Genomic DNA, 144,179 nt, shown 5'->3' on the forward strand with positions numbered 1-144,179 from the left:
CATGAGTCAGAACCAGCAGTACAGAAAGAGACAAACAACCCATTCAGTTGGCATTACATTTACGAATAAATTATAAAAACAATGCAGTAAACACTGGAAGCCGACACCTTATATCAAACAGTTTTTATTTTGTTTTATGTATACATATGTCAAAAAGAATATATTTATAATATATATATATTCATATATTTTTGTATTTAGCAGGGTTAAGCATTGGGTAGAAGCATTTTTTTTTTATTATGGAAGCATTTAACATCTGTGCAACATCATTATTATAATAAAAACAGAGACAACAAAGTAGCACAACACAGAGACAGTGGCGAGAGGTCTCCAACAGAGATAACGTGACGTAGAGACAGCACAAAAGGTGCCATGTGCAAAGATCTAGAACAGTCTTGTAGAACATTCTACTCTACAGCTCTTGTTGGTCTGCGGCTTACAGTCTGTAATGAGAGATCTTGCTTGGCAGAAGAGTTTCACTCCCAGCAAGAGCCTTAGGCTAGAGATGTAGGTGGTACACAAGGGACAGACAAAGCTCAGCTCTGCTGCAAACAACTAAGGGACAATTACAATTATCTCCGTCGGTAAATAAATCATAAACCAGGAAAGTCCAGTTTGCATGCTCCAGCTATGGACTACAACTCCCAGCATGCTTTGACAACCAAAGGCGGAATAAAGACGCTGGAGTTAAAGGTAAGAACTGACAAAAAACGGGCGGTTTTGGTTCTTTCGCCCCTTTCAATGGTCAAGTTGAGGATGGCTGGAGCCTTGAAGATTGACTTTAGACTTCACGTGAGATACACAGAACATGCATAGTTCCATAGAGAACACAGGACACATATAATGCCCCCCTGACAGGCCTCGCTGACCAAGGGCATGAAACACATCAACACATTTGGCACAGAAACCGGTATTATTCATGCTGAAGGACATATACAGTTCCAGTATATTTGCAGCCATGGTAAATATACCCAAAAAGCATGCTAGATGTGACATTGTGCCATGGGATCAACAATATTTACCGGCATACACCTGCTGATTGGCTGAAAGTAGGACGTGTAGTGCAGCTAGAAAGTCTCAAGGTGATCGCCTCAAGGGAAAGAGAGTTAATATAAAACCACAGCACCCAGCATCACCCCAACTAAATCAATGTATGGGCTCAGAGCTGAGCTGTAGGTTGCCTATCAGTTAAATCAGTGATCCCCAACCAGTGAGCAACATGTCACTCACCAACCCCTTCAATGTTGCTCCCAGGGACCTCAAAGCAGGTGCTTATTTTTAAATTCCAGGCTTGGAGACAAGTTTTGGCTGCAAAAAAAACAGAGCCTCCTGTAGACTGTCAGTCCACATAGGGGCTACCAAATAGCCAATCACAGCCCATATTCGGCACCACCAGGAACTTCTTTCATGCTTGTGTTGCTCCCCAACTCTTTTTACATTTGAATGTGGCTGACATGTATAAAAGGTTGGGGACCCCCTACCTTAAAGCAGAAGCCTAACTAAAGAAGTAGCTAGAAATGTTGTACATTATGTTTTGGGCTTCTGTACCAGCCCAAGGCAACCACAGCCCTTTAGCAGTAAAGATCTGTGTCTCCAAAGATGCCCCAGTAGCTCCCCATCTTCTTTTCTGCTGATTCACTGCACATGCTCTGTGCTGCTGTCACTTACTGAGCTTAGGGACCCACTCACAATGTACAGTACACATAGAATAGAAATGTCACAATATAAGGCTGATTAGTAATTAAAACAGATAATTACTACATGGCAGCAGAGAAACCAGTGCAATTAGCATCAGAATTTAATAATCAACCCTGCAGCATCAGCTTATATTACAGACCAACCTCATTTTCTGCTGGATAATTAGTGACGAGCCCTAAGCTTAGCTTCTCAACAGCTGCTCAGAGCCCACTGAGCATGTGAGTGTCACAGACACTTTCCAAGATGGTGACCCCCTGTGACAAGTTTGAAGCCCTGGATCATTGCTGCTATTTAGGCTGGTGCAATAATTTCAATATATAAAATATGGCAGATACCCAAATTGAGTTTTAGGGTTTAGTTCTTTAAATGCTTGACAGCTCTCAGAATGATGTGGGGCATTATGGCTTCACTAACCATGTTCTCTATTTGTTTCCATTGTTTCTATAGATTCCCCCCGTCTCCAAGTGCTGTTTGTTTGTGGTGCCAATATCCCTTCTTTACACTTGCGGTCATTAATTACAGATGAAGGGAGAGAGATCTGGTTGGAAAGTTAGTTAGTGCAGATAAACGACTTTTCATTAGGACTAATGCCCATGGCTTTCCCTGAATGGACGTTTGTGCAGGCGCCTCATTATAAACAATGCAGGAGTCACTCTTTTGTTTGTTTTTGTTGATTACATGTATCTATCTGATCAGTCTTGAATGAATTGTGTTTTGCTGTAACCCAATTTGGCTCTATCTGATGTAGCCTGCTCTGGCCAAGGGTGGGTTCTACATACAGTAATTGTGTTGTGGTGTTGGGGTGTTGAGCCCTTGAGGCATCACAGTTAAGGTCCTAGCTTGACTCATGCAACAGGCTTCATTGTAGCCTCATAGTGCAACCCTACTGTTGTAGTTGGACTATGTGTGACTAGTCTCCAGCACTAGCTGAGGGCAACTAAAGAGAAAGGGAGCTCAGCAACTTGCAAGCTGCTGAAATAAGCTCATGAGATGAAGAGGGCACTTTTGAAAACGTATTATTGTTACTTTCTCATGGTATCCAAGGACGGGAGAAAGCCTATGCTCTAGCCAGGGCAACAATATGAGTGTAGGCCAGTGTTAACCAACTCATTTATGGCCTATATTGTATTAAATCCCAGTTTTAATGGGCACTCTTATATTGGGATAAAGCAGACATTAAAACAAGCTATCAGTGTCACAGTCTGCAAATATAACCAGGATAATGAAATAGGTATGATGCTCTATGTGGGTTTATGGGTACATACAGCATGGCTTGGAAGCTTTGAGTCTTGCTGATTCTACATCAAGTTATTGGCCTATTAGATGACCATGGGCAGGTAACAATTGCATCACAACAGCACAAGCATTCATATGTATTTTGCCATCTGTATGGTTTTGACCTGGACCGTTTTAACCTGAATAGCTTGCTGTTGACCCGAATAGTTTGGTTTTTCTTAGGTCTGTTGAGGCCACAACTGTATATTCAGGTTGCAGCCTTGTGAAACTTTAACATTAATCTGGCCAACAACCACCTCTGATGTCTAAAACCCTGGCCACATGTCCTAACCCCACCCCCATTCATCACTGCCCCACCCCTGATACCATCATCCCACCCCCTTGATCGTTTTTGGGGAAGTCAAATTTGGCAACCCTAATTTTTACAGAGGGTAAAAGCTGAACCACCCTTTCCATTGTGTTTGGCTGCAGTACTGTATCTACAACCTTATTAGCAAACACCAGCTGCAGTTTTCCCTCACTTAAGGGTCACCCCGAAGAGGAGGAAATTTGTCCCTGGGCGACTAATCTCCCCGAATCTGCCTGTGTCACAACTGACTAAGCATTTAATGGCATGGCTTTTTCATACCACTAATTTTGCCATTACTCCTTATTTTGAATTCATGGGGCTGTCATGTGACCAATTCATGTCCAACCAGCTGTATCGAAACTAGTTTCCCAGGACTGAAGATTTAGGTCGCTGACCAACTGCAAATGGCATCTCCCATTGATTTTTTTTCTGAAGAACCATGCAGCACCTGGACCAGAATACTGAATATATAATAATTCAACACAATCACACAATCTAGGGTTAGGTCTTTGAAGGCCAATTCATGAAATAAAAATACCTGCTTGAAAATCCAATATTGCCTATCAATGGTGGAATTAAAGGTGTGAACATAGCATTCCCATGCTTTATCTAGAACATCATCTTAACCAGCAGAACAGAAAAAACAGTAATATCAAGTTAATTTCTCAATACGGACATCATTAGAGTATAAACACCAGCATCACCCATGGGTTTCACTTGTACTCACAGGATATAACCATAATCCATTGTCCAGACTCGTTATTTAACACACACCCATCTCATGCACCTGGTAAAGATGGAGGAAAAACCAGCTGATGGATAAAGATCATGCAACTCTCCGGTCTGAGAAGGAAAGTGCCACCTTCTAACAAGTTTTGCTTCAGTAAAAACACTGGCTAGGTTAACTACTATGTACAGGCTATTCCTTTGATCAAATTTCAATTTAAACAGCAAATTTAAATTGCATACAACTTCTTTAAGATTTGATATAAATAAAAGCCAGAAGGCCAATCTCAATAGGGTTTAACTGACTGCGACACAGTGTCACCATACCAACGTTTCCCATTTTGACTTTGAGTTACTAATCCTGCACTCGGTTTGGATTTACTAACTAGTGCGAGGTAACTAGTACAACTGATGGATTTTCTATGCATAGAGCTTATATCTGACCTAGAGTCTTTACAAGTCACCGGCCAGATGTGCAAGTTTTAGCAAGAGAACATATGTCAGTAAGAAAATCGCCCATAAGGCCAGAAGTCTTGTACAAAAGGCAAGTAAACTTGATTATTGGCTGTGGGTTCCTACACCAGATCAGAGACTTTGTGACCAGAAGAACTAACAGTTTGTAGGAAGGGAATCAAAGAAGACTCTACCAGTTGCTCTGGATGCTGCTCCCAGTGGCCTCAAAGCAGGTGCTTATTTATCAATTCCTGGCTTGGAGACAAAATTTGGTTGCATAAAAAACATGTTTACACCAAGTAAACCCTTCTGTAGGCTGCCAGCCCACATAGGATCTACCAAAAGTCAACCACAGACCATAATACGCAACCCAGGAACTTTTTTTTTCTGCTTGTTTCTTAGCTCTTTTCATATTTGAATGTGGCTCACGGGTAGAAAAGGTTGGGGACCCTGCCCTATACAATCACTTCTGGAATAACAAGAATGATTAATCCAACAGACAGCAAATGAGCAGCCTAGAACCTAATTATTCAAACTGCATCCTTAACTTTTGGCCTTCATGTAGACTGGGAATCTATCAGATATGCCAATGGGTAAAAGCTACCAGCATTGCTCATGAGTGCTCGCCGTACCATACAAATATATAGAACTGTGCATTATTTAGGTAACAATAAATACGTTTTCAAGCATATTAATCAGGCAACACCAACGTAATTGGGTTAATCTAATGACCCCTCTGGGTGTTAAATGTCCTCTTGGTTGGAAATTGTAGCAGAGTCACTAGCCTGGCCAATCTGGTCCATGTTCTCCAACAAAACATTTGGCAAGTATGTAGGTAATACTGGCCCACTGACAGACTGCACCAGGAAAAGAGTAGTGCCACTCATGGTGCTTTCTGTCCCATACACCAGTAAAGAAAGAATTAATCCGCTGCCTTCAATCATCTGTATTTTCCCACTGAAATCTACCCAGTATGTGGACTCGTTAAAGGAGAAGGAAAGGCTAAAACTAAATAAGCTTTATCAGAAAGGTCTATATAAATACACCAGTAAACCCTCAAAGTAATGCTGCTCTGAGTCCTCTGTCAAAAGAAACACTGCATTTCTTTCCTTCTATTGTGTACACATGGGCTTCTGTATCAGACTTCCTGTTTTCAGCATAAACATCCAGGGCTTGGGCTTGAGCATGCTCAGTTTGCTCCTCTATCCCTTTTCCTCCCTCCCCTCCCTGCTGTAATCTGAGCCCAGAGCGATGAGTGAGCAGGGAGAGACTCGGGCAGGAAGTGGTGTCACACCAAGCTAATATGGCAGCTGCTATCCTAAACAAACAGAGAGAGCTTCTACAACATTTTAATCAGGTATGGTAACACTATAAATATAGTGTTATAGCTTGCACTATTGTGGCTAATCTACTGGCAATAAACTGCTTCTGTAGCTTTCCTTCTTCTTTAAAGACAGGGCTAAAGAAATCAGATCAGTTGGTGTATTTACGTTGTAGGAGAAAACACCATGTGTGACGCTAGACTAACACACTTAATACTTTATTCTGAACACTGGCTGCTCCATCCATCCATCCATGCTAAAACAAGGCCCCTTTATTTCCGCCTTCAAAACTGCAACAGACCCCCAAATATGGAGGCCATATTAACAACGCCATTGACTGATCTCTGCCTCACTTAGCAAGGGAGAACTAGAGCCATTCTTAGAACACAATAAGAAATCCCACTGTAATAAATATGTATCACAAAATAACCCATCATATCACATGAAGGGAGGAAGGTGCTTTTCTTACATATTTAACGACAGAACAATAACAACCAACCTGAATGCTAAGTCTCCCACTGGGTAATTCATATTTTTCATAAACTTAATGCTGAAAGGGGTTTCCAGCTCAATAACACCATGAATCTGCCATTACTGGGAGATGTTTCATTCAAAAGGTATTGGAATTGTAATGTAGCATTGTTACGTTAATTTCTCACCAAGAGAAGAATCTTATTGGTGGGTTATAGTGGAACAGCACCACTGGCCAGGATTAGTGCAGCTTCATTTTACCTCTCCATGGAATGGTAGATCCTTTGTTTTATATATCGGTATAAAAAAAGATTATAAGGGCCCTGGTACTCAGGGCATTGGATCATCACTAAGTAATTGAGATCAAAATGCATGCTACGCTATGTCACTAGTCATTAACTGCCGACATTGGACAATCCCGCAAAGTCAATGGGATTGGCAAGGGATCCATGCTGGATAGCAAGCATTCTAACTCACACTACAAGAAGCTACCAAAATACGGTGTTCACTTTTGTCCTCAGGGTAACTTTATCAGTGCTCGCCTCAGACTCTTCATAATCCATTATCTCATTCAAAAAGTTCAAGGGTAAAGCTTGCCATACATGGGTTAATACAGAATCGTCTGATATTGTTGGGGAAGACTGGAAAACCCTGTTTTGTAAGGCACCGTACACCGTGGCTATGAGCCTCACCCAAAAGTTCTACACAGCCACGCCCCGCTGTTAAGCGATTGTTGGCCTTGGGGTAAAACAATTGGATCAGCCTATCGCCCTTCCATTGGGTGCAAAGAAACTTTTGTTTTCCATGCCCACCAAAGGAGTGGATGTGTCCATGTATGCCCATATTACAGGTGAGCTCCTGACTTACTACCTCCAGACCAAGTCGGTATGGGCCCACTGATGGATCTGCTCATCAGATAGCTTGCCAAAAATCTGCCAGATATCAATTGGGCAGGTTTAAAAATACTGTTGGATCAGCCCAATATGGCCCTTCACTGGGTGCAAAGACATTTTTCTTTTCCATGCCCACCAAAGGAGAGGATCTGTCCATGTATGCCCAATCTTACAGGTGAGCTGCCGACTTACTATCTCCAGACCAAGTCGGTATGGATCCACCCAACAGATATCTTGCCAAAAATCAGCTGTGTATCAATCAGGCAAGTTTAAAAATACAGTTGGACCAACCCGATATGGCCCTTTGTCTGGGTGCAAAGAAACTTTTCTTTTCCATGCCCACCAAAGGAGTGGATCTGTCCAAGTATGCCCATGTTACAGATGAGCTGTCGACTTACTACCTCCAGACCAAGTCGGTATGGATTCACCCAACAGATATCTTGCCAAAAATCAGCCAGATATCAATCAGGAAGGTTTCAGAGTACAGTTGGATGAGGAGTGCATAGGCTTATTGTGATGTGGTCCTTATCCAACAGACTTCCATTTAGCCCCAGAGTATGACCCAGGGAATTAGATGACCATTAGGTGACCTCACTAGCAGATCTGGAATAAAGTCACCCATGGGAACAAGCAGACTTCCCCGAGAGATCATTCTAAACTCGCTGGTTTGTAAGCAATCAATAGCATGGGATCCCTACAACAGTTTATCCAGCCAATAAAATAAAACCCATATTGCCCAGTGATTAGCAAATCACAGTTATTCCCAAAACATACACATGTAAAGTAACAACTCAGTCCAAATACTCTTCTACTATAAGACACATTCATGTTCAAGCTGCTAAAGAAATGGCCTCAGAGGTAGAAGGTGTCTTATCGCATTGCAGGTATTGACTGTAGCGTCCCAAGTAGTAAGTTACTCTTTAGCTACTACAACCATAGGTTGCCAGTCCATAAAGGTCATATTGGAGTGCACCAAGTGGCTGTAAATGAGGAAGAATAGAGATCTTCTTTATATAGTTGGGGCGACCAACTGTGAAAGTTGTTGAGTCAAACAGATGGAGGGCCAGACATTAGCCATTGCAGGGCTACACGTTATCTTTGGTTAGGCAGATGATAAAAACCTATTTCCCAAACGTGGTTTTTGGTTCCGTGGGAGTTATTGAAAAGTAGCCTTCATTCTCCGCAGGGTGTCCTGGATTTTTCGGGAATGCTTATCGGATGGCACGTGATGGAAATTGGCATTGTTGTCCGCCGCCAAGATGGAAATGTCAGTGTCGCTGAAGTGAGCTATTCGCTGTCGGAGATAGAATTGGAGCTCTGGGTCCGGAGTGAAGGAGTATGGGATTTCTTGGAACGCATGTACCTGGCTCACAACTTTTGCAATATTTCTGTGCAACAGAAAGGCAATATAACAATGAGATATTCAGCAAAATCCTCATGGGGAGTCAGGTGCAAAAGCAGACAAATTCAACCCCCTTATGTACAAAAATCCTGTATATTCTAAACAGCTTATCTGTTATCAGCTGTGCAAATATGATTCCTACAGCCTATCTTTAACTTGAATGGCAGCTGATTGTACCAGTGCAGGGTACCCATACATTACATCTGAATACATAAACATGTTTTTATATTATAGTCTTACTGTCCTGTCCTTTTAGAGATAATTGCTTGCATGGACATCAATGTATTTGGGCCCCCTGCCAGGATCCATGGAGTCCAATTCAAACAAACACCTGTGCAATAGATCAGCATTAATGGGCAGGTGCCCTTATCTGCACAGGAACCAGTCCAACAGTTAGCACAGAAACTAAATATAACAGCGCAGTCTGGTCTTCACACAAGCAAATTATATTTATTATTTCAGAAGAACAACATTGTGTTCTCAACGGACAAGAGGGCACAGTGTTAGAGAGGCTCCCAGGAACTGCTATGCATTCATAGGAGGCATTTAAATTAGGGATGCACCGAATCCACTATTTTGGATTCGGCTGAATACCAAACCGAATCCGAATCATAATTTGCATATGCAGATTAGGGGTGGGAAGAGGAAAACATTTTTTACTTCCTTGCTTTGTGACAGAAAGTCACGATTTCCCTCCCTGCCGCTAATTTGCATATTCAAATTAGGATTCGGATTCGGTTAGGCCAGGCAGAAGAATTTGGCCGAATCCGAACCGAATCCTGGATTCGGTGCATCCCTAATTTAAAGTGATAGTAACATGTTTCCAAGGAACGCACAAATCAGGTCAGTATATCTTAAAGGAGAACTAAACCCTAAAGTTAAAGGCAAATACACTATACTCTTTACTTACCCTTCTGTGCAGATTCTGTCCAGCGGAGTTCACGGCAGCCATCTTCTGCCGCTTTGGTAATCTTCCGAATGAGACCGGCTTAGCGGCACATGCGCAGTTGGAATAATTTTCTGTTTCGCGGCAGCTGTGCATGCGATAAAACCCAGGAAAATTGCCACAGCTCCAGTCTAATGCGAAAGATTACTGAAGTGGCTGAAGATGGCACCCGTGAACTCCGCTGGACAGAATCTGCACAGAGGGGTAAGTAAAGACTTAGGGGCATTTGCCTGGGATAGCAGCTAGGCTGGGGGGGGGGAGGGAGTCTATGTAGGGTAGAGGGGTAGGGTTTTTTAACTTTAGGGTTTAGTTCTCCTTTAAAGCAGGGGTTTAAGAAGGTTCAACCTTTGTTTTTGTTCCAGACCAAAACTCTTTCAGGTGTATATAGGAGAGCAAATGGCTTAACAAGGCTTCAGACCTAGCCCCTTGTTCCGCTGCTCTAAGCCATCCAGGGAGAGAGTTTGGGAAGTACTGCCTTAAAGCGTAGCTTAGTGCTGTTTTTTCTCCCAAATTCTGTGTCTCTGTAACCAGCAAAGCTGTACATTAAAGGAATTGTTGAGTGTAAAAATAAAAACTAGATAATTAGATAGGCTGTGCAAAATAAAACATGTTTCTAATATAGTTAATTAGCCAAAAATGTAATGTATAAAGGCTGGAGTGACTGGATGTCTAACATAATAGCCAGAACACTTCTTCCTGCTTTTCAGCTCTCTTGCTTTCCGCTGATTGATTACCAGGCAGTAACCAATCAGTGACTTGAGGGGGGGGCACATGGGTCATAGCTGTTTGCTTTCGAATCTGAGTTGAATGCTAAGGATCAATTGAAAACTTACTGAACAGATATGTCACATGTGTCTCCCCTTAAAGTTGCTGACTAACTCAGAATTAGAGAGCTGAAAAGCAGGAAGCAGTGTTCTGGCTATTACGTTAGACAACCAGTCTTTATACATTACTTTTTTGGCTAAAAAAGGTATACGGTATTAGGCCATAAGCAAGGCTCTACCATATATTCAATCCCTCCCCTCAGGGTTTGGGGGAAGAGTATAAGGCTGTATGATCCTCAAGGACAACTGCAGTAATCAGAATGATTATATAGGATAAAATACACTAGTTGCTGATGACATGTGCTGAAATTAACTATACTCATTTAAAGGGGTGTTTCACCTTTAACTTTTAATATGTTATAGAATGGCTAATTCTAAGCAACTTAACTTAAATTGACCTTCATTTTTTCTTTTTTTTATAGTTTTTGAATTATTTGCCTTCTTCTTCTGACTCTTTCCAGCTTTCTAAAAAAACAAATGCTCTGATGTATTGTTATTGCTACTTTTTATTACTCATCTTTCTACTCCTCTCCTATTCATATTCCAGTCTCTTATTCAAATCAATGCATAAATGTTGCTAGGGCAATTTGGACCTCAGAAACCAGACTGAAATTCCAAACCGAAGAGCTCCTGAATAAAAAGCTAAATAACTCAAAAACCACAAATAATAAAACATGAAAACTAACAGCAAATTGTCACAGATTTTCACTCTCTACATCATTCTAAAAGTTAATTTAAAGGTGAACAATCCTATTGATAATACGCCTAATAATTTATACTCCCATGTTGTAGATAAGGGATGTCCAGCTGAAGGACCACAGGGTGAATGTGGCCTTTGATTGGATTTTTATAGCTTGTTTAGCTCTGGATTAAAATTTAGTATGAGGTAGATAGAAAACAATGAAGACCATTTGCAAATGGTCTCAGAATGTCACTATTTAAGTTTTTTGCATTTGTTAGCTTTTTATTTAGCAGCTCTCCAGTTTGGAATTTCAGAAGCTATTTGGTTGCAAGGGTCCATGATATTTTAGCCAAACCAGGCAGTGGTGTGAAGACAGGACTGGAATAACTATAGTATGGGGTCAGAACAAAAAGATAAGTAACCAAAGGTAGCAATAAGAATAATGTTGTAGCTTCACAGAGCAATAGCCTTTTGGCTGTCCGGGTCAGGGACCCACATTTGAAAGCTAGAAAGAGTCAAATGATGAAGGCAAATAACTAAATATATATATAAAAATAAAAAAAAATAAAAATTAAAAGTTATTAAGAACGGGTCATTCTATAACATACTTAAAAGTTAACTTATAGGTGAACTACCCCATCAAAGACTTTATATGACATCAATATTTTAATATTACTGGCTCCCCGAACGTTTGACAGTTTCTTTTCAGTACATTTTAATAACCCCTCAATATGCAAAAAAGTCAGCTTTGATCCTTTTTCTATTGTATATCCCCCCCGTCCTCATAGGTTTTGGGTGTTTTTAAGTTAAGCCTCCCTTTAATTTGCAAGGGCTGGTCTGCAACAACAGCAAATAACTGTTCAGCTCAAAATGTCACTCTTATTAACCTTCAGGGTAAAGACACACGTGGTGATTCAGGGAGATTTAGTTGCCCGGCGACAAATTGCCTCTTCTTCGGGCGACTTATCTCCCCAAACTGCCTTCCCGCCGGCTAGAATCGGAATCGCCGGAGGGATGGCACTTGGATAGCTTGTTTTCCGAAAACTTCAGAAAAACGAAGCGATCTGAGTGTCATCCCGCCGGCAATTTAGATTGTACCCGGCAGGAAAGCAGTTCGGCAAGATTAGTGTGTCTCTGCCCTTAAAGTGGGCTTCTAGTGGTATCTCTCTGTATCTCATCCTAACTAACCTTCAGATTGGGCCCACCCCATCCACTGCTTTAGACCTAGCAAACGGAACCAGCGCCAGAGTCTAGAAGCTGAGAGAATTTTATTCAGGTTTCTGAAAGCACGTCCTCTGTATTGTTTTAATGGAAGAGACTCACCTTAATTTATTCCATTTAAAGGCTCCACTTGCCATGGTAAAGCCGCCAGTTTCAAGCTGTTGAACATGCATTGCTAGAAGGCAAGCTGAGGGAATTGTGGGCAATGTTCTGAATCTGTCTCCCTTTGTCAGGCACAGGCTGTCACTCTTTAAAAACACCTGGTGAGAAATAAGATCACAAAATATCTAAAATTCACAGAGCAACAGATCTCTACTCACAATATGCACAGCTACATTGTGTTGCTGATAAAGAACCCAAAGGAGGAATAATAGTACAGACATTATTGGTATGGCCTCCTTATTAGAGCTTCAAGCCTAGGGTGTTTCATTCTCATAGGGGGTTATTTATTAAAGTCAAAATATTTTAGATTTATTTTACTATAAAATTAGAATTTTTAGTGGAAAGAAACTCAAATTTTTCGGAATTTATTAAATCTCGACTTTAGTAAATGTATGAATAAAAAAGTACTTCAACTCAGACCAGCTGAGTTAATGTAAAAGTCAATGGGAGAAGTCCCAAAGATATACTGATCTGCTCTGGGTTTAGTGCAATAATCCGAAGATTTCATGGTTTTTGGGCAAAAATTAATACGTTTTTTTTCATGTTTTTTTTCTCGCACAGGAAATTTTCCAAAAAATGTATTGATAAATAAGTGGAAAAAAACTATTGTTTTTCTCAACTGACAGCAACAGAAAAGCATATCCCATGGGTCAGTATAGGTACTTCTGGTCTGTGGAAGCCTATAAACAATTAGCCCAAAATGTTGAGGAGAAGTGGTTTTTAGCATTGCCATGTTCTTGCTTATGAGAGAGATGCACTGGAAGAAGGGAACCAATCAATGGGTTCCTCACGAGGCAACTTTGGAAAATAATTTTTTTCCACCAACCCATGAGACTGCAAATGTAACTCCCCATCTGCATCACCCTAACTTGGCAGCTCCTAATCAGATATTCAACACAAATCACTGCCTATGTATACACACTTAGTGCCTCATATTTTACTCGGGGATAAAACTAGATTATAAATTCAGTTTATTTATCCTTTTATGCATAATTGTGCATAAGCGATTGATATATCTGTTCTTTGGTATAGAAACAACTGAAAATATATATCAATACCTTGGAAATCTGGTATCAGGGCAAAGTGAGGGTGACAGGTGACACAGAGCAGCAATTCCACAGACTCTCTGAAAGTAAAGGTGGCCATACACGGAGAGATTCGCTCGTTTGGTGATGTCGCCAAACGTGCAGATCTCGCTCCGATCGTGGGCCCTAGGGCCCAACGATCGGATCCTAGCGAACGGGAATGGGCGGTCAGATCGCGGGACCGCAACAGATGCAGCCGCAATCTGACGGGATTTTTAGTCCCATCCGATTGAGATCTGGCTGACTTTCGGCCAGATCTCGATCGGGGAAGCCCGTCGGTGGCCCCCATACATGGGCCAATAAGCTGCCGACTCGGTCTGTCTGCAGCTTTTATCGGCCCGTGTATGGCCACCTTAACTCATATCTAGTACAGATGGGATTTAGAACTCAACACTACAGGTATGGGATTATCTGGAGACTTCATTCGAAGCCTATAGCATATCATTCTAATTTTTAAAAATTATTTCCTTTTCCTCTGTAATAATAAAACAGTACCTTGTACTTTATCCCAACTAAGATATAACTAATCCTTATTGGAAGCAAAACCAGCCTTTTTTGTTTATTTAATGTTCAAATCATTTTTTTGTAGATTTAAGGTATCTACATGCAGAGAATCTGCTGCCCTGCTGCTCCCCTTGCCTTTTCAACTGTGGGCAGATTTCGTCGCAAAATCAAATTGTTACATTTCGGTGCTGAAATCTGACCCATCTGTCTGCACCCGAGCGGAAACAATGCTTCCCGGTGCAGGCAGAGCAGGAGCAGAATAGCGGGGCATCGGATTGTCGGCCTGCGGAGTGACGCACAAATTCAGGTTATGCTATGTGGCTCCCATCTGCTGTCACTCCATGTATGCAGTTCCGTTAAACACAGACAGCTGCATACTGAGAGAGAAACAAATCTTTACACCCCAATCTAGAATTTACATCCTTGGGGTGTCAAGGGCAATCAGCTTTGGAGAAAGGTACAAAGTGCTTTGCACTCGTATTTTGCACCTTTTTTGTGAATGAGCCCTTGGTGACATCAGACTAGGGTTGCCACTTTTTTTCTGAAAGAATAACAGACTTTGGGTCCAGGGTTGGCAGCAATGTCACTTGGGACTTGGAGGCGGAAAAGGAGTGGAATGGGTGAAAAGGGTAAATTGGGTGGGTAAAGGGGTGGATATGGGGCAGGTAAGGGGCATGTCTCTCCAAATATGATGTAATCGAGCAGTGAAAAGGTCAGGGAAGGGAGGGATTTGCGGGGTATTATGAATTTACCAGCTAAAACATTGCTGGTAAATTTGTAATTCTGGACCTAGCTGGTGATTTACTGTCTGGGTCAGTCAAATAACGGGCGGGTGTCAACTCTAAATCAGACCTGAAACAAGTGAATCTTACCTGCACAGGTAAGGGTCTGGCCACACGGGCAGATTTGGGGAGATTAGTCGCCATGCGACAAATCTCCTCTTCTTTGCAGCAACTAATCTCCCGGCTGTGGGCAGGCACTAGGAGCGATTCGTTTTCTGAAGTCGCCCGTAATTGCCTCACGAGGAAACTTCGGGCGACTTCGGAAAACAAAGCACCGCGAGTGCCATGCCGCAGGCGTTTTTTCATTGTAGCAGGCGGAAGACAGGGGAAAGCAGTTGGGGAGATTAGTCTCCCCAAAAATGAGGAGATTAGTTGCCGGGCGATTAAATCTCCCCGAATCTGCCCATGTGCTCTTACCCTATAAGCCCATAACACTTTACACAAGTATTTTACACACTGTCTTATTTTCTGTATCTTTGGAATTTATTAATTTCATTACCTCTACCGCCTTCAGTTCTTCCAGAATATCAGACACCTTGGAGGGCAGACTTTTCCAAGCCTTGACAAAGCAAAACAAAAAGAAACATTTAATCTCTCTGTCCTTGAGTGATATGAAATGCCAGTGAATAACGGAAGGAATGTAACTCACGGGGAGCTGTCGTACAATGAGATTTTCCAGGCCTCCCAGGATCTGCATGGCGCTCGCAAAGTCTCGCTGTTCGTAACATAATTTTGCAACAAGCAGGAACTTTGTCAGTACACCGGCCTGCAACTAAAACAAGTGGCAACAATATTAGAAGAGCCTTGGAAAGACAACAATAAGCTTGTTTATTTTGTTATCTTCCTGTCCAGAGACACAGGGTAACAAACTTTAACTGTACTAGCTCACAGACCAGACATTCCCAAAACAATGAGACTGTCCCTTAGAGGGTTAACACTGCTAATATCAAGAATATGTTGTCCTGGTATCGTCTGGACAGGGTTTGTTCACCTTCAAATCAACTTTTAGTATGATGTAGAGAGACAATTTGCAATTGGTTTTCATTATTTATTGCATTATTTCGTTTTTTATTCAGCAGTTCTCCAGTTTGCAATTTCAACAATCTGGTTGCTAGGGTCCAAATTTCCCTAGCAACCATGCATTGATATGAATAAAAGACCTGAGTATAAATTGGAGATGGCCTGTATAGAAAGATGAGTAATATAAAGTAGCAATAACATTGCAATTGCAGCCTTACAGAGTAGTTGTTTTTAGATGGGGCCTGTGACCCCCATTTGATTGCTGGAAAGAGTCAGAAGAAGAAGGCAAATAATTATAAAACTATAAAAAAGAAAAAAAAATGAAGGTCAATGGAAAAGTTGCTAAGAATTAGCCATTCTATAACATACTATAAGTTAACTCACAAGTGAACTTCCTGATACAGAAAGAGTCTCCTGATGCTTTTCAGGTATATTGTTCAGTGTGACATGAGAGATAGAAATGAGCAGAGAAGAAGCAAGAGATGCTACCTGCATCAGTACATTTTTGCAATTCTGTCCAGGCGCTGCCAGTACGGTTGGAAACAAGGATCACACTGTATGAAATATATACACGTGTGTGGCCAGCAGTAGGGCAATGCCATGCTAATCGGAGATCTGTGCCGCCATGCAGTACCAACCTTGGAAGTGTGACATGTGACAATCTCGGCAGACACCCAGGTGCTAAAATTTTCTGCAAATCGCAGCATCTGTAACAGATATTTGTCTTGTGTGAAGCTTGGTAGAAAAAGACTGCAGGCTTCAGCCGGGGGGCTCTCAACGCCGACATTTCTGCAAAACATAAAGGGTCTCAGTGGAATTGCCAGTATCTGAATTAGGTCTATGGTACACAGGGTGCTGTGATTGTTGTTTTGTCCCCTGCGGCCTGAGCTCTGCCCGAAGCTTGTGCAGTTATTGTAAGTGAAGTGTTCTGTCTCATGATACACTTACTTTGGCACATTCGTTGATTTGTCTGTCACCCCCAGAGCCCGAGAGTTCAAAAAGTGGACTGGATGGCACTTCTTAAACATTTCCTGATGAAAGAGATAAAACACGTTACCCCAACACTGTACGGAATTATACATGGATGCATCTGTGCAAACCATTTCTAAAGATGTAAGTACCCTTCGAATGTACAGCGCAATATGCAATATGGTGCCTCTTTATAAACACGTGTCAATCATTTCACCTATTCTTTTTTATGTCACATGTACGCACTCACAGGCAGGGGAGTAGAGTAACAAACTTTTTTTTCCCAAACAAAACTGTCAAATGAATTGCTCCTAAAACACACAGTGGCTAAATATTTCTTACTCAACTAAATTATTAGTTGAATTTTTTTTCTTTTTTGATTTTGCAAATTTGGTGAAAACCCTTTACCCTACAACAGCATTTGTGTTATACATATAAATGTTATCAAAACAGAGTGCGTGTATATATATATATATATATATATATATTTTTTTTTTGTTTTTTGTTTTTTTTTCACTTAGATAGAACTGACTCACGGACACTGCCTTGCCTAAAAGTGTCTTTTTTTTTTTTTATTAGAGTTACAGTTCAGTTGTGCAAAACAGGTTTTCCCAGGGGGCTATATGTTGGAGTGCTGTGGTAAATATATATATATATATATATATATATATATATATATATATATATATATATATATATATATATATATATATATATAAAACCAAGTAGGTCCGGTGCTGCAGCAATGCTTCATATACATCCAATCCAGGTTTGTAAGCAGTGCACACTGGATTTATTTTAAAAAGTCACTTCTTTATTTATCAAAAGATTAAAATCATAGTCAGGAGGATCCACATTTCGGTCTTGATCTGAGACCGTTTTCAAGACCGAAACGTCGATCCTCCTCATTATGATTTTAATCTTTGGTTAAATAAAGAAGTGACTTTTTGAATAAATCTGCTTACAAATATGCCCGGAATGGAATTCACATATATATATATATATATATATATATATATATATATATATATATATATACACACACATTATATACTGTGGCATTTTTCTTCTGTTGCATTTGTGGCCCCTCTTTGGATAGCTGTGGCCTTCACTTTCAACCTCAACCACACACAAACAGTAACCAAATCAACAGAATGCTAGTACAGAGCACTATTTGTATAGACCATTTTGTGGGGCACATGTATGTGCATAATAAAAGGGTTTTCTACTTACCGGAAAATCCTTTTCTAGTAGGCCCGAACTGTCAGTGCAGACGTCAGGGGGTTTTGTCTTGATTCACCTCTGGAGGCAGGACAGAAAGATTGATGCCTCTTGGCTCCTCCTCCTCCTTCATATAAGTGCTGGCTCCACCATCTTCCCTCAGTTATTTGTAAAGCATAGTTGGTGGAGATAAGGACAGAAAGAAGCCAAGTGACAACAGATAGAAAGGAAAGGATAGCGAAAAAGATGTCCCTGTGCCCATACTAAAATCAGCCTGGGTGGGACTTACTGCACTGACAGTTCGGGCCTACTAGAAAAGGATTTTCCGGTAAGTAGAAAACCCTTTTTTCTCTAGTCGGCCCTCCTGTCAGTGCAGACGTCAGGGGACGTCCAAAAGCTGTCCCTTTTATAGGGTGGGTAGCTGCATAAAGTCTCAACTGAACTTCTGTACCGCTGTTGCTTGCAGAACTTTCCGGCCAAACGTGGCCATTCGAGAAGCAAAAACTGGGTAGCTGCATAAAGTCTCAACTGAACTTCTGTACTGCTGTTGCTTGCAGAACTTTCCGGCCAAACGTGGCCATTCGAGAAGCAAAAACATTTAACTTATAAAACTGAACAAAAGTGTTTGGTGACGCCCAAGTGGCTGCTTTGCAGATCTGCTCTGGTGATGCCATGTTCTGTAAAGCCCAAGAAGTACTTTGTGCTCTGGTAGAGTGGGCTTTTACTGAAAAAGGTCTGGCCTTCTGGCTGTGATCATAGGCCGAATTGATTGTGTCCACCAGCCACCATGCTATTGTCCGTTTAGAGACCGCACTTCCTTTAGTCGCTCCTGCGTAAGACACTAGGAGGCCGTTTGCAGTGCGATACGAGCTTGATCGTTTCAAATAGATGCGGACTGCCCGCACTACATCTAGTTTGTGAAGGAGTTCCTCTTTGACATTTTGTGGCCGAGGACAAAATGAAGGTAAAACAATCTCTTCATTCAAATGAAAGCTAGACACCACCTTAGGTAAAAACTCCGGGATAGTTCTCAAAACTACTTTATCTTCATGGAGGATTAACCAGGGCTCTTTGCAAGAGAAAGCCGCTATCTCAGAAACTCGCTTCGCAGATGTAATAGCGATGAGGAAGGTAACCTTGAACGACAGCCACTTCAAAGCACGTCACCATCGGCTCAAAAGGAGGTTGTTGTAAAGCAGCTAGAACCAATGGCAGATCCCAAGCTGGGGTCGGATCTCGTACAGGTGGTCTCTTCCTGAGCACCCCTTTGAAGAATTGTCGTATAGCAGTGTCTTCTGCCCACTGTACATGAGTAAGCACAGATAGAGCCGATACTTGAGTCTTGAGGGTACGTAAAGCCAGACCCTTCTGGAAACCATCGGTGAGAAATTCTATCATCGATTGGGTAGTGACATGTTCCCAAATGATGTGCGGTGGGCACACCAGCATATGAAAAGTCTCCATACTCGATGGTACACTCTAGCCGTAGTTGGTTTTCATGCTTGAAGTAGAATCTCTATTGCATTCTGTGAGAAACCCTGCTGTGTCCACCATTGGGTCTCAACAGCCAGGCCGTCAAACGGAGCATAGGTAGGTTGGGGTGTCGAATAGGGCCTTGGGTGAGCAGATCTGGCCGACAGGGAAGTCGCCATGGTCTTGCTATGGAGAGCTGTACTAGGTCTGAGTACCAAACTCTGTTGGGCCAGTCTGGTGCAATGAGAATCACCGTTGCTCTGCTGTGTTTTATCTTCCGAATTATCCGAGGTAGAAGCGGTAACGGTGGGAATGCGTATATGAGCACGAAATCCCAGGGGATGACTAGGGCGTCGACAAAGGCTGCCCCTGGGTCCCATGATCTGGCGCAGTAGCTGGGGACCTTGAAGTTGTGCTTTGAGGCTAGCATATCCACCTGGGGCCTTCCCCATCTTTGAGTTAGAAGAAGGAAGGTCGCTGTTGAGTGACCACTCCCCGTGGTCTATGGTTGTTCTGCTTAAGTAATCCGCTTCCCAGTTCTGGACTCCCGGGATGAATACTGCTGAAATCATCGGTACGGTCCGTTCTGCCCAACTCAAGATGCGGGTTACCTCGTTCATTGCTCCCTTGCTGCGGGTTCCGCCCTGCTTGTTGATATACGCTACAGCTGTGGCGTTGTTGGACTGGATTCGGACTGGTAGGGATGTGAGCAGCTGTGTTAAACTCTCTAAGGCTAGGGCGATAGCCCGTAGTTCGAGCACATTGATGGGTAGCAGACTCTCCTGTGGAGACCATAGTCCCTGAAGATTGTTTGATCTGTAAACTGCTCCCCAGCCCTTGAGGCTGGCGTCTGTCGTGACTATCTCCCACTGGGGAAGAGCCCAGCTGCGGCCTGTTTGTAGATTCTACGAAAGGGTCCACCATGTCAATTGTTTGCATGTTATTTCCTCTATTGGTATCACTTGGTGGAGGTCCTTGTGATTCTTGTTCCAATGAGTTAGGAAATTTTGTTGGAGGGGTCTCATGTGAAACCTGGCAAATGGAATGGCCTCTAAGGCGGATACCATGAGACCGAGAAGGTGTAGGCAGTCCTCGGCTGACCTTGTAGTCCGTGTCAGAAATGTGTGAGTCGTGGAGATCAATTTGATGATCTTTTGCTGAGGTAAGGACACCTTCTGTGTGACGGAATTGAATAAGAGTCCGAGGAATTGAATTGTCTGGCAAGGCTCTAGGCAGCTCTTGCGGTTGTTGAGAAGCCACCCGTGTTGGGTGAGTACTCGTATGCACATGTCTGTGTCCCTGGCTGATTGTGCCTCCGAATAAGCCATGATCAGTAGGTCGTCTAAATACGGTATGATATGTATTCCCAGGGATCTGAGGTAGGCCACCACTGGAGTCAGAATTTTGGTAAAGATACGTGGCGCAGTACAAAGTCCAAAAGGCAATGCAGTGAATTGGTAATGTTGATTGTGGATGGCGAACTGGAGATACTGTCTGGATACAGGGTGTATGGGTATGTGGAGGTAAGCGTCTTGTAAATCTATCGAGGTCATGAAGATGTTTGGCTCCATGGATGCTATGACCGATCTTATGGATTCCATTTTGAATTTCTTGTTGTAAACCATGTGATTCAATGGTTTCAAATTCAGAATTGGTCTGAAGGAACCTTCCTTTTTCTGTATGAGAAAGAGGTTGGAGTAGAAGCCCTTGAACTCTAGGTGTGTTGGAACTTTTTCTATCACCTCCGTGATAAGTAGATGTTCCACTGTGTCCCATAGAATGTGTTCCTTGTGTGGTGGTATAGTGGTTGGAACGAACCTTCTTGGTGGTAAGTGAGGGGAGAAGGGAATTCTGTAACCCTGTTTAAGAATGGTGATCACCCATGTATCTGTCACATGAGTCTCCCATTCGCCCACGTATCTTTGCAGTCTGCCCCCGACTGCCCCCTTCTGCTGCCTGATGGAGTCAGGCAGAACTGGGTTTGCCTGTGGCTGGTTTCTTCGTGTTTCTGTTCTGGTGATGCCAAGCGGTCCTACCGCGTTTGTTATTCTGGTCTGTCTGGCACGACCTGTAGTTGCGAAAGGAACGAAAGGGCTTAGCTTGCGGATTCCATGGTCTCTTGCCTGAAAATTTGTTAGAGTTATCAAATCTCTGCCTCTTCCCTGCTGGTAAGAAGGTGCTTTTGCCCCCAGTGACTTCGGCTATAATCTGTTTGAGATCTGGACCGAATAAAGTGTCTCCCGTAAACTTGAGAGATAACAATTTGAGTTTTGAGGCAGTGTCACCTGTCCAGTGACGAAGGCAGAGAGCTCGCCGTAGTACTACTGCATTCGCAGTTGCCTTTGCTGCTAGTTTGACCACCTCAATGGATGCTTCGCCAAGAAATGCTAGAGCTGTTGCTAATTTATCTACTTCGGACTGTAATTGTTGTTGAGAGGATGGTGGTTGGCGTGCCAACTCTAGGGCCCAGTGCCTAGCCGTACGGGCCAAACCCGCCGAAGCGACTGCTGGTCTTAAGGTGGCGGCCGCTTGAACATAGGCCTTCTTTAGTGTGGATTCCATCCGCCGATCTAAAGGGCCCTTGAATGCAGCTTCTTCCGCTGGTAGTGCTGTTTGTCTGGAAAGGCGGGCCACTGCTGAATCCACCTTAGGTGCTCTATCCCACTTCTTTTCGAATTCTTCTGGAATAGGAAAGGTGTTAAAAAATCTCTGAGTGGGCGCAATGCGCCTGTCTGGGTGATTCCATTCTGCTTCAACTGCCTGAGTAATTGACTTGAAAACTGGGTATGTTGGCTTAGATTTTTTGCGCCCCCCTAGTAGCTTATCTGCCTTTGAGAGAGGAATTGTTTCATCCTTAATTTCAAGTGTTTGAAGCATTTGTCGTAACAGCTTCTTAGACACTTCTGGGTTTATCAATGACTGTTTTTCCTCATCAGAATCACTGTCAGAAGTGTCATTGGAATGATCAGATTTTTCTGATAGTAGGTGGGGAAGTAGTTCATCTTCTGACTCTGAAACCAGACCCTCCTCTGACTCAGATGAATCTGAAAGGATGGTCGATTTACGCTTTTTAGGGTCCCTAGATGTTGAGGGTTGTGGAGGTTGAACTGTATTCATTATCCACTGGAGGAAGTCACCAAATTGATGTGGTGTTGGTAATGGTGGTTGGGACGTAGCACCCTGGTCACGTGGGCTAGATGTTAAGGCCTCTGTAGCCCTTTGAGATAACATAGAGGTTGATGGGATAAAAGGTGTAGGTGTGGTGGGTCCACTAGAATTTATACCCTGGGGAGGGGTATTAGGAGCAGAATCCACCCTGTCAGCCTGTTGTGGAGGGTGTGGGGACAGTATTGGGGCCTCCAATGAATCTGAGCTCCTGTTGGGTTTGCAATCGGAACAATAGTTCTTTTCAGATTTCCTTAGGGAATGCTTACATGTCTTGCATTTTGGTAATTTATCTGGTCTCTTCTGAGACCTTGTCTCCCTTTTCTTGGCAGTGTTAATCTCTGCTCTTAACTCGGTGAGGGAATCTGTCTGATCCATGGTATTTATATGCAGAGAACCGCAGTAACTCACTGTTTTACTCTCAATCTTGCGACAAGCTGTCTCGCGTTGCTATTCCTGTAAATGCCGTTTGCCTGTAGTCGCGATCTGTGACGTCAGCGCGCTCAGTACGCACTCTGCATTTTGGCGCGAGTGGACCGCGCACAGTGATGACGTCAGAACGGCTCTCTCGGTTCTGCGCGAGAGATACGCTGCCGTTGCGCTATGGAAAGAACATGTTACCTAGCATGATGTGCGCACAGCTCGCTACTAGACTAGCTATGTGTCACAAGGTGTCCCCTCTTGTTATATGGAATTTACCTCCATAATGTGGCGTCCATGTCTTTGATCTGCTAAGTGAACAGCTCAGCGTGTTCAGCAGAATAAACTTGTAATGTGGTCACATCTAGGCAGCATCAGCGTGCCCCAGTAACAATTATGTCGACTTTTTCCCTGTTCTGTTCACTGAACAGTTCAGCGTTTACAGCAGATTATGAACTCTCACTTAGCCTGTGAGGTGATCTGGTCGCATTACACTCTCATGGATAGCTCAGCGTATCCAGAGTGGTAGAAGTCTTCCTTGTGAAGTAGAATTATAATAAATAAGAACTATAATTAGAAAATAATAAAATAATAAAATAAAAATAAACTGTCCACCTCCGAGGCAGGACAAAAAAAACTGAGGGAAGATGGTGGAGCCAGCACTTATATGAAGGAGGAGGAGGAGCCAAGAGGCATCAATCTTTCTGTCCTGCCTCCAGAGGTGAATCAAGACAAAACCCCCTGACGTCTGCACTGACAGGAGGGCCGACTATAGAAAAGCTTGCTCAATCTGAACACGTGCATTAATAATAGCTCACATCATGAGCATATTGAGTGAACCAGGTTAATTGCTTATTATGCTCATGTATGTGCCTCAACATGGCCACCTGCAATGGGAGTGGGCTCCTGGTCTGAAGGGCACAGCACTTAACAGGGTTTGCTTCTTCAAAATTAAAAAAAAAATAAACATTCTGAAACAAGCTTTCTGTGATAGGTGCCCTTTAAGTTATGGTTTGAGTGATAGATAAATGATAAAACAAACTCTAAAGGTTATGTTAATATACCCTTAAGTGCCTCAAGTAAAATGTTACCATGAGACATGAAAAGGTTTCAAAGCCCTTATATCAGTTTTCAGCTGTTAAAACTTCCATTTCCACTCATCTGTTTTGAGCATTATGCACACGTGTACCTCCTGGAGCAAGGTTAGCTGGGTAGCAATCTGCTGAACTGTGCACTCATATACAGAGAATATTCCAATCTCATCTGCTTTGATGTAGGACATGGATAATTCTTCGCTAAAGCCAGGATAACACGGCCGGGGTAAAGCTGATGCAACCAAGTAATGCGTCTTGTGAGTCTCGGCGGTTCCGTTTCCCTTGGACAGTTTCCAGTTAAAGCTCTGCAAAACATACAACAAACGTTACAGTAATTGGAAACAGCTTAGGGCACAGGATTAAAGTCTTTATTCTTATACAGGGTTGCTAATTGCTAGCAGAGATGCAAACTAAATCACATGTGCACAGACTGTCCAACAGAATATCATTATTAAAGGGATACTGTCGCAGGAAAACATGTTTTGTTCAAAACCCATCCGTTAATAGAGCTGCTCCCACAGAATTTTGCATTGAAAACATGTTTTTTTTAAAATTTGGCATGGGGCTAGACAAATAGTCAGTTTCTCAGGTGCCCTCAGGTCATGTGACATGTGCTCTGATAAACTTCGGTCACTCTTTACTGCTACACTGCAAGTTGGAGTGATATAATCCCCCTCCATTCCCTCCACAGCATCCCATCAGCAGCCTATCAACAGTACAACGGCAGCTGACCAGATAGCAGCTACCTGACATTTCTGCTGAAGGATTTGTTTGCATTGCTAAACGTGCTCCTAGCCTCGCCTAGTGGTGGACATGATAATAGCACCCAAGCAGGAAAAAAAAACTTATAGCAATGCAAACATGACCTAGGGTTGTGGTATAATACAATGGGAAGAGGAGAAACAATAGCTGTCTCAAAGCAGTTATATCCTGAAGTGCTAGCTCCTTCTCAAAGCTCAGGATCAGGCACAATGCACTGAGGTGGCTGCCTACACACCAATATTACAGCTAAAAAAAAATTTGTTGGTTCAAGAATAACATTTTAAATGGTAGAGTGAATTATTTGCAACGTAACAGTGTAATTAAAAATAAAAAGTACACGATAAGAATTATGACAGAATCCCTTTAAAGGAACAGTAACACTAACAAATGAAAGTGTTTTAAAGGAAAGACAATATAATGCAGTGTTGTTCTGCACTAGTAAAACGTATGTATTTGCTTCAGTCACTCTACTATAGTTCATATAAACAAGCTGCTATGTAGCAATGGGGGCAGCCATTCAAAGATGAAAAAGCACAGGATATGTAACATAAATTTTATGGTATACAATGGGATTCTTCAGAACTTATCTGTTATCTACTGTGTATCCTGTGCTTGAATGGCTGCCCCCATGGCTACACAGCAGCTTGTTTATATAAATTATAGTAGTACTTATCTGTTATCTACTGTGTATCCTGTGCTTGAATGGCTGCCCCCATGGCTACACAGCAGCTTGTTTATATAAACTATAGTAGTACTTATCTGTTATCTACTGTGTATCCTGTGCTTGAATGGCTGCCCCCATGGCTACACAGCAGCTTGTTTATATAAACTATAGTAGTACTTATCTGTTATCTACTGTGTATCCTGTGCTTGAATGGCTGCCCCCATGGCTACACAGCAGCTTGTTTATATAAACTATAGTAGTACTTATCTATTATCTACTGTATATGCTGTGCTTGAATGGCTGCCCCCATGGCTACACAGCAGCTTGTTTATATAAACTATAGTAGTGTTTCAGAAGCAAATACACCAGTTTTACCAGTGCAGGGCAACACTATAATATATAATTATTCCTTTCATATTTTGGTGTTACTCTTTTTTCAAATGTAGAGCAGTAATAGCCAGATTTTATATCGTGGCAGTTGTTGGAAAGAGAGCTGCAGGCAGGCACACACATATACTGCAAGGAGTCACTGCTGAAATCCCTGGTGGGTTCATTGGGATTGGCTGTGTAAGGGTCCATGGGGTAACTTCCCATATGTCTTCCACTTGCAAAGGCCAGCTAAGAGCTGGTGAGTGATGCAAAACGTGCAGGTGAACAAAGTTCATTTGTAACAGTTTTTTTTTTTTGCATCACTCACCGGATGGATACTTTTTGTAAAATGTTACTGTTTCTATTGTATGTAATAATGTGTTTCACATGATTGTAATTTGTTACTAATTGTCCACTAGATGGCACTAAGAGTTTAAATAGTGTAATTTTTGGCAGTTTAGCTTGAAAAAGGGCCAAGTGAGGCCTGAAATGTTGCGGTAATGCCCTAAAAGTGTGTAATAAAGGCATTGTGGTGCTGTTCATATCGAATTTCTGCTGTATTTGCTGGTGGGAAGTGGCCACTGGAGAACTTGCACCCATACAAAGTAAGAAGATTTAACAAAGTTGTGCTGACTATTTTGCCTATAAGCACCCATTGTGACTCACATGGTTCAGTGGAGTAACTTAAAAGCAATGCACAGTACCTTGAGTAAACACCCCCCCTCCCACGGTTCACCACCGCTGGTATTTAGCGGATGGCTAAATTTAATGTAAAAGATGAGGCACTAAGATTCAGCAGTCAGGCCCCCCACTGTATTGTAGTTCCGCCACTGCACGAGGTGCAAGTGTTTTGGAGTCCACATTTTACTATAAATATATATACATACATATATATATATATACATATATATATATATATATATATATATTAGGGATGCACGAATCCAGGATTTGGTTTGGGATTCTGCCTTTTTCAGAAGGATTCATATGTGCAAATTAGGAACGGGGAGTGAAATCACGTGACTTTTTGTCACAAAAGAAGTAAGTAAAAAATGTTTTCTCCTTTCAACCACTAATTTGCATATGCAAATTAGGATTCGGATTCAGTATTCTGCCAAATCTTTGGCAAAGGATTCGGGGGTTCGGCGAATCCAAAATAGTCGATTCGGTGCACCCCCAATATATATTTATAAATCCAAGAAGTCGTATCGGCAAAAAAAGTGATTAAGTGCCTGGGTGCAAGTACTTTAGCATATTTGAAGTTAATTCAACGAATTAGAAGGGGGAAAAGAGAATGTGAATTGGGTGTTTTGTGACTGTGGCCAGATCCCTCATACTTCCATAATTCTTAAATTATATTTAATAATCCTGATATGAGGATATAAGAGCAGAATCACTGACCTTCCTGGAGACATTATCCACAGATAACTTAGTGCACAGGGAGTGCAGCGACTTGGTATCGTCCTTATCTCCAGAAGTAAATGTTGGAGAAGAAATGGTATATTTCTTATTGGCAACTTCTTGCAGCAATGACACCAGGTACTCACTGCAGTCGTCTTTCTGGAAAACCTAGAAATAAACAAATCATTAAAACATGGGGAAAATATATAGACTAATACCAGGGTACTAGGGTTTCATTTCCAATAGTTTAGTATAGAGTATTTTTATGAGTGCCCTTTTGCCATTTTCCATGATGGTCTGTTGATCTTTTTCTCTCCATATGAAAATACGTAATCAAAGCTAACTTGATATGCATAAAATAGGCAGCGGTCAAAGAATCAGAGATCTAGCTTTTGGGGGTACCTCATCAGTGTGCCAATGCAGTCTGCTGGATCATCATAGGCCCACTGTATAATCTGATCCTTGGCCCTCCGGCCAACAATCGCTCTGATCTGCTCTAGCCCAATGTGGCCCAGGGAATACCAAACAAAGAACGGATCCGCACTCTCAAGATGCGAGACATCTTACAATAAAACGTTTTATTTTTTATTTAAGACCTGAGAGTGCGGATCCGTTCTTTGTTTGGTATATATTTAAATTTTAATACTGCACCCAGGCAACTTAAACCATTTGTCGAGAGTGCTGGCTACCTTGTGGACTATATATATATATATATATATATATATATATATATATATATATATATATATATATATATATATATACACAATATCAAAACAGGGGGGTTTTTAAAATTGGGCGTTTGTTTTGGGAATATCTCTCCTTTAAAAGCCTGATTGCTGGCTGGGGAGGATTTAGCCTTCAGTGAAAAAACAGCGTTCAACGGACATTGATTACAGGTAATGCTAAAATGCACATAAAATATAAAACAAGTTAGGGACCGCCATTCGGGGTTTACCTTGACGTGGTATGGTGGCTTATCAATTTTATGATCATAACTTTGTAACAAAATAACCCCTGTTTTGGGTACATATGCAATAGCATTTATTATACTTATATATATACTTTAAAGCCTTTAGAGTGCTCCCACAACCCCCCTGTTTTGATATTGTATATATATATATATATATATATATATATATATATATATATATATATATATATACCGTATACACATATATATATCCAAACAATTGCTTTATCCGATGAGAATCTACTAGACTAAATTGTAATTGCTCCCCTATATAGGATGCATCACAGGCACGTGTTAAATAAAAAGTGTTTTCATGGTAACCTACACCAAATTCTCCATAACTTGACAGGATGTAAGTAGGAGAGAACCAAGCTTGACAGCTCCCCCAAAGTTCAGCTTTTCCCATTATGTGTTTTCCCTGGGTATACACGTAGGCTTTCCTGTGAAAGTCTCATTGTCTGCTGGAGGGATTGTCCTCTTCTCATAGCAAAAATAACTTTGGCTTTAGAGTCTAGACCAGGGGTCCCCATTGCCTGTGAGCCACATTCAAATGTTAAAAGAGTTGGGGAGCAACACACACGTAAAACAAGCCCCTGGGGGTGCCAAACAAGGGCCATGATTGGCTATTTGGTAGCCCCTATGTGGACTGACAGCCTACAGGAGTCTCTACTTGGCAGTACACCTTTTTATGCAACCAAAACTTGCCCCAAAGCCTGAAATTCACAAATAAGCACCTGCTTTGAGGCCACTGGACTGGACTGACACCTACAGGAGGCTCTACTTGACAGAATGGTTTTTCTGCAACTAAAACCTGCCTTCAAGCCTGACATACAAAAATAAGCACCTGCTTTGAGGCCACTGAGAGCAACATCAGCCCCTATGTGGACTGACAGCCTACAGGAGGCTCTACTTGACAGAACACATGGTTTTTCTGCAACTAAAACCTGCCTTCAAGCCTGACATACAAAAATAAGCACCTGCTTTGAGGTCACTGAGAGCAACATCCAATGGGTTGCTCATGAGCCACTGGTTGGGGATCACTGGTCCAGACAATATAAGTACTTATAGGAATAGTTGCTCAGTTCAACTAACCAATAGCAACCAATTAGTGATACCGATATGTGTGGTTAGTATGGATACCTTACAAGTATTGGGGTCAAGGGCACCACCTGCATATAGGTTGTATATTCTCCCAGGTGCTCGCATGATTTTCCTTTCACTGTTCAAATACATACAGGCATTCATTGGTTTCTTGTGAAACTGACCCTAATATTGTGTAAATGTGATAGTGACCTTATCAGAGCGGTCAAGCTCGGCATCCATGTTATCGAGGGACCTGTAAATTTTTGCTTCAACCCAAAGTGACATCACACACAGATGTGCACCACCGGAAGGGTAAGTCCCAAAGAAATAAGGGGAGTCGAAAGCTCTTCCTTAGGTTGCATGCTCCACTGGGCCAGGAAATGATGCATCATTGTTATAAAGAGCTGACTGAATGCTTGACCCCATACCTGGGAATTACTGAATTCTTCCAGTCTGTCCAATAAATCTGGATTCATAGAGAAATCGACCAGACAACAGTCTTCTATCCAAGTCTGCAGCAGGATCAGAGAGCGGTGGTAGATTTTCTTATCCACAGATGGGAGAGAAGTTGCTTCTCCGCTGCATCAATAAACACATGTTATTGCACAGAAAAGAAACTAGCGTAAAACATCTGATCTTGCAGATTAAGGCAGATTGTTAATGATTTTTTTTTTCCAGAAATCCTTTTTATAGGACAAATGGGAAGATAGATTAACTATAGTAACTTGTCTCTTAAAATATTAATGTTAATGGTATAAAGCTTGTTTGTTCATATTTTATAGTACAAGACGAAACAGCACCACCTTCTTTTTAGAAATTAAAACGCCTTTATTGGAACCCTTTAGGGCATTACAGCAACGTTTCGGGTCGCACCTGACCCTTTGTCAAGCTTGTTGTTCATATTTTATAACCATAACTTTGTTTTCTTTCCATTAGTAATAAACTTTAGGTATATACAGTATAATTATAAGACAATTACATGGCAGTTATGACATCCTTATATTCAGGATTATAAATGGGGTAACGTTCCAATACACAAATAAATAAAAAAAAGCCTTTTGTGAGCCATTTTATGACCACAGTTTAAACAAACTTTAGAATCATTTTCTAGAGGTTATCTTTGAGTGCAAGGTATAGTTTCAGCACAGGAATTAAGCCTGCAATGCAATGTGCCGATCAGAAGAAGGAAAGCTGAGCATGATGAAGTGAATGAGTGGATTACCTTGCTGCGGTGCAATTTATCCTGTCAATAAGAAACTGAAGGAGATCCTCCTGCGTGCAGAAGTATCGGAATGTGTAAAGAAATTGCTGCACATAGCCATCCAAAAAGGCATTTCTGTGAAAAGCCAAAAATACAACATATAATGAAACAGTGAAATTGCTTTTACAGAAGGCTGGCATGGAAGCTATAAATAAGCTATAAATAAAACATAAGGTTTCCCACCAAGGGAGAATTTCACAGACCTGCTAAGCTGAATTCTTCAGCGCACTAGTTTAAGTGCTCTCTGGTAAAGAAAATCTTCCTTTAAGGATAATATACAGTTACAGAGCTGGCATTGCAACAATAGTATGGTACATTTATCCAATATATCACATAACTTGTGGTTACCCCTAAAGCTGGTCATACACGTTGTAATAGCACTGTATAATTAATGGTACAATTAGCGGGGGCTATAGATTTTCTGTGATTATAAAATAGGCAAAAAGTATGTTCAGCACAAGCCATATTAATTAAACTTCATTTTGGGGCAGATTTATCAAAGGTCGAAGTGAATTTTCGAATTAAAAAACGTCGCATTTCGAAGTAAGTTTTGGGTACTTCGACCATCGAATAGACCAAATTCGACTTTGATTCGAATTGAAAAACCTTCGAAAATTCGACCACTCGAAAATTGAAGTACTGTCTCTTTAAAAAAAACTTTGACTTCAACATTTCGCCACCTTAAACCTGCCGAATTGCTAGGGGACCTCCTAGAACCTATCTGAGGCTTTTGGGCAAGTTTTTAGAAGTCTGGCTTGCTTGCAATGCAGTATACAGAGATGAAAGGCAACAGAGATTGGTCTGTACTGTGCACTTAAAGGGATTCTGTCATGATTTTTATGAAGTCATTTTTAATTCTAAATTACACTGCAAATAATTCACTCTACCATATAAAATGTCATTCCTGAACCAGCAATTGTATTTTTTTTTTCTTAGTTTTAATATTGGTGTTTAGGCACCATCTCAGGTCATTTAGCCTGGCCATGTGCTTTCAGAAAGAGCCAGCACTTTAGGATGGAACTGCTTTCCGGCAGGGGTGATATCACTCCAACTTGCAGTACAGCAGTAAAGAGTGGCTGAAGGTTATCAGAGCACAAGTCACATGACTGGGGGCAGCTGGGAAACTGACAATACATCTAGCCCCATGTCAGATTTCAAAAATAAATATAAAAATATCTGTTTGCTCTTTTGAAAAATGGATTTCAGTGCAGGATTCTGCTGGAGCAGCACTATTAACTGATGTGTTTTGAAAATATTTCTTTGCCATGACAGTATCCCTAAAATAAAGGGCAAGATGCAAAGCACAGTGGTATGGGTGCCACTCCATCATGTACTTAATGTCTGCCACAGGTGTCTTGTGCCCATTTGGCACTCCTTCATTTAGGCACACAGGTTGTGTGCCTAAATGAAGTGCAGGCTATAGAGTGCCCATGACTACAGCATTGCCAAATGCAGCCTTTGGAGGAATCAAATAAAAACACTTACATAGGCACATGCACGCACACTCACTTAGACGAGTTTTGCTAAATAATATTTTCTAATAGGAACAGGAACAAATTCTTTAGAAGATTCTGGAAGCCAAATGGTCAGTTATCCAATTACAACACAGAAATCATTACCTGGAATAAAGATGCGCCATTAAACCCAGAGGTGTCCCTGCTTGAAGGACTTTGGATGTACGGTCACGATGTTGCCCTTTCTCATTATAGATGAGCAGAAACGATGCGTCGGCTTCAGAGTCCACTTCTGGTTGTGCAGTAAGATTTGCTACTTTTGGAAGCGCGTGTGGCTCAATACCCCATTGCTCTGCATAAGAAACCTTCCCATGGAGAAAAATCACATTCAGAGTCCTTTTCTATTGTGTGCCCCAATACCAAACGACATTTTTTGTAGCAGATTAGCTGTGTAAATATGGCCATTGAGAATTGAGACATCATCGTGCTCTTTAAATCAGCATTACTTGCAGCTCTGACGGAGCAAACATTTACATATGTGGAGGGTGAAACATACAGAACAATGGCAATCAGACTTACCTGGAGAAACTTTTTAGCCAATTCAAGAAACTGCACCTTTGACTTCATTTCTTCCAAATGTCCTTTAAGCTTGGGTAGAAGCTCCTTTACATCAGAACCTGCAGATACAGAGTAGGAACACCATATGTAGTACCTACACTACTTCTCCATTGTTTGTTAGTGGGTGTGTGGTCAATTAATTGTGTATATTGCTGTGGACCAGCACATCAACTCGCACTCTTACATCTAAATCCGATTGTGGGCGTTTGGTCAAATATCGTGTACAATGTTCAGAATGGACCAGCACTGCAAATATTTTCAAACAAACACTTTATTGAGTCATCACTCGCTTATACAACGTTTCGGGCCTCTTTGAGGCACGAGGGCCGAAATGTTGGATACGCGAGTGTAGTACTTGGTTGCCCTTATATTAGACACCAGTGGGATCACCTGACTATAGTTGGGAAGGGTGGGGGCTACAACATGGAGCTGGTCACTGCTCCTGTATAACTATAACAAACAAGGAAAATTTGTGCTCACCACTAATTTTTAAAACCATTAGGCGGGGGTGCAATGAGGCTGTGACCACAAAATACATATAGACAATTACAAGAGTCCTCTGCACTCAACCCATTATCAACATATTTATTGATCCCTGTTTTGTTTAAAGGGTAAGGCATTTTTAGTAGCAGTATGTACAAAATGTCTCTGTCTTAATATATATATATATATATATATATATATATATATATATATATATATATACACATATATACACACAGAATATCACAGAAAGTGCATGTTCTGAAAAAGCCTTAGCCAATTCTTGTTGCAATGTGGCTGGGTGGGGATGCTGGGACCTGAACTTCAAGCTGGAAAGATGCAAAATCTCTGCCATGTATATGGGTTTATTCTTGTAGAGCCTCTGTCTATAAAAGGAAGGGGGGGGGGATTAAAGAAACAATTGCTTCACTTCTGGCAACCTGTAACAACGAATGAACAGTGAGCATTTAGCTGTCTGCTGTTAAAAGCAAGCACTGCATTGGTTGCCAATATGGATTCCAAAACACTGACCCTGTTACTATATCCTTTACACAGCCAACAGAATACAGAGACCTTGTTGAGTCTAGCTACATAGACTTGCACCCAAAACTGGACCTGAGGTGTTACCCACATGGACCCACTAATTGCAGCATCTTACCCAGAACCCAACTCGCTAACTGCTGCAAATCATTATAACTAGGAAGTGGACTCATCTGCCCACCTCAACCTACTTGGGGTCATTTCCAGAAGATTTTTTTTTTACCAGTATTCACATCTTAATTATTTTCTGTTATTTATATAGCCCTGACACATTTCTGCAGCACTTTACAGATATTATACATCATTTACATCAGTTGCTGGCCCAGAGGATCTTGTGTTTTTGGAGCATGGGAAGAAACAGAGTAACACACACAAGGGAAGAACATAAAAACTCCTTCCAGATAGTGCCCGACATGGATTTTTACTATGTTACCCTTGTTTGTAAAATTATTTTTAGACTCTTGTTCATTATAAATTAATGTAAAGTGCTGAGTAACTTACTGTTTCTAAATAAATACATGACGATGATGCCCAGAACGCTAACGCCATGTATATAAATCTAAGGGGAAACTCCAGGAAATAGAGGAGAGTTGAGAGCTCAGCCTGTGTATTTCCTGAAATTCTAGTGCACATTGTGAAAATTAGGCTCACTGAAGCCAAAACCATCCAAAGGTCGATCCAATGAAGGACTCAAACAGGAACCTCAGTGCAATATGTGTTTTATATCCAAACAGCCGTGACATCTAATACCGCGTCAGCAGAGTGCCCATTACCTTTACTTCTTTTCCCTTTTAGCAGAGAATTCTGATAAAGCTTGATTGTTTTTCTGTAATTTTTTGTTTCAATCATAAGCTGCTGTTCAAGTTCCTAAAAAAAGAAACCAAAAATAATCTTTATAAAAGACTTCTCTGATCATTCCAAATATATACACATACACGTAAGATCAATAAGTAAATATGGCACTCCCTCAGGAAGACATAACAATGATTTTGCTACTGAGACTCACTCTGCACAGAAGAAGCATTTGCCACAGGATTTTACATATAAAAGCTAACATTCTGTAGACATCAATGTCTCTTTTAACTCAAAAATGCATGATGTCTCTGTAAATAAATAAATAAATATCTATGTAAGGTGATGTTGTTTTCTTAAAGAAAATGGATATTTGGAACTCTAGAAATTAAACACTAACCAGTCTTTTGGCGTCTATACTTTTGGAAAATCCTTCTTTTTGCCTTCCAAGCATATGAACATACTGCTGAACTTCTGGATGAAACAGCTGGGCTCCATAAAAAGAACTACACCAGCCGCTGCTGCATTTGTACAACTCAGCTGGAGAGATGGACATAGTCATATTGTTCTCTCGATGGTTCACTAAAGAGTCTTCAGGGTTTTCTTCACTTTCTTCTTGATAATCGGGACCGACACAGTAACTATTAGTGTCAGAGAATGCCTGAAGCAAGTAGTGTTCTTCAATATTGGATGGAGCACTAGACATCTGTGACTGGGGATTCTTGTCAGGGGACTCTGGTGAATCAGTCATATCAGGCTCATCAAGAGAAGAGTCTTTTTCAGAGCTGGTTATTGCCTGCACCTCAATACCTGAAAAGGGAAGAAGAAGAATGTGTAGGGGCATTACTATTGCACTTACTGTATGTCATCATTGGCAGGACACTGAAATATTAACTTATAACATTAATCTTCAGATGAAATATGGAGAAGCACACATACCAATGAGGGTATTTATTGTATCATGGACACATACGGCACACCAAGTCTCAGAGCATCTCATCGATTTCTAAGTATTAGTACAGCGGCCCCCAACGTTTTTTTTACCAGTGAGCCACATTCAAATGTAAAAAGAGTTGGTGAGCAACACAAGCATGAAAAAGTCCCTTGGGTGCCAAATAAGGGCTGTGATTGACCATTTGGTAGCCCCTATGTGGACTGGCAGCCTACATGAGGCTCTACGTGGCACTATACTTCATTTTTATGCAATTAAAACTTGCTTCCAAGCCTGGAATTCAAAAATAAGAACCTGCTTTGAGGACACTGAGATCAACATCCAAGGGGTTGGAGAGCAACATGTTGCTCACAATCACAATCACTGTATTATTATATGTGTGATTATCTATGCTTTTAGTATAAATGAAGTTCCTAATACCTTGTTAAATTTCTAATGGAAATGTGTTCAGTCTGAGTGATAGGACCCTAGTGAACTATGCTGGTGGGACAAGGAATTCTGAAAACATAAGGTTTTGCACCATGTTGTTGGGCAAGGGGTTCTGGAGCTCACACAAATGAGACATATAAGTGTAGGATATGGTGTCCCAGCAAACAAGGAAGTTTATTATGTTTGTGGAAGAACGCATTCTAAAACACTTAGGGGTATATTTATCAAAGAGTGAAGTTAGAGATCGCCACAGTCCGAGTGAAATTCCACCACTCTCCATTCATTTCTATGGGATTTTAAAGGCGTATTTATCAAAGGGTGAACTTTCACCCATTGATAAATACTCTTTTAAAAATCCCATAGAAATGAATGGAGAGTGGTGGAATTTCACTCTAGCGGACTGTGGCAATGTCTAACTTCACTCTTTGACAAATATACCCCTTTCAGTTGTCAGAACACTGCATGGGCTTAGGCTACACTCTACACTACCCAGCTGTGTCAAGAAATTTTTCTCCAGAAGTGGCTGAGATTTACAGCAGAGCACATAGCCCTATGCTAGCAATACCTTGGAAAAGTGCTTTCCGGTGCACAAGTGTGTCAGCTATTATTCCACACGAGGAGCCTGTTATTTCTGCTCCATGCAGTTTTGTTAATTATGTACGTAGATGGACAGGATTCTTATTTCTGACAAAGAAAAGTCAATCAAATTCTGGGGGTTAGATAAGCCAGAAAAGCAAACTGACATTGTTCTAAGCCAGAGGTTTCCAAACTACAGGTGATGGGGGATCAGCCTAAAGGCCAGATGGAGAGGACACTGGACAATTGCCCTGTCCTGCATACTCCATAATTATGTAGGGTGAGCTATCATTTTTTATTCTTTTGAGGCTTGAAACCAAAAAGTGCTGCCTGACGTACATGCTATGGGCTCATATATACCACATGGAATGTAATATTTATGGGTTATGGCGTTGTTATAATATTTACTATGTAACTGGATACACTGGGGGGGGCAGACAATTACTTTAAGGGCTACATCTAGGGCTGCCACCTGGGCAGTATTTTACCGGCCTGGCCGGTAAAAATTATGGTTGATCCCAATATTAGTAATAGAGAAAAAAGATAGATATATAGGAAGTGCAATTTTTTTTTCAGAAAAGGTGGCAACCCTAGCTACATCTATTTTCTAGATATCCAGTGGAACTGACCTAGCCTAGTCTACTGTTCCATGTTTACTGTAGTTAAACAGTAAGACAAATTTCACATGCAAAACAGTAGAGAAACAGCTGGTTTGCTCCCCCCTCCACCTCCCCAATTATGTGTGCAATGACAGGAATGAAATCCTACAACCCAACTGTTAACATACAGGGGTGGATTTTGGCAGAAAATACACATTGGAGTGTTACTGTGCAGAAAAGTAATTTCTAATTAAAGACAATTAGACTCCCCACAAATCATCAACAATCTGATTTACTGGACCCCAGGTCTGGACTGAGAATTAAAATAGGACCTAGCTTTTCAGGTACACAGAGGCCCAAACAGCCCCCACTAGCCCACTAAATACTGACTTTCTATGGCACCTTGTAGCAGCCCCTCTGGCATTTGCCAGAACCCATAGATTGCCAGTCTGGGCCTGCTGGACCTGTTTGGTCTGGCTCACTCTCATTTTGCTATTTGTGGATAGGTGAAAAGAGACCAATACTTTCATAGATGAAGTACAAAGATAAGAACTTTAAGGGCTTTAGCACACGGGCAGATTTGGGGAGATTTAGTCGCCTGCCGACTAATCGCCTCTTCTTCGGGGCGACAATCTCCCCAAACTGCCTTCCGCCTGCTAAAATGAAAAATCGCCTGTAGCAATGCACTCGCGGTGCCTCACGAGGAAACTTCGGGCTACTTCGGAAATCAAAGTGCCGCGAGTGCAATGCCGCAGGCGATTTTTCATTTTAGCAGGCGGAAGGCAGGGAGAAGGCAGTTCGGGGAGATTGTCAACCCAAAGAAGAGTTGATTAGTCGCCAGCCGACTAAATCTCCCCGAATCTGCCCGTGTGCTAAAGCCCTAAAGGGGTTGTTTACCTTCAAAAACTTTTATCAATTCAGTTGTTTTCAGATTGTTTGCCAGAAATAGACTTTTTTCAATTGCTTTCCAATTTTTACAGTTTTTCCAAAATCTAAATTTAAAGTTGAATGTTACAGTCTCTGGTGTTTCAGTCTGGCAACTTAATGATCCAGGTGCAGATTATGAACTGTTACAATTTGCTACATTGGTTGATACATTTCTCAGCAGCATCTGTGGAGTATTAGCAACTATTGTATCAATTCTAACAGCTGTATGTAATGAAACCCAGGGATTCTGCTTAGCAGGACAAAAGATAAGAAATGTATCAACTAAATGTTTCAATTTAGAACAGTTGACAGAGTCGGTGACCCCCCTCCCAAGGATGCTTCAGAAAGGTATAATTATAAGAAGGTGAAAAATGAAAGTAAAATCTTAAATATCAGATAAACAGTCACAAATAGAATGTAATTGAAAAAAAGGCTTTATTTCTAGTGAACTATATGAAAACAACTGAAAAAAAGTGTTGTAAGGTGAACGACCCCTTTTAAGTGTTTTCAGTAAAATAACCTGTAGAATTATTTCAGCACAAGAGCTTGATAAAAGGCCGCATATAGGCCTGAAACGTTGCTGAATGGGTCTGCAATGACAATTTGAATAAAGGCATTTTTTAACCACAAGGTGCTGTGCTGAAATAATTCTACTATATTGGAGTGGAGGATAGACCACTGATGGTACGTGCACCTCTTTATCTGTGAAATTGGGGCATTTGAGCTGACTAGAAATTTCTACAAGTAAAATAACCTGACCATTCAACAATACCTCTCTCCATGGCCAATGTTAAATTCGAAGTATCAGGTGACATTTCTCGTTCACTACCCATAAGCCCCTGTGAGGTGTTTAATACTGTTTCTTCACTGTCTGTAACACCCGATTGTTCCGTGCTTGACATCACTGCCGGCTTTCTTTGCTTCCGTGATTTCCTTTGAACTTTCTTTAATAAGTGTTCAGGATTACACTGATCATAGGATTCACGCTCCTTTCTTCTGGTAAACAACAAAACAATGGCATTAATTACAGGCTATTGCCAATCAAAACAATAGGGGGTTTAACCTGATTTACAGATATAACATAAATAACACGTTCTCAGTAATAAAGAAATAAGAAGTCAAGGCGAAGCTCACATTTACTTTTGGTATGTTACTTTTCAAGTAGGCAAAACTGTATAATTTAGTTACTGCCAGCATTATATAGTAGCACTTAAATTTATTTTACACATTCCCCTCCCTTCCACACTGGTATTTTAATAGGCAGCAATAACTAAGTTTTATACCTCTCATCTACCCACAGGGGCTTGTGACAGGGGCTGAACCGACTTATGTGCCCAAGATATTATAGATCAGGCACATCATTTATGAACATAGATGCAAAATTGCACTTTTTAATTACAACAGTAACCAAGGTCAAGGAAAGTAAGGGGTTTAAGGTGGTGTGAAAAAACACCAACAAATAAAAGTGTTTTAAAGTAATGAAAATATCATGTACTGTTGCCCTGCACTGGTAAAACTGATGTGTTTGCTTCAGAAACACTACTATTGTTTATATAAACAAGCTGCTAAGTAGCAATGGTGGAAATTTAAAAAGGTTATATGGCACAGGTTAAATAGTGGATAATAGATAACACCATTATATTCTACAGAGCTTGTCTGTTATCTGCTGTGTAACCTGAGACTTTTCTCTTTTGAATGGCTGCCCCCATTGCTACACAGCAGCTTGTTTATATAAACAATAGTAGTGTTTCTAAAGCAAACACAGCAGTTTTACCAGTGCAGGGCATTATATTTTTATTACTTGTTTGGTGTTACTGTTCCTTTAAGAGGACACAGAGCATTTTCTCTGGTCATATCAGTCAATGGGAGCAGGCACTTGTGTTTTTGAGGTTCTTTACCACCAACGCACCAAAATGCCTAGCCACCTTCCATTGACTGTATAGCAAAAGAAAAACAAACAAAGCTCCGGGACTGGCAGTTTTTGGCCATAAAATGTGCATTACTGGTGCTTAGAAAGACAATGCCACCCAGGCCTGTTGTATTAAATGGGCAAACATTTGACCAGTGCTCCCACCATTTGTATAGTTCTGGACTGTTTAAAAGGTACCTGCCCGGGTCTTCGGCAAGCTGAGTGAGAGATCGCATGTCGGCGCACGCGCAGTTGGAGCAAGTTGCCGATATGCGACAACTGCGCATGCGCCAAAACTCACGAGAATTGACGAAGCACCGTAAGAAGACACCAAGACCTGAAAGATGGCTGCATGGAACTCAGATGCCAAAATCTGTGACGAGGGGTAAGTGTAAAGTATGGGGCATTTCCCCGGGGTAGTTAGGCTGGGGGGAAGAGGGAGGGGGGTCTATGTGGGGTGGGGGCAGGGCCGCCATTAGAAATCACGGGGCCCCGTACAACAAAATTTTTGGGGCCCCCTGGGCCCCGGCCACACTGACGACCAAGCTCCGCCCCATATCCCGCCCACTCCACATCGCAGTTAAAAGACCACACAGACATCAGCGCTAAAAAAGTAAACCCCCCCCCACACAAGTTGTAAAAAGCTATTGATGGTCAGGGCCCCCTTATAAAAAATTGGGGCCCCAAAAAAAAAAATTACATTTTTTTTTTTTTTTTTAAAACATTGGTGGCAGGGGCCCCCTTATAAGTTAAAAACAAATTGGGGTCCCAAAAAAAAATTATTTTTTTTTGAAAAAAAAAAACATTGGTGGCAGGGGCCCCCTTACAAGTTAAAAACAAATTGGGGCCCCAAAAAAAAATTTGAAAAAAAAAAATTTTTTTTTTTGAAAAAAAAAACCAAACATTGGCGGCAGGGGCCCCCTTATAAGTTAAAAACAAATTGGGGCCCCAAAAAAAAATTTGAAAAAAATATATTTTTTTTTTGAGAAAAAAAAAACTGGTGGCAGGGGCCCCCTTACAAGTTAAGAAAATTAATTTTATATAAAAAAAAAAAAAAAAAAAAATACAATGGTGGCAAGGGGCCCCTTACGAGTTAAAAAAAAAATTGGGGCCCCAAAAAAAAAGTTTTAAAAAAAGATTGGTGGCAGGGGCCTATAGAATATTAAAATAATACATTGGTGGCCAGGGGATTAAAAAAAAAAAAAACACAAACTGGTGTTCAGTAGAATTGAACTCATGGCTTCAGTACTTCAACTTCGCCTCCTTTCGTGACTTCGGGTCTTTTCACCGCTTCAGGACTTCAATTTCGGCTGTTTTCGTGACTTCGGGTCTTTGCGCTGCTTCAGGACTTCGGCTTCGGCTGTTTTCGTGACTTCGGGTCTTTTCGGCGCTTCGTGACTTCGGCTTTTTCCGTGACTTCGGGTCTTTTCGGCGCATCGGCTTCGGCTTTTCGGCACTTCCGCATTCGGCACGCAAGAGGCAAGACGTACGGCTCGGGCGCTCGTAAGGGGGGCCCGGATCTTCAAAAAATGCAGCGCTGCCGGGCCCCCCTTCATGCCCGGGCCCGGTACGCTTGTCCCCCCTGTCCCCCCCTGATGGCGGCCCTGGGTGGGGGTACCGTTTTTTTTTGTTAAAGGGTTGAATTCTCCTTTAAGGGGGGCCACATGGGACATAACTAACTGTTCAGCGAGTTTGCAATTGATCCTCAGCATACAGGTCAGATTCAAAGGAAAACAGTCAAGTCACTGATTGGTTACTGCCTGGTAATCAATGGAAAGCAAGTGAGCTGCAAAGCAGGAAGAAGTGTTCTGCTTATTATGTTACACATCCAGTCACTCCAGCCTTTATACATTATATTTTTGACTAATTAACAATATTAGAAACATTCATTATTTTGCACGGCCTATTTATTTACACAGTTTTTATTTTTACACTGAACAACTCCTTTAAAATGGCCCTGATATGTCTGACATTCTTCCCTAAACAATACCTAAAAAGTGAAGTGAGAGAAAGCTGAAAGTGCTAAAATGGGTACAAATGAAGGCTCATGTCACCTGTTAGATGGAGGTGATTTCCCACTGACCACCTTGTAAAGTTTTTCGAGTAGATGATCATCCCAGTAAAGGTCACAAAACTTCTCACGTATGGCCCCACAGAATGTGGCATGCTGGAGGCCTTGGAGGGCAAAAATATATTCTCCTACGGGATATAAAACACCGTTACTGCTTTATAGGCATCCCAAACATATTAACTATAAACCAACAACCTGGCTACATTAGAAGACATTTGCATGTTTAATCAGAACTGTAGTAAAAAAAGAAATGCCATCATTCATGGGAAATAATCACAAACATAGATTGTGCAGGTATAAGATCTGTTATCCGGAAACACATTATCCAGAAAGATCCGAATTACGGAAAGGCCGTCTCCCATAGACTTAATTTTATCCAAATAATTCATATTTTAAAAAATTATTTCCCTTTTCTCAGTAATAATAAAACAGTAGCTGGTACTTGATCCCAACTAAGGTATAATAAATCCTTATTGGAAGCAAAACCAGCTTATTGGGTTTATTTAATGTTTACATGATTTTCTAGTAGACTTAAGTTATGCAGATACAAATTTCAGAAAGATCCCTTATCCGGAAAACCCCAGGTCCCGAGCATTCTGGATAACATGTCCCATACCTGTATAAGCATTTATAGTACTCCATGAACAATATAAAATGGGTTACACAAACTGCAAAGCTAATATAAAGGAATTAATATAAAGGAAGTTACATGTATTAATTCAGTTTTATGGTGAGCACTCAGAGGGCCCAATCATAAGGCATCACCTACAGTACTTGGACCTACTCAACTGTTACATGGGAACCATTGAGCTTATAAAACATTCATAATACTGCATTTATGATTAATACATCCATTAAACATATAGGGCCAGATTTGTTTACTGGGCAACAAAACATTTTCCTTGATAAAAAGTCATGCAAGTCACGGAATTCAATTAGGAGATACAGGTATGGCATCTGTTATCCGGAAACCCTTTATCCAGAAAGTTCCAAATTATGGAAAGGCTGTCTCCCGTAAATTAATTTTATTCAAATAATCCAAATTTTTACAACTGATTTTCTTTTTCTCATTAATAGTAAAACAGTAGCTTGTACTTGATCCAAACTAAGATAAGCAAAACCAGCCTATTGGGTTTATTTATTGTCTATTGACTTAAAACGGAACTCCAAAAAAACATAACTAAGGCTTTTTGAACAGTAAACACAGTTTCGAGCAACTTTGCAATATACATCAATTAAAAAATATGCAGATTTTTTTTTATTTTTAATGGTTTGGAACATTTCCCTAAGCCTAGCCCCCTGCCCTTCAGCTGATCTTTCTGACTACTTTGCTGAGCTGACTGACTACTGTTACTTTGTATCACCAGCCATCTGTCCTCAGCCTGCATCCTCCAAACCCCACAATTCCCTGCACATGTGATTTCAATAAGGAATGGAACATCACAGTGCAATGCATTGTGGGTTATGTAGTTCCCGCATGTTGTCTGTAAGCTGTGGAGAAGTTGTTACAATTTGTAACGTCAGTGTTTAGTCCCTCCTTCCCTGCCAGTTTTTCATATGATGCAGAAATAGAAGAACTGTTAAAACAGCTGGATTTCAGTATAGAAAATGGCATTTATTCATACTTTTTGAAGAAACCGATAACGGTGAAGGGTATATTAGGGGTTTCTGTGTTATGTGGGCCTCTTTATAAAATTTTGGTTTGGAAGCTGGAGTTTCCCTTTAAGGTATGGAGATTTAAATTATGGAAAGATCCATTATCCGGAAAACCACAGGTCCCGAGCATTCTGGATAATAGATCCCATACCTGTACATTTTTCTCACTGAATTGAGTTTGGCCCATGATCTTAATTAATATGAGCTAGAAAAAATAAGAAAGGGCTAATGGGAATTTCTCAAAACAGAGGCCCACTGTGGAATAGGACTACTAGGAGGTCCTCTGGTACTCGGGCAGGCCAGTCTGATCTCGTTTACGTTTTCTAACTTACATATACAAGTATAGGATCCATTATCCGGAAGCCCATTATCCAGAAAGCTCCGAATTACAGAGGCCATCTCCGATAGACTTCATTTTATCCAAATAATCCAAATTTTTGAAAATGATTTCCTTTTTCTTTGTAATAATAAAACAGTACTTGATCCCAACTAAGATATAATTAATCCTTATTGGAGGAAAACCCATCTTATTGGGTTTATTTAATGTTTAAGGGTCTGACCACATGGGCAGATTCGGGGAGATTAGTCGCCAGGCGACAAATCCCCTCTTCTTTGCAGGCGACTAATCTCCCCCCGATCTGCCTTCCGCAGGCTAAAATGGAAATCGCTTGGGGGCAGGCAAACGGATCTCTTTGTTTTCCGAAGTTGCCCAAAGTTTCCTCGTGAGGCAATTATGGAATTATGAAGCACTCCTAGTGCCTGCCCCCCGAATGGTCTTCATTATTTATATTTTTAAATTATTTGCCTTCTTCTCCTGAATATTTCCAGCTTTAAAGTGCGGGTCACTAACCCCATCTAAAAGCAAACGTAAAGCTACAGATGAAGTTAATTCTAACATGGCCTAGATTATAGCTCTTGGCTGCCTACACCCACACATCATTGGCTCTTATTCATCCTTCACTATTCCCATTACACACTTAGCCTGACATGCCTTCTCTAAAACTTCTGCATTCTTCCCCAGCAAAACAGGGAAGGATTCAGCGGAAGGTGAAGAGTTAAACAATTTCTCCTCAAAATAAATTCCATAAGCAGAGAAACAGATTCGCACTGAAACCGACAGGGCAATAAAATATGATTGGTATTCCCTTGGTGAAAGGCAGCTTTCAGTGATTTACGCCATATACAAATAACACGGTTAACTAAACAAGCATTGCTATAGAAAGCCTTAAACAGTCTGTAAATAAATGGAGCACATGGGCAAAAATCATTTTTATACGGCAACGCAATACAGGGACAATTCAGTGCTGAAATAGCAGGTGATAACTTCCCATTATTTTCAAAGGGATGCGCATGTTATACTGTAGGCTGACAAAAGCAACTGTCATCAGAGAAAGGAGACTTCCTGGCTTTCGTGTAACAAACTCTCTATGGCTTCTCTATCGAACAGAGACAAGCAATACCTAATCTAAAGGCGTGAAAGCGCTGAAATTACATTTAGGGCTTTAGCACACAGGCAGATTCGGGGAGATTTAGTCGCCTGGCACCTAATCGCCTCTTCTTCAGGGCTGAGCTGCCACCTCCCTGCGGAGAAGGGAAAAATCCCCTGCGAAATGCACTTACGGCGCTTCGATTTCCAAAGTCGCCCGAAGTTTTTCCTCACAACTGAAAGGTGATCCACCCCTTTAAGAGGAAACTGTCCTGCGTAAGGCAGGGGGAAGGCAGTTTGGGGAGACTGTCGCCCCGAAGAAGAGGCGATTAGTCGTCAGGCGACTAAATCTCCCCGAATCTGCCGTGTGCTAAAGCCCTTATAAGGAAAATGTAAAGAAAAGTTGTCATGAAAACGCAGTCTACTGATGAAACAGGGCTCTTGGATGCTCTGAAGAAGCTATTAGCTTATATAGGTGGTTATGTATTAACATGTACACAGAAATGCACTGTAACCATAAAAAGACTAGTTGTGCTACAGATAATATAAAGTGAAGCAAGTTAACCATAAATTACAATTAACAGTGCTACCTGCCGCACTGTTTGTCTTTTGAACCATTCTACAGGGAAGGAGATGTACAGTAGGGAGACAAAATCTCGACCCGCACCCAAACCCGCGCTCGCACACATCCGGCTCCCCTCCTCCTTTTATAGACCTGCACAGCCCCGCCCCACCGATGATGTAACAAAAGGGGCGTGACAGGCAGGCACACACCTATAAAAAGAGAAACTGGCAGTTTAAGGTCGCAGGGAGAACAGGCCTAAGAGCTCAACCCGAACCCCTCCCCAACCCAAAAACTATGCATGAGGTCGACCCGAACCCACCCGACACGTGGGTCCCGCGGGCATCAGGCAAGCCCGTACATCACTAATAAAAAGGGTTGTTTACCTTTGAGTTTACTTTGATGTAGAGAGTAATATTCTAAGACAATTTACAATTGGTCTTCATTTTTGATTATCAGTGTTTTTTTTTTTTAATTATTTCACTTTTCGGACTGTGACTCTCAGGTTTGAAATTTCAGCAGTTATCTGGTTGCAGGGAGTGGTTTGAAGGAAAGACCGGCAAATGAACAGGAGAGGAATTTAACAGAAAAACAAGTAATACAGGTATGGGATCCGTTATCCGAAAACCCTTTATCCACAAAGTTCTGAATTACGGGAAGGCCATCTCCCATAGACTCCATTATAATCAAATAATCCAGATTTTCAAAAATGATTTTCTTTTTCTCTGTAATAATAAAACAGTACCTTGTACTTGATCCCAACTAAAATATAATTAATCCTTATTGAAAGAAAAACCAGCCTATTGAGTTTGTTTAATGTTTACATGATTTTCTAGTAGCATGAAGATCCAAATTATGGAAAGATTCATTATCCGGAAAACTGAAGGTCCAGAGCATTCTGGATAACAGGTCCAATAGCTGTAGCAATAAAACTGTAACCTCAAGGAGTAGATTTTTTTGGCTGTCGGGACAGTGACCCCCATTTGAAAGAGTCAGAAGAAGGCAAACATAAACTATAAATAATGAAGACCAATTGAAAAGTGGCTAGAATTGGCCATGCTAATAAATTCAACTTATATGTAAACCACCACTTTAAATAAAATAATGCCTTCCAGTGGATGTGATACAACCATGCTATGAAGTTCTGGCTTCATATATAAAGAACATCTGGACAACAGCAGTCGCTACTGTACTTACCCATCGCAAGATCCTCAACTCCATTTTCCAAATAGCCATCAAATGCAAACTCCTCATGAATTAGTTGGATAACTTTTTGTAAAGGAGAACATAATGTCCTTTGTGGGGCAACGTGAACCACATTCTCTTGGGATGTACATCCATTGCTCCCTTTATTGGGGTAAGCATTAGCATTGGGATGAATCTGTGGGCTCTCCAACGCTAGTCCCAAAGTAGACAGTGCTAATTTGCCTATGGCATCGTTAACTTTGGTTTCTGAATGTTCCCCTTTCACAAAAACAGGGACAGGAAGGGTTTCAGAGTTTTTTAAACTCATCATGTCCAAGCCATTGTTTACTACAGAGGCCTGTGTTGATGTCTTCTCGGCCTTTGCCTGCTGAGGTGAAGGCCCAGCCTCCAGAGAAACACTCGGCATGTGTTCTGGAACACTAAGCTGCACTCGTACCAGTTTCAGATTTCCAGTTTTGGGATCCTGTTTGAGAATATAATTGTTTATAACTGGGCTGCTTGTTAATGTCGAAGAACTGGAGGAGAGGGAAGAGGCCCTCGATGAAGTCTTTTCTTTACAGTCAGATGAGGAGTCGGAAATGGACGACTGCAACAGATTTAGGTTTTGGCCATTGGAAGAATTTGTACTGGGGTGTGGCCTCTGGCACATCTTATCATCCGTGTGGTTTTCAATGTCACTGACAGAGATTTCTGCTTCCATGTCCTCTTCCATGTTAGTGCACGCAGATAGATTCTGATCGCTGAAAACGATGAAATAAATGTTTTGAATGGTATAAATAGGGGATAATATTTCATTAGGGGTTTGTACAAAGTAACACATACCTGCTAACATCAGTTTTTTGAGTTAAGATTATTGGTCTGAAATATGAGGCTGGAGATGTAAAAGCTGCCGGCAAATTGGTTGGCTTGTCTTTTACTGGAACAGGGCCTTTCACTGCCATCAGTTTGCTCTTAGCTGAAACTGGAACAAACCCTTTGAACACAATATAGAGAGATAATACAATAAATTAACAGCTATGCTACAACATGGTAATCTTTAATGATGGCAGAACTTGGGACAATACAGACTGCACAGGCCTATACATATGGATTCTCAGCCTTTGGCTGACTGCTATCCCACAGCTACAATCCCTTCTTAGAGACTATTATCCCACTGCTACTATAGGCACAATCTCTCCTTACTATACCTGCTATCCCACAATCACAGTCCCTTCCCAGAGACTATTATCCCAAAGCTACTATAGGCACCATCTCTCCCTACTATACCTGCTATCTCACAGCAACAGTCCCTTCCCAGAGACTATTATCCCACTGCTACTATAGGCACCATCTCTCCCTACTATACCTGCTATCCCACAGTCACACTCCCTTCCCAGAGACTATTATCCACTGTTACTATAGGCACCATCTCTCCCTACTATACCTGCTATCCCACAGTCACACTCCCTTCCCAGAGACTATTATCCCACTGTCCACTGTTACTATAGACACCATCTCTCCCTACTATACCTGCTATCCCAACAGCCACACTCCCTTACCAGAGACTATTATCCCACTGCTACTATAGACACCATCTCTCCCTACTATACCTGCTATCTCACAGTCACAGTCCCTTCCCAGAGACTATTATCCCACTGCTACTATAGGTACCATCTCTCCCTACTATACCTGCTATCCCACAGTCACACTCCCTTCCCAGAGACTATTATCTACTGTTACTATAGGCACCATCTCTCCCTACTATACCTGCTATCCCAGTCACACTCCCTTCACAGAGACTATTATCCCACTGTCCACTGTTACTATAGACACCATCTCTCCCTACTATACCTGCTATCCCAACAGCCACACTCCCTTACCAGAGACTATTATCCCACTGCTACTATAGACACCATCTCTCCCTACTATACCTGCTATCTCACAGTCACAGTCCCTTCCCAGAGAATATTACCCCACTGCTACTATAGGCACCATCTCTCCCTACTATACCTGCTATACCATTGCTACTATAGGCACCATATCTTCCCTGCTATCTCACAGTCACAGTCCCTTCCCAGAGACTATTATCCCACTGCTACTATAGGAACCATCTCTCCCTACTATACCTGCTATCCCACAGCCACAGTCCCTTCCCAGAGACTATTATCTAACTGCTACTATAGGCACCATCTCTCCCTACTATACCTGTTATCCCACAGCAACAGTCCCTTCCCGGAGGCTATTATCCCAATGCAACCATAGGCACCATCTCTCCCCTACTATACCTGCTGAGGGTCGGTAAAAAGTGTTGGGATCTTCAGGAGAAACTCTGTCTTGAAAGACTGTCTCTTTATTGTGTCTAATCTGAATACCAGAGAAAGAATATGTAAACATAAACATCAAACGATCAATAAAACTCACATCCAAGCTGAAGAAATGTACAAGTATTTGAAAAACTTCACCTATGTTTATGTTATATGCAATATATAATTTTGTATAACTGTTTGCATGCAGCATTATTTAAGGTGGAAATAGCAACTATTTGAAGCACACAGTGGTATAATGACCCTCTAATAAGCAAAACCCCCTTTATCATCTATTTTTTTCTAAGCCTTTTATAAAGGTCTCCTGTTTTTTGGGGCATATTGTTGGCAAAGTGCACAGCCAGGCCTTTAGCTTGTGCTATACAATAAAAGGACTCTACATATTGAAGTCCCCCATGGGGTTAGCTTTTTAAAAGCAAGGGGGCTGGCCACCACCAAACTCCAGCTGGAGCACCCTATGTTTGCCCTACATCTCTGTTTAACCATACTGAAGCCAAAGAACAACCTGTAAATTATAAAAAAAAAAATCAGAGCATCCTCACCTGCTGTGAAAAGCTGTTTAGGCGAGCCAAGGTTTCTCTGCTGTCTGTACTTCGCTGTTGCAGATAATTTTTGCATATCTATAAAACAACATAAAAGCTTGTTAAATCTAATGAACAGCAACTCTGCAGAATATAAACAGGCTGTGCATCAGATGCTTGCTGTGTGGAAAGTTCAAGAGCATCTTATAGAATGACGGTCTTTTATCTAATACATACTGCATGAATTCCCAAAGCATCAGGTTTTACAAAGTAGAGACATTGCAGTTTCTTTCCCTAATAACAAATTCCATAGTAGGAGAGACACTAGAGCATAAAATGCATGAATAAAACAATACAAGAATGTTAAAAAAAAAAAAAAAAAAGACTACATTACTGTATGTATTTATTAGAAAATCCTTTGTTTATGTCTTTCACTATATATATATCTATCCAAAATAAAGATGCACACAGGGAACCTTTAAAAAGTTATTTAAAATCCATAATTTTATTTAATACAATAAAAACAGGAGGTCAATGTTTTGGTCTGTTCCTAAGACCTTTTTCAAGACCACTAATTCCAATTAGAATCACCTGTGAATAAATAAAACCACAAGCATTCACCCAATACTGTGGCTAACCAGACACCACGTGACAAGAAACCCAGCCCCATAAGGTGGAGCAGGTTGATCATAAAAACCTTTAGGTTCAAAACTTGATCGCCCTTAGCTGAACTATAACTCCCTGCAACAATGTATCTAATGCTTTCTACAACATGTTTCAAAATAGAACTTTAATAATGGATGCTTTAAAAGCAACATAGTAAATAGATTGTTAACGCTGATTCGGGAAGCAGAGGAGGGAGCAATGTTCATTTAACCCTGCCGGTGCCATGGTATTTAACATCTTGATCCAAAACACCTCCCTCTGGAGCAACAGTTTTGAACGGTCTTCACCTGTCCTGGGTGGGGGGACATGATCAATGGCAATATAACGAATCGTAGGGAGCCTGTGTTCTACCTCTATAAAGTGTTTTGCCACAGGTTTATTTGTAGATCCATCTCAGAAGGCTGTGCTTATGGCAGAGCGGTGCCCATCCATCCTTAAACGTAAAGTTAAGTTGGTTTTGCCCACATAAGCCAGACCACATGGACAAGTGATTAGGTAAATAACATGTGTGGTGGTGCATGTAATGTGTTGTCTGACCAAAAATCTTTTACCTGTCTGTGGATGAAGGAAACTGTCCCCAGGGGACATGTGTCTACAAGAACATCTAAAGCAGCCAGGTTTGTCAGGCCGTAGCCAAGTACCCCGCTTAGTTTGATAACATTTGATTGGGTCCGTTTTTAACAGGAGGTCTCTCAGATTTGTGCATCTCCTATGGCATATCATTGGTTTGTCTGGCACTACCCTGTGTAATCCCTCATCCGCTGTGATGATATTCCAACCATCACTAACCACTTTGTTTAGCTTATCAGAATGTAGGTTATACTTGGTGTTAAAAATCAAGTTAGGTTGTGGCTTCTCATGTTTAGTATTGCCCTGTGATTTAAGTCTGGCAACTGAAAGGGCCTGTTCAGGAACATTTACAGGATAGCCACGTTTAGTAAATCTCTCCCACATATCATTAATCTGCTGTTCTGCTAATTCAACATTGGAATTGTTCCTAAACACCAGGCAGAACTGTGAAATCGGTAGTGACCTCTTCATTGACATAAGATGGCAACTATTGAAATGTAAAAGGACATTTTTGTCAGTTGCTCTGTAGGTTTACTCTATACGTTTGTTGTCCATCAAAATTTTCACATCCAAGAAATGTAAATGTTCCTTATGGATTTCAGAGGTAAATTTTACAGGATGGTCAAGGGAATTGAGGTCACTAACCATCTCACAAAATTTTGTTTCAGTGCCACACCACATTATAATGATGTCGTCGATATAGCGACAAAAGAACAACATCTTGTCACCATATTTCGGTAAAATCACATTTTGTTCATATTGGTGCATGAATAAGTTAGCGTAAGAGGGCGCCATGGCCGCCCCCATCGCCATCCCAGCTATCTGTAAATAAAAATCATGTTGAAAACGAAAATAATTCATTGTGAGGGTAAGTCTTAACAATTCCAATAGAAAAGATATAGGGGACCTTCATACTGTCCAAAATCTTCCAACGAGTGTCTCACTGCCTCTAGGCCTGCGTCATGAGGAATGCAAGTATAAAGGCTGGACAAGTCCAAACTTGCAAAAAAGTAAGATGCCCCTTCGGGAATTGCCAATGTCTTCAGGCAATGTTTGTGGTATAACTGGCCAGATCAGTTGCACTTCTATTATCAAACGATAATTTCCCCTTTTCAAATAGCTACAATCTCCACCATAAAGGATAATAGAACTGCAATATATGCATTTTAAATGGCAATGTGTAGCCAGATTTAGCCTGTACTTTCTGCCCTTACTTCAGAAGCACAGATTTCTTTTCGGGTCACTATTACATGGGGGGGATTTGGCAGGTCATTGAGGAGCAGGAGAACATTCTGCCTTATGTCTTAAGTCTATATTCCACCAGTTTGGACTGGTAATCTGTGGATTCTGGCAAATGCCAGATGTGCTGCTGTAAGATATAGTAAACCAAACAAGTCTATCTTGGCTCTATTCCTTGTATACTAACTGCAATCGCTATTAATAAAACCTTCTAATGCTCCATAATAGAGTCTTTCTAAATCAGTGATCCCCAACCAGTAGCTTGCGAGCAACATGTTGCTCTCCAACACCTTGGATGTTGCTGTCAGTGTCCTCAAAGCAGGTGCTTATTTTTGAATTCCAGGCTTGGAAGTAAGTTATATTTGCATAAAATTAAGTACAGTGCCAAGTAAAGCCTCCTGTAAGGCTGCCAGTCCACGTAGGGGCTAATTATAGCCCTTATTTGGCACCTAAGGGACTTTTTCATGCTTATGTTGCTCCCCAACTCTTTTTACATTTGAATGTGGCTCACAGGTAAAAAAAGGTTGGGGACCCCTGTTCTAAATGGTCAAATTTTAGCGATAACTGCTCCAAAAATGTTCCAAACATTATGCTCACCCCTTATGAACGATGACCCGGGTATCTATAGACCCAAGGTCCCGCACATCTGGGTTTGCTGATGCTTTAAACAGGTATAGTTGTAATTCAAAGCAAATGCACTCACCAAATTGGATGAGTGGCCCGGGTGCATCGCCCGGAACCCGTAGCTAAAGGTGAGCTGCACTTATGGCTTCAAATGTATTGTAATCGCTACTTTTTTTTTAACTCATCTTTCTATCCTGGCCCTCTCCTGTTCATATTCCAGTTTTATTCAAATCAATGCATGGTTGCCATGGTAATTTGTACTCTAGCAACCAGATTGCCGAAATTGCAAACTAGAGCCGCTGTATAAAAAGCTAAATAATTCAAAAAACAGAAATAATAAAACATGAAAACCAATTGCAAATTGTCTCAGAATATCCCTCTCTACATCATACTTAAAGTTAATTTAAAGGTGAAAAACCCCTTTAAAGGTCATACCATTTGAATGCGATCAGTGTGGGGTCCAAAGGTTTGTCAGATAGGAAGAACACATTCACCCTTGTATTAAAAACTGAAACTCACTGAGACAGTTGCAGCAAATGATTGGTACTTTTCCCAAACTGTTGTCTGGATAAAAATAACTTTAACATGTAGGCCGGGTTTCTCATAAATGGAACCCCTGCTTTTCATTAGTGGGAAGACTACAATGCATTCTATACATTGTGAAATGCTATTAAAATCAGATGTGTATAACAAAGGCCTTTTGCTTCCTCTTCATTCGTTTATTGACAAAGACTATACATTTCTCAATACAACATGAACAAACTGCACCCCCCATTTGAGATTACCTTCAGAGACTCTGCTATTGTAGGTCTCTCAGCGCAATTCTGCTTTGCCATATGCAGAAGGAACTGCTTTAGCCTTTTAGGCAGCGCCAGTTTATGATTACAGGGGAAATTGAGCTTTGCAGCTGACCATAAAATAGCTGCTATACCATAGACGCAGGCCTGTAAAAAATACAAAATGTCCAAATATCATTTTTGCAACAGAAAAATACACAAAATTTTAAAAAGTATAAACCAGCACGGAAACAGCTGAACAACAAGGATTAGGGGAGAGATTAAATTATTACAAAATATACAATTTCAAATGAAACATAAAAATGACAGATCCTCTTTATCCCACTGGTGACGGGCTTTTCTTTCTCCCCAAGTAGTATCTGGTCTTTTTAGTGCCGACTCATACTATGCACCCTTTCATCACTTACCTCCCTGAAGCTTTACCCATGGCAGTTCTATCTCCCCTTAGCATCACTAGTTCCCACCCACATCATTATCCCTCTCTTGCCCTATAAGGCCATTTCACCATGCCTTAAAGGAAAAGTTCAGTGTAAAAATTAAAACTGGGTAAATAGATAGGCAGTGCAAAATAAAAAATGTTAATTAGCCAAAAATGTAATGTATAAAGGCTGGAGTGACTGGATGCCTAACATAATAATCAGAACACTACTTCCTGCTTTTCAACTCTCGAACTCTGAGTTAGTCAGCCACTTGAAGGGCGGCCACATGGGACATAACTGTTCAGTAAATTTGCAATTGATTCTCAGCATGCAGCTCAGATTCAAAAGCAACAGTGGCTGACTAACTCAGAGTTCAAGAGCTGAAAAGCAGGAAGTAGTGTTCTGGCTATTATGTTAGACATCCAGTCACTCCAGCCTTTATACATTACATTATTGGCTAACTATATTGAAATTTTTATTATTTTGCACAGCCTATTTATCAAGTTTTTATTTTTACACGGAGCAGTTTCTTTACAAAAATGTCAGTGCATTTTCGTTCTCTCTGCCATCATTAATACCACCATGTTTCTCTCTATATGTTTAAACCTCTAGTGTTCTCATCATTTCTTCTTACTAGTTATACAAATCGGTATAAATATAAGAAAAAGGACAGCTTACAGCTCTTAAAGGAACAGTAACATCAAAAAATGAAAGTGTTTTAAAGTAATGAAAATATCATGTGCTATTGCTCTGCACTGGTAAACCTGTTTTCTTCAGAAACACTACTACAGTAGTATATAGTTTATAGTATAAACTAGCTGCTGTGCAGCAATGGCTGAAATTAAAAAAAGGCTTCAATGGCACAAGTTAAATCGTGGATAACAGATAACACTATTATGTTCTACAGAGCTTATCTGTTATCTGCTGTGTAACCTGAGCCTTTTCTCCTTTGAATGGCTGCCCCCATTGCTACACAGCAGCTTATTTATATAAACAATAGTAGAGTTTCTGAAGCAAACACTTCAGTTTTACCAGTGCAGGGCAACACTACATTATATTTTTATTACTTTTAAAACACTTTCATTTTTTTACGTTACTGTCCTTTAACAGCGATTTATTTTATTTAGTTTAGCCAAGGCCTGTGCACTGGGGTGCACGGGGGTTTATTTTCTACAGTGCAGTAGAATAGAATTTTGCAATTTCAGAAACTTCTGCCTATTCTTCCTCCAGTTGTAGGATCTGTGGCTGCTGTCAATTATCAAGGGGCCCGTGATACTAACTTAACAGGGCCCTCTCCCCCGGGGTCTAAATTATTAGCATGTTGGTCACAAGGGCCCCACAAGTGGGCCCTACCAAATAGAAAGCAAAAAATAAAAAGAAAGAAAATAAAAATGACCTACAAACACATGGTCATGCCCATGATCATTCATACCTCAATTACCTAAACTCTGCCACCTCGGAAGCCCCTCTTGGCACTGTCTGGCCCTAGCCTAAATGGATGGAAACACTGGAGGTCATCCAACTGCTGTTATAAATCAAGAATGGCAACCAAACCTGCACAGTAGTGCTGGAGCACCTGCTTATGTGTAATTCTTAGCTTTAAGAACCAACTATGCTCCAGTATATTCTACATAAAGCCTATGATTAAGTATCAGTAAGATACAAAACGCAAAAGGCTGTATTTTTATGTACCTAATAAACTTCTAATCATATTTCAAGTCTGTCTGGAAGATTGTGAAGTGTCTGCTCTACTACAACACGGTAATCCGCTCCCTTAGCTGAAGATAAAAATCATAAAGTATCTCCACTTTATTTAGGACTACGTTAACCATGTTGATCTTGGGTTGGGACCGTTGTTTATATTCCCAGCAACATCAACAGAAAAAAAAAATCTATTAACAACGAAATAAAAAAACATATACATCCCTACAGCATAAATGAAGAATAGTTTACATTACCTTCTCTGATCCTACTCCTTCCGGGTCATATTCAGGAGGAACACAAAGGGCGTCACAAGATTCTAAAGGAAGAGAAGAAAAACAGTTGCCTTCTGTGGCTTGGCATACACCTCAAACACTGAAAGGTAAATGTTACAATATCTTACCTTGATTTTGATGAGGAAAGAAGAGAACTTCTCCACTATCATCAACAAACACCGACTCCAGACATAAAATATCTGCAAAAAAACAGGTTAGGGCTTAAAGTCCATGTGGTGTCTTTATTTTTAGATATAAAGACCTGTCCCTGCCATAATGAATTTCAAAGGGCATGACGAGCTAATTCAGTTGGGCTTATGCAGATACACTATTTGAACTATCTAATATAAATATATTTTCTTTTAACAAAGACATACCTGATTGCAGTAACCATGATAGTCTAGCTCCGGACAGTAAGGGCTTGGATGTATTTTATGTATTTTATGTATATGAGACACATTCTTATACTATCATGCTTTTGGAACATTTGAATAATTATGGTATCATGTTGCTACTATACTACTGTACATAGGATCAAATTAAAACAAGTTAGAAAAATGCAAGTTAAAATAAATTCTTCAGATTCCAGTGTAGCTTTAATAATCCATATAAAGTGAGCCGCTGGAAACTGGAAATTGTGTATGAACAATGCAGTACAGTAGCCCTGCCAAATGCATCACAATGCTTTTTATATTGCCAGAAACTGAAATGATCTTCACATGCGTGCAATTACATAAAACTGCTGGGCTTCTTTTTTATCTGCCGTGTCTTTTTTTTTTTTGCCCCACAAGAAAGACCTTTTGTATATAGGGTACAAACATCCTCTGTCAGCAGATTACTGGCTGACAAAGGAGATAGGGGTCTTATTCTCTTATTGAGATGACAGTGTTTATATAATTAGATTTTCCATTCAACGCATTGACATGATGGCAACACTGATGTAACATTCTGCTCTTTTTGTTAAAGCTTCTTGGCTCAACTGCCCTTAGAGCAAAGGACAATATATTAAATATCTGTGCTAGTGATCTGTGCATAAAACTTGAAGTAGTACTACTAAAGGCTTGTCAATGGACATCCGGTTGCAAAAATCAGTCATTGGAAACAAATCAGCTGGGCTTATGTCAGAAGAAGAAATCATGATTGTCGGACTCGGACTTGCAAGGACCACTTCCTGCCCCCCCCATAGGTTGACAGAATCATTTAAAAGAGAACTAAACCCCCTTTCCCTCCATAGTCCCCCCTACCTGCTCCCCCGTACAGGTGTTAAAGGAGAAGTAAACACCTTATTTAAAAAAACCCTACCCTACATAGACTCCCTCCCTCCCTCGGTGCAGATTCACGGTTCACGGGCGCCATCTTTTTCTTCTTTGGTCTTCATCGGGTCTTCTTCTGGCGCTTTGGCAATTTTCTTGACTTTCGGCGCATGCGCAGTTGACAGATACCGTAAGACTGCTGCAACTGCGCATGCGTCGATACAGAACTTACTTTTCGATGAAGACCAAAGAAAAAGAAGATGGCTGCCGTGAACTCTGATGCCGTGAATTTGCATCAAGGGGTAAGCAAAAAGTTAGGGGCATTTACCCGGGGTAGCAGTTAGGATGGGGGGGGTCTATGTAGGGTAGGGGGGTAGGGTTTTTTTTAATAATGGGTTTACTTCTCCTTTAACATCTGTAAATGCTTCTAAGCCTGTAATTACCCCTCGATGCAGAGTCAGCGCAGCAGATCTCACAGGCACCATCTTCTTTGGTAATTTTCGTCACTTTCGGCGCATGCACAGTTATCATGAAGTGGAAGACTGCTCGAACTGCGCCGATACTTAACGAAAATTACCGAAGCGCTGAACATGGCCCCATGAGCTCCATTGTGCTGACTCTGCAATGAGGGGTAATTACAGGCTTAGAGACATTTACATATGTTAACACCTGTGCGGGGGGGAAGGGGGACTATGGAGGGTAGGTGTTTTTATTAACAAGGGGGTTTAGTTCTCCTTTACAGGAGAACTAAACCTTAACTACAGAAGTAGCTAGAAATGTTGTACATTGTGTTTTGGGCTTCTGTACCAGCCCAAGGCAACCACAGCCCTTTAGCAGGGAAGAAGTCTCCAAAGATGCCCCAGTAGCTCCCCATCTTCTTTTCTACTGCATCACTGCCCATGGTCTCTCTATGCTGCTGTCACATATTGAGCTTAGGGACTCACTCGCAATATGCAGCATACATAGAATAAATGTCACAATATAAGGCTGATTAGTAATCAATACAGATAATTACTACTGTACATGGCAGCACAGAAACCAGTGCAACCAGCATCAGAATTGAATAATCAGCCCTGTAGAATCAGATTATATTACAGACAAACCTCATTTTCTGCTTGATATTTTGCGATGACCCCTAAGCTTAGCTTCTCAACAGCTGCTCAGAGCCCACTGAGCATGTGAGTGTCACAGACACTTTCCAAGATGGTGACCCCCTGTGACAAGTTTGAAGTCCTGGATCATTGCTGCTATTGACAAGCTGAAAATTTAGGCTGGTGCAATTCAGTATATAAAATATGGCATTTTAGCCACATACATTTTAGGGTTTAGTTCTCCTTTAAACCTATGTCTCCTCTAGCATACAATCCTCTCTGCAGTTTGGGACCATACCTCCTGCCTATTCCAACCCTACGTCCACTTGCTCTGTCCCCATAGAGTGTAATGCAGGAATCGACCCATCTCCTCTGACCTCATTTTCTGAACTGGCTGAGAATACTCCTTCAACTTGTTGTATGCTAGAGGAGACATGATGGGTGGTGCACAGAATCTGTAGAAAGCAGTGGGACTTCAAGTTCAACCAGCCTAAGGGGGTGGGAAAATGGTCCCTGTGAGTCAGAGGAAGATTATGATGGGGTTCTCTCAATTGGAGAAAAAACTAGGGGCATTTTTCTTTCTTCCCAGAATCACAATTTGCTGGCAAGTATCAAAACTTGATCTGCCTTCCAAATCATGTGCTTGTATATATACAGTCACCCAATTTGACCAGTCTCTTGCATTTCAGTTTTATGGATATTTGAACAGCAACCCACAATGCATGGTTTGAAAATAAAAAAATTGTAATGTAGTCTGTCGAGACATCAGTACTCATTATTTATAAAGTGCAGTACTGTGTCTGCATGCAGGGTGGGGCCCGGTTGTAAAAATGTAGTTCAATGTCGTTATTTACAGGCCTCCCTGACTAGCTATAAGAAAAAAGTATTAAAACCCATTTAACCCAATAAAATAGAATTATTAAAGGAGACATATAGGATAAATTAAAAAACCCTAATTTTGTTTTGCTTTTGGTGTTGCTTTTACATGGTGCTAAAAATTATTATCTTTAAAATAGGGATGAACCGAATCCACTTTTTTGGATTCGGCCGAACCCCCCGAATCCTTTGTGAAAGATTCGGCCGAATACCGAACCGAATCCTAATTTGCATATGCAAATTATGGGTGGGAAGGGGAACATTTTTTACTTCCTTGTTTTGTGACAAAAAGTCACGTGATTTCCCTCCCACCCCTAATTTGCAAAAGAAAAAGGCAGAATCCCGAACCGAATCCTGGATTCGGTGCATCCCTACTTTAAAAATAGCCCCTTTATTGGAGCTCCCTATGGATGTTATACTAGTCCCTGTCCCTATTTTAAATGAGGGATGGGTGTGTCCTAACAGTCCCTGCCCGAAGCATAGTAGGAGGGGGACAGCCAATCACAGCCCAGCAGTCACACAAGCAAATACAGGCCTCAGTTCCCTATCAGGTCCTGCTATATCTAAATGAATATACGGTAACGCACTGGTACGTTCTTATTTTTTACCCAAAATGTCTCCTTTAAACATTCAATTTTTAGTTTAAACGCTGTAATAGCTAATACGGAGTCCAGCCACTTAAACTTAATCTGATGAATCTATAAAATGTTGCTTTCTCAACACATATTTTATGCAAATGCTCTCTTTTTAGTTTGGCATGTATGCGTGTAAGTACAAAATAGATAACTTCAACACTACCTGGATAATCGATGTATGTCTGTAGCGTGTATAAGCACTCGTAACATAATGCCCACAGTTCTTCTTCATTTAATGGAGTTCCACACTTTAGTACAAGTTCTTTAAGTGAAATCCACTGAAAAGAAAACAAATAAACAATAAAGTTAATTAGCCTAGTAAAGGAAAGGACTGCTTACTGTCGAGCAGGGTCTACTATGGCCCACCACAGAACCTGATAACCTGGGGCCATGATATAAGTTTTTATATGGTCCAACGGCAGAAATAAGCATGGTCGGATGGAAATTCTCCTAAACTATGATCTACTGAGGACTGTACCCACTGGGAAATCTAGACAGATCTGTAATGAATATATCAAACAAAAGGCCACCAGAAGCCAGCCATTGGGTCCTCCAAAAGATGTTGTGTGACAATACAATCTATTAAAAACCATAAGCCTGAATGTTTATCCAGGTCCCCCAGTTATACCATGACACTAAGGGAGTTTGATATTCCTGTATTAATTCATAACATACGTATTTGTAAAAGGGAGTGTACAACGATGTCATTTATGTCCACATAAAGAATTAATTGTATTAAACGGGAAAAAGAAAGTCTTATTTCCATAAACAACTGTAAAAAATATTTCCATTTACCTGCTGATCACTTGAAATGCTTAAACCTTTTACTTCATTAATGTCTAGCTCAGGAGAATTGTCATGTCTTGTAGCAGTCACTTGCTCTTTGCAATACGAAGGGTTTGAAGGAGACTCTTCATGTCCTGAGGGCCATCTACTCGCATTTAAGTGCTTAAGACTTGAATGAGGCTCGGATGGAGCGCACATTTCCGGAATGGCTTCTTTGTCGGTACATAAAGAATGCTGGCTTTCTTTTGCCAGCGCTGTGACAAGGTTTTCATAGGAAACATGGGACTGGCACAGTGGATGGTTGAGGGGAGAATTGCAGTTTCTGTGGTTTGGCATGGAGTTGCATGAAACTAAAGAGTTGTCGGTTACCTTTGAATTCACAAAACAAATAAACTTTTTTGTCTGGCGTGGGCTTGCTTCATCTGTACAAAGTTGCTCGCCCGTACTATCAGCTGGAGAGGCACAGCTAGGCATAGATGGCCAGCTTTTCAGCGTAATCCTTCCAGCACCTGGTGGGGAATGGCAAGGGGAATGTTTATCCATGTTATTGGCTGCAGATATATATTTGCTTCCTCTGGGTTTCTTAAAGTTGTTTCTAGTCCTTTCCTCCACTAAATAATCATATTTCTCAGGGCATACATCTGTTGTTCCTTCACTTATGGGTTTCTCAAAGTGATTTCCAGAGAACGAATGTGGAGCTGGACACTGCATATCCATTTGTGTTCCATTCTCTAAGCAGCCATTTTGGATCTCCTCCCTATGGGACGAATTGATTGTGTGACTAACAGTCCGATGGCTGGCGGAATTCAAGTTGTCTGTGACAGAAGATCTGTTGCCTGGGTTTTTTTCGGTTGTTTGCAGTTTTCTGCTCACTCCTACTTTATCCATTCCTTTCCATTCCCAGCCATCTACATGAAATAAACCGTTATCGTTATTTTTTCTTTATACATACTGTTATTGAAATGGGGTAAAGGTGATCCACCTGAAATCTGGTTTTGAGCCTTATTGAGAAAAGGCTGCATATGCCTAGAAACATAATAAGTTATTTTTTGGCAACACATAAACATGGGAGACCACCATAAGCAACAACCTATTGGTCAGCCAGTGCCTTTTTGTTTGGAGCTTTGAGCTTTATTGTCAATGGCACCAATGTTAATAGAGAAGCAGCCCAAACAATCTGGCAAGGTCTTGTGCAGAATCTGGGTACCCCTAAAAGTACTACTGGGGTCAATGTTTGCCAAAAAAAACTGCTTTTGGGTATAGGAGACATGATACAGATTTGCAAGGAGGTAAGAGCTTGAAACAAATGGGTGCTAAGACAGGAATCATATTTTGATGGGATTGTTATCCCTTAAAGGGATACTGTCATGGGAAAAAAACAATTTTTTCAAAATGAATCAGTTAATAGTGCTGCTCCAGCAGAATTCTGCACTGAAATCCATTTCTCAAAAGAGCAAACAGATTTTTTTATCTTCAATTTTGAAATCTGACATGGGGCTAGAAATATTGTCAATTTCCCAGCTGCCCCAAGTCATGTGACTTGTGCTCTGGTAAACTTCAATCACTCTTTACTGCTGTACTGCAAGTTGTAGTGATATCACCCCCCTCCCTTTTCCCCCCAGCAGCCAAACAAAAGAACAATGGGAAGGTAACCAGATAACAGCTCCCTAACACAAGATAACAGCTGCCTGGTAGATCTAAGAACAACACTCAATAGTAAAAACCCATGTCCCACTGAGACACATTCAGTTACATTGAGAAGGAAAAACAGCAGCCTGCCAGAAAGCATTTCTCTCCTGAAGTGCAGGCACAAGTCACATGACCAGGGGCAGCTGGGAAATTGACAAAATGTCTAGCCCCATGTCAGATTTCAAAATTGAATAAAAAAAAATCTGTTTTCTCTTTTGAGAAATGGATTTCAGTGCAGAATTCAGCTGGAGCAGCGCTATTAACTGATGTGTTTTGAAAAAAATGTTTTTTCCCATGACAGTATCCCTTTAAAGGAAAACTATACCCCCAAAATGAACACTTAAGCAACAGATAGTTCATATCATATTAAGTGGCATATTAAAGAATCTTACCAAACTGGAATATATATTTAAGTAAATATTGCCCTTTTACATATCTTGCCTTGAGCCACCATTTCGTGATGGTCTGTGTGCTCAGAGATCACCTGACCAGAAATACTACAACTCTAACTGTAACAGGAAGAAGTGTGGAAGCAAAAGACACATCTCTGTCTGCTAATTGGCTCATGTGACCTAACATGTATGGTTTGTTGGTATGTTTGTGAGTACAGTGAATCCTACGATCCCAGGGGGCGGCCCTTATTTTTTAAAATGGCAATTTTCTATTTATGATTACCCAATGGCACATACTACTAGAAAAGTATATTATTATGAAAATGGTTTATTTACATGGAGCAGGATTTTACATATGAGCTGTTTTATGCAATATCTTTTTATACAGACCTACATTGTTTGGGGGGTATAGTTTTCCTTTAACAGACAGCAATACAATCAATGTAGGAGTCATTCAGTAAATTTCTACTATTTAAAATATGGGGCCTGAGGGCACACTAATACCTACATATTATTATAGTTGACCTTTTTAGCAGCAGCCACTAATATATTTGCAGATGAGCAAACGTTGTACTGATATACAGCAATCATATTTGTAATAATATGGTTAATAATGGTATCTAGTACTTGATCCAAACTAAACTAGCTATATTCATACTATATATAACTATATTCATGCTAGTGTTGAGTGCAAAGCATAGCACGCTATAAATGAAAAATGTATTTTGATATATCCAACATTAAATTATTATGCATCTCCTGTTATTTGTTCATCCATATTGACTTTTTGTTCTAGTTTAAGGATGGAAGACGTGCAAGACTCACCTTGGAAAGTGCTAACCGATTCTATAGAGAGGACTCTTCTGCCAATGGATGAAAGACTTCGGCAAATCATAGAGGAAGAACAGTTGAGCCTTGATTCGCACAAGGATATAATGCTCTGAACGTGGGAAAGAGTTGCACATACAGAAGGAAAAATGCTTAGTTCAATCATGCATAATCATATGCCCTAGAGCCTTGTTGACCTCCAAACATTTTATTGGTCTTCACACTTGAGGAACATAAGTCATGAAGATAAATTTGGCGGTGCAACCAGGGGCCAATACCCATGTGTGCAGTTTGCTATGGTCTAATCCAGTGCACAGGTTTCTAGCAGATTCAGAACTACAACTCTTAGAGTTGTTTCTGGGATTTGTAGTTCAAAAGGCTGCAGGATGAATCTATGGTGTGCTTTTATTTTCCCTCTGCCTACAGGTGAAGCTCTGCAGAGCCCCACAAAGATAATGATTTCAGGTCAGTTATCCCTGTTTGCACCCCTCCACTGAAGATGTCTCAGAGTAATAACATGAACAGCATGGTTAGTACATTTCCTTAAAAGGAGAAAGGAAAGGTAAAATCCCCTTGTTCAAATAACGTGGGTACTGTTTGCTGAGAACCATGCTACAATCAATTTTAGGTATTCCAGGTGTCCCCCTAACTACTTGGCACCACAAATGATTTTACATTTCCTTCTCCTTTAACAGGAGTTACCAACTAAAGTCTATTTAGCAGACAGAAAGGCTCATTTACAATAGCAAGGCCCAAATATTTGCACAAACTTGTTCTGTATATTCCTAATGGGCCAGTATGTGAAATGCACTTATTTTGCAGAATATGACCTATACAAAAGGAAGCCCTATAGTTTACACCTGCCTTGAGCAGGAGGTAATACCAAGGTTCCCTTTGTGTGTTTTGTAAATGAGCCTTATGGACTTGTTGAAATAGGAGATCCACATAGGAGAGTAGCATTAATATCAATACAAAGTGTAAACTCAGGGGACCCTTACCTCAATATCTGGTCTGTCCGCAGGGTTTTCCTGTTGCATAAGTTCTAGCAAAGAATCCAGATCATGACATAATTCTGTTTCTAACTCCGGCTCAATGACGAACTCGATTGCTGCTTTCAGAGTTGCGCCCAGTGAATATACATGTGCCTAAGTGAAGGAATTAGTTTATAGTCACATACACTGGTGAGTTTGGTCTCATTTATCAGTGGTATAGGTGTCCATACAGGGATACCCGTACCACGGACAGATATTGGTTAATGGTAATATTAAGAATATTAGGAGTAGTCAATACTGCTTGTTTTTTGAACTTGCATCTAAATTCTTTTTTTTTTTTTTTTAAATAAGATACAACACATTTATTTTTCAATTGCTTAATTTCATAGATACAGGTGATTCCAGAAAAATCCAAATGGGTTGACAGATCTGGATATTCACGATCAAGATTGGCCATATGGTTGAATGTGGCCCTCAAAGCCATTTTACGACCCTAAGCTCTATCCCCAGATGTTCCCAAACCTTATAGTGTACAGCATATAGTATTTTCTGGTTACATAGTACAGGTATGGGGCCTATTATGCAGAATGCTCGGGACCTGGAGTTTTATGGATATGGAATCTTTCCATAATTCAGATCTCCATACCCTTAAGTCGAGGGTCCCCAACCTTTTGAGCCCACAAGCAACATTCAGAAGTAAAAGGAGTTGGGGAGCAACACTAGCATGAAAAATGTTCTTGGGGTGCCAAATAAGGGCTGTGATTGGCCATTTGGTAGCCCCTATGTGTACTGTCCACCTTCATTGAGGCTCTGTTTGGTAGTACACCTGGTTTTTATACAACTAAAACTTGCCTTCAAGCCTAGAATTCAAAAATAGACCCGTGCTTTGAGGCCACTGGGAGCAACATCCAAGGGGTTGGAGAGCAACATGTTGCTCACAAGCTACTGTTTGGGGATCACAGCCCTAAGTCTACTTAAAATATAATTTAAACATAAATTAAATCCAATAGGATTGTTTTACCTCCAGTAAGTATTAATTATATTTTAGTTGGGATCAAGTACAAATTACTGTTTTTATTATTACAGAGAAAAAGGAAATTATTTTTGAAAATTTTAATTATTTGATTAAAATAATAAATACATCAATGGGAGATGGGCTTCCTGTAATTTAGAACTTTCTGGATAATGGGCTTCCGGATAACAGGTATACAAAGGTTATACCAAATGGTTAAATGGCTAGCTTAGCAGCAGGGCCCACTGGGACTTTTTTCTGGTACCCTGGAGAGCCAGTCCACTGCTGATTCTACAAATGTATAACCCATTTATTACTATTATCCTCTACTTTTAAAGTACATAGTATTTTACAGAAACTGTTCCTCATTCATACCACTCTTTGCCCCAGTAGTAATCACATTTACACAACCCACTAGAGTAAATTTTATAAGAAGCAAATTAACTGACCTGTATGTTCTTAGATTTGGCTCAACACGTGGGCAACCTTGTATGGCTAGTCTAAGACTTGTTGTCTTTGCAGAAGAAAAAGTTTATAGGCTGAGTGCAAATAGGGTGTATTGGTTCGCTTCTCTCTGTCTGTGTTTTTTATGCAGGCAGAGAGAAGGGGATCTGCTCCTCTCCGCCCCTGTGTGTGGCTCCTCTAACACAGCGTTGTTTTGAATGCAGCTATACGGAGGGGAGATCAGGCCCGAATATAGATGCTTTCCCACTTTATTGGGCCAATGTCGAATTTGTGTAGCTGTACTCTGGCCAACGCTATGTGTCAGAGGAGTCACACACACATGAACGGATAGGAGCAGACCCCCTTCTCACTGCCTGCATCCAATACCCTCAAGCTTCATATTTATATATGTATAAGGAAGAGCATGGCAATAGATAATGGAATTAAGCATCCACATGGGGAGGGCTGTCAACAATCAGACTGGTGACAGAATTAGATAGTACTAGCACAAAATATTAAACCCAATAATAGGGTACTGAAAGTACGAAAACAGCTTAACACATGTATATTACAACAGACACCAACATAGTTGCACCTTTAAATAACATAAACATAAAAGTCAATGGCAGAGGTCCATTTGAAGATTTCTTGCCTTCATGATTTTTGGGTGTTTTACCCTGGTTTTGCTTGAAAATTCGAGGTATTCATAACCCTATAAACTCCACAAATTCAAGGTATTCAAGTTTTTTTCCCAGCTGCAGTCATTCGGTTTTTTGACATTTGGATTTTTTTATAAATGACCAAACATTTGAGTTTGTTTAAATGGTGAGTTTATCCGAGTTGTAAAAAAAAACCTCATTTAAATTTTGATAAACAAGCCCCTTAATCTCTTGACCTAAAAGAAAAAAAAAATAATGTAACAAATTTAAATAAATGACTACTAACAATGTGGAGCTGGTGCATCTCTAGTTGGTACTGGGCTGCACAGACCATTTAATCAATTGGACTAATGTATCTGTGAATTCATCTCAATGCTTTCTTTGTTTCCCCATTCAGCTGGAAGCCTGAAACACTGCATCACTAGTACATAAAATCATCTCATCTATTGTATTCCTTGCTGTGATCACTGGTAGTGCAGTGCTTCATGACATACAATGACACATATACACACACAAATATATATATATATATATATATATATATATATATATATATATATATATATATATATATATATATATATATATATATATATATATATATATATATATATATATAGCTCTATTTCTTTACAACAGGTAAAAGGGCATCCATTCCTTTGATATTTGCTTTTAATGAAGGTAGAAGATAATTTTTGGAAGCATTAACATGACCGATAAAGCAGTGATATCACACACAAAGGCAGAGATATAAACAAACAAAGTCTTGTTGTGTAGCAGTTTCCTCCATAATACAATATGGATAGGGATATTTGGATATATTCAATTTAATTATTAAAACTCCCTGATGTCTCTAATTCTTCTGAGGCTTATTCTTGGGTGTCACTTACATTTTGTTTAAAGCAGTGCGGCCATCTGAACTTCAGCCCAAGTCATGGATCCCTACAAAGGACCTTCAGGCCATTTTGGGGCGCAGCATGTCTCTATTCCTTTAAATAGCATAATAACACTTTCCTCTCATTACAACTATACACTAATCCATTAGCCAGAAATCTCTAAATTAAGGGAAGGCCATTTCCCATGCACTCCATTTGAATCAAATAATGAATTTTTTTTAAATGATTTTTTTCTCTATAATAATAAAGCTGAGTCTTGTACTTGAACCCAACTAATTAATCTTTATTGATGGTGATACTGACACTACAAAATTATTATTCAAAATATTAATCTACATAATAGCTTTTCACTGATATTGGCCTGTCTTCAGTCAAACTGATATTTGCTTTTGATGAAGGATGAACATAATTTTTGGAAGAACAGGTATGGGATCCATCATCCAGGAACCTGTTATCCAAAAAGTTCTGAATTACCAGTCCCATAAACTCCATTTTAAATCAAATAATTGAAATTTTTAAAAATCATTTCCTCTGTAATAATAATAATACAGTGATCCAAACAAAGATGTAATTAATCCTTATAGGAGGCAAAACAACCCTATTGGGTTTATTTAATGTTTAAATGGATTTATAGTAGAGTTTATGGAATGAGATCCAAATTACAGAAAGACCCCTTATCCGAAAAACCCCAGGTCCCAAGCATTCTGGATAACAGGTCCCAGACCTGTATTAACATGTCTGATAAAGGAGTTAAATCAAATACAAAATAATAATAGAATGGCCAACGTATGCAAAATTCAGAAGAAAAAAAAACTCACTGCCCATATTTATTTTAAAGAATAAAATCCAGAAAATGACAGATGAAATGCGGTTAGGATTTAATCTGGTTAACCTCATCTGTACACTCCAGCTCAAGGCTGGCTATGGGATTTCAGGAGTTAGAGAAGGCGTCTGAGTTTGAAAACAGAAAATAATTCAACCTTGGACTTGCCTGGATTCTTGCTACTCTCTCTCTTATTTATCAAGGGTCAAATTTTGAAGTTATGTGAGTTTTTTTAAAACTCCCATAAACTCGAAATTCGACCAATCGAAATTTATTAGTAAAATCTAATTTTTAAAACTCGAATCCAATTCAATTTGAATTTAAAAAAACTTGATTCGAGTTTTTTCTCCGAAAAAAACTCAAATGTCAGGAAAGCTGCAAACAACTCAAAATTGATCCCTGGCCCTCTTCCACCAACTTTAACAGCAATTCGGCATTTTTTAGGTGGCGAATAGTCGAATTTGAGTTCTTTAAGGGCCAGAGTATGAAAAATCTCGAAAAAAAACGAATTCAATATTTTTTTTAAAAAACTCGAATCGAATTTGACAGTTTTGACCATAAAAAAACACGAAAATTTGAATTCGAACCAGAGTTTCAATGGGTTCTTCGGCATAACATGGCACAAAGTAAACAGACAAGTATTAATAAAGCAATTAGTCTATGAAGGCATAGAATTGTTATTTAGACAACAGTTTGGAATTCAATGGGACTCAAGCACTATACCAAATCCATGTATGTGGTGGAACCAGTTTAGTCAGGTTCATAACAACAGCAGTGTTTTTAGGACTGAGGGCAAATTCAGAGTGACTCTAGAACATGCTCAATCAATGCACTCAGGCAACAAATTGGCACTGGATAGAGAAGCACAGTCTCACTATGGGAAACAAACACACATTCAGCCCTCTTTTAAGCAGCTGTAAAGCTAATCTGCTAACAAGGCAATAAATTACTAGATAATAATATGGTTAAAACTCATCAAGTGGATGAAAAAAACTAAACACGTGTTTAAAGGGCCACCAGATATTAAAGGGGTTGTTCACCTTCCGAACACTTTTATTGAGGATCAGTTGACCAGAAATCAAAACTTCTTTCCATTTTTTACTGTTTTTTTTAAAACGGATGTTTAATCTTCCTGTCTGGTATTTAAGTCTGGCTAGGGATGCATCGAATCCAGGATTCGGTTCGGGATTCGGCCTTTTTCAGCAATATTTCTGCCAGGCCGAACCGAATTTGCATATGCAAATTATGAGCAGGAAGGGAAATCTCTTGCCCACCCCTAATTTGCTTATGCAAATTCGGATTCGGTATTTGGCCGAATCTTTCGCGAAGGATTAGGGGGGTTCGGCCGAATCCAAAATAGTGGATTCGGTGCATCCCTAATTCTGGCAGTGATTCAGGTGCAGATTCTGAACTGTTACAATTTGCTTCATTAGTTGATCCATTTCTCAGCAGTAACTGTGGAATATTAGCAACTATTGTATCAATTCTAACAGCTGCCTGTAATGAAACTCAGGGATTCTGCTCAGCAGGGACAAAGATAAGAAATGTATCAACTGCTGTATCATTTAGAACAGTTTACAGGGTCGGTGACCCCTCCCCCCAGAGCAATTTTAAAAGATATAAGAAGGTGAAAAATGAAACTTTAAGCTTTGACGGTCACAAATAGATAATAGAAAGTAACTGGAAAATGTATTTATTTTTGGCAAACTATCTGCAAACAACTGAACTGAAAAGGTTTTGCAAAGTAGGCAACCCCTTTAAATATATGTTTTATAGGACAGAGATGTGGATATGCAAAGTTATGTTGAACTAAAGGAAAGCCAAAAAACTAGTCTGGACACGCTATACCTTATGTTTTATGTTACTTTACCAGCCCAACACATCCCTTTAGCAGTTAAGATCTGTACCTTTGAAGATGCCCAAATTAATATGTACAATATACAGTATATACACACTACAAGGCTGATTAGTAGTTAATTCAAATTTACATTACATGGCAGCATAGAAACAGGGGCGCTCCACCAATGAGGCGAGTTGAGACACTCGCCTCAGACGGCAGCGCCCCCCTGGTTACCAGGGGCGGCAAAAATGCCGCTCCTGGTAACTAAGAGCCGAGTTTCCGGTTTTCAACCCGGAAATTCGGCTCTTATAGTGCAGAGAGCGCAATTGCGCTCTCTGCACTAGCGTCGTGCAGCGCCCCGACCCCCTCCTGCGCAGAAAATGTGAGCGCCGTGAGGAGGGGCGGGGCGGCAACGGAAGGCCGCCTCAGGCGGCATAAATGCGCGGATCGGCGCTGCATAGAAACAAAGTATCCAAAGGCACACAGAACTGATGCAAGCAAGGAACACCTTGCACATTTAAAGCGGAAGTGCAAGCATACTTGACAAAGGGGCGTGACCCCGAAACGTTGCACTGCACTTCCGCATTAGGCAACGTTTCGAGCCTACCAGGCCCTTTATCAAGGGGCTTGATAAAGGGCCTGGTAGGCTCGAAACATTGCCTTTTGCATATGGGCTAAATAAAATTTCCTTTTGAACACAACTGCAACCAGACTCAGTGTGCTGCTGGCTTTCTTCTGGATATCAATTTGACCCAGTGACAGGGGTGGGTCTCACAGTACAGCACCTGGCACTACAAAAGTGTGAACTAGGGAGGTGAGCGCTCCATATGATTGATTTTATGCACTTCCGCATTAAACCTTTGTATACTTGTTTCTATATATTGAATTTGGGGTTGCTGGACCTCTACCATTGTGCACTAGACATTAATCATTGTTAAGGGTGTGCGCAGGGCCGCCATTTTTAAACCACGGGGCCCCGTACAACAAAATTATCGGGGCCCCCTTGGCCCCGCCCCCTAAGCCCCAACCTAGATCCCGCCCACTCCACACAACAGTTAAAAGACCACACAGACATCAGTGCTAAAAAAGGTAACCCCCCCCCCCCCCACACACACACAAGTTATAAAAAGCTATTGATGGTCAGGGCCCCCTTATAACTGTGGTGCCAGGGCCCCCCTTAAAAGTTTTTTTAAAAAATTGGAGGTCAGGGCCCCCCCTACAAGTTAAAAAACAATAATTGGTGACCAGGGTCCCCCTTACAAGTTAAAAAAAATGGGGCCCCAAAGAATATTTTTTTAAAAAAACATTGGCTAAAAATGTCATGTTTTATATACTGAACTTATTGCACCAGCCTAAAGTTTCAGCTTGTCAATAGCAGCAATGATCCAGGACTTCAGACTTGTAACAGGGGGTCACCATCTTGGAAAGTGTCTGTGACACTCACATGCTCAGTGGGCTCTGAGCAGCTGTTGAGAAGCTAAGCTTAGGGGTCGTCACCAATTATCAAGCAGAAAATGAGGTTGGCCTGTAATATAAGTTGATGCTACAGGACTGATTATTAAATTCTGATGCTAATTGCACTGGTTTCTGTGCTGTCATTTAGTAATTATCTGTATTAATTACTAATCAGCCTTATATTGTGACATTTCTATTCTATATGTACTGTATATTGTGAGTGGGTCCCTAAGCTCAGTAAGTGACAGCAGCACAGAGCATGTGCAGTGAATCAGCAGAAAAGAAGACGGGGAGCTACTGGGGCATCTTTGGAGACACAGATCTTTACTGCTAAAGGGCTGTGGTTGCCTTGGGCTGGTACAGAAGCCCAAAACATCACATGCAACATTTATAGTCTATTCTTTAGTTCTTGTCCTTTAAAAGTTTGAACTTGATGGACATGTGTCTTTTTTCAACCTAACTTACTATGTTACAATGCAAACATTCACAAAGATAGTTGAAACGCCATCCTTAACTAACACAACACAAAGTACAACCACACTATTTCACAAGTTCTGCCCCTCTGAGAATATCGGTGGCACTCTTTACAAAATTACACGTATATTCAAAACGAAAAAGTCAAAGCGACTCGTCACCGATATAGTTACCTCCAATGTGTTGCCAGTCAGATCAAACTCTGGAGGTACAAACGCGCCTTCTGGATCATCTGAAACGAGAAGTGTCACCGTCATTGCAGTAATTGGCTCACTGAGCGCTTTGTAGTGTAAATTAAATTGCACTTGTTGTAAAACAGATCAAACCAAATGAATGACATCCGAGTGAAAAATAAAGATTAAAGGAAATCTTAACATTAAAAAGAAAACATTCCTGTATGTGTTTGCTTACATTTCCATTGGTTTGGACTTAAAGGCAAAGTTACAACATCTGCTTAAAAAGAATAATTACTTACTGTTAATTACTGTTGCAGGAGTGTGCCTTGTTTCTGCAGTCCAATGCTATATATTTCTACCAAATTCCTGCTTAGGATTGTTATTATTGCTATTTAGTAGGCACAACTGATTTATTTGTATCAGCTTTTCCAATGTGGTAAAACATGTTGTAGAGGAAGAGGAGAACAAAAGCTCAGTAAAGACATAGGGGCCTATATACTAAAGGGTGAAGTGACTAACTTTAGCGAAAATTCGCCATTTTTCTAAGTCCCAAAAAACGCTGGCGACTTTTCATTTTTCAGGATGATAGCCTGCAAAAGATCATAAATTTTTTCTGGGTTACCCGGCTTCCCCCTACATTTCCTAACATATGGCACATCAACTATACACTGGGCTTATGTATAGGGCAATATAACAACTCTATTTTATTTTATTAAGGTTTCCCTGGGCTTGTGTAGTGTAATGTATTGGCTGCAACATATACGTCCATTCAACTTTAACTTCTCGCTGTGTGCAAATTAGGCAACGCTAGTGCAACTTTGCTTCGCTTGTCATAGTAATGTTAGCGCTACTTCGCCATTGTTCATCACCCTGTACGCAACTTCGGATTTTAGCGAATTAGTGTTGTCCTGGCGAATCTACGCCTCGCAAAGTGTTGCGATGTGAGCGAAACCGTCACTAGCGAATTTTCAGAGGTTAGTAAATTTGCCCCATAGTCTAGATCCTAGAGATTTCTGTTCCAATCCATGGCCAACACTGTGCCTCTTACTGGAACAGTAACCAGAAAAAAAAAAGTGTTTTAAAGAATTTAAAATATAATTTACTGTTGCTATGCATTCTTAAAAGTTATGTGTTTGCTATAAAAGCAGTGTCGGACTGGCCCACCGGGATACCAGGAAAACTCCCAGTGGGCCAAGGTGTCAGTGGGCCCTCATGCTGCTAAACATTTGGCCTATTTCATGGCCATTCCCTATTTTTATGAGAACAAAGAGGCTACATAGTTGGAAAAATACATTATAGTATGTGAAGAAAAGAGACTAGAGGTTGAGTGAGGAGAGGAATAAAAATAGTACTAAGAGTGGGCCCCTGGTCTAAGATTAATTGGTGGGCCCCTGGTCAAGGTTTTTTGGGTGGGTCCCTGGTTTCCCAGTACGACACTGTATAAGTTTTATATAATGAACTTATTGCACCAGCCTAAAGTTTCAGCTTGTCAATAGCAGCAATGATCCAGGACTTCAAACTTGTCACAGGGGGTCACCATCTTGGAAAGTGTCTGTGACACTCACATGCTCAGTGGGCTCTGAGCAGCTCTTGAGAAGCTAAGCTGAGGGGTCGTCACTAATTATCCAGCAGAAAACAAGGTTAGTCATTAATATAAGCTGATGCTACAGGGCTGATTATTAAATTATGATGTTAGTTGCACTGGTTTCTGTGCTGCCATATAGTAATTATCTGTAATCAGTACTAATCAGCCTTATATTGTGATATTTCTATGTGTACTGTATATTGTGAGTGGGTCCCTAAGCTCAATAAGTAACAGCAGCACAGAGCATGTGCAGTGAATCAGCAGAAAAGAAGATGGTGAGCTACTGGGGCATCTTTAGGGGCACAGATATTCCATGCTAAAGGGTTGTGGTTGCCTTGTCCTGGTACAGAAGCCCAAAACATTACTTACAACATTTCTAGCTACTTCTTAACTTTTGTTAAGCTTTAATTCTCCTTTAAGGTATGGAGATCCAAAGATCCCTTATCTGGAAAACCCCAGTCCCTGCACATTCTGGATAACATACCTGTATATAAATAGTATTTCTAACCGTATTATTTTCCCTTCTCCTTTAAAGGTACTTGGACTTGGACTAATCTTGAGTTTCAAGGATGCCCTTTTTCCCTTAAAAAAAAATGAAGTTTGTATTTGGTACAGCCAGCCAAACTCATAAGTAAGTACAGCTGCTACCCAGTTCTTCAGTGGAATTCAACACTAACCTGATGGGAATCTGGCCTGAAGGTTCAGTCGGCTGCAGGAAATGCTCAGGTAAAAACTTTGATGACTCGACAATGAATAACTTACATTTTGTAAAGGAAAACGAAAAATAACAGGGAAAAAAAATCTCAGTGTGCCATACTGGATATGATATAACAGTGAGTCCCAAACTCAGTGTTACCCAACTTCAAAATCACAGCAGGTTCACTTTCGGCCTCCAAATTTCAAAGATTCAAAATCATTAAAGGGCGAATTTTCGCCAGTGAACGAGTTGCCACACTTCGCGCTACGAAAATTTGCTACCACTACACTAATTCACTGAAGTTGCATTTGGGCAGTTGAACTATGGCAAAGTTTCATTAGCATTAGTTCGGTAGCTTAAGCATTTCATAAATATCTTTTTTCTAGTGTTCATTTCTGCCTAGCGAAACTTCGCTAGTACTCTTACTCTTAGGTCAATTTGAATAGGGCGGGTACATATTATATATGACTTTATTAGAGATGTTGGTGCAAATGCTTGAAGTGGCCACTTATTATTACAAATGTCCAAGGAAACAACATAAAGACAAAAAAGATCCTTTAAAGGACAAGGAAAGATAAATTAAAAAAGTAAGCTAGAAATGTTTTACATTATGTTTTGTGCTTCTGTACCAGCCCAAGGGAACCACAGCCTTTTAGCAGTAAAGATCTGTGTCTCCAAAGATGCCCCAGTAGCTCCCCATCTTCTTTTCTGCTGATTCACTGCACATGCTCTGTGCTGCTGTCACTTACTGAGCTTAGGGACCCACTCACAATATACAGTACACATAGAAATATCACAATATAAGGCTGATTAGTACTGATTACAGATAATTACTATATGGCAGCACAGAAACCAGTGCAACTAACATCATAATTTAATAATCAGCCCTGTAGCATCATCTTATATTAATAACTAACCTTGTTTTCTGCTGGATAATTAGTGACGAGCCCTCAGCTTAGCTTCTCAACAGCTGCTCAGAGCCCACTGAGCATGTGAGTGTCACAGACACTTTCCAAGATGGTGACCCCCTGTGACAAGTTTGAAGTCCTGGATCATTGCTGCTATTGACAAGCTGAAACTTTAGGCTGGTGCAATATGTTAAGTATATAAAACATGGCCGTTTAAGCCATATTCATTTTTAGGGTTTAGTTCTCCTTTAATGCCCTAGACATGAGCCCACCCTAAAACAAATATGGCATGCCGCTCAAATTGGTTTTAAAAGAATGTTAACACAAAAATCTTTTATAGTTAGGACTTCTGAAGACAATCCCGCTTTAAAAAATGAAGAAACGCCAGGGTTTTTTTTTTTAGAACTTTTATGACTTTTTCGGCATACAGGATACACAAGATTGAAGAGGATGTAGCTTCAGCTTATCAGTTCCCCAGGTCTTAGGTGGTGAAGGAAACTCTGGCGAATTTGTGGAGTAATGATCAATCGACAGAGCGAAAATTCGCCTGCTGATAGGGCGCAAAACTGTGCTAGCAGAGGTCTCTTTCACTAGTGAATTGTCATCTACGCTTGTTAGTAAATTGCAGATTTCCCTGCGGATTCAATTTCTGGAAAATTTTCACTAGCGACGGCTACTTCGCCCTTTAGTAAATCTGCCCCAAAATCGGTGTGGCTGGAAAACTCCAAAGAGTATGAGAGAAGGGTGAGCAGATTGATGTGAATGCTACACTATATACTTTTCTTGTTTTTTTTTCCCTATTTCTTTTTTTTTTTTGAGTTTTCTAGCAACATACTGGATATGAGCCAGAAAAGTCAACGCTCACACTGATGGCTACCAAGTCATGTCAAAAGCAGCTGAACATTTTATAGTGTGTCACGACTGACAACTGTGACATCATTGAGGGTTTGGCAACTGCCAAGAAACAGCTCCTTCTGGAACAGCAATATTTGTTAATGTGAGGCAATCTCAACTGTGTTAAATTAGCCTAAGGGAAGGTGGCACTGCCAACTCTTCTGTAAATAATCACCGCTCATTGTCACTCCTAATGCGCCCGGAGAGAGTGCAGGGAAAATAAGTCTTAAAGAAAGAAAAAAGAAAAAAAATGAAGCTAAGTGATGAAAGCTAAGATAGCTTCCACCCACAGTAAAATTGAGACACAGCAAATAATTTATTGCTTTGCAGAAACAAGGCTTCCGCAGCCTGCTACACATCCAAGCCGAACAAATGGCCCTTCTCTTGCTCAACAAACAAAAGCTTAATTGCACATCTTCACGACAATACTCCTGTGTGTGTGTTTTAATGATTGAGCTGTAATTACGGCTTTAATGAAGCTGCAAAGGAACGACGGAGCTACTTTTTCTGTCGTCGAGAAGCCGCAAAACTGCTTGATTCCTCTTCAGAACCTGAACGTTCTCCTCTTACTGACCCAATTAATATTGTGGCTCTCCCTCATATGGATGCTTGCTAATATACAGAGTAGAAAAAAATCTCTGTACAAAACAACTTGGACGAATCTGTGTTAGGGTAGACACTTGTCTGGTTTTGAAACATTTATGTTTTTTCTGGGGCTGTTCACAGCTGTCTGTTTAGGTTGCTGCAGTGTGAAAACTGAACAAAGATCTGGCCATTACCAACCAATGTCACAACTCTGCCCCCATTTATCACAAACACACCCCACCATATCATGACTACACCATTACCATCACTGCTCACCTCCCCTATGTTATCGACTTGCACCCTAATCTGTGATGCAAAGCAGTGTGTGGACTGGGAAAGTGCTGAATTATGTGTGTTGGCATACAAATTTCCCCCCCAAACCAACAGCCCTGGCCACAACATCATTACATACCTCCCATTACCTGATTACAGTTGTATTTAAATGCAGGTGCTGAGTATTCTGGTTCTCTGCTAAATGCCTGCTGATCTAGTTTGAGAAACTTTGTATCTTTTTCTGGCATCAGTGCAGAAGATGAAAGGTAAATGTGGGGCATTTCAAAAAGGCAATGGAGACATTTGGTTAGGGGAGGGGCACACAGGGAGATTAGTCGTCCGCGATTTTTAAAAGCGAGTTCTGGTGACAAGTCGTTTTTTTTGTCTTTGCATGCAGCTACATGCAAATCGCCAGCTATTATGCACACAATGTGATTTGAGATTGCCTGTAGCTCCAAAATGCACAGAGACTTTTTGGAGCGATTTGCCAGAAATAGCACGTACATAGAGAAGTACTGAAATCTCCTACAAGCACACACAAACAGAGATTAGTAGCCACGATAGTATGTAAATTCTTGCGTTGGCGTAATGACTTGAAGACAACATGCCGAAGATGAACTCCGGGACGACTTCCGGCTCTTGCGTAGGAGGAGAATGTAGCGCGAAGCACTATGGGATATAAATCGATTGGAATCAAAAGCTGCGCAAAATCTTTCCTGCACAAAGACAATCACCGGCGACTTCCTTTTTAAAAATCGCGGGCGACTAATCTCTCCGTGTGCCCCTACCCTAAGAATCCGGGCTGAGCTATCAAAATTGGGACATTTGGGTGGTATGGTCACTTGTCTGCCCCGAACATCAACAGCCCGCCCACTAATGTCACAGGCCTGCCCCTTTGTTATTATTTTGCTTCAGACAAAGGGGACAACCCAATCTCCACTTGCATTTTCTACTACTAAAAGCCCTGTACATCACGAACCTAAAGAGAAATAATCATGTTTGTGCTTACGCTTGCATGCCTCTGATAGGCTGGAATAACAATGCAAACAGTACCTCTAGCCAAGGGGTCCCCTACCTCTATCACCCATGAGTTAAAGTCAAATATAAAAAGAGTTGGGAAGCAACATGTGCATGAAATAAAGTTCTTGGGGATGCAAAATAAGGGCTGTGAATGGCTATTGGTAGCCCATGTGGAATGGAAGCCTACAGGAGGCTCCCTTTGGCAGTACACTGTTTTTTTTATGCAACCTTGCCCCTAAAGAATAAATTGAAAAATAAGCGCCTGCTTTAAGGCCGCTGGGGGCAACATTCAATTGGTTGGTGAGTAACATGTTACTCGAAAACCATTGGTTGGTGATCATTGCCCTAGCCAATCGGAGTTTGCTCAGTAACGACAGGACGGGCAAAGGGCTGATTCACAAATAAACAACAGCAGGGGCAAGTATTAAATTCTACCGACCATTCCAATATCATACAGGAACGTGGCAGTTACACTTCAGCAGACTGCAGTGGGTGATATGTTTTTGTACTGATTAAAAAGAACATTATAGGTCTCATTTATGATTGCTAGGTGCAGCTGTGAGAGCCAATGAATACCATTCCCAAAAGTAGTTGTCAAGAGCATAACTATAGAGGAAGCAGGCCCTGCAGTTGCTGGGGGGGGGTAAGATTGTAGAGGGCCCAATGAGGCCCTAATTAATGAACAATTTCAACATATCATTAATAAAAAAAGTCAACGTACCAATATTTTGGGGCCCTAAATTAAATTTTTTGTGGGGTCCATTAACACTGGAGGTTGTAGCTTTAAAAGAACAGTAACACCAAAAAATTAAAGCGTTTTGATGTAATGAATATATCATGTAGTATTGTCCTACACTGGTAAACTACTGTGTTTGCTTCAGATAGAGTCCTGCGTGGAACCAAGACTAGGATTGAACCCGCAGCCCGCGACCCTCATATTTAGCCACTTTGATCCGCTACCCGACCCGGACACGCAACTGCCTTATCCGCAACCAGACCCACAACCCGCCGAACCACCATCAAACAAGAAGTGATGGTGCTGCGAACCGGAAGTGACGTCATCAAAAGTGGGCAGGACAGAAACAACTGTTGTAAAACTTTAAAAGGAGTAAAATATAGACAATATTACATAAGATAAAAATATTTCGATGCAGACCCGTAACTCCACAGACCCGCAGGTCTACTCACACCTGAAAATCCTCCCCTCATTTCTGAATGTGCACACTTTTTTTGCGGGTAACCCGCGGGTACCTGACCCGCTTGCAGGACTCTAGCTTCAGAAACACTACTATAGTTCATATAAACAAGCTGCTGTGTAGCAATGGTGGAAATTGAAAAAGGCTATATGGCACAGGTTAAACAGTGGATAACAGATAACACTGTTGCTGCTGTATAACCTGAGCTTTTTCTCCTTTGAATGGCTGCCCCCATTGCTACACAGCAGCTTATTTATATAAACAATAGTAGTGTTTCTGAAGCAAACACAGCAGTTCTACCAGTGCAGGGCAACACTGCATTATATTTTTTTAACTTGAAAAAAATTAAATTTTTTGATGTTAATGTTCCTTTAAGCTCTCCTTTGTACTTTGGCTAGCTTGTAGTTTGCTACACGTACAACTACATTGGCGTGCTGGGTATCATAGCTGCATTATGGGCAAAAGACAAGGCAAAAAGTGCTATTTCTTTGCATTTGCTTAGTAAATGAGCCCCATCATCTGTTTTTATTTAAACATAAGCATGCGTTTGCCTTTTCCATGCTCAAGACTTTCGGAAAAGCTGTTTCATAGACTGATTCAGATTATACGTACCACTCAGTTGCTCCATAAAGCAGACGTTGCCGTTGGTGTTGAACGCCAGTGTGTCTGGGGTGATGCAGAGCGTCTGGAAGATGGCTGAATGGGCTACACTCTTCAGGGAATAGCAGCACTCCAGGCAGATAGCCCAAATATCCTGCTCAGTAAGGCAGTTGTCACGTAGTGATAGAATATCAGCCAAGGACACGTTCTCCTGCCAAGACATTTCACAATAATTCATTAGCAGGCTGAAGATTCAATACACACACCAACACATGGAGTCGTTTGTAGGCGACTTACAGAGGAAATGTTACACTAAATGGTTTCTAAGACATCCTCATGTTTTGTAAAAGATTCCAAGCGAGTTTACTGCATGGGTGTCCTGCCAGCTGCATGCTCAAAACTGTAGTTCAACAACATCTGGAAGACTTACATGATCGTATAAATGGACTACATTGCAACCTCAATTTTTCCCTGATTTTAAGTTTTCCCTCCTTTTACATTGTTGTTTTGTGGTCCCTTCTTTATATTATGCATAATACATTTCCCTGATTTTACATTTACATTTTTTTCTGATCCCCTGAAAAACGTAAAACGGGGGTTCTACTGTATAGATCATTTGTGAATTAAAAATTCAACTCATACAAAATAAGCTCTATTACATGGATCCATTACCCGTAAACTCAGTATCCAGAAAGCTCCGAATTACAGGATGGCCGTCTCCCATTTATTTTTAATTGAATAGTTGTTTTTTTTAAAAATGATTATCTTTTTCTCTGTAATAATAAAACAGTAGCTTGTATCCCAACTAAGATATAATTAATGCTTAAATTATTTTTAAGTACACTTAAGTTATGGAGATCTAAATTACGGAAAAAAAAACCCAGGTCCCAAGCATTCTGGATAACAGGTCCCATACCTGTATTTGCTTCTTACACTAATGTATATTGCTATTAACTATACACAGGGCTAAAGAGAATTTGCAGGCTCAGGAAGACCCTACCCAGAAGAGCTTGCAGTCTAGTTCTGGAGCTTAAAGGGGAACTATCGCAAAAATGAAAAATTAATATAAACGTCCTCATACTAAAGTAAGAAACTTTCTAAATACAATCAATTAAAACATCTGCATGGTTTCTGAAATAATCAAGTTTATATTCACTATTCCTCTCTCAGCATCTTTTACTCCATTCTGTCTTCATTCAACAGTTGGGTGTCAGATGAATGATCCAATATATCTTGAGGGGCTTCCTTTCCTAGCAGATGTATTAGAGCTCATTCAAATAACTGCAGTATAAATACTCACGTAAAAACAAAATCTAACAAAATAACTTTGTGCCTTTTGCACAAATTCTGCATGTAGAGAGACATGGTGTCTGGTGATTTTCATAGAGTGAGCTCTAATATATCAACTAGGCAAAAGGAGCCCCCCCTATAAGATATATTGGATCATTTATCTGACACCCAACTCCTGAATGAAGACAGAATGAGGAAAACAGGTGCTGAGAGAGGGATAGTGAAGATAAACTTGATTATTTCAGAAACAGTACAGAATTTTTGATTGATTGTATTTAGAAAGTTTCTTATTGCAGTAAGCTGAAGCTAATATTACATTTTAATTTTCGAATAGTTACCCTTTAAAGGGAAACTATATCACTAAACACAGAAAAAAACAGAAGACACCCCTTTAGACCTAAGGAATGGTATTTGAAGCAGCGTGGTTGGTACTTTACAGTGAGGGCAATGAGGTTGGGGAATGTCCTGCGGGGTGATGTTGTGATGGTAGACTCTTGGACAAGCATAATATCAAAGGCTATAGTGATCTTAAGATCTACAGTTAGTTTAGTATACTGTAGGTATTGGTGTATATATAGTTTAAACAGTACATGTGAGTGTAGAGGTATGTGCATATATGTGCATTGGGGGTCACTTAGAAGGGTTAAAATTGACGGACTATTGTCTTTTATTAACCTTTGACTATTAGGGATGCACCACATCCACTATTTGGGATTCGGCCGAATCCCGAATCCTTCATGAAAGATATAGAAACGGAATCCTAATTAACATATGCAAATTAGGGAAAAAAGTGGGAAAAAATGTTTACGTGATTTCCCTTCACCGCACCTAATTTGCATTAGTAATTTAGGATTCGGATTCAGTTCGGCCAAGCATGAGGATTCTGCCGAATCCGAATTCTGCTGAAAAAGGCTGAATCCTGTCCGGATCCCGAACGGAATCCTGGATTTGGTGCATCCCTATTTACTATATGTAACAGTATAAAAGCAGCAAGCATCACTGATGATGGCAGCACTGTATTCATGAGGCAAACTCAGGTCTCTGTGTTTAGCTTTGGAGTACAAGGACCTGCAGCTATTCTCCTGCGTGCAGCACAGGGTGCAAAGTGCAAAAACGATGGTGGCTTGCACCCTTTTTCTGTGTTTTGAACTTTGCCCAGCACATAGTTAATGACCCACAATCTATTTATCTACTAGCTATATGCAAACATGTGGGGTATTTAATGCTAATGCATATCTGTGTGGAAAACCAATAGCAGCTTTAGGGCAGAGACACACATGGAGATTCGGGGAGATTCAATCGCCCGGCAATAAATCGCCTCTTCTTCGGGCAACTAATCTCCACAAACTGCCTTCCCGACAGCTAGAATCTAAATAACAGATGGGACAGCACTCGGAGCACTTCATATACCGAAGTTGTCCGAAGTTGCCTCATGAGGAAGTACCATCTTGCTGGCGATTTAGATTCTAGCTGGCGGGAAGGCAGTTCGGGGAAGAAGTCGCTGGGTGACTAATCTCCACGTGTGTCTCTGCCCTTAAGGGTCTGGACACACGGGCAGATTCGGGGAGATTAGTCTCCAGGCGACTAATCTCCTCTTCTTCACAGCGACTAATCTCCCCGATCTGCTTTCCCCTGCCTTCTGCCAGCTAAAATGTTAATGGCCTGGGGGCAGGCTCACGTTTTCCGAAGTCGCCAGTAATTGCCTCACGAGGAAACTTCGGGCTACTTCAGAAAACAAAGCGATCCGTGTGCCTGCCCCCAGGCCATTTACATTTTAGCTGACGGAAGGCAGATCGGGGAGATTATTCGCCGCGAAGAAGAGGAGATTTGTTGCCTGACGACTAATCTCCCCGAATTCGTTTGGAAAGACCCTAAAGGCCAATACCCCCAAAAGAAAAAAGGGTTGTTATATGCATTCCAATATTTACGGTTATCCTTCTCTGATAAAACTTGTTTATTTACTTTAGAAGTACTACAGGTATGGGACCTATTATCCAGAATGCTCAGGACCTGGGGGTTTCCAGATAACGGGTCTTTCTGTAATTTGGATCTTCATACCTTAAGACTACTAGAAAATCATGTAAACATTAAATAAACCCAATAGGCTGGTTTTGCTTCCAATAAGGAATAATTCTATCTTATTTTGGATCAAGTACAAGGTACTGTTTATTATTACAGAGAAAAGGGAAATCATTTTTAAAAAATTGGATTATTTGATTATAATGGAGTCTATGGGAGACGGTCATTCCATAATTCGGAACTTTCTGGATAACGGATCCCATACCTATACAATAGTTTATATAAATAAGCTGCTGTGTAACCATGTGGGCAGCCATACAAACTAACTATAGCAAAAGGCTTAGCTTTACACAACAGATAGCTGTGTAAAGATGAAAAAAAAAAAAGATAAAGCAGGACTACAGAATTAAAAACATCTCATATAAAATAGGACAATGAATAGTTTATTTGGAGATTTGGTAACAAACTTTATATATAACTAACATATATAATTACTTTATCTTGTTACTGGTCAATTAGTTGAATTAACTTCAATTTGGGACAATGATTGAGCCCGTTAATAAAGTTACGGAAACAAGCCTGTGCCAGGTACTTTTTAAAATGTATTTATATTAAATCACGGCGAGAAATTTCTAAACCTTAATCGCCAAATAGAGTAACAGCTATGAAGGGATAATGCTGAATAATATCATAACAGAGATAAACTCATTAAGGTGCAGTTAATCTGTCTATGTCTCAAAGACTGTGCTGACCTACATGATATCTGCATGATATTTCAAACAGAATATGATAGTGGAATACATATTGCCTCCACTGCACCATTTCTTTGAATAGGAAAATAATGACGACAAACACATGCCCTCTCACAGCTCTATTCCCTGCATAGACTTGATGTTCAGTTATACAGTGAAACCTCAATTTTACATCCCCTGATTTTAAAGGGATTCCGTCATGATTTTTATGATGCAGTTTTTATTTCTAAATTACTCTCTTTACACAGCAAATAATTCAATCTACAATATAAAATTTCATTAGTGAACCAGTGTATTTTTTATTGGTGTGTCGGCACCATCTCAGGTCATTTTGCCTGGTCATGTGTTTTCAGAAAGAGCCAGCACTTTAGGATGGAACTGCTTTCTGGCAGGCTGTTGTTTCTCCTACTCAGTGTAACTGAATGTGTAGAATTCTGTTGGAAATGTCCCGGTGGGCCCAGGTATCAGTGGGCCCTTATGCTGCTAGACATTTGGCCTATTTCATGGCCATTCCCGATTTCAATGAGAACTAAGTGGCTTAATAGATGGAATAATAGACTATAGCAGGGATCCCCAACCTTTTTGAACCCATGAGCAATATTCAGCAGTAAAAGGAGTTGGGAAGCAACACTAGCATGAAAAATCTTCTTGGGGGGTCAAATAAGGGCTGTGACTGGCCATTTGCTAGCCCCTATGTGGATTCTCAACCTTCACTGAGGCTCTGTTTGGCAGTGCACCTGGTATTTATGCAACCAGAACTTGCCTCCGAGCCTGGAATTCAAAAATAAGCTCCTGCTTTGAGGCCACTGGGAGCAACATCCAAGGGGTTGGAGAGCAACATGTTGCTCACGAGCTACTGGTTGGGGATTACTGGACTATAGTATTATAGTATGTAAAGAAAAGAACTAGGAGAATACAGGTTGAACGAGGAGAGGAAGAATAATAGTAGTGAGAGTGGGCCCCCGGGCAAAGGTTTTTGGGTGGGCCCCTGGTGTCCCAGTCCGACACTGCCTTGCTTGCACCCATTGCGTCGGGCCACGTGGCGGAATTTGTAGCTGAAATATGTGAGTTTGTATTTGTGCCTCAAAATCTGCCTCTTGCGCCTGCACACTGCCCAATACAATGGATCCAGGTGCAAGCAAGCTAACGGGCTGATTCTCAGTCTGAGTTTTTCAGCAGGCCCGAGTTTCAGCCCAATGTGACATGTAGCCTTTTTAATTTCCGCCATTGCTACAAAGCAGCTTGTTTATATGAACTATAGTAGTGTTTCTGAAGCAGATCATAAACAGATCAGTGTAGGGCAACAGTGCATGATATTTTCATTACTTTAAATTGTTGGTGTTACTGTTCTTTTAAGGCCATACATGGGACAACCCCATTTAATATCTGACTGATTGGCCTGAGGTCAATTGGAGCTCAGGCGCTTCTTCGCGTTCCCATCTGCCACATCAACATACACTGACAGATTAGCTACACAGCGGCATCGAGCTTTCAAACCTGCTCAATCAATGAACCAATCAATATCCATTTACACAAATATCGGTCAGGATCACAGGGCCAAACATACACTGACCTTAATTTCATACAACTTTAGCAGTACATATATAGCCTGCTTTACACTGGACCATGCAGGCAGCTTTAGTGAAGTATAATAATTTGGGGCTCTGCCATTACCAAGGTTGGACTGGGGGGCCCGGGGCCCACCAGGCAGCTGTCTCAGGGGCCCCCCTTCAGCCCCCTGCCACAAATCCCCCAACGGGCCCCTGCCACAAAGCCCCCTCCGGGCTCCTCACCCCTGCAAACAAAGCCTCCTCTGGGCAAACTATAAAGGGGCCTGCATAAGGTAACCCGTGTCTCATCCGTGTACCCCTCCATTATGTACCTATGCCAGGCACTGGCAGTTCTCCATACAGAGAGGCACGCTCTTTTTGCTTCATTCTTTGAATGTAAACATTTGCATTAAGTGCCCCTGGGGCAACTTGGGGATGGCAAAATTCATTGTGGAATAAAAATGATTCACTTTTTACAGATTTTTTGCATTTTGTACCTTGCCTTTTTTAGCAAAAAAAAAGCCTTGCTCCTCTATCAAAGAGAATGATCAGAACTGGGGGTATGGAATATTCATGGTAGAGTTCTGCGAGGAACCAATTTCTAAGACCTGGACCCAACCCGCATATTTTCCCACTTCCGCTACCCAAGCCGGACCCGCAATTGCCATATCCGCAACCCGCCGACCACCATCAAACAGGAAGTGATGGTGCTGCAAACCGGAAGTGGCGTCATCAAAAGTGGCCGGGGACAGAAGCAAGTTTTGTAAAACTTTAAAAGGAGTAAAATATAGACAAAATTACATAAAATAAGAAATTTAGATGAGACCCACAACCCGACCTGCGGGTATAACCAGACCTTAAAATCCTCCCCTCGTTCTGCAGGGTGCCCACTTTTTTTGCGGGTAACCCGCTCGTACCCAACCAGCTGCAGGACTCTAATTCATGACATGTCATTAGTAAAATGCACAACACTTGTTCATTATCTCAAAATGTTACATGACCATCCAAAAGCACATAAGGTGCAATGTGCCATGTTTTTTTCCCTGTCTCTACTATTGCTGAAATCTACTGCTCTGTAAAGTGATCTGGTGCTGCTTAACCTGATATTCTAAAATATATATACAATACTGAGGTTTCATGCATGCGCAGTAGCCGCGTATGGAGGGTTCTGAGCTGTGCTGCAGAAACATATAATGTGTACCTTCTGCACATCTACATTTTTTATGGGAAATTATAAATATCCTGCAGCCTGGCCAAGTGACTCTTCTGCAAAGGATTGTCGTAAAGGAACAGCAACATCAAAAAATGAAAGTGTTTTAAAGCAATAAAAATATAATTCAGTACTGCCCTACACTGGTAAAACTGATGTGTTTGCTTCACTACTATTGTTTATATAAATAAGCTGCTGTGTAGCAATGGGGGCAGCCATTCAAAGGAGAAAGGCTCAGGTTAGAAAAATGACAGGTTTGTGCATGAATTAGGGGGATTTTGGATTTTTCCTTTCAGATTTGTTTGGATGTTCTGTTTTTTAATGAGCCTTTCTGTTATACTCTGAGCCCTGGAGGATATTGGTTCAAGTGAAATATGTTTTAAAGGGACGCAAAGCACAAACCGTGCAGCACAAGCAGCAGGCACTAAGGAATAGAAAACGAGCTGAGCCAAATGTAAAAAAAACAAAACAAATGCTCTGTAATGCTACACATGTATTGTTAATTTGTATTGCAACTTTCTATTCAGGTCCTCTCCTATTCATATTCCAGTCTCTTATTCATATCAATGCATGGTTTCTAGAGTAATTTGGACCCTAACAACCAGATTGCTGAAATTGCAAACTGGAGAGCTGCTGAATAAAAAGCTAAATAAATTTAAAAACCACAAATAATAAAAAATGAAAACCAATTGCAAATAGTCTTAGAATATCACTCTCTACATTGTACTAACAGTTAATTTAAAGTTGAACAACCCTTTTCAGTAACCCCATCATAAGCTCAGGGCCATTTTAATAAATGGGCAAAAAGGGCATTTTCCAGGCCCCACCATCAGGGTTAAACCACCCCAGCCACAATCCCCAAATGGCCAACCCCATGTGTACTTTTTTCCTGCTCATGGCCACCACCAGGGCCAGGAAGAGGGGTTGGGGGCAGAGGCAATAGCAAGTCTAGGCCCAGCAGAGCCCACCGGGCAGCGGCAATAGCTGCCCGCTGGCCCAGTCTGATCCTGCCCCCCATCAAATATTTCTATGCAATCTTTTGAAAAATAAAATGACTATTGGAGATATTTCTGGAGTAGCAAGGGCCCATTAATAAGATGTTTTCCCTGAGCTAGAATCCTGCAACGGGTCGGGTACCCGCGGGTTACCCACAAAAAAAGCAGGCACCCTGCGGAATGATGGGAGGATTGTCAGGTGCAGGTATACCCGCGGGTCGGGTTGCGACACACATATATATATACACACATATATATATATACATATATATATATATATATACATATATATATATATATACATATATATATATATATACATATATATATATACATATACATACATATATATATATACATATACATACATATATATATACATATACATACATATACATATACATACATATATATATACATATACATACATATATATATATATATACATATACATACAGTATATATATATACATATACATACAGTATATATATATATATATATATATATATATATATATATATATATATATATATATATATATATATATATATATATATATAGATATAGATACTCCTCTGGTGAACACATATATTGATTGTGCATCCAACGGGTGCCTTTATAAAAGGGCATCTGTGTTTTTAATCATCTGTCCCTTTAAGGAAGTGACGGAAATCAATACGCCTCTGGACAGAATATAACAGCCCTGTTGTTACTTTAATAAAAAATGCATTTCTGGTTACCAATGTAAATAAATGAGAAGCAGACAAAATGCGAGAGTCCAAAGGAAGAGACACTGTTGCAGACAGAAGGGAAATATCCGTCCAGAACACTGGTAAAATAATACACTGCTAAAAGCCTTGTCTGCTGATAGATCACTTTATTGCTGGCTGCTTAAGAATAATAGCCCAATAAATTCTGTTTGTGAAGATGCAGTTAAAGGAGAACTGTTCCCATGATACAAACTGCTCCTGTATGAAGGAATATTTTGTCTGTTGAGATACAGCTGCTGATTCTGAGACTTGAGAAATCATAACCAGCAAATGGGTGCCAGGCTGCTGAAAAGAAGTGCCACTCAAGAGCATCCCTGTGTCATTACCCAAAAGATAAACAAGGGGTTACTTTAATTACTTTTAATCCAGGATTGGGTTCGGGATTCTACCTTTTTCAGCAGGATTTGGAATCGGCTGAATCCTTCTGCCAGGCCAAACCGAATTCTAATTTGCAAAGGAAGTAAAAACATGTTTCCTCACCCCTAATTTGCATATGCATATTAGGATTCGGTATTTGGTCAAATTTTTCGCCAAGGATTCGGGGGTCCAGCCGAATCAAAAATAGTGGACTCTGTGCATCCATACTTTTAATTAAAAGGAATTCTGTGTTGGAAGCCATACACAGGCCCATATATGCTGCTGACAGACTAAGGGGTATATTTATCAAAGAGTGAAGTTAGAGATCAGCACAGTCCTCTAGAGTGAAATTCTGCCACTCTTCATTCAATGCTATGGGATTTTGAGAGGCGTATTTATCAAAGGATGAACTTTCACTTTCACCCATTGATAAATACTCTTTTAAAAATCCCATAGAAATGAATAGAGAGTGGCGGAATTTCACTCTAGAGGACTGTGGCGATCTATAACTTCACTCTTTGATAAATATACCCTTAAGTCAGCAGCTTATTGGGCAGTGTATGGGGCCCTCTGACAGGTTTCTGCAATCGATATCTGTCTGAAAATCTGCAAATGTTGAAAAAAAGCTTAAAGGAGAACTTAACTCTTAAAACTGAATATGGCTAAAAATTCCATATTTTATATACTGAACTTATTGGACCAGCCTAAAGTTTCAGCTTTTCAATAGCAGCAATGATCCAGGACTTCAAACTTGTCACAGGGGGTCACCATCTTGGAAAGTGTCTGTGACACTCACATGCTCAGTGGGCTCTGAGTAGCTGCTGAGAAGCTAAGCTTAGGGGTCGTCACAAATTATCAAGCAGAAAATGAGGTTTGTTTGTAATTTAAGCTGATGCTACAGGGCTGATTATTAAATTCTGATGCTAATTGTACTGGTTTCTGTGCTGCCATGTAGTAATTTTCTGTATTAATTACTAATCAGCTTTATAGTGTGACATTTATATTCTATGTGTACTGTATATTGTGAGTGGGTCCCTAAGCTCAGTAAGTGACAGCAGCACAGAGCATGTGCAATGAATCAGCAGAAAAGAAAGCCTTACCTATTATTATAGCTGTTTTGGGGGGGATTTAAGCATTAAAAAAAATTGGTGTTACTGTTCCTTTAAAAAACCCGTTGGATTGAGGACTGCATTGGTTCCCTAGGGCTCTGCTGGCACTGCACGACACATAGGTACCTTTCAGGGCAAAGATGGATATTGAGGGGTTGCTCCCCTTTAGCATAGCATAGTTAGACAATGATATTCTGTGACAGTTGGCTTTATGTTTTATTTTTTGTGGTTTTTCAGATATTTAGCTTACTGTTCAGCAGCTCTCTGATTGCTAGGCATTGCTTACCTTAGCAACCAGGCAGTGGTTAGAATAATGGGCTGAATTATGAATAGGTGAGGGACTAAATAGAAAGATAGGGAATAAATAGTAACAATAACAATAAGATTGTAGCCTCACAGAGCAATAGTTTTTTTTCACTGCCGGATTCTGTGACCCCAATTGAAAGATGGAAAAGTGTAAGCCAAATCATTTTTAAAAAACAAAAAATATAAAGTACTATATAAATAAATTAATTAAGACCATATAAGAAAAAGCTGCTAGGAACAGGACATTCTGAAACATACTAAAAGTTAACTTAATGTGAACCACCCCTCCCTTACATGTGTTCAGGCTCTGGCACAAGGGACAAAGTATAACCAAACACCAGTGCTCCCTTCTCTGGGATCGTTCATGCAGAGAGTGAGCTTGATGATTTCCCCATTAGTCATAGCCAACAGCCCACCTATTCTAGAAACTACTTAGTATCTCTGAGCATTTCAGCTTGGAGACTGACAAATGTAGGCTCAATACAGCAAATACATTACAGAGTGAACTGTGCCATTTAGGGCATGGACACACATGCGTTTTTAACGCCGCGTAATAAAAATATCAACTGCAGTGTAAATACGATATTAAACAATTAAGTTGAATCTCAAACCCGGTGTAACCCAAGTCCAGCGATCCAATCGCTCTTGGAGGAAGCCAACCAGTGAAACGCGTCAGCGGTGACGGAGGTGCAGAAGCGTGGTGCACGCAAGTAGAGACACGCACAGCATGGTCTAGGAGTAGGGTTAAACACATCTTATGACACAATAAACACTTAGGGGTTTACCCCACATTGCAATTTGTTCCTGTGTGCCGATTCCTCCTTTCTTTGCTTTACATTGGAAATCGTGGGAGTGCCGTCTCCCCAGACGATTGTGCACCAGGCAATCGAAAAAGGAAGGCCAGCGTGTGCGCTCACACTGTGTTCTAGGAGTAGGGTTGCCACCTTTTCTGGAAAAAAATACCGGCCTTTTTATCCTTTTTCCCTATTAATAACATTGGGATCAACCATCATTTTTACCGGCCAGGCCTGTAAAATACCGGCCAGGAGGCAACCCTATCTAAGAGACGCGAAGACCAAATTTGAACTGCATCACCATCGTCTATTGGATTTTATATGCGCTTTTTTCACAAACGTTTGTGAGTGTGATTTGTAAACCGCTTCTGCGCATGTGAATTTTAGATAATGAAAAAAGAAATTCAAGAACGGTGAAGGGACAAAACAAATCGGATTTATGCTACTTTTACTTGGGGCTCTAGTGAGTATAATCAAACACTGGATTTACCATGGTTCTCAGTGTGGGCACTCTTTTTACCTGAATCTCTCTCATCCACTTTGTAGAGCATGTGTGATGTAAGACTTTTTCACCAATCACAACTTATATTTATGTAATAGTTGGTGTACACGGATTCCAATTTCTAAACGTCATGGCTGTAAATATTATTTGAAATATTACACTATAATGTTTATGTTTTTTCCCTTTCTCAATAACGATCTGTTATTGAGATATACTGCGACTCTTATTGGAAAGTGTAAAAGTAGTCATACACGGGCCGATAAAAGCATATTGGCCCGTGTATGGGGCCCCCCCCCGACGGGCTTCCCCGATCGAGATGATCTCGATCGGATGGGACAAAAAATCCCGTCGGATCGCGGACGCATCTGTTCGTTGATGTGGTCCCGCGATCCGACCGCCGTTCCCATTCGTTAGGATCCGATCGTTGGCCCTAGGGCCTATGATCGGATCAGCCAGATATTGCCCACCTCAAGGTGGGCATATCAGATAGAGATCCGCTCGTTTGGCGACATCGCCAAACGAGCGGATCTCTCCGTGTATGGCCACCTTAAATACGTGCCGTTGCCTAAACTTGAATACGCACTGCCGGAATTGCGCCTATTTATGTGGCCATCTGCCTTTTTTAAAAACCGCTCGTGTGTCCATGCCCTCGTGTGTCCATGCCCCCTCAGCAAGGGGGAAAGGAATTCAGATGCCCCATATGCAAGATCCTCTGCCAAAATTATAAAAATATGTGAATGTGGGGGGAAATCATATTGGCAACTAGGTATGCACCGAATCCAGGATTCGGCCGAATCCTTCTGCCCGGCTGAACCGAATCCGAATCCTAATTTACATATGCAAATTAGGGACGGGGAGGGAAATTGTCTTTTTGTGACAAAACAAGGAAGTAAAAAAATGTTTTCCCCTTCCCAACCTTAATTTGCATATGCAAATTAGGATTCGGTTCGGTATTCGGGCTGAATCTTTTGCAAAGGATTCAGGGGTTCGGACGAATCCAAAATAGTGGATTTGGTGCATCCGTATTGGCAACACTATGGGTTGTAAACTTTCATGGCAATCCAGGAAAGCACTAAATGGTCGTGCTTACCCCAGCAAGGTAACCAATAGAGCAATTGGCTCTACTATAAGCACAATAGTGAATGCAAAGCTCTGATTGGTTGCAATGGGTTACTGCGCTGGGACAAAGGGGTAGATTTATCAAAGAGTGAAGTTAGAGATCTCCACAGTCCATGCAGTGAAATACCGCCTCTCTCCATTCACTTCTATGGGATTTTTAAAGGTGTATTTATCAAAGGGTGATAGTGAAAGTTCACCATTTGATAAATACGCCTGTAATAAGCCCATAGAAATGAATGGAGAGAGGCGGTATTTCACTCTGCAAACTGTGGAGATCTTTAACTTCACTCTTTGATAAATCTACCCCTAGTGTTGGAAAATTAGGATGGAGGAGAACTCCACAATTCTCTCTCTGTTCACTTACATGGTATTTTTAGCGTTTTCCTCAAGCAAACTGTCCCTCTCTGCTTTAACGAATATGCAATGACTGCCGGTGCAGAATATATGTTATTAACTGTTGTTATTATTTGCTATTTATCAAACCGAGCTCCCCCCCTTTATTATGCGCTACTGCTATTTTCTGAGCTGACATACAGGAGTGCTGACCCACACCAACTGCATATATATATAAAACTAGTACATGGGATCCATTATCCGGAAACCCATTATGCAGAAAGCTCCAAATTACGGGAAGGCCATCTCCCATGGACTGCATATTAATCAAATAATTTGCATTTTATTAAATGATTCCCCTTTTCTCTGTAGTAATAAAACAATACCTTATATCCTAACTAAGAAATAAGTAATCCTTATTGGAGGGAAAACAATCATATTGGGTTTATTTAATGTTTAAATTATTTTTTAATAGATAAAGTATGAACATCCAAATTACGGAAAGATCTCTTCTACAGAAATCCCCAGGTCCCGAGTGTTCTGGATAATAGATCACACGGGTATGGAATCTATTATCCAGAATGCTTGGAACCTGGGAATTTCTGTATAAGGGATATTTCCATAATTTGGATCTATATAACATTTAAGTCTGCCAAAAATCTTATACACATTAAATTAACCCAATGGGTATGTTTTGCCACCAATATGGATTTATGATGCTTAGTTATCATCAAGTACAAGGTACTGTTTTATTACAGAGAAAAATGAAATCATTTTTAAAAATGAGAATTATTTGCTTATAATAGAGTCTATGGGAGACAGGCTTCCCATAATTCTGAGCTTTCTGTAGAATGTAGGATCTGAAAATGTATTTGCTATTTCAAAGGTATCAGTCTCACCTTGCGTTTATTATGGTCAGAGAAGAAAGCAATGAAACACATTTAAGAGGAAAGAATGTTGGTGGGCTTTACTTACCCTTTTTTACTTTTACTTTTTTTTCATGCATTTGTCTTATGGAAATAATAAAGGGATTAGGTCTTCTTTAGGCCAAAAATAGCTTTTTATGATTGAAGTAAAGGAGAAAGCAAGACATTCAAAATAGCCAGAATGTTTGGGAGTTCCCACCCACATGCAAACAGTGCAAAATGCTTCCCAGGGCTGTGTATGGCCGCGTCCTTGAAGGCACAGCCCGGGGTGAGGCAATGGCATTCTGTGGGCGGAAAACCTGCCCCTCTGGCTTTGTGCCTTATGCTTAAGGATGGTAAGCAGAATCTGCCAGATCATGGCTGAAACCCTAAAGTTAGTAAGAGCTTATAGTTAGAGGTAATTATAAAAAATGTGTCTAATATAGTTACTTAGCCAAAAATGTAATTTATAAAGGCTGGAGGGACTGGGTGTCTAACATAATAACCAGAATACTACTTCCTGCTTTGCAGCACTCTTGGTTTCCACTGATTGGCTATCAGGCAGTAACCAATCAGTGACTTGAGGGGGGGGTGGGCACATGGGTCATAACTGTTTTCTTTTAAATCTGAGCTGAATGCTGAGGATCAATTGCAAACTCACTAAACAGTTATGTCCCATGTGGCCCCCCCTCAAGTTGCTGACTAAATGTGACTATACATTATAAGATCCGCTCGTTTGGCAAGGTCGACAAACGAGCGGATCTTAACCCGAAATGCCCACCAACGGCTGGGCGATAACGGATGAATTGGAGCAACTTCAGAATACGAAGCGATGCGTGTGCCATGCCGCAGGCGATTTTTCATTTTAGCCAGCTCAAGACAGAGGTAAGGCATTTGGGGAGATTGGTCGCCGCAAAGACGAGGCGATTAGTCGCCAGGCGACTAAATCTCCCCAAATCACCCAGTGTGACCTTACCCTAAAGGAAACGGCACACCAGGAGATTAGTGGCTTTTGATAAATATCCTCCTCTACTGTAAATGCTTTCACGCGGCTATGAAGTGAATCGCCGGTGGTAAAACATATAAGGTGCTTTGTTTTTCCGAAGTGGCCTGAAGTTTCCTTGCGAGGCAACTGCGGCCGACTTTGGAAAAATGAAGCACTGCACATGTTTTGCCACCACCCATTCACTTCATCGGCGGTGGGAAAGCATTTACAGGAAATTAGTTGCCCCCAGAAGAAATTTATTAAGAGCATCTGATCTCCTGGTGTGGCATGGCCCTAGAGTTTATGTTTCTTTTAAATGGACCCACTCATCTCAAATCTGAAATTCAGGTCATGGACATCCTACAAGATGCTTCTGATAACTGCCCCCAAGTCCAGAGCAATGCTCCAGTCACTGTCACCGAACAAACAGAAGCCTGCCTTGCACAGTACATGGGACTCCTATTAGAGTCATGCGCAGGTCCATTTTTTGGAACCCGTACCCGCAACCTGCAGTCCGCAACTGCATTTCTACCCGATTGGACCCGCTACCCAAGCCACAAGTACCTTATCCGCAACCCGGACCCACGACCTGCTGACCATCAAGAATCAGGAAGTGCTGTCACTGTAAACTGGAAGTCACATCATCGTAAGTAGTCGTGATCAGAAAAAAGGAGTAAAAATCGCTAATGAGAAGACCTGTGGCCCAACCCGCAGAACCACCAACCCGCGTCTGTACCCGCACCCGGAACTTCCACCCGACCCGCTGCAGGACTCTAACTCCTATGATACAATACAACTTCATGTATATACTATATAACTCTCATTTAGCTACAATAATGTTACATTTATATTGTGAAGCATGAGAAAAACACTTATGAAACAAAACATGGCGGGTGATTAGCTGTGAATGGGAAACTATAGGAGGAAACGCTCAAATCACAGGAATCAGGTGTGCATTCGTGTATATACATGTATAAAGAGATTTACACGGCGGCTATTACACATGAAACAAGTTGTTCCCTGAATACATGGATTAAGAAGGCAAACAGTTCATGCAGTTATGACTGAGGAGCAAATTAACCCTGAGAGTGGAAGTGCACAGTTGATACAATACACAGTCATGGAATCCAGAATGCTTGGGACCTGTTATCCAGAATGCTCTAGACCTGGGGTTTGCCACATAACGGATCTTTCCGTAATTTGGAGCTTCATACCTTAACTCTACTAGAAAATCATGTAAACATTAAATAAACCCAATAGGCTGGGTTTGCCTCCAATAAGGATTAATTATATCTTAGTTGGAATCAAGTACAAGCTACTGTTTTATTATTACAGAGAAAAAAAAAATAATTAAAAAAAATTTGGATTATTTGAAAAAAAATGGAGTCTATGGGAGACGGCCTTTCCGTAATAAAGAGCTTTCTGGATAATGGGTATCTGGATCCCATACCTGTATTAACTTTGTGTTACAACAGCGCAATGGATAATACATAAACCAGTTCCTGCAGATGTCCCCCTCATATGTAAGAGCCCTATAAGTATAAAGAATATTTATACAACAGACAAAGACTATAGGATTAATAAAAGCCAAATCCATGTTCAGTCTCAGAATCTCTAAGGTACAACTCTGACACAAAGGCAAACTAACTCCCTAGATATGAATGATATATGAGCACAATAAACTTGCCGACACGACTTCTGCTAACTACATTCCGAAAATCTTCAGGGATTTAAAATATGAAGCACAATCCCTATGGCATCCCATCTCTCTGCTAAAAGCCGACCACAACCAGCAACTGCCAGCGGATTCTGATCCAAACTCCAAATTGCTTATTAAGAAATGCAAAGCTTTCAATTCTAACCCATATCAAACAGTCCTATATGAACCCAGTGCAAGGCTAGCGTGCCCTTTAATTTACTTACTACTTCTTAATTAAATATTTTCATTGCTTGTGTAAATAGCAGGGTCTCTGCCTGGTTGTTTATATTCTCTGCACTTCTGGTTCTGACTGCTGAAACACTGTTGCAAGGCTTCTGATTAACAGACCTGGAGGGATTTCTCTTACAAGGTTTCAAGAGTCATAACCAGACAACAGAAAGGGACAAACACTGCTTTCAATAGCAATTACACTTATGCATATGTATATAACCATTGGAAATTATTAATGAAGGTAAAATGGAAAGTTGCTTAGAATCAAAATTTCTTTTACAAGGCCAAAATCAGTACAGGTATGTGATCTATTATCCACAATGCTCGGGACCTGGGGTTTTCCGGATAACAGATGTTTCCATAATTTGGATCTTCATACCGACTAGAAAATCATGTAAACATTAAATAAACCCAAATATTCTGGTTCTGCTTCCAATAAGGATTAATTATAACTTTGTTTAGTTCAAGTACAAGCTACTGTTTTATTATTACAGAGAAAAAGCAAATCAGTAATAAAAATGTCGATTATTTGTATAAAATGGAGTCTATGGGAGACGACCTTTCCGTAATTTGGAACTTTCTGGATAACAGGTTCTTTTATAATTTCAAGTCTCTGTGACTAGTATAAAGCAGGTGCTACATGTGTCCCAGACAGAGTTTATAGGGAGACTAAGGATAAAACTGCTATTACACAGCCACAGGCAGCAGTGATTTCAGGCGGAGGCTTTGCAACTGCTTTTAATTAAGGAGCCAGAGAAATTTCTCTTTCCCACATGAATGTTATTCAAAGGAAAATCCTCCATTTCCCACGTGCAGCCCTGCAACTTTGGCTGAACTGCAACTCCCTGTTCCCACCATGCACCAGTGTTAGCTACAGACCTGGAGGGCAGAGGCTGCACAGTCATATTCCTCCACCCACGACTTGTGGCCCTCCAGCTATTGCTAAACTATAAGCGTCTGGGTTGTCCAAGAATGTAGAGAGTTGTAGTTGAAAGACATGTACAAGGAGTCTCAAATCTCCGAGCTACTCCATGTACATCTGTCCTATTGGCCCCTAAACAAATAAACCTTGAGAGGGGGGCTCCATGTGATATGTTTAAAGGGCTGGTTTGCCTTGAAGTTAAGTTTTAATATCTAATAGAATGACTAATTCTAAGCAACTCGTCAATTGGTCTTCACTTTTTCTTTTAATAGTTTCTGCATTAATTGACCCTTTCCCGGCTTTCAAATAGTGGTCACTGACCCCACCTAAAAGGCAAATGCTCTGTAAGGCTCCAGATTTTGCGGTTTTTATGACTCGTCTTTCTAACCAGGGCCTCTCCTGTTCGTATTCCAGTCTCTTATTCAAAGCAGTGCATGGTTGCTAGGGGAATTTGGAGCCTAGCAACCAGACGGCTGAAACTGCCAACTGGAGAGCTGCTGAATAAAAAACTCCAAAACTACAAATAATAGAAAATGAAAACCAATTGCAAATTGTCTCAGAATATCCCTCTCTACATCATACTATAAGTACATTTAAAGGTGAACCGCCCTTTAACCCCATGAACCCCGCGGCTTGCTTCCAGGCTGTCACCCACCTCATCCTCCAGTAATGTTGGTAGGGGTTCAAAATCAAAGAACTCCTTGCCACCTCCATCTTCCTCCTCCTCCAGCTCCTGCTCCAGCTCCTCTTCCTCCACATAATACCTCAGCACATCCAGCTCCTCGGCCTCCGGCTCCATTCCGCGCTCAGCCCGGTGCCTCTCACTAAGCTGTGACTGACAGGCGGCTCATTATAGCTCCACAGGTGTAAGTCGCCTCTCTGCGGCCAAAACCCAGCATGGATCGCTCCGTGTCGCTTCTACAGCAACGCCGAGCAATAGGCACCCGAAGGAAGCGGCCGCATACAGCGCTCGGCGATTTCCAATCCAGCGCCACTTACTGCGACTCACAATCGATAGAAATACCAGGACTTTCGCACTGCGATCTCCACAGCGTTCGCTCCTGTACGCGATGCCATGGCAACGCACCAGAGCGTGATGTCACGATACGGAAGTCACCGGGAATTGTTAGGCCTCTCGCTGAAACCCATTCCTCGCGTGTAAAGCCTCGTTCCCAGTTCTCGCCGCCTTTGGCACTTTTCAGCGCGGTGATGTGTTTGGGCTGCTGCTCTGCGCTCTGACTGAGCTTTATTCATCACTGGCAGGGTTTTATGGAAACTATGACTTGCTTTGCGTGGCTTGCCTTCCTCTGATACATCTTTTTTTTTTTCAACACAGAGGAGGGGGTGGTAAAGAAAACTTGAAGCAAATTTACTTATATGTTGTGCAGCGCCAGGGCCGCCATCAGAAATCGCAGGGCCCCATACGACAAGATTTTCTGGGCCCCCTGGGCTGCGCCCACTACAAGCTCCACCCAGGGTCGGACTGGGGGGCCCACCGGGTCCGCTATCCAGAGCCCCCTCCAGCCTGCCCCCTACTGAGGCGCACGGCACGTATGCGCAAACTGCGCCGCAGTTTTTTTGGGGGGGATTCAAAATATGGGGAGAGGGGGTCTGGCCAGTTGGGGGCCCATGAGGGTCGGGGGCCCACAGGGTTTTGTCCCGGTGTCCTGCCTGGCCAGTCCGACACTGGTCCCACCTACAAGTCCGCCCCCACTTTGGTGGTCAGGGCCCCCATTAAAGAATATTGGTGGCTAGGACCCCACATGGTAAAAAAAAAATTGTGGCCAGGGCCTCGCCCACGTTATAAGAACATTGGTGGCCAGGGCCCCCCTTAAACGGATTATAAAAAAACGACCCCCCAGAAGTTTTAAAAAAAAACTGGTGCCCCACCACACAACAGGGACCACAAAGGGTTAGCTTTAGGGGGCCCTGCCATGTTGCACTTACTTCATTAGGGCAAAGGTTTTTACGTTGCATTTTTAAAAAAGCACCGCCGGGTGTAAATACGCCACTGAAACCACATGCAACCGTCAACATGTGTTTTTCAGCACATAGGATTCTTTTCCCAACATGCACTTCTCATTGAGAGTTTGGATGCCATATTTAACATAGGCTGCGTATTTACGCAAAGTGTGGTTTCAAACGTGCAGATCCCATAGAGTTTATTGACTAGGTAGCTTCCTGACGTATTGGCGTTTCTGCTGAAAAACGCCAATAGCGCCAATATAGGCCTACAGCACTTTTAAACAGCAACTTGAAAATTTTCACCAATTGTTAGCCCAGTGACTAGCCCCACTTTTGCCCAGACTGATCGACCCCGACCAAGTAGGTTTTGTATTGGGTAGACACGCAGGAGATAACACCCGGAGGGCATAGATCTTATAGATATTATTCAATCCTGAGGCATTCCATCTGTAGTTTTGAGTTTGGACGCGGAGAAAGCCTTTGATAGGCTGGATTGGACCTACATGACTCAGTTGCTCCAGTCTATGGGATTCCAGGGACCTTTCCTCCAAGCTGTCAAATCACTATACACGACCCCATCGGCCTATCTGAAATTAAATGGAGATGTTGGTACACCAATCCATATTAGGAACAGTACACGGCAAGGCTGCCCGCTTTACGCTCTCAGTATAGAGCCGTTGGCTGCCAAAATAAGGGAACATCCAGATATTAAGGGAATAATGGTAGGCACTGACACTTATAAAGTATCACTCTTTGCTGACAATGTCCTGCTCACTCTCAGCAATCCCTTTATCTCATTACCCAACCTTCACCATATTTTACAAGCTTATAGTCAGGTGGCGGGATACAAAATTAATTGGGCTAAATCAGAAGCCCTCATGTTCCACATAGGTGGATCAGCAAAGAGGGCTCTCCAGGAGAATTTCCACTATAAATGGCAGACATCACACATAAATCTAGGAGTTAAACTGACACCACATTACCATAAGCTGTATCAAGCGAATTTTGTGCCTTTGGTGGATCGAATTATGAAGCACATGCAGGACTGGGTGCCTTATAGTATATCCTGGTTTGGACGTATAGCCGCAGTTAAAATGACCGCACTCCCCAAATTACTGTACTTGTTTGAAACCATCCCAGTCCAAATTCTTGTTACTAAATTGGGCCATATACAAAAATTGATATTTAAATACATATGGGGTGCAACAAAATCTAGAATACCGCATTCAGTGCCCTTAGCAGGGAGGAGTCAGGGAGGCCTTGCAGTACCGGACATAGGTAGGTACTATGAGGCTTCACACCTGTGCCAAACTTTGGCCTGGTTACAGCCACGAGAGCCCACTAAGTGGGCATAATTAGAAGCCATATGGACACTCCCTTATCATATCAGCAACTTGATATTAACAAACCACCCTAAAGTACAACTGTCAGTTTCAGCTCCAAAGCCTATAAAATTTACCCTCTCAAGTCCGAAACTGACACACTTTTGGTTGGAAATTGGAAACATCTGTAATTATCTTTTTCTGTGAAAATCAATAAAACATAAGTTAAAAAAAAAATAATGCAAAAACTGGATAGAAATAGCCTCACCCTGGTGTCATAACTCCCCCAACATCATTGTGCCCACCTCTGATGTCATCATGCCTGTTCTAAGAAACTTTTCAATTGGTCTTCATTATTTTTTTTTTATAGTTTTTCAATTATTGCCTTTTTCTTCTGACTCTTTCCATCTTTTAAATGGGGGTCACTGACCCCATCTTAAACAAATTCTCTGTAAGGCTACAAACGTATTGTTATTGCTACTTTTTATAATTCATCTTCCAATTTATATGCCAGTCTCTTATTCAAATCAGTGCTAAAACTGCAAACCGTAGAGCTGCTCAATAAAAAACATGAAAAATGAAAATCAATTGCAAGTTGTGTCAGAATATCACTACTCTACATCATAAGAAAAGTTAATTCAAAGGTGCACAACCCCTTAAAGACTGGGAGACTGGGGTACAGAGCCCAAAATCTGGTAACTCCTGACTTCTACACAAATCAGTCCCATTGCATGCTGGGTATTGTAGTCTTACATTAAACTTAGCAGTCAGCTAATTGTTAAACAAAAACTACATTAGTATTGAGAGACGCAGGCTTGGCACATTAGGGCAAGAAAAAATTTTAGCTAAAGATTTTGGCTGGTTTCCAAAGTACAAACTAGCCAAAGGCCCAAAAAGAAGCCCAAATCCGTACCTTGGCTAGTTTGTACTTTCAAAAACCGCCTGGGCTTCAAATTAGTAGCCCAATTTGGCTGGAAAACCGCCAACCTGGCAACCCTGCCAATGTCTTATAATTGGATAAAGCATGCTGGGAGCTGTAGTCCATTGATATCACAGTGGTATTAATGAAGAACACGTTTAGGGCAAGCAGCTACATAAAACAAGAGACTCCTGTGAAAATCCCACATAAACTGTATCAGTCTTGAGCTAGAAACAATAAATAGCCCCTTTTCCGCATGAGAAATATATTCAAATAGCTGCCCAAAGCAGACTCGGCATGTACAGTGTCACTGATATGCAACAGATGGCCTGACAAGATCCAAGATGGCGACCTCCTGCGAGCAACTTTGCAGGGCTGGATCCAGTGTCGGACTGGGGGGCCCACCGGGCCTGCAGCCTCACAGGCCAACCACCTAGGGTTGCCACCTTTGCCAGTGACTAAACCCGAACAAAGGGGGGGCGGGTCAGTGATGTTTGGGTGGGCATGATGACATCAGAGATGATGTGGGGTTATGATCCACACATCCATCTTCCGGCTTCTCTGTAAGCTGACTGGGACCTCGGTATTTCTGAGCATGCGCATGCGGAGCAGTTTGCCGGTTTGCGACAACTGCGCATGCGCAGAATTACACGGAAATTGCCAATCTCTCAGTCAGTTTACAGAGAAGCCGGAAGATGGATGCGTGGAACTCCGCTTGAAGAATCTGCGCCGAGGGGTAAGTACAAAGTATGGGGCATTTCCCCAGGGGGGTTGTTTGCCTGGGGGGAGGAGGGAGGGAGGTCTACCTGGGGTAGGGGTACGGGGTTTTTTTCCCCACAGATTGAATTCTCGTTTAAGGACGAACTAGGGGAAGGCATCAGAAGAGGTGCGTGCTTGGCGCCTCTCTGCATTTGCGCCCTAGGCACGTGTCTCTTTTGCCTACCCCTAGTTCCGGCCCTGGCTTAGCTTCCCAACAGCCCCTCAAAGACTGAGCATGTACAGTGCCACTGACATGCAATAGATGGCCTGACAAGATCCAAGATGGCAACCTCCTGCAAGCAGGGCTGGCTGATCAGCTGCGGAACCCCTGGGCTGGTACAGTAAGTTCAATATATCAATATATAAAATACAGAATTTGTAGCCCTTTTCATTTTTAAGTTTTAATTTTCCTTTCTATTTTATTAAACACACTTCAGAAAGCAGAGGATGGGGCACACACAAGGTAGTTTTAGGGGACCACCCATTTAAAGGAAATGTAAAACCTTTAAACAAATGAAAATAGAATTACAATCCCAGGCCCCCTCCAAAGGCCTCCCCCATCCCTAACTGCACCATGGAGTCTCACAACTGCACCTGTCTCTCTACCTGACTAAAAAATATAGAGTAGAACAGTGGAATTGGCAAGCGCCATCTTTGCCACTTCGGGTCCTCTTCTTTGCGATTACTGACAGTCAGCGAGTGCAGTTGAATCCAGTTCTGGATCAGCTTCAAATGTGCACACTTTATACAGTATATGAAATATAAAGAATTTTATCTGTACCTTTATTTATAGGAAATTCTGACATGATGGGGAAGGGCTGCAAATGCTTCATTCACAATGCCCCAAACAGTTTGCAAAGTGCAAATAAAGGCTGCAATCAGCTATTGTTTTTACTTTGTCCACTGCTCAGGGCAATGTGCAAATATCCGCAGGCCAATGAACTCTGTTCCAGGCTGCTGGGTGATAACCAGACAGGTCGCAATCCTATGCTCTAGCCACACCTCATTTCTGCCCAAAGCCAATAAGTACATTTAGAAGACTTGTGCAGAGGCAGGACTACTGTTGATTACTAGAATGACCCCTTTTGTATTGCTATACTCTATGTGCAGCTATTGTAACCCTACTTGTGCAGTGTCATATTCTGTGATGTATAGCAGTGAGAAAAAGTGGGTCTCCAGCCAGAGAATTCTACCTCCTGGTGCTAATATGTGGCATGTGTCTGACCACTCCCCAGTCCTACCCAGTTATACACAGACAGGTCATGCCTCAGTAGGGTTGCCACCATTTTGGGCAGGGAATTCTGGGCAGATGATGAGGTAGGTGACACTAAATTTCTGCCCAAAGCCAATAAGTACATCCAGAAGACTAGTGCGGATGACTAGTCTGGGACAACTTCCAGGACCAGGAGGCTTACAAAAAGTACAGGAGAATTTGCTTAGGCAGCTTAAAGTGCATCTGGGCAGGCAGAAAGTTTATCAACACTTACTTTGTCTCAGGTGTTTTTCTCTATTTATTTTCTATTGGGAGATCGAGGAATAATTATGTTACTAAATGGTATTTTTATCATATCCCCCTCTTTATGGACATCTTTTGAAGAGGCTGGTGCATTCAAATGCGCACAATTGTGCTTGCACTTTATTGCAAATCTGATGCAGTTGTGCCGGAAAATGAAATCTGTGCCATGTGAAAATGACGTGTGACACAGGCTTTACTGGTGGAAGTCAGGGCCACCATCAGAAATCACAAGGCCCCATACAACAAACTTTTTGGGGCCCCTGGTCCCCACCCACCCCAGCACAGCCCCACTCCGAAAACCCAGCACATGATCTTGCCCACTCCACACCACAGTAAAAATAAAAAGCATTAATGGCCAGGGCACCCCATAAAAGTTTTTTAAAAGATTGGTGGCCAGGGTTAAAAACATTGGTGTTCAGCGGTCTTTTTCATTCTCCTCTTCTTAAGCCCTATTCGCTGACTTTGGCTCCTTTCAGTTGCTTTTACATTCAGTGGCTTTCGGTTCCTTTTGTGTCTTTCAGCTCAATATGGCAGCTTTCAGTGGCTTTTGGTGGCTTCACTGTCTCAAGGGGGACCAGCTAGTATGGGAAGTGCAATAACATGGCCGACCCTGTTGTTTATCACCCTCGTGTGCCCCCCCTGATGGTGACCCTGGTGGTGGTGCACCAATAGGCACACAGCTCATTTGGAACAGGAGGCCAGACAGAATTTAGCATTTTTAAGACAACTATATGGAAGTACAAGGAGAACCTTTTGACACAATTACCTTTAATTAGTGGACAATGAGAAGAAATGTATTGACTACTGTATCAATTTCGAACAGATTACAGTGCCAGTGAACCCCAGAGCTGATTCAGAAAGACATAAGAAGGTGGAAAATGAAACTTCAATATTATAAAAACGGCCACAAAGAGAAAATAGAAAGTCATTGAAAAAAAAGTCTTTATTTCTGGTGAACTATCTGAAACCAACTGAACTGAAAAAAGTGTTGCCAGGTGGTCAGCTCCTTCAAATATTGTAAATAAATAAAATCTTTGACTGCAGTTAGTAAAATAACCACAAGATGGTGGTCGAAGATTAAGGAACACATTATAACTTGCCATCACTTTTGATTTTCAAATTCATAATAATAAGAAGTATTGCAAACAAGAAAATATGGTATGCAGTACATGAATGTATTGGCTGGTTTAGGGCTTACTTTTGGATGGTCCAAATATTAGCAAATTTTGGGGCACCAACTACCATACTATGTCTTCTACAATTCGGTTGGTGCGCAGACTATTGCTTCTGTGCTGATTGAATAGGAGAACTATCTTTCCTCTCCTTAAGCTCTGCTGCTGGATTGCACAGCAAGTATTTAGCAGCCACTTGAGGGTTTTAAATTGTCCTCCTAAAGGCTTAGGCTACCACCTAAGCTACTGCCTATGTGCACTTGGGCCAGAACAAGGAAGAGATGGAAGAAGCCAAAGATGATAGTGACGATCAGCCTGTGCTCCTATTCGGTAAAAGCTGCACCAGTCCGGGTTACTTCTGTAGGATCTGATGAGGTAAGTGATTATAATTACTAGGGGGCCCTAATATTTGGGACCCCCCTAATGATTATGCATTTACTTCTACTTTAAGACAGAAGGTAGTTCACTTTTAAGTTATCTTTTAGTGTGTTATTGAATGTCATATTCTTAGCAACTATTCAATTGGTCTTAATTTTTTTGCTTTCCTATTCTTGCTCTTTCCAGCTTCCAAATGGGGGTCTCTGACCCTGGCAGCCAATATAATATTTCTCTGTGAGGCGTAACGTAACTAGAGGGGGGCGGGCCCTGGTGCGTGACGCGCAGCTGGGCCCCCTCCGTACGTGATTTTCAGGCCGGATTACAGGGGCGCGCGAGCTGCCGGGGGGGCCTGAGGGGGTGCGGGCCCTGGCCCACTCGCACCCCCTGCTCCCCCGGTAGTTCCACCACTGTTTAAAGGCGAACAACCCTTTTACATACCTGGCTCTCTTGTGTTTCAGGCCCTGTTTAAACAAAGTTGCAAGTTGCACAAGGTTCAGAACTTGTTTTGTGCTGCAGAAGAGATAAACATAAGTGATAAGTGTATGGCACCCTAAGGGATGAATTTTGAAACTCTTAGAGCACCAGTGTGTCACCCAGCTACTAGTAAATGGGCATTTGTTTTATTTGCAGCCACTATTGGCTGGGAAGCCATATACACTGTGCATCTAAACATTGTATTAGGTTTATATTGCATGCAATAAAAAATGATTGGATATGCAAGATGTGTGCACATGATTGTTATTATGTTGCTGCAAGCACTATGCCACAACTGATTTTTTTTTGTGATATAACTTCCAATTTTGCCCCCTCTTTATGGGGAGTATTTTGTAAAAATTAGAATTTAGCATGTCATAACTTGCCAGCTGGTTTTGCTTACCGGTATGTTTGATAATGTTAACTTTTAGTATGATGTATAGAGTGATATTCTGAGACAATTTGCAATTGGTTTTCATTTTTTATTATTTTTGTTTTTTGTTATTTATCTTTTTATTCAGCAGTCTGGATGCTAGGGTCCAAATTACCCTAGCAACTATTCACTGATTTAAATAAAAAACTGCAATATGAATAGAAGATGGACTAATTAGAAATATGAGTAATAAAAAGTAGCAATATCAATGCATTTGTAGCCTTAAAGAGCATTCGTTTTATAGACTTTTATAGATCATTTGAAAGCTTTAAAGAGTAAAAAAAACTGCAAATATTTAAAAAAAAAAAAAACAAACTAAAAAAAATAAATAATTCTATAACGTACTAAAAGTTGACTTAAAGGTGAACCACCCCTTAATGCTTAGCTTCCTTGCCTAACTCTTTCTAAACAGATGTATATTGGTACCATAATATGTTGGGCTTTGTGTTTCAGTAACATCTGGCCAGTTCTTTTGTGGACAGGAAAAGTTTTATGTGAACTCTCCTTTCTTAAAGGAGAAACGGTGACATGCAGTGATCTGACATCCATGGAACTGACGATTTCCCAGATTGCTGTTTGTGACATTACCACCATCACTCTCTTACTTGTGTGTCTGAATGACTCACAAATTAGGGGGTAGTAGGAGGTCCACCTTTATGACCCCCCCATCCAAACCTCAAGAATAAAGTGTGCAGAGGGCAGCCACAGGTTTGTTTACTCTCTTCATTTCCAGCAGGACTTGTTTCTCCTTGGCTCCATTGTTTCCTCTACCACACTCAAGTCAGTCACAGTTACATACTGTAGTTAGTTAATTAAGTTGGGTTGAAAAAAAGACCAGGTCCATCAAGTTCAACTGGTCAAAATGAATACCAGTGCACACACACATATAAATATATATATATATATATATATATATATATATATATATATATATATATATATATATATATATATATATACATACACACATACTTATACTGACCTACTCACATATGTATAAACTATATCTACCAATAGCTATACAAATTGTAGATTTGAGTATCACAATCTAGCAGCTGCATTTAGAACAGACTGGAGTTGTAAAAGGTGACTTGTTGGAATACCTGCGAGGATTAGATTGCAGTAATCAAGGCGGGAGATGATGAGAGATTGAATAAGTGTTTTGGTTGATTCTGAACTGAGATATGGTCATATTCAGGCAATGTTGCGCATTTGAATAAGACAAGATTTTGCAAGTGTTTGGATGTGTGATGAAAAATACAGATGCGAGTCTAGGATAACTCCTAGGCAGCTTGCCTGTGTGGTGGAATGAAAGGTGATGTTGTTTATTGTGAGTAGGGTTGCCACCTGGCCAGTATTTTTTATTAAAAATGATGCTTGACTTCAATGTTATTAATTGGGAAATAAAATATACATAAAAGCTGGTATTTTTTTCCAAAAAAGGTGGCAACCCTAACTGTGAGTGATATCTGAGGGACGGGGTTGCGTTTCAGGTGGCGCTGTGACATCCAGGAGGAGACAGCAGAGAGGCAGTAACTTGGGCAAGGACAGAAGGACAGAAATGCCTTAAAGGAAAACTATACCCCCAAAATGAATATTTAAGCAACCATTTATATGATATTAAAGGAAAACTATACCCCCAAAATGAATACTTAAGCAACAGATAGTTTATATCAAATTGAATGACATATTAAAGAATCTTACCAAACTGGAATATATATTTACATAAATATTGCTCTTTTACATCTCTTGCCTTGAACCACCATTTCGTGACTCTATCTGTGCTGCCTCAGAGATCACCTGACCAGAAATACTACAACACTAACTGTAACAGGAAGAAGTGAGGAAGCAAAAGACACAACTCTGTCTGTTAATTGGCTCATGTGACCTTACATGTGGTTTGTATGTGTGCACAGTGAATCTTACGATCTCAGGGGGCGGCCCTTATTTTTTAAAATGGCAATTTTCTATTTATGATTACCCAATGGCACATACTACTAAAAAAAGTATATTATTATGATAATGGTTCATTTACATGAAGCAGGGTTTTACACATGAGCTGTTTTACTCAGTATCTTTTAATAGAGACCTACATTGTTTGGGGGGTATAATTTTCCTTTAAGTGACATATTAAAGAATCTTACCAAACTGGTATATATATTTAAATAAATATTGCCCTTTTACATCTCTTGCCTTGATCCACCATTTCATGGTGTGCTGCCTCAGAGATCAACTGACCAGAAATACTGCAGCTCTAACTATAACAGGAAGAAGTGTGGAAGCAAAAGACAGAACTCTGTCTGTTAATTGGCTCATGTGACCTAAAATGCATGGTCTGTTTGTGTGCACCGTGAATCCTTTGATCCCTGGGGGCAGCCGTTATTATTTCTATTTAAGATTACCCAATGGCACATACTACTAAAAAGTATATTATTATAAAATGGTCTACTTACATGAAGCAGGGTTTTACATATGAGCTGTTTTATGCAATATCTTTTTATAGAGACCTACATTGTTCGGGGGGGGGGGTATAGTTTTCCTTTAAGCCTGCCACTAACCTCAGACATTCTAGCCTGTAGATTAGTGGAGTACAAAGCAATCAATATCATTCTCTACTTCGTACACAGCCAGGGTGGGGGTATAGAGACAGATAAAAAAAAAAAATTCCTGTAAGATTGCATAAATTCCAACAATGGCCCTGAAGAAAATTCATATGTTTGGCCTAAAAAGCCTCGTGAACAATCAGATGATGTCCTGCACTGGTTCACATAAGAGTCCTTCAGAACAACCACATGTCTGAATCAAGAGGAACCATTGTCATAAGGTGGGAAAACTAAAGCTGAGACAGAATTGACCTATTATGAGCTGTAGATGGAATGCTCTTAAAGAATGTCCGTGCTTCCAGTTACCTTGTAGCTTACTGGTTCCTATTAGAGCATTTATTATGTTTCATATACTGTACTGAGATCTTCTCCACATTTATTTCTGACATATTTCTATACTGGCAATAATAGCCGTAATTAAACTGATTGTTCCAGAACTGTAATTCAGTTGTCATGTTAGGGTCTTCCTTTGACGGCTGTCAGTTTGTGGAATAAGTTATAAGACCAAGTACCAACATAATATAAGGTGACTGAGTCACTATACTTGATGCTTTGTTTGTGCTATAGATGTCAGATTTCCTCGGATGCAAGCGCAGGGCTTCTGATTATCCTGGCAGGTTTTCTTTGACTCTTGTGTTATTCTCAAAATGTTTTGACACAATGACATTGGCATTTCATTTTGTAATGTGCCCTAGCTCTCCTTAACAATTCTCATGGGTACGGCATTGCTCGGCTCTGTTGAAGAATATAAAGTGCTTTTCTAAGCAGCCCTAGTAGGCTTATATTGGGAAACATGTGAGAAAACCAAGTTAAAAGTGTTGGTCACCTTTGAGTTTCCTTTTAGTATGATGTGGAGAGTGATATTCTGAGACAGTTTGCGATTGGTTTTCATTTTGTATTATTTGTGGTTTTTGAGTTATTTAGCTTTTTATTCAACTGCTCTCCAATTTCAGCATTCAGGTTATTAGGGTCCAAATAACCATAGCAAACATGAACAGATTTGAATAAGAGACTGGAAAATGAATAGTAGATGGCCTGAATAGAAAGATGAGTAATACAAAGTAGCAACAACAATACATTTGTAGCCTTATAGAGCATTTAATTTTTTAGATAGGGCCAGTGACCCCCCATTTGAAGGCTGGGAAGAGTCAGAAGAAGAAGACCAATTGAATGGTTGCCTAGAATTGGCCACTCTATAATATACTCAAAGTTAATTTAAAAGTGAACCACAATCAGTTCATTTAGTCACTAAATAGTCATGTTAGTCTAATTACATGGGGTGTTTTGCAGGGTTGCTTCTATGCCCTGACGCAGTCCCCTACCAAAGGGGTTTTTTAGCCTTCCAGATATCAATCATAACTTGCTGATAACTGACCAAGCCCAATTCTATATACAGGATTGGGACCTGTTATCAAGAATGCTCTGGACCAGTTTTTTTTGGATAAAGGATCTTACCATAATTTGGATCTTCATAGCTTAAGTCTACTAGAAAATCATGTAAACATTAAATAAACCCAATAGGCTGGTTTTGCCTCCAATAAGGATTAATTATATATTAGTTGGGATCAAGTACAAGCTACTGTTTTATAATTATGGAGAAAAGGGAAAACTTTTTTTAAAAATTTGGATTATTTGGATAAAATGGAGTCTATGGGAGATGGCCTTTCTGTAATTTGGTGCTTTCTGGATAACCGCTTTCCAGATAACAAAAAAACTGTGTAAAATAAGTGAAAAAATCAGGGTATGTAAAAATAATTGTAAAGAATCTTGATCATTTGTTCAGCTATCTGGCTTTTCGCTTATATGTGGAATCCTAAAGACCTAAAATAAAACGTTTAACTTAGAAAACTGTGACAGTTGTTATCTAAGACAAACAAGTTATTAGATGTGTATTTCTCCATTAGTAGTCAAATGACTCTATTCCTGGCCACAATGTGGCACTGTAATAGTGACATAGTAACATAGTAAGTTAGGTTGAAAAAAGACACATATCCATCAAGTTCAAACTTTTAACTTTTTTTACCCTGCCTAACTGCCAGTTGATCCAGAGGAAGGCAAAAAAAAACCCATTGCCTCAGAGGGGGAAAAAATTCCTTCCTGATTTCAAAATGGCAATCGGACTAGTCCCTGGATCAACTTGTATTATGAGCTATCTCCCATAACCCTGTATTCCCTCACTTGCTAAAAAGCCATCCAACCCCTTCTTAAAGCTATCTAATGTATCAGTCTATACAACTGATTCAGGGAGAGAATTCCACATATTCACAGCTCTCAATGTAAAAAACCCCTTCCCAATATTTAAGCGGAACCGATTTTCTTCTAAACGGAATGGATGTGTCAGCTGGAAAGACCTACTGGTAAATAAAGTATTAGAGATATTATTATATGATCCCCTATTTATACGTAGTTATCACCCCTTAAACGCCTCTTCTCATCCCCAATTTGGCCAGTTTTTCCTCATAGCTAAGATTTTCCATTCCTTTCACTAGCTTAGTTGCCCTTCTCTGTACCCTCTCTAATGTCCTGTTTGAGTGATGGAAACCAAAACTGTACGGCATATTCTAGATGGGGCCTTACCAGTGCTCTGTACAGTGGAAGAATAACTGCCTCCCGGCGTGGAAAAAAAAAAAAAAAAAAAAAAAAAAATATATATATATATATATATATATATATATATAGTATATATATATATATATATATATATATATATATATATAGTATATATATATATATATATATATATATATATATATATATATATATATATATATATATATATATATATACATACAGTAGAATCTCAATTTTACATCCCCTGATTTTAAGTTTTCCCTTATTTTTCATTGTTGTTTTATATATATATATATATATATATATATATATATATATATATATATATATATATATATATATATATATATATATATATATATATATATTATGCATAATACATTTCCCTAATTTTATATATATATATATATATTCGGAGTACACAAGCAGGGACTAAATACACTGTAACTGTGGGTTAAAAAAAGAAGATGGGAATATAATATTGATATGTATTTAATTAAGGGGTAATAGCATATTTTTAATATATCTTTGCAGGAGTTTGATTGCTGTTTGATCCAGCAATTTGGATCTATGCCATTGATTTCTACCTTGAATGCATTAATCCTATAACTGACATCTTGAAATTCATCCTTGTATACAACTCCATTGTTCTCAGGCTGGATGGCCGGCCATAACCTTATTACCTCCCATAGGTATCACTAGTGTTACAATCCTATAATAAGCTTCTGAGGGGAGGAGCAGAGGGGAGGTTGAGGTCCATGGTCCAGAGAGGGCAACTTGAAAAGTGCAGGTAGTGAAGACACATAAAATAATGCTTACATGGGTTCATTCCGATACATAGATTAAAACGTACATAAAGTTTTCTATGAAATCCAGAATGCTCATTTAAAATCTCAGCTGTCAATCAAATATTGTCTGCCCCTCCTCTATGCCTTAGGCATAGAGGTGGGACAAGCAATTACTTTCACTTTCCGTTCAACACTTTCTAGATGTCACTGCTCTCCCCACATTCGCCCAGTTCTCTTCACCAGTGTCGGATTGGGATGCCAGGGGACCACCAGAAAACCGTAAACCATGGGTCCACTTTCCAAGCTATCATTCCTCTCGTCCTTTAACCTCTTTATTCTCCTTGTCTTTTATATCTACTTACTATACTCTAGCCTTTCAATAGTAAGCCTATTTTTTCCTATAAAGAAATAGGGAATGACCATGAAATAGGCTAAATGGTTAGAATCAAGAGGGCCCACTGCCACCTGGGCCCACCGGGAGTTTTACTGGTTTCCCGGTGGGCCAGTCCGATACTGCTCTTCACCATTTAATTGTGTAGCCAGGGCATGGGGATGGACATCAGATCCTCCATTCTGGTGCACAAACAAGATTCTGAGATGATGCAAGGCTTGTCTTAATAACAAAATGGCTGCTATGTTGGAGTGCTGGGCTAAATTTTGTAGTTGTATATCAAGCCTGACCACGTGCACCCAATGAAGGAAGGGATGAGCTGCATTTCATTGTTTATTTAAATGTATTTAAAAATGGAGAGGTGTCTTTGGAAGAGAACATGCTAAACAAAGAGAAAAGCAGGTATATGGTCTTTCTCCCCCCCCAAAGATAATACTTTTTTTTCACTTAGATAGGACTGACGCATGGACACTGCCTTGACGGGGCGCGTCAGCTTATGCATGCTTTGTACAAACTTTGTAACTAAAAGTGTCTTTTTTTATCATTAGAGTTACAGTTCAGTTGTGCAAAACAGGTTTTTGCAGGGGGTTATATGTTGGAGTGCTGGGGTAAATTTTGTAGTTTCTAAATCAAGCCTGACCACTTGCATCCAATGAAGGAAGGGATGAGCTGCATTTCATTGTTTATTTACACAAAATGGCTCCTGCCTGCTTGCTATAATTATGAGTTCCCAGGCTGATGGAAATATAATTAAAGTTAATTTTGCTTGACTAGCAAGATAAAATAGGATTTGGAATCGTTTTTTTGGGTGACGGGTCCCCTTTAAGGATTTTTCTGTAATTTAGATCTTCATACCTTGAGTCTACCAGAAAACCATTTAAACATTAAATAAACCAAATATGCTGGTATTGCTTCCAAGTATTAATTATATCTTGGTTTGGATCAAGTACAAGCTGCTGTTTTATTATTACAGAGAAAAAGGAAATCATTTTTTTTTAAATTTTGATTATGTAGTTATAATGGAGTCTATTATTTTGTGTTACAGGCAGATGGCAGCAAAGGTTTACAGCAAGTATTTAAATATATTTGTATGCATTCTGTTTTTCTTTTAACTGTGTTATAAATGCTACGGGAGTGGACTTTTTCTGCACTGATATATGAATATGGAACTTTTATTCTATCTAATTGCCAGTGCTGCTGTTGCATGCATATATATATATATATATATATATATATATATATATATATATATATATATATATATATATATATATATATATATATATATATATATATATATATATATATATATATATATATATATATATATACAAACACGAAGCTTGATGGTACACACCGTTAACTCTGCTTATACCCGGGTGCTCGTAAGAAAATATGTAGAATATGTAGAAATTACGGCACTCACGGGATCTTTTTCAGTTGAAGCAAAAACAATCTTTATTAAGCTTAATAAAGATTGTTTTTGCTTCAACTGAAAAAGATCCCATGAGTGCCGTAATTTCTACATAATATATATAAATATATATATATATATATATATATATATATATATATATATATATATATATATATATATATATATATATATATATATATATATATATATATAAATATATAAATAAGGCTTACCAGTAGGAATTTTCTGGAAAAAAAATTAGAATGGAAATTCAGTTTGAAATCATTTTTTAAATGCTAAATACACACATGGCGCTGTTTAAGCGCAATTTAAAGGGAAGGTGTAAAAAACGTGTGCAGTAAAACTGTGGATTTCCAGATGTACAGGATAAATGGATTTTCTGAATTCCTGGATGGCTGAGCGAATTTTAATGCATCTATAAACAGGGCTATGATTTATGTATTTCTTTAATCCTCTCGACTAACCTCAAGGAGCAACACTGGCTCATCACAGTCTGCCGTAAAGGGCTCTGTAAATCAAAAACCCATTATTTTATACACCGCCTCCCCCCCTACACACGCACACACATACACACTGAACTGGTGCTCATGACTACCAGAAAAATATGATGTTGCACAGATGATAGAATGTAACAGCAGTTAATAGCTGGGCGCAGCCGCAGTCAATCTTTAGTGCTAGCATGCACTCCTCATTGGTGTGCACCCTGTGTATATAACGTGTGCTTATTATTGCAATGAAAAACAACTCAATGCAAAGCAACAAGTCAGATCTAAGAATGGTAACTAAATTGTAAATGACCTTCACATAGGGGTATATTTATCAGTGGTCAAGTAGCTCTCTTTCTGTGCACCAGAATCACGTAGGAGCTAAAGGCAGTCTTCTTTGTTTATGGGCACATTGATCCATAGGGATTTCTAAATCTTTGGCATTTGGACTGGCAGGAATCTAGTACGGGTATGTGATCCATTATCCTAAAACCTGTTATTCAGAATTACAGGAAGGCCATCTCCCACAGATTGCATTACAATACAATAATAATAAATAATAATAATAAAACAGTAGCTTGTACTTGATCCCAACTAAGATATAATTCATACTTATTGGGAGCAAAACCAGCTTATTGGGTTTATTTAATATTTAAATGATTTTCTAATAGACATAAGGTATGGAGATCCGAATTATGGAAGGATCACTTAAACCGAAAAACTCCAAGTCCCAAGCATTCTGGATAACAGGTCCCGTATCTGTAGCAAATTACTACACCCAGTTGAGGCACTTGCGATCTTCTACAAGGGTTTGTATTAAAGCAACATTATAATCTGTTTGAGTTATTCTGGCACGTCACCTATGATGTTTATTAACTTGTGTAATTATGTTACACAGTTTGTGCAGTGCAAGAAATTAAAGGTAAAGGAAAGTCATTCTGCACTTGGGGGTGCCAAATGTTAGGAACCCCAAGTGATTGTTTTGACTTACCTGAAACCCCGGGCCGGTGCTCCTATCAGCAGAAAACTGCGCCGGTCCAGGGTTATACCAGTGAGCACCACGGAGCGATCCTCTTCCGGCTTTCAAATTTCCCGGGGCAGACGCATGGCAGTTGAACGAAATAGCCGACTTCTAGTTAAAGTTTGGCTTTTCGTTCTACTGCCACTAAGAAAAGTGTAGACACAAAAGTTTGTTTTTTAAATATGAAACTGGGTGTATTTTTTCCATGGGTTACACAATGTATGTGTATATTTCTGTGTAATTTTTATATGATAAAAATGTATACATAGAATTTGCTTTGTTTTCCGGCACATAAATAAAAACCTTCACCTTTCAGTAGCGCTATATAGATATTTATTCATTGTCATTAATCTTTTATTCATGTTGTTTTCCATAATAATGAAACATATTCACAATCAAGATTTGTAGCAGGGTGTTAAGGGGCAGGTTATCTATTTTATGCAATGGATTGTTTCAAAATGCGTCAGGTCCACGCTATCTTGTTGCCTTCATGGGTCTGGCATGGGCGCAACATCCTTAATAACATAGAGCACTACAACCTTCTCATGACCGCAGACAGAATTTTTGTTTTAATTCATTTTTTATTCCCTATTTAAATATTAATTGCATTCCCATCTTATGTAATTTTGTGACTTTTTTATACTTATCTCTAAATTTTTTTCAGAAAATTTAAATTTTTTGGAAACATTTCGGATATTTAGTTCTGTCATTGATTGTCTCCATTTGTTTCCTCATCTTTTGTTATTGTGGGTTTGTATGTGCCTTGTTATATATCCATCTTTAATGATTTCATTTTTTTCCCTTCAGGCTAGATTTTATTATTTTAGATTGCACTTATTACCCTTACTATAGAGTCTCTAGACTTTTTTTCCATTTAGTTTTTTATAATGTGTCAAGGCTATGCAACCATGTTCTCCCCTTTTTCTTTTATACATTTTCCCACCTATTCTAAGGGAATTTTTACACCTGAAAATAAATTATCCGAAAAAGAGATGCCCACAAATTAACACCTGGTGTCACCATAAATGAAAAAAGGGATATCAATTGCCTTTTATTATTATTATTATTACTATTATTTTTTTTACATTTTATTTTTTCATTCCATCCTTCATTTGCACCACATGCATTTATATATATATGAGATACAAACTAAGCAACATTTTGCAGGTTAAGGTATTGCGGGTTAGGCTTGGGTGTGGGTTGAGTTTCTCTTGATCTGCACATCACTATTACATAGGGCCAAAGTGATGGATACCCTAATAGATATCTCATTGTTACATATTCAGGTATCAGTCAAGAAAGCTGGACATTTTACTTGGTTTGATTTGGTGCCTAGATGAGGACATCTTCCAAGTCCTAATCAGGTCATCAACCAGATTGGGACGTGGTTGATATCCTCATCTAGGCACCAAATTCTCGCTGGGAAAGATCAGCTCTTTGGACGACCTCACCAAATGAACAGATCTTCTCATGAATGTCCTCCTTAACCCACTAAGTATTATCTGCACTAGATGAGACCGTTTTCTAGAATGTTCCAAATTCTACAAGAAACACCCTGGACTCTTGATTAATATAGGTCTACAAAGGATGAGATGAAGGAGACAAAGAAACAAGAAGTTTTTGAAAAAATATATTTTTCATTCATGTTGAACACATTCTTCTTCCAGTCTACACAAAATCCCTACCTCCTTGGGCAAATTGTAGCAGTGATCCTCATCGTTCTAATCTACAGCATACAGAATTCTGGAACTTTACATATTCACAGACCAGGCCAGGATTGTGTCAAATCAGTTATTATCAGAAGGTGCCTCTATAAAATGAATAACTGTTGCTCAAATGCCCTACAGCTGCCACCACCGAAAGCTGCTTGAGCCAATGGGTCTTACCTAAACTCCATTTTGTGGTCAATTTATTCAGTAGACACTGTACCATCAATGACTGTAATGGAAAAAACTCAATAATAAAGCTACTAAAAACAGCCCATGTGATACTTTTTATTTAACCAAATCTACGCGCATAAGGCCAACGTAATTCCATTTTAAACGATGCTCAAAAGGAAAAACACATTTAATAACATCTATCTTGAATTGGAATTCATTTTAATTCATTTTGTTTATGTGCTTAGTGAAATTCATTCTAGAGCTCTATGAATCCAGCATTTTTTATGCACAGTTTCGGGTGCCAAGGGTATAATTGCAGCTTTTACTGTGTGCTAATATAACCTGGCAGAGCTAGCATTTTCCAAAGAAGCAGGAAAGAATTTATAGATCTAAACTTTAATAAATGCTCACTGATTTGTATTTTCTGCTTTTGCTTTCAACATTTAGTAGAAAACAGAGGACAATATCCCTCTAGTAGACGTGTCTATATGCAGCATGTTTGTGTTTTTTATTTCTACCATTGCAACCCTTGTCATGGGACATAGGCACCTATAGAAACATTGATAGGTTTTGTGATTAATTCTTTAAATAGTGGGACACGCTTGTCTTATCATTTGATGGATCTTTTGCTGATTTCAAGTACAGTTTTTCTCCTTCTTCTTAAATAGGACATAAACAGTTTAAAAAGTTGTCCCCTTGTGCCCTTTGCTCTCCAAAAAAGCTGCCAAGAGTTAATTTCAAATGCAAGAGAATTATCCAATCAGAAAGCTGCTTAGACTTCTATTCTTTACTTACTCTCTTGATAATTTGTAAAGGCATATCTCCCAACTGTTCTTGGGGAAACTGTGATTTGTATCTTAAAGGGCAATTCACCCCTTATAAAACGCAATAAAACTGTAATAACACATAAAACCACATTGGTTTTTAACCTAAATTGCCAGTTAATTTGTAATACTGGCCAAGACCTTGCCAGGTGTTTTACCGGCTAGGCCTGTAAAATACCGGCTGGGTGGCAACCCTAGTTGAAACTTTCATAACCTGCTAAATTTTGTAAAATGAACATGATAATTGGTGGTGTGGCCACAAAAATGGGTAGGGTCAGTATAATTTCACCGTGCACCTTGTAGCAAATCTTTTTGTCCCTCTTTCTATTTCCAAAACGTTGGGTATGTAAATGTATATAGTTAAGGGGCCTTTGGGATGACTATACATTAACAATTGTAAATGCCACACATTGGGGCATATTTATTCAAAAAGACCAACCGAAATTAAGTCAAAGTTTTCTTTTGGTCGAATAGGTCTGTTTCGATCGAATAGGTCCGTATTTGGCCGAATTCAAATCATAAGAATCTAAGGAATATCCCATTTTTCACAGACCAACAAAAAAGGGCTGCACCCTCCTCTGGAACTCTCTCACGCGGTCTGTCTGACTTTCTCCCAAACTTTCTGCTTTCAAGAAATCTCTTAAAATGCACTTCTTTCGAGAAGCCTTCCCTCACTCTGCTTAACTACCAAATGCAATACCATATACAGTACCACATTTCTCACCCACTTAATTCAATCTTGCCCACTCCCACACCTTGTGTATTACTCCCTTCCCTTTAGAGTGTAAGCTCTATCTGCATACGGCCTTCCTCACCTTTTGTACCGGTATTGATTGTGATGTATGTACCTCCATATGTTCTATGTATATAATTGCACTGGTTTCTGTGCTGCCATGTAGTAATTATATGTATTAATTACTAATCAGCCTTAAATTGTGACATTTCTATTTGTACTGAATATTGTGAGTGGGTCCCTAAGCTCAGTAAGTGAAGTGAATCAGCAGAAAAGAAGATGGGGAGCTGCTGGGGCATCTTTGGAGAGACACAGATCTTTACTGCTAAAGGGCTGTGGTTGCCTTGGGCTGGTACAGAAGCCCAAAACATAATGTACAATATTTCTAGCTACTTCTTTAGTTATCCTTTAATTCTGAGCCCCCCACTACCATTACCCCAGGCATCAGCCCCCTAGGGGTTTTGGAAAGCTTTGCTCTATAGCAAGCAATAGTGTTGTTTATGTTTAAAGGTGAAATAAATTGTCCCTAAAGCTGGGTTTTGATTTTAAGAATTTAAGCACTATACGCAGTCAGTGAAATATATTTTAAAGGATTTGTTCACCTATGAGTTAACTTTTAGTATGCTATAGAGAGTGATCATTTGAGAAAATTTGCAATTGGTTTAAATTTTTTATTATTTGGGGTTTTTGAGTTTTTTAGCTTTTTATTCAGTAGATCTCCAGGTTGCAGTTTCAGCAATCTGATTGCTAGGGTCCAAATTGCCCAAGTAACCATGCACTAATTTAAATAAGAGACTTAGGAATAGTATAGGCCTGAGTACAAAGATTTGTAACAACAATAAATTTGAAGCCTTAGCCAAAGAGAATTTGCTTTTAGATCGATCTTTAGATGAACCACCCCCTTTAACAAAATATATACATTTGGGCATTTTTGACAATGAAGATGAAAATCTCCAACTGATTATGAAAAGTATATACATGTAATTAAAGGCTCAGTAATTTTTATTACCTGATGGTACAAGTTATATATCAGGATCACAACCATTAATATTCTTTTTACAATATGTTTAGTATTTAAAGTCTAGTAAGAATTATGCTGTGATTATGCGAATTAAAATTTATTACAATCTCCTAATGAACTGTAATTACAATGCATCCTAATGAAACATTATGTATAAAGCAGAAATGAGATATATCAAAGAATAAATTAAAATTCTAATAAGAATGCATTTAAAAATAATTTCTTAGAGCTCTTCGTGAGAAAGTGAATGACTGTCAGGTGACACTTCATCATTTTCTAATTAGGGTTGAAATCCTTTGTGTCAAAGAAGAGTATGAAAAGAGAATAAGGAAAATTAGCCCATAATGATCTCTATAAGAAGGGACATTTACTTCTCAGGGGTTCTTTAACTTTTTTGCATGTGTAGTTTTGTTTTTGGATCAATTTTATTGTCCTTTGTTGGATGAAATTACACAAGGTCATGGTGACCTGTATGTCAAATATGCAATCGGAAAGCTCTTAGAATCATTAGAAGCAATGAACAGAAAATAGCCCTTATACAAATCAGTCATTGATGCTTGAATGAGGTTGGAAGGCCACACCCCTTCCTCCTAGAAATTGTCATAACACAGAAGGTAGTGATGAGCGGGCCGGCCCGATACCCGTGGGTTTGCCCCGACCTCGCACTCCTCTTCAAATGCCGAATTCCAGCTTTATAGCCTCCATCTGCTCACCCCGCCCCATTTGTGATCTCATCGGCAGGGGGGGATCGGCGCACGTCTATAAAAGGAACCCGGAGGTCGGATGCGGGCGGCGCGGGCTGAGAGAGGACGGGTTAGGGTCAGGTGCGGTTCGGGAAAAACCTGACCTGCACATCACTAACAGTAAGACAGTTACTGGGACGGGTGTAAGCTTACCACTAGGGATGGGCGAATTTTTTCACCATGCTTCACTGCGGAAATGACACTGATAGACTTGTATTGCATCATGCGTCAAAAAAAATGACACGTGTAGACTTAAATGCCCGTCGGCGACAATTCGCCAGCGGCAAATTTTTTGCCAAACTAAACGGGTCAAATTTGCCCAAACCTACTTACCACTAAGCTATGAATTATATAGTGACTGAAGTACCCCCCCCTTGTAAAATATAAGGATATTATAAGTTACAGAGGAGTTGCATGACCATATAAAAACACGAGGCCGAAGGCCGAGTGTTTTTATACAGGTCATGGAACTTCAAGGCAACTTCTAATATCCTCATATTTTTCAACAGGGGGTACTTTATTATAATACACAAGTTTCAGTGAGTCATGTGACAGAAATGACATCAGAACTCATCGTTTATAACTGATGTCATCAGAACTCACAATTTATATAGTGAATATATAGTGAATAAAGTACCCCCTTTTGTAAAATATAAGGATATTATAAGTTACCGAGGAGTTTCATGACCATATAAAAACACGAGGCCGAAGGCCGAGTGTTTTTATACAGGTCATGGAACTCCGAGGTAACTTCTGATATCCTCATATTTTACAACTGGGGGTACTTTATTTATTATAATACACAAGTTTCAGTGAGTCATGTGACAGAAATGACATCACTACTCACCGTTTATAACTGATGACATCAGAACTCACCGTTTATAAGGATATAATTTACAGGATATTCATAGCTTTTGTGTATTATATAGTGAATAAAGTACCCCCTCTTATAAAATATAAGGATATTATAAGTTACCGAGGAGTTTCATGACCATATAAAAACACGAGGCCGAAGGCCGAGTGTTTTTATACAGGTCATGGAACTTCGAGGCAACTTCTAATATCCTCATATTTTTCAACAGGGGGTACATTATTATAATACACAAGTTTCAGTGAGTCATGTGACAGAAATGACATCAGAACTCATCGTTTATAACTGATGTCATCAGAACTCACAATTTATATAGTGAATAAAGTACCCCCTCTTGTAAAATATAAGGATATTATAAATTACCGAGGAGTTCCATGACAACTGGGGGTACTTTTATTATTATACACAAATTTCAGTGAGTCATGTGACAGAAATGACATCAGAACTCACCGTTTATAACTGATGACATCAGAACTCACCGTTTATAAGGATATCATTTACAAGATATTCATAGCTTTTGTGTATTATATGAATATAATTTAGACTAACACAATCAAATATGGTGTGTTGCTCACAGGCCCAGATTTGTGGACGGCTTAAGTTGTAAGCCGAAACGTCGAAATAAATTTTGAATTTTTTTCACTATGGAAGTCCTGTGAGTGCGTGTTTTTTTGTGTTTTTTATATATATACATATATATATATATATATATATATATATATATATATATATATATATATATATTTATATGTTCCAATATTTTGCACTGATGAAATCTAAGACGTTCGAAACAGGCTGTCTGCATATTTGGATACATGGCTTTGAATTATTAGGCTAACATTGGAGACAAACATCAAGGGGCAGATTTATCAAGGGTCAAAGTGAATTCGAGGGAATTTTCGAAGTAAAAAAGTTCGAAATTCGAAGTAATTTTTTTGGATACTTCAACCATTGAATAGGATACTACGACTTCGAATTCACTACGAATTCGATTTGAAGTGAAATATTCGTCCATTCAATATACTAAGTACTGTCCCTTTAAAAAAACTTCAACTTCAATACTTTGCTAAAGTAAACCTGCTGAAGTGCTATGTTAGCCTGTGGGGACTTTCTACAGCATTTTTCTAAGTTTTTTGAAGTCAAAGTAAAATCGTTCGATCGTACGATAAAACCGTTCAAATTGTTTGATTCGAAGGATTTAATCGTTTCAATCGAACGATTTTACTTCGACTGCAGAATACCCAAATTCTATGAAAAAAGTTCAAATTCGATATTCGAAGTATTTCAATTCGATGGTGGAATTTCGAAGTATTTTTTACTTCGAAATTTGACCCTTGATAAATCTGCCCCCGAGTGATGTTGCCCATAGCAACCAACTAGAGCTTTGCTTGTAGGTTCTAACTTGTAGGTGACTATTGAAATCTATTTGCTATGGGCAACATCACCGGCCATGTTTTTCTCCATTGTTAATAAATACGCTCCTAAATAGCCATTTGCATTTAATTCCTTAAGTAAAGATTAAATCCTCTCATTTTTGGTTGTTAGGCAGTGTTATGTGTGCAGCTTGAGACATGTGAATACCTTTGGTATCTTTGGTTCTTGCATTTGAAAAGATTTATTCGGCTCCATTTAACCATTCTCATCCTAACCAATATGGTTCTTTCACTATTGGGTTTTTATAATAATAATAATAATTACACAGTCACATCCTATTATGTAAGCAATCTCTTACATGCAAAGTAGGGGGGTGCCCGATGTGCACAAACCTTTTAAAATATCATATATCCGGAATACTTGGGACCTGGGTTTTTCTGAATAAGGGGTTGTTCCATAATTTGGATCTCCATACTTCTGGTCGAAATTTTAAAGGGAAAAACTCAAATTATTAGAGGGAAAAAAACCCTCCGATTTTTAGAGATTTATTATACCCCAAAGCTGCTAAAAATACTCCATCTCAAACCTGCCGAGGTCATGTAAAAGTCAATGGCCGATATCCCTGAAGTTGTTTCTTGACACATTGATCAGCGCTGGATAATCTGTTTAAGTCGAGGTTTTTGGCGCTTCAATCGTACAATTCAAATTGAGGCTCGATTTTGTTGCAATGTTTTTTTGCTCAGACTTTTTCGAGAAAAAATATTGATAAATGAGGTCGGCCTAAACTCGAGTTTTAGTAAATAACCCCCTTTGTCTATTAAAATATCATGTAAATATTAAAGGGGACCCATCATCCAAAAAAATGATTCCAAATCCTCTTTTATTATGTTAGTCGAGCAAAGATAACTTTAATTACACTGTATAATTATTTGAATCTTGTTTCCTTCAGTCTGGGAATTCATAATTATAGCAAGCAGGCAGGAGCCATTTTGTGGACACTGTTATTAAGACAAGCTTTGTTTCATCTCAGAATCTTATTCGTGCACCAGAATGGGGGTCCTGATGTCCATCCCCATGCCCTGGCTAAACAATTAAATGGTGAAGAGAAATGAGGAGAGCAGTGACATCTAGGAAGTGCTAAATGGAAAGTGAAAGTAATTGCTTGCACTGCCTCTATGCCTAAGGCATAGAGGAGGGGCAGACAATATTTGATTGACAGCTATGATTTTTAAATGAGCTTACAACAGGAAGGAAGGAATTTTATTATACAGCTTTTTATGTCTGGGTGACAGTTCGAAGTGAAATTTTGAATTTCGAATTTAAAAATTAGAACTTTTGAGTTTATTTTAGTGTAATTCGACTAGGAAATAGTTATTTGATTCGAGTTTTTTAAAAAAAATTTGAATAAGAAATTTGAAATTTATCATGTACTGGACCTTTAAGAATTCAAATGCAGCTATTCACCACTTTATACCTGCTGAATTGCTGTTTTAGCCTATGGGGGACATCCTGGATTTTATTTTGAGTTTGATTTTGAGTTTGGCATCCTGAAAACACGTTTTTTCCAGAGTTTGAATTCAATTTTTTCAGAGTTTGCAGGTTGATCCCATTCACCAGAATTGAAAAAAATTCCATAGGTCATTTTTAATTTGAAAATCGAGTTCATGGGAGTTTTTCTAAACTCCCATAAACTCTAAATTCGACCCTTGATATATCTGCTCCTTAATAAATCCAATAGGATTGTTTTGCCACCAATAAGGTTTAATTGTACCTTAGTTGGGATCAAGTACAAGGTACTGTTTTATTATTACAGATAAAGGATTTTTTAAAAATGTGAATTATTTGATTAAAGTTGAGTCTATAGTAGATGGTCTTGCCGTACTCTGAAGCTTCTTTCTTGACAGGTTTCCGGATAACAGATCCCATACCTGTATTAGTATTGTGTCCCTGATGTCTCACCCCCCAACCCAACATGGTCACTGACATTATATTGTGTTAATAGAATATGAGCTTGTGGCTGTGCACAAAAGTTTTGTTTTACTAAATGTTCAATAAGTTTCTAGAAAATTCCAAAACTTGGAAAAATGTAAGCATTGATACCAATAAACTTTATCCATCTTTAAGCATCCCAATCATACTGGAATATGCCATTCTGACACCTTAGCCTTATGAAAAGTACAGAAAGATTTGTTAGTAGGTTACAGACAGGATATAAAGTCACAGCCTAGAGTCACGCCATCCTTTATCGCCTCCATATTAACAGAAAGCCAGAATTTTCTGCAGTTACAAGTAAATTCAAACCTCGTTTTAAATCAAAATAGCATTAGATCTCTGTTCCAGTGTGCAATTTCCTCCGTAAATGAGGCGTTTTTACTTCATTACATTTTTTAAAGGGCTATCAAAAAATATCATTTGACCAGGTACTCCAAGGTGCTATTAGGATAACAAACTGCTAAGGAACTTGCCTCAAGCTTTAGGTGCTGTTGTGATAAATCTGCACCCATCGGTCTATTAAAACCATTTGATTATTGTTTTTTTTCCTCTTCGATGACTGTTTTACAATTTTAAAAACCGGTCTCCTAATATTTGCCCAGTTATTTCACTGTGTTTGAACAGAAGGCTCATTTATTTTGAACGTTCTCCATTTGCAATTAGTGAAAAGCCTGCTTGGCATAAGTAAGTTGGGGATGTGCGACCATTTGGGAAAGCAAATTCTGATCTAAACATCACCCTGGTGCCATAATAAAGGTACATTATCAGTGAGAGGATTACATTTATAACCAGTTTTACGGCTGACTAGGGTGATCACATCTGTTAATTAACGTTATACCAGTATGCTTTTTTGATATTCGTTTTAGGTATTTTTTATTTTTCAGGATAACTTACCCTTGAAATATACAGAATAAGGTTTTATTAAACCTAATTGCATTTTTTTTAAAACGTTTTACATCATAAGCTCATACAGGTATGGGACCTATTATCCAAAATGCTTGGGACCTGGGGTTTTCCAAAAAAAACAAAAAAACAGGTAATCGGCAATTACTGAAGCATATAACATAGGAAAAGGGACTGGAGAGCCTTCAGTATGAAATAAATGTAGTTTTTATTGAAGCACTAACTGTTTCGGACCACACAGGTCCTTCCTCTGGTGCAAGTTACAAACAGTGTTCACACAGTGATCTTTTAACCAGTTGTATTATCCATAAGCCCTATAAGTGTTTCCTCAGCTCCATCTTGGACTAAGACTAAGGAGTTTCTAATTACCACACACCCACGTACTCCGATCTTTTACATACACCCTAAGGTACATAAGAGGGTTGGCAAACTACCAGGGCGACTAATAGTTTCAGGGATGGGATCTGTACTTCAACACCTGTCCCAATATGTTGATACCTTTCTACAAAGTATCGTTGAGAAAATTCCAAAATGCTTCTATTAGAACCAATTGCCCACCACCAGGTTTATATTTATATATCTTGTGGCCAGAGGATATATTGAATCAGCATATTCAACTAAACATATGGATACTATCTTGCAATCTATCCAAAGATAACACCAGTCAGTTCTTTTGTAGTGGTGTTACAAGTTTGTAAAATACATTAATCAAAAGTAAAGTGAAGTTAAAGTATTTCTCACCACAGTAATAGCTAAAGTCCATAAATCTCATAGTCAAGTTTTTTGGCACCTGTAACAAACATATAAAAATAGTTATTGAAGAGTATTCCTTGTTAATACAAACTTATCATCAGTCATAGAAAGCATTTAAGGCTCCATGCTTTGTTCATACCAAGCGGTTCTATATTATTTAACCTATCAATCCATTTTGCTTCACATTGAAGTAACAGTTTTTTTTCTGTCACCACCTCTTTGGGGTCTCTCAATTCTTTCTAGTACCATCCATCTAAGGGGCAAATTCACTAAGATTCGTAGTTGCGCCAGGCGTAACTTCGCCGCACTTCGCGCACTTTCGCCAGGCGTAGTTTCGCCAGCGCTCCGCAAATTCACTAAAATCCGTAGCGTAAGGTTGCGAAGTTGCGCTAGCGATGTTTAATTTGCATATGGCGCCAAATTCAAATTTCAGTGGAGGAATATGTAGCAGCACTACAAATGCCTGGGAAACCTTCAAAACATCAAAGAAAATTTTTATTTTGCCCTACACATGTGCCCACTGTATAGTTAAGGTGCCATGAGTTAGGAAATGTAGGGGGGAAGGAGGGGAGCCCCAAAAAAAATTTCGATCTTTTTCAGCCTATCACCCATAATATAGAAAAAACGCCAGCGTTTTGTGGGACTTAGAACATTTTTTAACTTTTTTTGAAGCAATCCCTATCTACTCTATTGCGATTCACTTGGTCTGAGGTGGCGAATGTAGTCTAGCGTAAAAGGTAGCGTTCAGTACAATGCGCGCGTTAGTGAATTTGCGTAGTTACGTCCGTTGCGCAAATTCGCCAGGCGTAAGGGTGCGAAGTAACACTAGTGAATTTACGCCAGCGTTCGTTAGTGAATTTGCGTAGTAACAAAAATGCCCAATGCTAGCGAATTGATGCTAGCGTTAGGTGCTTCGGCGCTTAGTGAATTTGCCCCTGAGACTCGAGGCATTGTGTTTAGCTGTGTTACAATGTCTGGGGTGTGTGTTTTCTTATCGGTGGGATCAAATGTACTTATGGATCTCTTATGTTCTCCTTTCCGTATCCTTACGTTGCGGGAAGTTTTCCCCACGTACACCTTCCCACAGGGGCACTTCAGTGCATAAACCACCCAATCAGTATTGCAGATAGAATATTGCTTTACACAAACCTTATTCCCACTTTGGGGGTGCGTGGTATAATCTCCTTTGATGATAGAATTACAACTGCCACAATTGAGGCAGGGGAAGGTGCCATGTTTTGGGGTACTTAGGAACCTAGTGGTAGTTTTTTTCGTGCTAATGTCAGCTCTCACTAGATGATTCGAAATGTTCCTCCCTCTTTTATATGAAAAGATTTGCTTTTCTCTGAACAGTTTGCCAAATTTGTGGTCCTGTCCTAGGACAGACCAATGTTTTCTGACAATTTTTTCAATTTGTTTGCTGTGTGTCCCATATTCAGTTACAAAAGGTATCCTTCTATCACACTTAGTTAGTTTCCTTTCTGTTAGTAGTTTTAACCTGGGTATGGATAGCACAACATCACGTAATTCACACCATGTTTCTTTTGTATAACCCCTAATTAATTTGTCGATTAATTTACTAGAGGCCTCTAGGTACTTGTCATCGTCAGAGGCTATTCTCCTAATTCGTAGGAATTGTCCCTTGGGGATCCCTTTGATAGTATTGGGTGCGTGGAAACTATCAGGCCGTAATATGTTGTTCCTCTCTAATGGTTTACTGTACAGTTCTGTAGTTATCTGTCCTCGTGTATTATTCACTTTTACATCCAAATAGTGGATGCTGTCTCTACTGTATTCAGCAGGAAATTTAAGGGCTATTCCACACGGGGAGATAGCCACGCGTTTGCGGTCGCGGCGACAAAGCGCCGCGCCAGTCGCCGCGACCGGCGCAGGCGACAGTTTTGTATGGGCGCCTATGTAAAAACGCCTGTGCTAACCACACGAGGCGATGCGCTTTTCAACAGTCGCCTGAAAATGCCTCGCCAGGCTTTTTCAGGCGACTGTTGAAAAGCGCATCGCCTCGTGTGGTTAGCACAGGCGTTTTTACATAGGCGCCCATACAAAACTGTCGCCTGCGCCGGTCGCGGCGACTGGCGCGGCGCTTTGTCGCCGCGACCGCAAACGCGTGGCTATCTCCCCATGTGGACTAGCCCTAACAGTAGGGTGCTGTTCATTCAAGTAGTTTATGAAGTTTAGGAGATTATTTTCAGTGGATTTCCAAATTATGAATACATCATCCACATATATATATAGTAGCATGCTATATTGTCATTAAATGCTTCATTATCCAAAATCATTTGTTTTTCTAGTAGGTACATAAAGCTATTGGCATAACTGGGTGCTAAGTTACTACCCATGGCTGTCCCCTGTGTTTTTATATAATAATCTTCATCAAACTTAAAATAGTTTTTTTAAGGATTAGTGCCATTAGGTCAAGTAAAAAATAAAATAAACCTTGTGGTGGGCAATTGGTTCTAATAGTAGCATTTCCTCCTAACACAACCCAGTTATTAAAAACTGGTCACCTTATAACCCGTGTTCCTATTCTTCAAAAACAAACTGATCCAGGCACTGTCTTGCAGAGCACCACACCACCATTCCCAAGAATTGCTTGTCCTGCCTGACTAGGTGATTTTTTAAAGAAGAAGCAGGCCAACCCTGAAAAAAAAGATCATTAATCTGAGGAGTGCCTCAGTATTTGTAAACTTTGTTGTTCTTTAAGATAATTGAACAATTCCCCATTGTATACTGTATAACAAAGAGCCCCTGAGAAAATATTGTCAGTGAATGTGATCCTGTTCAATCAAACTGGCCTAACCTCATTTTGTGCATGAGCCCAGAACAGCCACGCAGTTCTGAATTAAACAGGTGTCTACCCATATAGATGGAAAACAGACGGACAGATTGCTTGATAGATAGCTCTCTCTATCCTCAAGCAGTTGTTTGTCTGTGTTCACAGCAGGGATTTCTACTAAACAAGAAAGTTTTTCAGTTTTATATAGCATATGTGACAAACAAATTAAAGTTCTATTTTATGATAACAGAGCAGACAAGTCTGAATATATAAGATACTACTCTGTACTGCCCAGATGCCATCAGGGCCGGATTTACATAGCAGGCGCCCCTAGGCCCTTTGTTGTTCATCACCCCCGTCCCCTCCCTCTTATTCTCATCAGGAAATGTAGTGCCCCTATTGTGTCTCCTAGGCATCCCCAGTGTTTCTAAACCAATGTGGGTCTGGTTGGGCTGCATGCCGCTCCTAAAATCCTGCTGACCTAAACCCAGGCCTTGGTGGCCTCTTCACAAATCCAGGCCTGGCCACCATAAAGACCTATGTAAACCAAATATATGCAATTTCATTGGCCAGATACAGCAGGAAACACAAAAACTGGCTAAGAACCACCTTGACCTTTCTTGGCAGGATAAATCTAATAAAGATAATACTGCTAAAACTGCTAGAAAAATCCAAATGTTGCCAGATTATATCTCACCCAAAGACTGTAAACACCTAAACAAAACATTCAGAATTTTCATATGGAACAAGAAGCGCACCAACCTCCCAAACATAGCAAAGTATAATGCAAAGTGGCAAAGTATAATGAAGCATCCCTTCTGCAATACACAGGCGACTGACTTCAACACAATTGCTTTAGATCAGGCTCTTACAGAAGGTATTACCATGAACCATCTTCTTCAAATTTCTTTTAAAAACATCCCATAAGCCATCCAAAATCACCTTAATGCATACATACAAAGTGTGTCCTTTAGTCTGCCAGAGATTTGACTTGGTCAATGGTCAGGAAACACAAGCTTCCCACCAGGCAAAAACAGCACTTTATTACAAATATGAGACATTAGGGATATAACAGATGAAAACCAACAATATCATCCAACACAGACCTTACAATGTCCCTTCTTAAAAAGACAGCCCTTTCCTTTATTACAACCACACTTTGCTAAACAGGCAAAATGGACCTAATCCCACACACTGACGTGAATACCATCCTTCAATATCATACCCATCACTTAACTTTACACAGGTAAGTACAACCCCTTATATTCACTTTGGCCGTATCACACTGCCAGTAAAACAATTTCTCAAATATACCGACAAATCAGAACTTCCATAAATACAGATAATTCTCGGACCAATCTTTCTAGATTATCCCAAATGCTGACGTGAATACCATCCTTCAATATCATACCTGCATCTAGAGGAAGCCTTGGCCGAACTGTTGGCAGCAGCAGCCATAATTCTATTCTATTCTTCACCAATGGCTCTCCCAAAACTCACCGACTTTAGCTCTCGTACAATGCAAACTTCACTACATCTTTCATATGGATTGGAAAGAAACTTCAACAAACAAGGCACACAATTCTAAAAAAATTCTTTAACCTTTGAACAACCTACATATCCTTTTTCCAAACCAACTTGGTACAACATGGAACTCCTTCAAATCAACCCACTTGTCCATGAGACGGAACAATACCTTAATTTAAGTGTAAGGCCATTTACAAGATCACCTCCAGGTGTCCTCAAGTCAATAGATTGATAACCTCAGCTTCTATTAGGACAACTCTGGCCAGAAAATTCAAATATTTTACTTAAAGAATCATTTTATCCCTCTGCAGATCACTTAAGCTACCTAAGATTGTTTTCCTATTTCATGGCCAACCCTAAATTTCAGCACCTGTTCTAGCTTTTCAGCACAAGTGAACACAACCTGTTATTCTCCACATCTGCTGATAGCTCATTCTGGGAGAGACATATCGTCCCTCTAGGTCTTTTCCAGTTACTGTGCCACTATATATATATATATATATATATATATATATATATATACTGTATGTATGTGTATTTTTTCTGTTACTTGTTAGCTTTAATAGAGGTAGCTTTTAACAGCGTTGACTCAACTATGTGACAAAAGTTTAATTGTCTGCAAGACAGACTGTCTTGGTTTGTCTACAGTGAGACGGATTGTATTTTGGTACATGAGCAAAATTATATTAGGTGGACAGGCTGTCAAAGTTATAAATGATAGCGCATAGTTTACTAGTTTATCATCTGACTCTAGGGCATTCCACTTGAAGTTACAGCTCTCAAAATGCCATTTTTGTTAAAATTATCCCTTTGTGTTTAGCTTCATGCTATTTCTTTCTCAGGATTATAAAGGTTCATGCTTTATGATTTCATTTTTTCATCTACATGATACGCTAGCGATAATTTAAAGGGACAGTAGAAAGTATCAAAAGCTTGTATCTGTAAACATTGTACAATATTGAATTAGGTTGCATAATGTAAACATTTTTTTAAAAAAAAAACTTGAAGTTTTCCAGATTCAAGCTTGAATCTGTACACCATCTAATACCTGTCGAAGTCATGTAAAAGTCAATGGCAGAGGTCCTTTGAACCATTTGAAAATGTTTGTAGCCTTCATGATGTTCGAGTTTTTTTGGCGGGTTTCACTCAAAAAAGCGATTCAAGTTTTTTTTGCCTGAAAATTTTTTTGTGTATTTTCGTTTTTCACCCCAACTACACTGATTCGAGCTCTTTACATTCAATCTTTTTCTTAAATTAGAAACCATTCGAGTTGTAAGTTCATTTAAGTTCTTTCAAGAGATAAAAAAAATCTCACAAAGCTCTAAAATTCAAATTTTGATAAATAACCCTTTAAGTCTGCTAAACAATTATTTAAACATTAAATAAACCCAATAGGACTGCTTTGCCTCCAATAAGGATTAATTATATCTTAGTTGGGATCAAGTACAAGGTACTGTTTTATTATTACAGAGAAAATGGAATTCCTTTTTAAAAATTTGGATTATTTGATTATAATGAAATCTATTCTGAGCTTTCTGGATAACAGGTTTCCAGATCCCATACCTGTACATTACACAATACAAAATCCTCGTTTAATCAAAAAGTGTTATCAATTTGTTATCAAACTCCTAAAAGTCCTGCTGAACGCTCCACATTGGAACTGAAAAGGAAGTCTACGAAACGAACAAATCCCACACTAATTCAGAATCAAGTGTGCAGATTACTAGCAGCATGATGTATATCTGTTGCAATTAAGATCCACCTTAGATTGTATAATATGGACACCTGTCCCACTTGGACCGACTCCATGCCCCCCAGCCAAGATGACTGCATTCAGCTTGGTAAAATGAAATATAAAAAGGTAATTGTTCTCCACAAGCATTGCATTTGGACTCCATGAGGACAACAATCCAGCTCAAGTTGACTAGTGGAGTAGAGTAGTGATGTGCGGGTAACCCTCAAAACCTCAACCCACACCGAACCCTAACCTGGAAAATTTTACCATTGTATTACCCATGCCCAACCCCACCCATTTTTTATCACTCTGCGTGCTACTTTTGTCTGAGCCTCTGGTTCCAAGACAGGGAATCTTTGGGAGCAGAGGAGAAGTGTACTTCCCAATCTGACCTGCACCCAACCCTAACCCACCTAACCAACAGTAAACCTGCAGGTTTTATGCCAACCTGCACATCACTAATGTGGAGCTGTAATTATGAACAGGAGATTCCCTTCCCAACAATGGGATATTTAAAGGGCAGCTTTTTTTTGGCACAGGTCATTTACAGATGCAGTACAGAGTGCAAAAGTGCAATTACCTACACTTCAAAATGCTTCTGCTGCAATCACACCCAATGCAGCAAAACAATGCGTCACTTCCCTTGCATGCCATCAAAAAGGCATTAGTGTGTGATTGGTGCAAGTCTACTGTGACTATTAAGGGTTTATTTACTAAAATCTGAATTTATCTCATTGTCCCAATAAAAAAAGCTTGACCAAACTGCCATGCCTGATTTTGGCTTATTTATTAATAAATTAACTAAATTTATTCAGATCAGTTAAAAAACCCAGAATTGCACGCTTTTTCTGGATGTTCTCCCGAAAAGCTCGATTTTTTTCCCCGTTTTTTCCCAAAAACACTGAAAAAGTCGGATTTTCAGGCTTAACCCACTGAAGACCACAATAACTTCAATTTGTAATAGGTGCCCCTTCCGTTGACTTATACATGGTCTGAGATGGTCTGATTTTTGGATTCTGGCTTTTTGCAGCATCAGGGTATAATAAATCTTGAAAAATTCAAGTTTTTCTTTTCCTCAAAAAATTGGAGTTTTTGCCCGTAGAAGCCCAACCGAAAAAAAATGGGATAACCCAATAAATGTAACCTGCTATGAAACCCTGCAATTACAACTATGTACAGGGTAGTGTTGGCTAACGATGGCAGGTGTGAATTCAGGGCGAACTTCAGCATTTCGCCACCGGTGAATAAATTGCTCGCTGGCAAAAAATCTGCCAGTTGTGTGCCTAAAAATTTGTCAAAATTATTTGGACACCCAAAGACTTTGATGCATTTGGACAAAATAGTCGCTCATTTGAAAATTGTCGCGGGCGTCGCAATTGGCATGCACCAAAATAATTTTGATACCCATTGACTTCAATGTGTTTCGCAAATTTTTCACGAGTTCCGCAAATTTTTCACTAATTTTTTGGTGAAGCGAACAGGACAAATTCGCCCTTCACTAGTGCTGGCACATAATTCAGCAGCAGAGGCAGGATGGACGAATGCCGCTTAGCTCACCCATGTGGAGGTGCAAGGAGCATTTTTGAAATGCAAATAACTTTAATAAATGGCATCAACAAGCACAGCATCTGCATCCGTTTTACTCTTCATATTTTTTTAATGCAATTTTTGATGTATTTTCTCTTCTGTCTCTTTTAGATAAAAATGATTGTACAATATGTATAAACTGGAGGTAAGATACGGTTCTGTCTGACTGGTGCTGTTTAGCAGCATGAGCAAATTACCTAGTAAAGTGTGTATATGAAAATTCACTATTTATAGGTGTATCAAAAAAAAACAAAAACCCAGAAATTATGTAATGAACCTTTAATACAAACGATAGGGTTTCAGACTGCCTTGGCCACTGATAAGTACTAGACCAAACATAAATGATATTTGTCTGCACTGAAGCAGAAAGTGACAAATATTCTATAGTGATTTAAATATGCCAATTACCCTTGTGTTTTCTTCATGTTTAGCTTGCTATGGTTCATAATTCAAGTCTGCGTGCGAATGATGTTTCCATGGTAACCTGCTCAACACAATTTGACAGCTGGTACCTACGTCTATGTAAGTGACGAATTTATGACTGCTGTAGTAACAGCAAAAATCTTTTATTGTTGCCTAACAAACTGCAAGTACAGATATGGGACCTGTTATCCAGAATGCTCTGGACCTGAGGTTTTCCAGATAACTGATATTTTTGTAATTTGGATCTTCATACCTTAAAGGAGAATTCAACCCCTTTTAAAAAACAAAACCCTACCCCCTACCCTACATAAACCATCGTCGCTCCCCCCCTAGCCTAGCTGTCACCCCGAGTAAATGCCCCTAAGTCTTTACTTACCCCTCGGTGCAGATTCTGTCCAGCGGAGTTCATGGATGTCATCTTCTTCTTCTGTAATATTCTGGATTTGGCTGGCGCCAAAAGTCACGGAGATTACCAAAGCTCCAGAAGAAGACCCAAAGATTACCGAAGAGAAGAGGATGGCGCCCATGAACTCCGCTAGTCAGCATCTGCATGGAGGGGTAAGTAAAAAGTTATGGGCATTTACCTGGGGTAACACTTAGGCTGGGGGGGAGGAGGGTAGGGGTTTAGTTCTCCTTTACGTCTACTAGAAAATCATGTAAACATTAAATAAACCCAATAGGCTGATCTTGCTTCCAAGGAGGATTAATTATATCTTAGTTTGGATCAAGTACAAGATACTGTTTTATTATTACAGAGTAAAAATATATAATTTGTATTTGGAAAAAATAGTCTATGGGAGAAGGCTTTTCAGTAATTCGGAGCTTTCTGGGGGTTTCCGGATAATGAATCCTATACTGTATTTTTTTTTTTAAAGCAAAGTATATTGTAAAGAGACAAATGTTGTACCATAGTAGCAGAATTTGACATTTCAGCTTGGATTGCATAAAACATTTTACCAGTGCTGGTATCAAATATCTCTCTATACAATATTATTAGTGATGGGCGAATTTGTCTCGTTTCACTTCGCCAAAAAATTAGAGAATTTCCTGCGAAATTCGCAAAACAGTAAAAAATTAATGAAACGCAAATTTTGAGCCCGCAGCAATTTTGACGCCAGAGTTAAAGTCAATGGGTGTCCGAATAATGCTGACACGCGACAGTTTTGAGACGAGCAACTTTTCCGGCGCATGCTGAAATTTTGAGGCAGTTTCGCTAATTTTTCCGCGGCAGCAAAATGTGGAAATTCGCTGCAAATTCTCGCCTGGCGAATTTATTCGCCCATCACTAAATATTATTATATCACAGATACACATTGAAAGCCAATAGGTCACCTTCTCTTCATACATGCAAGGAAAAGGAAATCATTTTCAAAAATGTGAATTATTTAATTAAAATGAAGACTATGGGAGATGGCCTTCCCATAATTTGGAGCTTTCTGAATAACATTCCTGTATAACCGATCCTATACCCGTATCTAAATTGTCATTTATTTATCTAATAGATGCCAGCAGTAAAAGTGTTAACTATTGGAGTAGTCTATTTATACATGATTAGCCAGTACATCATTGATACAAAAATGTCTACTCTTCAAAATTCATATTTGTTGGTTAAAAAATTTCTACTCTTCAAAATTCATGTTTGTTGGTTAAAGAAGACGTTCACCTAAAATTTTAATTTTATCATGTTGTAAACATCGATATTTTGAAATGTATTTGCTGATGAAAGAAGACATTCGTCTAAAAATTTAATTTGACTATGATGTAGCTAGTGATGGGGGAATAAATTTGCCAGACATGAAATCACGGCGAATCTCCACGTTTCGCCATAAACAAATGAATTCGAAAAACTGTCATGACAATTCGCTGTCGAAAAATCTGGCGTGTCAAAAAAAAAAAATCGGCACGCGTCAAAATTGGCACGTGCATAAACATTTTCATGCGTCAAAATTATTCGGACGCCCATTGACTTTAATGCATTCGGATCAAATATGCTTGCGGCAAATTTGACGCGCATAAAAATTATTTTGACGAATATTATTGAATTTTGGCAAAGATTCGCCCATCACTAGATGCAGCCTTTTATTTCTATTGTTTTGTGGGCTTTGAATGATTTAACCTGATTTCTGCATCTCTCTAATTTAACATGATGTCTAGTTGATGGGATGAGCAACACCCAGCAAACAGAAAGCAGATTAGTTGTGATGCTAGATTTTAATTGTTTCTTCTTTTCATGTCCCCACGTTCTCCAATATATTATCAAGGGTGAAGGCATAATGGGAGTTGTGGTCTAGCAACCGGGCAAATCCTCCAGGGCCAGTGGTTCAGCTAATGCATGTGGATCCTCCAATGAGAATGCTGCCTGCTCTGTTTACACTAGACACTTTGGTTTTATACAGTCGTCATTAGAAAAGTAAAGATTTTTTCTAACTCTGAACACGGCACTTTATCTGCCACCCTTGTAAAGACTATTACAGGTATGGGACCTATTATCCAGAATGCTCAGTACCTCCTGGGGTTTTCCAGATAAGGGATATTTCCATTCCATTAAGTCCACTTAAATTTAATTTAAACATAAAATAAACCCAATAGGAGTGTTTTACCTCTAAAAAATGTATTATTTCTTTGTTGGGGTCAAGTACAAGGTGCTGTTTTATTATTACAGGGAAAAAGAAATTCAATTTTAAAAATCTGAATTATTCCATTAAAGTGGTGTCTATGGGCGATGGCCTTCCCGTAATTTCAGGATAACAGATCCTATACCTGTAGTGCTAATTTTCACAAGAGTATTTTCTTGTGTCTGTGATTAAGGTTGCCTACTTTCAAGAGCTAGGGGGCACAAATTCAGTATTAGGGAAGGTTTAAATTCCCTTTAACTAAAAAGAGCTGCATATTAAGGTAATGAAAACCCCTAAAGAATTAAAGAGATATATCCATCATAACATCATCTATAAATGCTATTTAAAATTTACCTTGATGCTTTTACTTTACCTTCTGATGCCCCATGTTCCTCTATGAGGGGGCTGCCATATTTGTGCAGCAGTAGTCGGTTAGCATTAGAAACTCTAACTGACAGACTGAGATGGGACAGTCAGGTTGACAAAACAGTCAGGTTTATGAACCTCAAGTGACAATTACTTACAAAAGAAGAACTATCAGCAAAAAATGATCAACATGACCTATAGGTAACTTTTAGGGGGTTATTTACTAAACTCCGAATGCAAAAATCACGAAAAATTTGTGATTTTTTAAAATAAAATCGGACTTTTAAAAAATCAGAAAATCCGGCATCTCAGACCTGTCGAGGTTGCATATAAGTCAATGGGAGAAGTCCCAATGATTTTTTCAGTTTTTAGGTAAAAATCTGAGTTTTCGGGTGGAAAATCTAAAAAAAATCCGAACAATCCAATAAAAATCGTTCGATTGAACGATAAAATCCTTCGAAACGAATGATTCGAACAATTTTAAGAGATTGATCAAAGGATTTTTATTTGACCAAAAAAAGCTTAGAAAAGTGCTGGGGAAGGCCCCCATAGGCTAACACTGGACTTCGGTAGGTTTAAAGTGGCGAAGTATGAAGTCAAAGTTTTTTTTAAGAGACCGTACTTAGATTATCGAATGGTCCAATAGTCGAACGATTTTTACTTCGAATCGTTCCAATCATTCGATTCGATCGAATTCGATCAAATTTGACCAATTCGATGGTCGAAGTACCCAAAAAATTACTTTGAAATTTGAATATTTTTTTATTCAAATTATTATCTGCCCCCTAGTGTCAGTATCACTTTAAGAAAAAAAACAAAAAACTAAATAAAATACTATGCTGCGGGCTAAATTATTAATTATGAAAAAAAAAATGAGAGAGAAAAAAAGCATGCTTTGCCTTCATATAAAAATACATTGTAAGTGGTATTTTGTCTCTTTGTGGTTTGCTCTGCTTAGTTCTATGTGAAGAACAGGAGTAATTGGGGCAGTAATAATAGATCACAATTGTAAGTCTTTCACTTGTACTGCTCTGAATGCTTCTTCGGAGAGACACTGTAAACAAAATAAAAGACTTGTTTCTTGAATGTCAGTTTCCCCTTTTATAAAATATATTTTTAATTGCTAATTTACCAGCCTAATATAGCCAATAATTGCCTTTTATTCTTCTTATTAGGTGCTTTGCCATGGTCTGTGCCTTCTGCAATAGTTCTTTTATGCTTGAGAAAAAATGATCTTACACTAAACTGATTATTTCTCTTACTGGGAAATGGCTTTAATTTCTGTAAGACAGGGACATGGACAGCGGAGCATTTAAAGACTGGATTTCATTAAATGCCCTATATTTCCTCCGCTGCCTGCTCAAACAAGCACAGTCACAACTAATCAAGAGCTCATCTCTTTTGATGTAAGCATTTGATGTGGCTTTCTATCCTATTTGAAGTATTATGCATGTATCACGTTATATCTCACGCTCTTCAAATGCAGAAAATTCTGCGCATTCTATTCATGCATAATTTAAGCCTGCAATAGATGGTTTACATACTAATATATTTAATTATTTAATGAAGACATAAACCTGGGAAATTCATCCTTAGCAAAGATAGAGTAGCCCATTTTCTATATATATTGGTAATAGTGATGGTGAAAAACGGTGAAAAATTTGCGAAAAATCGTGAAATCTGACATTTTCACGAAAGAATCGTGCAATTCAACATTTTCACGAAAAAAACTAGCAATTCAAGCGTTTTCACAAAAAAATTGTGCAATTCAAACGTTTTCACGGAAAAATCGAGCAATTCGAACGTTTTCACTAAAAAATCAAGCAATTCGAACGTTTTAATGAAAAAATCGTGAAAATCAGAAATTCGCCTCGAAAATTGTGCCAGCCGAATTTTTAACTCTACCAATTTAAGATCACATCCAAAACAGAAAATTGTTTCCCAGTTACAATAATTGAGGTTGAAAAATGACCTGTCCATACATTTCTTTTTTTAACGTTTTCTTTTTTTGAATTTTCCACACTAAATATATCCTTAAAACCATTAGGGAAAACTGCTACTGTGTCATCACATTGCTGTTGGTCTTTAAATATACCAGCTATACTGGAATAGCACTGCCAAAACCAGCTAGATCTGGTGCCATCCTAGGCGGTTGCAAAAGTAACTTCATGCGCACAACATATGGCGCCACTGAACTTGGTGAGCACAAGACGTGCGCTCCTACCCCCTCACCTCCCCAGCATAGTTGCTGGATTTAAAAAATGTTTTATTTGTTATATCAGCACCCCAGGGCTGCCCTTTTAAAGCTGCCGTCCTAGACACAGGTTTATACACAGTATACTGTAAAGAGTATCCTGGCCAAACCACAAAATGAAAACAATTTTTTAAAGGGGAAGTAAAGTCTAAAATAGAATAAGGCTAGAAATGCTGTATTTTGTATACTAAACATAAACATGAACTTACTGCACCACAAGCCTAATCAAACAATTGATTTACGTTTTCAAAGTTGGCCACAGGGGGTCACCATCTTGTAACTTTGTTAAACATCTTTGCAAGACCAAGACTGTGCACATGCTCAGTGTGGTCTGGGCTGCTTAGGGATCGTCAGAAATTATCAAAACAGCACAAGTCAAATAATATCTGCCAGAAGCTGATACAGCAAGACTGATTAATAATCAGAATATACAGACTGCACTGGGTCCTGTGTTGTCATGTAATCTAATGTGGATTTTATAGTTTTTGTATTATTTAATACAAACTTTCTCCAACTCTGCAGAACCAGTGGCTGCAGCAAAATAATCCTCAAAACATAATCCCAGTTTATCTGTTTAAATCTGGCTCCATGATCTTTGTCCCTGCAGCTGGAGTTGGAAACAGTAAAGGGATTTAAAGGAGAAAAAAAATCCAATACAAATCTCTTACAAATCTCTACACAGTTGCAGACTGCTCTACAGGGAAACAAACAAAGCTGCTTGAGTTCTGCATGGCTGGGAAGTAAAAATAATTAGAAACAGATAGCACACCCAATTAAAGAAAAATGTATTTATTACAAAAAAAGAAAAAACATAACAAAAATTTAATAATAATATTTGGTGAGCCCAACGCGTTTCAACCTTAAGGGTCTTCCTCAGGGGCACAAATGATAAAAAAAAAACAAAATGGCGGGATTTGTGCCCCCGAGGAAGACTCTTAAGGTCGAAACGCATTGGGCTTTTTTCTTTTCTTGTAATAAATACATTTTTCTTTAATTGGGTGTGCAATCCGTTTCTGATTTTTATATTTAGTAGCTAATTTTGGAGACCCTGATGGGGAGTGTCCCATGGTTTAGCAACCCGCATTCTATTTTTGAGGTCGTGCACCTTCTCTCCTAATTCTGTGGCTGAGAAGTAAGGCGGGGCTCCCCCTGCTGTTCATAAGAATGATTGGTTCCCAGCATTTAGGGACCGCCTGACAATTCCTATCCACAGCAGTAAATGAAGGGAGAATTTCAATGCATACAGTCAAGTTTCTTATAAAAATGGTAAACATGTTTTTTAATTAAAGTATAATGGAGATAGGTTTCTTTTTCTTTAAAGAATGTAAAAATGGGATTTCATTTTTTTGCCTTTACATGCCCTTTAAGTGCAGTGCAGAAAAGAGCGGCTTGCTCCCATTTTTCCCAATTTGGACCCTGCCCTGTATTTATTAAATGTGTAGGATCCCCAAGTGTAGAACTGGTGACTTAGATCTTTATAATAAGAAAACTATTATAAAAGATTTTACAATAAGATACGTTTCCAGATTTGGATAATATATCTTGACCTCCTTTGAGAGAATTGACTTGAGAAAAGATACTACGTTCTGAAACTTAATTAAAATAAGAGCCTATTTGGCAGAGAACCCAGATTACTCAGCAGCTGCACTTGGATACTTGTGTAACAATTTAAGATAAGTCAAGATACAATTGTAACTATTTAAGATAAGCAAGTCTCTTGGGAGAACTGAGACTAGCAGCTTAAAGGACAATGCACTTCCATTAGCAAAACTGTTATAACACATAAAACATTGCACTAAAACTCCCAGAAATGAGTTCAAACTTTCATAACCTGCCAAATTTTGTAAAATGGATATGATAATTAGGGGGTGTGGCCATAAAATGGGCGTGGCCAAAATGTTCACCTCTCTGCTGTTACTGGTATGGGACCAGTTATCCAGAATGCTCAGGACCTGCGGTTTTCCGATAAGAGATCTTTCTGTAATTTGACTCTTCATAAAAAAATATTTAAACATTAAATAAATTCAATAGAGTGTCCAATAAGGATTAATTATATCTTAGTTGGGATCAAGTACAAGTTACTTTTTTATTACTGAGAAAAAGGAGGTAATTTTTAAAAATGTTTATTATATCGATAAAATGGAGTCTACGGAAGATGGCCTTCTGGTAATTTGAGCTTTCTGGATGACAGGTTTCCGGGTAACAGATCCCCTATCTGTATTAGTAATTGCCTTTAACGACTATGAATAAGGCTCACTGGATTGCTATTAAATAAACATAGTGCTTTGCTTCTGTGCAAGGGCTAATTAAAACTGATGCAGGAGTTTAAACAACATTACAAACAAGAAAAGTTAATGAATTTAAATATGATAGAATGCACTTCATTGTAGTCATAAAATTAATGAATTCTGTCACAGTCTGAGGAAGGCTGGGGGGGAAGGGAGGGGGGTCTATGTAGGGTAGGGGGTAGGGTTTTTGTTATTAACGGTTTATTTCTCCTTTAAGGCAGTTGATTATCTCATATGGCTACTGTTATATGGACAGTTTATTGGTCATTAGAAGTCAACTTTGTCTTTTGTTGGCAACTACATTGAATAGCAATGGGACGAATTTCTCCCGTTTCACTTTGGCGAAAAATTCACAAAACTCGAATTTTGACACCCGCATCAATTTTGATGGTTGCAATTCACCACAAATTTGTGCCAGGTGTCAATTTGCATACATTTTGACACTGGCTACCTGTTTTTCAGCTCTCTAACTCTGAGTTAGTCAGCGACTCGAAGGGAGGCCACATGGTACATTTCTGTTCAGTGAGTTTGCAATTGATCCTCAGCATTCAGCTCAGATTCAAAAGCAACAAATATGACCCATGTGGCCCCCGCTCAAGTCTCTGATTGGTTACTGCCTGGTTGAAAAGCAGGAAGTAGTGTTCTGGCTATTATGTTAGACATCCAGTCACTCCAGCCTTTATACATTACATTTTTGGCTAACTAACTATATTAGAAACATTTTTTATTTTGCACAGCCTATCTATTTACCCAGATTTTATTTTCACACTGAACAATTCCTTTAAAGTTCCTTTCGGGTGTCAGAATAGTGTCGACGCGCGGCGGTTTTGACGCAATCGACTTCCAATGATCGTCCAATTTTTTTTTTTTGGTGGCGGTGAATTTTCTCTGGAGTTCCGCTAATTTATTTGCCGGTGGTATGGAAATTCGCGAAAATTCGCGAAAATAATCAGGATGTTCATTTTTCCTATACAGGTATTTGATTAAATGAAGCCAATTAATCCAAATCTGAAACATGACTATTTAAAAATATACTATTGGTTTATTTCCAGCACAGAGTAAGATAAATGTAAAACAAAACTGCATTCATGCTATTTCGTCAGAAATTAAAACGAGCAAAGCAATCAATGCAGATAGCGTTTTAGTATATTTTCTACAAGATCAGCTAATTATCCAGCCGCAATGTATTCTAATGCGTGTGACTGGTAAAGATAAAAACTGTGACTGCTCAAGGCTATGTAGAAACATAACCTAGAAGTCATTTTTAAAAGGCGTAGTATTATCCACGAGCTTCAGAGGGACAAAGCAATGTGCTGAAGGCACCGCAAGAGATTTAATAATAGAGCATATTCAGGCCATGAAGCCATACAAATCAGAACTGGTTAGG

General features: G+C 39.9%; 1 protein-coding gene across 2 annotated transcripts; it reads right to left on the bottom strand.

Moving 5' to 3' along the window:
• Positions 1 to 7,201: 7,201 nt before the first annotated feature.
• On the bottom strand, positions 7,202 to 99,236 carry kndc1.L (kinase non-catalytic C-lobe domain (KIND) containing 1 L homeolog). Of its 2 annotated transcripts, none has more exons than XM_041568656.1 (30): positions 98,530 to 99,236; positions 80,038 to 80,236; positions 72,265 to 72,323; positions 64,495 to 64,641; positions 63,494 to 63,608; positions 60,597 to 61,495; positions 59,965 to 60,079; positions 56,075 to 56,146; positions 55,929 to 55,990; positions 53,540 to 53,698; positions 49,677 to 49,754; positions 49,096 to 49,174; positions 47,654 to 47,804; positions 46,823 to 47,571; positions 41,965 to 42,109; positions 38,774 to 38,994; positions 34,919 to 35,328; positions 34,500 to 34,593; positions 32,665 to 32,762; positions 32,251 to 32,450; positions 30,593 to 30,706; positions 29,799 to 29,949; positions 27,315 to 27,482; positions 24,214 to 24,423; positions 16,725 to 16,807; positions 16,415 to 16,565; positions 15,406 to 15,528; positions 15,256 to 15,315; positions 12,326 to 12,483; positions 7,202 to 8,536 (listed from the first exon to the last, which is right to left on the bottom strand). In XM_041568656.1, the coding sequence occupies exons 1-30, from the start codon at positions 98,671 to 98,673 to the stop codon at positions 8,305 to 8,307; spliced, it is 5,646 nt and encodes a 1,881-aa protein (XP_041424590.1). In that variant the 5' UTR covers positions 98,674 to 99,236; the 3' UTR covers positions 7,202 to 8,304. The 2 variants fall into 2 exon arrangements, with proteins under 2 accessions (XP_041424590.1, XP_041424589.1); XM_041568655.1 differs by having other exon boundaries at positions 38,774 to 38,997; positions 98,530 to 99,235.
• Between the last annotated feature and the right edge of the window lie 44,943 nt (positions 99,237 to 144,179).

The sequence above is a fragment of the Xenopus laevis genome, chromosome 7L (assembly GCF_017654675.1).
Source record: "Xenopus laevis strain J_2021 chromosome 7L, Xenopus_laevis_v10.1, whole genome shotgun sequence".
Taxonomy (NCBI): domain Eukaryota; kingdom Metazoa; phylum Chordata; class Amphibia; order Anura; family Pipidae; genus Xenopus; species Xenopus laevis.

Coding starts and splice junctions, on each gene's coding strand:
- kndc1.L (XM_041568655.1), bottom strand. CDS start 98,673: ATGGAGCCGGAGGCCGAGGAGCTGGATGTGCTGAGGTATTATGTGGAG. Junction 49,175..49,676: donor TAAACAGCTTTTCACAGCAG/GTGAGGATGCTC, acceptor TCTGGTATTCAG/ATTAGACACAATAAAGAGAC. Junction 24,424..27,314: donor TGGATAATGTCTCCAGGAAG/GTCAGTGATTCT, acceptor TATGTTTTGCAG/AGCTTTAACTGGAAACTGTC.